The 107,940-nt window shown below is 42.9% G+C and overlaps 4 protein-coding genes, 1 long non-coding RNA gene and 1 pseudogene across 7 annotated transcripts; 2 read left to right on the top strand and 4 right to left on the bottom strand.

Moving 5' to 3' along the window:
• Positions 1–2,331: 2,331 nt before the first annotated feature.
• On the top strand, positions 2,332–8,321 carry LOC101426314 (creatine kinase U-type, mitochondrial). Its single transcript, XM_058294082.2, has 10 exons — positions 2,332–2,487; positions 3,379–3,552; positions 4,172–4,370; positions 4,573–4,668; positions 5,055–5,276; positions 5,421–5,506; positions 5,628–5,751; positions 7,410–7,544; positions 7,744–7,869; positions 8,092–8,321. Exons 2-10 carry the CDS (start codon positions 3,404–3,406, stop codon positions 8,206–8,208), a joined length of 1,254 nt encoding a protein of 417 aa, XP_058150065.1. The 5' UTR covers positions 2,332–2,487; positions 3,379–3,403; the 3' UTR covers positions 8,209–8,321.
• A 216-nt stretch (positions 8,322–8,537) lies between these two features.
• Positions 8,538–81,435, bottom strand: STRC (stereocilin). The gene is made up of 33 exons (XM_058294081.2): positions 81,206–81,435; positions 80,548–80,694; positions 79,867–80,040; positions 79,558–79,655; positions 26,431–26,521; positions 25,359–26,144; positions 25,248–25,272; positions 23,234–24,476; positions 22,152–22,214; positions 21,943–22,053; positions 21,607–21,773; positions 21,236–21,422; positions 20,980–21,095; positions 20,486–20,618; positions 19,950–20,132; positions 19,604–19,642; positions 19,308–19,475; positions 19,111–19,176; positions 18,505–18,633; positions 18,131–18,189; positions 17,255–17,378; positions 17,029–17,141; positions 14,936–15,071; positions 14,327–14,523; positions 14,061–14,151; positions 13,691–13,847; positions 12,905–13,074; positions 10,831–10,986; positions 10,274–10,416; positions 9,954–10,102; positions 9,612–9,709; positions 9,368–9,515; positions 8,538–9,180 (listed from the first exon to the last, which is right to left on the bottom strand). Exons 4-33 carry the CDS (start codon positions 79,567–79,569, stop codon positions 9,092–9,094), a joined length of 5,349 nt encoding a protein of 1,782 aa, XP_058150064.2. The 5' UTR covers positions 79,570–79,655; positions 79,867–80,040; positions 80,548–80,694; positions 81,206–81,435; the 3' UTR covers positions 8,538–9,091.
• On the bottom strand, positions 51,393–67,815 carry LOC139438700 (uncharacterized). 3 transcript variants are annotated; one of them, XR_011648420.1, is made up of 4 exons: positions 67,728–67,815; positions 67,051–67,517; positions 62,566–62,631; positions 51,393–51,419 (listed from the first exon to the last, which is right to left on the bottom strand). It is a non-coding gene; the product is annotated as an uncharacterized lncRNA (long non-coding RNA). The 3 variants fall into 3 exon arrangements; XR_011648421.1 differs by lacking the exon at positions 51,393–51,419 and adding an exon at positions 52,388–52,406; XR_011648419.1 differs by lacking the exon at positions 51,393–51,419 and having other exon boundaries at positions 67,051–67,107; positions 67,417–67,517.
• LOC139438191 (tyrosyl-DNA phosphodiesterase 2 pseudogene) lies at positions 56,100–58,396 on the bottom strand (annotated as a pseudogene).
• Positions 81,436–81,465: 30 nt separating the features above from the next.
• On the top strand, positions 81,466–103,333 carry PDIA3 (protein disulfide isomerase family A member 3). Its single transcript, XM_004466745.5, has 13 exons — positions 81,466–81,824; positions 87,650–87,728; positions 88,558–88,675; positions 91,622–91,729; positions 92,835–92,964; positions 95,339–95,455; positions 95,745–95,870; positions 96,927–97,109; positions 97,867–97,975; positions 99,718–99,846; positions 100,470–100,549; positions 100,919–100,976; positions 101,213–103,333. Exons 1-13 carry the CDS (start codon positions 81,658–81,660, stop codon positions 101,324–101,326), a joined length of 1,518 nt encoding a protein of 505 aa, XP_004466802.1. The 5' UTR covers positions 81,466–81,657; the 3' UTR covers positions 101,327–103,333.
• Positions 103,152–106,639, bottom strand: ELL3 (elongation factor for RNA polymerase II 3). Its single transcript, XM_058294083.2, has 11 exons — positions 105,834–106,639; positions 105,573–105,608; positions 105,102–105,214; positions 104,803–105,004; positions 104,633–104,712; positions 104,414–104,489; positions 104,068–104,242; positions 103,944–103,986; positions 103,622–103,793; positions 103,347–103,391; positions 103,152–103,262 (listed from the first exon to the last, which is right to left on the bottom strand). The coding sequence occupies exons 1-11, from the start codon at positions 105,963–105,965 to the stop codon at positions 103,152–103,154; spliced, it is 1,185 nt and encodes a 394-aa protein (XP_058150066.1). The 5' UTR covers positions 105,966–106,639.
• Positions 106,640–107,940: the final 1,301 nt, after the last annotated feature.

The following is a 107,940-nucleotide window of genomic DNA, read 5'->3' on the forward strand; positions in this document are numbered from 1 at the left end:
GCTGGTTACATGAAAGCACTTTGAATATGTTTCTGTTGTTGGTGTTATTTTCCTCACAACCTCGCTTGGATTTCCCTGGCCAGGGCAACTCCAGATTTCAGGCTTCTTCTCAGCAATCTTTGGAATAGTACTACTTTTTTGGCCAGATACCCGGTTATGTTGACACCCAAGGCCTTCTTTTTTTTTTTTGGTAAGATTTATTTTTTTATTTATTTTTCGCCCCCCCTCCCCCCAGTTTCCTGCTCTATGTGTCCATTCCCTGTGTGTTCTTCCGTGTTGCTTCTATCCTTATCGGCAGCACCAGGAATCTGTGTTTCTTTTTGTTGCATCATCTTGCTGCATCAGCTCTCCCTGTGTGCGGTGCCACCCTGGGCAGACTGCACTTTTTTCACGCTGGGCGGCTCTCCTTATGGGGTGCATTCCTTGCGCATGGGGCTCCCCTAACCCGGGGACCCCCCTGCTTGGCAGGGCATTCCTTGCTTGCATCAGCACTGTGCGTGGGCCAGCTCATCACATGGGTCAGGAGGCCCCTGGGTTTGAACCTTGGACCTCCCATGTGGTAGGCGGAGGCCCTATCGGTTGGGCCAAGTCCGCTTCCCCCAAGGACTTCTGAATAAAGATAGAGATGACCCTAAGAACTGGCTGTAAGGAACTGAGTCCCTCCATGGTTCATAACACAGGTTCATACCCCCTGCAACACTCAAACCCTTCAAACAGATTACTTCAGCATCTTCTAGGTAATTAACTCCTCTTTTCATGTCCCCAAAGAGTAGACTCAGTCCTTAGTCATTCTTTGGAACAATTTAATTCAATGAAATAATACATTAAAAAGTTTCTTGTAATTGTAAAGTGCTTTACCAAATTTAAATATTATTTTTACTAATAACTTTCATTAAATAAATACCATGCATATTGATTACTTCCTATATGCTGTACAAGATAAGTTTTTGTTTTTTTGTTTTGTTTTTTATTTTAAATGTACTGGGGCCTGAGAATGAGCCTGGGACCTCGTACATGGGAAGCCAGCACTCAACCACTGAACCACATCAGCTGCCTCGAATTGGTTTCCTCAGAACCTAACCCAGGACCTCCCATGTGGGAAGCAGGCACTCACTGCTTGAGCCACAACTGCTCCCTCAAGATAAGTTTTTAAACAGGTATTATTACAGTATGTATCTGTCAGAGGCTTGCATTCTAGAAGAGGGTAAGAAAAGTACACAAGTACATGTATTTTCTCAGTAAAGCTATTGTTCACATTTTGGCAGCTACTCTCCAAACTCAAGTAATTTCTCTACTCCTCTGGGCAAGTCTTACTTCTTCTGTAATTCTCTCTTCTCACCCCCCACTCCTTAATCTGAGTAACCACCCTCTCAATCAAAAAATAACCCCTACAAACCCTGAAAGAGTAAATATACACCAATCCTGGTAATTAGATCCATTTACTTATAGCTATTCCTCCACCTAGATAATAAACCTCCACAGCATAGGTAATATTTTCCATCTCTCCAAGAGTGACAACATTGTAACTATAGATCTCCACCTATTCTGTGAAAATTACTTCTTAAAAAAAAATTCTTTATTGTGGTAACATGTATACAATATACCATTTCCCATTTTAACCACTTTCAAGTAGTGATATTAATTACATTCACAATGTTATGCCACCATCACCAAATAATCACCAGGAGGAGGAGTTAAGTGATGGACCTAGAAGAGAGGTAGATGGCTTCTAAGGAGACACAGGAATGAGGAAGACAAGAAAAGAAATACATGGAATACCGGAGGATAAAGAAGGGAATGAGAGTATGGAGTGGGGTAGGGTCTCATCAGTGAGATCAGAGGACAATTCATTGTCCCCAAATAGTCTCCCTTTAGATTCCCAACTATTTTACTGTCTCCCTCCCAGGATAGCTGAGAGAAGGGACTAAGACCACCATGCCTACCCTACCTTAACTGATCCTCCACACTTCCCTACTTCAGCTCCAGAATTCACTCTCCTTCCTTCCAGGACAAGATCTAGTCACCCTCAGGTCACACTTGAAATTGTAGGGACAAAGTTCTCTCAAATCTGAAAATTCTTTAGTGAGGGAAGGGTGGAGGAGAGAGGACCAGGAGAAAGGCAGGGATTCCCTGGTGACCCTCTGCCCTTGGACTCCACTAGCCTTTAACTCTGGATTAAACAGCATTAGGCAGCCAAGAGAGGAAGCACACGCACTGCCTAGAGACCTGTGCCTACCTGTTCCACTCCCACACCCAGTCACCTCATCCTTCCCTCCACCTCATACTCCCCTCTAGCCCAGAAGGTGGGAACTACAGAGAGGGAAGAGAAGGGAAAGGAGGAAGAGGAAGTTAACAATTGCCTGCCCAACCCTAACCCCACCCAGTGCTACCGACAGGTAGGAGAGCGTTCAAAGAATACTCCGAGGGAGTCCTGTGCAGCAGACAGGTCTGAGCCTGGGAAAGACGCTAAGGAGTAAAAGATCGAAGGTGAAATCGGGGATGGGGAGGTGGGCGTAAGAGACAAAAAAAAAAAAAAAAAAAAAAAAAAAGTAGGGGGATTATGAGGAGGTGGAGACAGGAAATAGGATTGCGGATTTGGGGGCCGAATAGGTGGGGGAGAGTGGGACACAGGATGAATGGGGTGAGAGTTAATGTTTCCCTGATTCGTCTCAGAGACCCCTTCCCGAACCTTGTAAGAAGAGAAAAAAGTGTATTGAGGCGCCTTGATCCTCTTCCTGGTTCTAAGGCAAAGGTGACCTTGAGCCTGAGGGCGACTTTCTGAGTGTCTGCCTCTAACTGCGCTTTCCCGAGGTCTTGCTTATCTAGCGGTTTCCCCGCGGCCGCCTCCCCTGGGAAGCTGGAGGGGTTGCTGGGGCCCGCGGACAGCAGAGAAGAGGTAGAGCGCTGTCACCCTCGCACGTGTAGACGGCTCGGGTTTCGGATTCAACCGAGTGGGCTTGGGGGAAGGGCTTTCGGGGTTCGCAGGTCCCCTTGGGTGCTGTCCTCCACTCGGTGCTGAAATCCGGGCGGCCTCACCCAGGTGGGCCCGGGGCATCCCGGCCTGCGAGGTGCTCAGGCCCCGCACCTGGCGGGTGCTGCCCGCCCCCACCCCACCCCCGCACACCTGCCGCGGTGGCGGGCGGGAAGGCGGGGCCTGCGCGGGCCCTCCCCTGAGGACTGCGGCGCGGGCCCGGGCTCCGCCCGCCCGCCACCGGCTCGCTGCGCCTCTCCTGCAGTGGGGCTGGATTCCGCTCCCACTCCCGCCTCAGCTTCCATTCAGGCCCCGGGCTCGCTTGTCTTGGGCCGCAGCTCTGGCCCTCATTGCGCCCTGTTGCATCCTTCCTCCCGGTTCCCGCCCTGCGCCACCTCCTGCGCCAGGATCCCGTAACCGGACCCCCAAGCCATGGCTGGTCCCTTCTCCCGCCTGCTGTCCACCCGCCCGGGGCTCAGGCTCCTGGCTTTGGCTGGAGCTGGATCTCTAGCCGCTGGGTTTCTGCTCCGCCCGGAACCTGTGCGAGCCGCCAGTGAACGACGGAGGCTGTATCCCCCGAGGTATCAATGCCCGAGGCCCGGGGAGAGGGAGGGAAGATGGTGAGGGGTGGAGATGAGGAACCGAGCAAAATAGAAAATTATCATCACGAAAGTCCTGGAGCTGGAGGGGGGTGGGGTGTACAGTCTGGAGATCTCAGTGGGGTGGGGTGGGGCCAAAACCGTAAAGCAAAAGCATCCCTGGGGACCTGTTATCAGCGGTCTCTGCCCCCAGGACCAACCCTGGACCTGCGAGTCCTTGCTGCAACCACTCTCCCCAATTGGGAGACCAGCAACTATCCTTTTCGCTCTCCTCCATCTCCTCTTCCTGCTGTTCTCCCCCATTTCCCGAATTCCAGTCCTTAGTCTCCCCTCCCCCATCCCTAATGCTGCGTTCATGGGAGAAAAGAACTAAGCAGTTCTAGGGGGAATTGAGCCAGCCAGCCAGAGGCAGCAACAACTGCTCGGAAAGGATAGACCCGGAAAGTCCATAAAGAGATTACCACTGTTTAGCCTCCACCTAATCCCCCCTCCCTCCAAGGAGCAAAGCCAGACATTGATCACTTAACAGCTCCCAGTAGACTGCACTGGGTCGAGGACCCTTGTGCTCTTTCTCCATGGTTACTGGGTACCCCCTTACCAGCGCTGAGTACCCAGACCTCCGAAAGCACAACAACTGCATGGCCAGTCACCTGACCCCGGCGATCTATGCCCGGCTCTGCGACAAGACCACACCCACTGGTTGGACGCTAGACCAGTGTATCCAGACTGGCGTGGACAACCCTGGCCACCCCTTCATCAAGACTGTGGGCATGGTGGCTGGAGATGAGGAGACCTATGAGGTAGGGGGTCCCCAGAGTCTCCCCGGTGACCCCACTCATCTTCCCAGTGATCCCAGCTCTGTCCCCCAAAGACCCTTCACTTTCCCCCAAGTATTGACCATCCATACTCAAGTTTTCTGACCCAGTAAAATCAATCCAAAACCGAAGCTCGGGAAGGGATTTCCTCTCCTTAACCATCCTTTCCTCCTTAACTCCCTCTCAGGTGTTTGCTGAAATATTTGACCCTGTGATCCAAGAGCGACACAATGGATATGATGCCCGGGTGATGAAGCACACCACTGATCTGGATGCTAGCAAGGTGGGTGAAATATCCCACTTCTGATTTGCGTTGTCCTTGTGTGCAACACTCTGTTTCTCCAATCCCTTCACCATGACCATTTCCTGACTCGTGGCCATTATACTGCTGAACTTCTAATCTTGATGTGGGAAAAGAATCTTTTCTTAAGCAACAGACATGGAGAGTAGAGGGTGGATGGGAATGACCATTCCCCGAAGCAGGCAGTTTGGGGGAGGATCTCCAGTGCTGGCTTCAACTGGAAGGCTTGCCAAACTCCTTATCTCAATGTATGCCTGCTCAACACAGCGAGTGATCTCCACAATCCCTAGGTCTCTCCTTCCCCCAAGGGCCTCCAGGTCCCTCCCATTATGTTTCTGTGACTTGTCTTAAATTTCCTTATCCTCCAGATCCGTTCTGGCTACTTTGATGAGAGGTATGTATTGTCCTCAAGAGTCAGAACTGGCCGAAGTATCCGAGGACTCAGTCTGCCTCCAGCCTGCAGCCGGGCGGAACGACGAGAGGTGGAACGTGTGGTGGTAGATGCACTGAGTGGCCTGAAGGGTGACCTGGCTGGACGTTATTATCGGCTCAGTGAGATGACAGAGGCTGAGCAGCAGCAGCTCATTGATGTGAGGAGCCTTGAGAGGGAGCTAGGTGGGGGTGAGCAAAAGCAAGAAGACCCAGAGGAGAAGCTGGGCCAGAGAAGATGGGTGGATTTGGGGAAGCCCAGGGGCTACTGTGAGTATTCTTAACCCAGATGTTCTACTTACCAGGACCACTTTCTATTTGATAAGCCTGTGTCCCCATTGCTGACAGCAGCAGGAATGGCTCGAGATTGGCCAGATGCACGTGGAATCTGGTATGAGACTGATCCTTCCTTCCTTTGTTTCCAAGCCCCCCAAAATGCCTGTTTTTTTCTCTGCCTCCTCCAACTTTTCCCTGCCTCTTGACCCCTGTCCCTCTCTCCCTTCTACTCTCAGGCATAACAATGAGAAGAGCTTCCTGATCTGGGTGAATGAAGAGGATCATACACGGGTCATCTCCATGGAGAAGGGTGGCAACATGAAGAGAGTGTTTGAACGATTCTGCCGAGGACTCAAAGAGGTTGGAGAAGAGGGAACAGGGAAGCTGGGTAGGAGGACATAAGGAAAACCAAAGAACAGCATAGGTAGAATGACCATATAACTTACCGACTAACCCAGGACACTTTCCAAAGGGGGCACTATTAATTGCTTCAGGATAATAGGTATAAACCAGGTCTGTCCTGGGCAAACCAGGGCATGGTCACCCTAAGAATAGAAAGAAGGAAAAAATGACAGGAACCTAAGAAAGTAAGTAGAGCAAATAGTTGCCAGATAATGCAAAGAAGGAATAACTGATTTGAAATGGTGGGTCACTGCCTAGGGTGTGTGGTATGGGTTGGTGAAGCAGGTAGATAAGGAAAACATTTGAGCCTGGATCGATATAGGGAGTGAGAAATTGGTGTGTACATGATTCTAATGGAACCACCCAGTTTTGAGCTGTCATTCTTGTTTAAGTTTCATGTCGCAGAGGAGGGAGACTGGGGAAGGTGGAGGGTGGAATGACTTAAGTTCTAGAATGTGCAGCTCTAGGTGAGGGATTGAACTGAATCCTCATACTCCCAAATGGATTGGGTCTCCAAATTCAATTCTAGATTAGGAATCCCTCTAAACCCAAGTCATGGTGTTTGTTCTCATAGACACAGTTCTGTTTTGGGCTTTCAAAGAGAGAGAGCTCCTGTTCTTTTAGATTCTAGCTGGGAAGTTTCCCTTGTTTTTGGCAAGTAATAAATAACACAGTCTGACTGTAAATGGGTAAAGAAATATTTTTTAAGCATATGTCCCTGCTTCCCATCTGCAAAATTGCGACAATGAGATTCTCTACTTTTTAAGTTGTTGTGGGGATTAAGTGAGATAATGCATATAAAGTACTTAGCAGAGTACCTGACCTATATAGTAAGTGTTCAGTAAGTGTTAGCTGCTGTTATTATTAATGTAGATGGAGGAGTTTCCCCGTGTTCAACATACAAGATAGCCCCAATGCCAGTGTTCTTTCTGAACTATGAGTAGGGGCCCCTTTACTCATGTTGGGTAGTGGTTTTCATGTCAACTACTTTAGCAGTTCAGTCCCCTGTCTCTTCAAGTCGAATAGTCTTCTTCATGATTAGGATACTTAAACAAAAACACCTTTCCCAAATTCCCCCATCTCACACACACACATCTGTGAGTGAGTGGCTTTTCTGCTCTGTTTTCACCTTTCTCACTGCTTTCACTTATTGACTCCTTCAGCAGCTAACTGGACTCTTACCCCTTCCTCTCACCAAGCCCACACCCTCATTTCCTGTCTAAAAGGACCTTTCCAAGCTCTAAGCTCATTAGCAAAGCAGAGCTCTAGGCCTATTAGCAAAGCATGCAGAGTTCATTGAATAAGCAGTCCTTAGTTTATCACCTTTGCTCATTTTCCTAGATTGTCTTTAATACACCACTCCCTCAAGTTTCTTCTCTTCCTTCCACACACAGGATACTTTTCCATGATTTCATCTTTAAAGGCTTGCATCATCAAAATTATCTTGCACATGTAACAACAATAACAAACCATTTTCACTGAAAAATTAAAAAATAAAAGGAGCAGTGACATTCTCTCACACCCCCAAGTTTCTGGTTCTAGAGTTTCTGTGAGTTTAGCTAAGGGAGGGTCCACATATCCCTGATTTTTCACTAACAGAGCCTCTGTGACCTCAGGTGGAGCGGCTGATCCATGAACGTGGCTGGGAGTTCATGTGGAACGAGCGTTTGGGATACATCTTGACCTGTCCCTCCAACCTGGGCACTGGACTTCGGGCAGGCGTGCACATCAAACTCCCACTGCTAAGCAAAGTAAAGGAGTTGTGAGATTGGAGAGGGGTGTGAGGAAGGTGGGTGGTGTGGATGGTGAGAGGATGGGCAGTTTGGAAAGGGGCCAGGCATATTGCTGCTAAGGGGTCAAGGGAAAGAGCTCGAGTAGGTTCAGGGCTCTTTCAGATAGGCCAGTCTCTGCCTCTATTGACCCCACCCCCAATCCCTGTCTCCCCTCTAGGATAGCCGCTTCCCAAAGATCCTGGAGAACCTCAGACTCCAAAAGCGTGGTACTGGAGGAGTGGACACAGCTGCCACAGGCAATGTCTTTGACATCTCTAACTTAGACCGACTGGGCAAGTCAGAGGTGAGATCCTTAGAGATTAGGGTAAGGAGAGGTATAGGTCTATGGGGGCTGAGGTACGGGAGAGCATTGCTTCATAAATGCAATAGAATGTGCTTCATAAATGAAATTCAGGTTGGGTGGGGAAGGCAATTGGAAATGTGTTCCCAAAGTGGGCGAGTCAATGCGAGAGAGAGAAACTCAGGTTGTTTTGGGAACCAGATGTCAAGGTTTAGTGTCCTTCAGGTGGAGCTGGTGCAGCTGGTCATCGATGGAGTGAACTATTTGATCGACTGTGAACGGCGCCTGGAGAGAGGCCAGGATATCCGCATCCCTCCACCTGTCATCCACAACAAGCATTAACTCCCCATCCCAAGCACATGACTCGGAACCCCAGGACTCCTGCCTACTCTAATGGTGATCCATTCTACTAGCCCTGGAGTTGCTTCCATACTAGTAAAGGATCCTTGCTAGGCTCCAGCTGTCTGTGTTATTTCTGATGGTGGGGTGTGGAGGAAGTATCCTCCAGGAAAGGACAAGAAGCAGTGGGATTATGCCGTGTCCTGATGAATCAGCAGCAGGACTTGCCTGAAAAGAAGAAGTAGGGGAAAACCCAGTTGGGACTGACCCAAACAACCCTACAATGGGGCTGGTTGAGATTTTGAAGAAAGAAGAATTGAAAGCTAGGGTGATCAGTTTAAAAGCATTTATTAGGAGAACTTACATACAGAGAGCTGCAGCTACCTTGTGATGAACAGCGAGATGGCAAGAAGTTTGTGTTTGCACCTGCGGCAATTCCTCTATGTGTTATATATGGTTGAGGAACAAAGGTGGCTAAGTGCCAAGGGCTTGTTTGTTTGCTAGTATTGGGAAAACATTTGGGTGTATGCTCTTTTTAAAAACAAGATGCACTCAGGCATGGGCTGTGCTCAAGGTTACAGCAGCCAAAGCTCAGTGTGCTTTCCGGGCATTACAGGAAGGGATGTCTGAGGGGGAGGAAGGCAGGGGCAAGGTCAGTCTTCAGTCAGAAAGGAGATGTCATATGTATCACACAAGGATATTTATGATGGAGAGAGATTCCAAATATGGGATGCCAGGAACATTGATTCTCAGGTAGCATTAGCATTTTTCCCATATTCCTCATTAGCCTCCTGGGAATAATTAGTATTACTTCCAGTTGTACTTTATTCTCTATGACTTAAGGGTTCTCTCCCAACAGTCTCCCTCCTTAACTGTATAGATAGACTCAGAGCAAGTGGACAAGGAAGCAGATGGTCAGTGCCAGAGCCCAGGAAGGCTGAGACCAGTCCTGGAGGGCCCAGGCTGTGCTTCGACCTATAATGAAAGAGGAATATCACAACTCTGCTCCTAGGAGCCATTGACACTCAGAAACTAGTTCTGCCTGTAGATCCCTTCACTCCAGGGATCTCTCTGGATGGGTACTAAGGGCCAGACAGAACCAAGTTAGGGATCAGCTTGGAATCAGGAGATGTAGGGTCAAGCTGTGAAGTTGGGGACTCACCTTGCTGTTCCGGACTCTCCTTCCCCTCGTGTTGAGCCCATGCAACAGCTTGTCGCTGCTCAGGACTCAGAAAGGCCATTTGTTCAGGAGTGACAGCCACAGCCTGAACACTGGTGAGGCTAGATAGCTGAGTGGGGCTGAACACCACCTGAAGGTAGAAGCAGGAATCAGTACACCCAGGTAGCTGCCATCAGACCCTGGCTTTCCTGTGATCACCTTAGGTCCCCAGTCCATCAGTACTTACAGCAAATTTAGGAGCAGGGATAACAGAAATGGCAAGTGGTGTAAGGCCCTGGATCTGTCCCCGCAGCAGGGCTGAAAGAGCCAGGTCAGGGATCCCAGCTGTTGAAGCAAGTAGGATGGGTAACCAAACCTTTCCTTAGACTGGACCTTCTCCCTTCTCTCAAATCTACAGAACTTTTCCTCCAAATACCCCCAAAGTACTCTTCTCCAACACTTCTCCAACCCCTTACCTATACACCTCATACCCCCACCTTAAGACCTCCATAGCATCCTCCACCCAGTGCACTCTGGTATAGAAACCAGTCCTTGACAACTAACACCAGCAGTGGCCCGGTCACCCCACCTGCTATTGTGCCAACTTCAGTGAAGATCTCAGGTCCCCAGTTACTGACTGGACCAAAGCCACCAGGCAACACAAGGAGCTGAGCTAGAACCTCTAGCTGCTCTTCAGAGCACTGGAGATGCAGGCTGCCCAGGAAAAGAACTGCTTGACTGTGAAAGAGTGGGAAGGAAGGAAAGAAGAATTCAGCTTCAGTGACAGGGGCTGTGGTCATGAGACAGGGAAGAGATGCCTTCAGATGAGGCTCCTTTAGGAGACTTCCCTCCCAGGTGAACCCATCTTGACCTTCAGCAACACCACACTCCCCCTCCTCCACAGGAGACCTAAACTCCCAATTGCTGATGTGCTGTAGCTCCTCAGGCCGTAGTCCACAGAGCATGTAACCAAGTGCTGTCAGGTGAATGAAGTCCAGGTGGCTCACATGCCGGCCACTCTGTCGTAGGAAACTGGAGACCACAACTCGGAGCTGGGGTGACACAAGATGAGGAGAGAGGTCATGGGGAATTAATGGAAGGTGAAGTGATTAAAGGAGGGATAGGAGCTGGATTATATTCTCTTATTAAGACAGAAGATCCAATAGCCATGGGGAAGATTGAAGAGCCCCATCTCCTCCCCACCCCCCCAACATACACACACCAAAGAGGACAGAAAAAGAGAGAGCCATAGGGAAAAGAGGCAGGGGGGAGTATTATGTGTCCAGACCCTCAGGGTTAAGTCAGAGTCCCTAAGGTCACTAGTATAGGGTATTAAGAAAAGATAGAGAAAGAATGGTCAGGCAGTTACAGGGAAAAATTCTTTAGACTTCAAAAGACCTAGAGGCCTAAGTCTGTGGGATGGTGGTCTTGGTGTGGGGAGTGGGAGTAAGGAGGGAAGGTGTTACCTGGACAGAGCTCCAGCCATCTATCTGCCCCAGGGTGCTCAGCACTCCCCAGTCCACCAGGATCAGCTCCTGTAGTTCCCGTTCTCCTAGCCCTATTAAAAGCCGACCCAGCTGTAGGATCTGCTCAGGACGGAATCCCCGGGGAGGACCCCACAACTAGGAGAAAGAGAAGAATATATATAGAAAAAGCACTGGACTGAGAGTCAGAATGTTGGTCTTGCCTCTGACCTCAGCTCTGTAACACTAGGCAAATCACTTGCCTTCTCAGGGTCTTTAGTTTCCTCAACTCTAAAATGAGGGAATTGGATTAAGGTTCCTCTGACTAAGGTGTTATTGAAAGACCCTAGGGAAGGAGACGTGGCTCAGACTAAGGTGTTATTGAAAGACCCTAGGGAAGGAGACGTGGCTCAACTGATAGAGCGTCCACCTACCATATGGAGTGTCCAGGGTTTGATACCCAGAGCCTCCTGACCCACGTAGTAACCTGGCCCATGCGCTGTGCTGCTGTATGCTTGGAGTACAGTGTCCCCCACGTAGGAGTGCCCCATGTGCAAGGAGTGTGCCCCGCAAGGAGAGCTGCCCCATGCAAAAAAAGCACAGCCTGTCCAGGAGTGGCATCACACACAGAGAGCTGATGCAGCAAGATGATGCAACAAAAAAGGTGAATTTCCTGGTACTGCCTGACAAGAATACAAGCAGACACCAAAGAACACAGTGAATGGACACAGACAGCAGACAATGGGGGCGGGAGGGGGAAGGGGAGAGAAATAAATAAAATAAATCTTTAAAAAAAAAAGAAAGAATGAAAGACCCTAGAGTCTCAGTAGGGAAGAATAGCAAACCGTAGTCCATGAATACTACATTTTTATGTGATCAGACTCATCAGGGGCACCTGTTTAAAATGCAGGTGCCCAGATGCCCTTCCAGAGACTCTTACTCAGTCAGTCCAGCTTGGGATCCTGGCATCAGCATATTTAAAACCTGCTCCCATGGGAGCGGCTGTGGCTTAAGTGGTTGAGCACCTGCTTCCCACATGGTAGGTCCCAGGTCAGACCCTGGTGCCTCCTAAAATAAAACAACAAGCAAACAAACAAAAAGCCAACTCAAGGGAGCCGATGTGGCTCAGTGGTTGAGTGCCAGCTTCCCACATACAGAGTCTGGGGTTCAATCCCCGGCCCTGGTACCTCAAACAAATAAAACCAATTTTAAAATATGTAAATAAATAAAACCTGCTCCCCAGATGATTATTTTTCCCCTGGTGATTTTACACTTGATCTTAGCCAAAAGGCCAAGAAGCAATTCCCCAGATGATTTTGGTACATACTAAAGTTTGGTAACCACTGTGCTGATCTCTCTACCCATTGTACTGGCTCCCTTTCTTCAGTGTTTTTGTTTGTTGGTTTGTTTTGGGTTTGCTTTGTTGTTTGTTGTTTGTTTTTGCTTTTAGGAGGCACTGGGGACAGAACCCAAGATCTTCCATGTGGGAAGCAGGTGCTCAACCACTTGAGCCACATCCACTCCCCTCCTCAATGTTCATTCCCTCTGACTTCTCACTCATCTGAAAACCTTCTAACTTTTTTTTTTAAAGATTTTATTTATTTATTTAATCCCCTCCTCCCCCGGTTGTCTGTTCTCTGTGTCTATTTGCTGCGTCTTGTTTCTTTGTCCGCTTCTGTTGTTGTCAGCAGCACGGGAAGTGTGGGCGGCGCCATTCCTGGGCAGGCTGCACTTTCTTTCGCACTGGGCTCTCCTTATGGGGCGCACTCCTTGCGCGTGGGGCTCCCCTATGCGGGGGACACCCCTGCGTGGCAGGGCACTCCTTGCGCGCATCAGCACTGTGCATGGGCCAGCTCCACACGGGTCAAGGAGGCCTGGGGTTTGAACCGCGGACCTCCCATGTGGTAGACGGACGCCCTAACCACTGGGCCAAGTCCGTTTCCTCCTTCTAACTTTTAAATTTCCAGTTTCCCCCACCTATCACCCAACTCTCCATTCCCTTGTGTCTCACACCACAGTCAACCAGCTTTCCCATAGTTTTCTACCTCCAACCCCAATGGGTTTCTCCATGCCTAACCTGCTTTGCCTTGTGCATAGCTGCCCGTAGTTCCTCAGGTCCAAGTCCTGGGTCCCCTGCAAATAGTGCTAGGCAGTCCTCAAAGTCTGAGAGCTCCATCTCTGCAATCTGAGTTGCAGACCAGGCTGCTGGGAATGTCCCTCGTACATCTGCACAATTTGGCACAGGTTCTGAGGGGAAGAAAGGGTCAGGGGGTCAGTTTAGTGCTAAAATATGCCAAGAGAAATATCTGCAGATGGAATGACCCCTCCAACTTTTGAAGGATGGGGCAGTGTGGGTAGAGGAATTATTATAATGGGACATGTATAGGGCTCAAAAGACAGTAACCCAACAAAGGACTAAAGAGAATACGCCCTGCATTTTATAGATGGGAAGAGTAAGGCCTGGAGGAGGTTGCCCAGCAATTTAGTGACATAGTTGTTCCTAGCTCCACTATGTCTTCTTCCTGTATTGTAGGAATCACCCCATGAAAGAACTCCACTCAGCCCAACCTAGGGCTGAGTTGCCTGTTGACTTAGCCAATGACAAATCAGGAAAAAGGGAGTCCTGGGCCAAAAACTTAATGGATTATGAATTTCCAGAATTATAGAACCCTAAAACTAGAAGAGACTATGGAGATCGTCCTCTAGCCCCTTTGTTTTATAGTGAGGAAAACCTAAGCCCAGAGAACAGTTTGTCATCTATTCAAAAGGCACAGCATACCTAGAGCCCAGATTTCTGACTGCACTGTTTGGTACTCTTCCCTATACACCCTTCTAGACGTATGAAGTTGCTAGGTAACTTCACCTGGGAGATCCTCAGCAGCAGGCCGCACAATCCCAACTACCAGCGCTGCTTTCTGGGAAGCCAGTTGTGGACCCCCACACAGCTGTCCGGCTCTGCTCTGTTCCCAGCTTTGCTGCCTCTCTAGAAGGCGCTCCAGTGTCTCAGGCCGCAAGGCCTCCTGCATCAGGAGATAGAGGAAGGGTGGGGAGACTCGGGCAGGACCAGGACCAGCTGCTGCAGCTGTAATTCCAAAGTCCTGCCTCTGTTTAACAGTCTCCCCCAGACCCAGGCTTCACATCCTTCACCCTCAAACTCCTTGGCTTCAAGTCCCCTGAACCAGTTCACCAGACCCCTCTATGCTCTTCCTCCCTCCCTGGTTCCTTCACCTCACCCTGGGGATCAAGGAAATAGCCTCAGTAGACAGAGTAAACACTAGGCGTCCAACTTGCTCTACTTCATCCTGGCTCCACAACTCTGGCTTCCTGGGGGATTGGAAGAAGATCAGGGGCTGGGGAGCTGAGGGAACTGTGAGGAAAAGGAAGGGGGAAAGAGGACATGCTAGACTTGGGGACTCGGGACTCCAAGGGACCTCAAGCACATGAGGAGCTGGGTGGAGGGGGAGGATGGGTTAGAATCTCAAGTTCCAAAGGTCCATACCCAAGAGCAGGCTCCTGCAACAGCAGCCATCCCAGTTCTGTGGCAAATGGCTCTCCCAGGCAGAGGCCCTGTAGCTGACTGAGATGAGACAGCAGGATCTGTAGGGGGATCCGCCGTGTGCTCTCTATCCCCAGGAATCCGACCAAGGGGCCCAATGTCTCCAGCACTTCCCCTGAGACTGGGGTCTCCTTTGGAACCTGGAGAAGAGCATCAGGCCTGGTACAATGCCACCTCTGACTTCAGAGTACCAGCATCCCTCACCAAGGCACCAAGACCTTTGACCATCTCTTCCCTTCAGTTCCCATCTCAAGACCCTGTGATGCTCACTGCCATTGTTCACTTTCTTAAACAATGACTCCAGATAGGAGCAGGAGAAAGACTGGAAGGTGAAATCAAGAGATTTCTGGAGCCTAGGAAGTATGAACAAGGAGATGAAGAAGGTTATTGAGGAATAGAGCCTGGAAGCAGATCCAGGGCGAGAGCCTTGGAGATGGGAACAGTTTGGCAATGAGGAGTGGATGGTTGGACCTGGAAAAGAGTCAGAAGCATCATCAGAGGGATAAAAGTTGCTCAGGGAATGAATCTGAGTCCTATAGGGTGGACTCTTACCAGGTTTTGTAGTGCCCGCTCTGCCAGGGCTGCCCGGTGGAGGGGGGTCAGTGTCAGCAGCTGCTCTGGAGCTCCTCGTACCAGTTCTACCACCAACAGGATGGATTCATTGGACAGTCTGTCCATCAACCGGACCCTGCAGCAGTTTGATGTTGGGGATTCTCAGAGAACTTAGTCAAGTCAAGAAGAATCACAGAATCCCACATTTCCCAGACAAGATTAATACCAGGTCAAACTCTAGGCCCTAACCAGAACCTAAACTATTACTGCCTCAGATCCAATTCCCACTATTGTGCTTGAAGGGAGAAAACAAAGAGAGTGAGCTATTTCTAGTCTGCCCCAGAAGAAATGACAGTCCTACCTGATCTAATGGACCCATAAGTGCCAAATATGAAGTATAATCTAAATTTCCCCCATTTTATAGACTAAAAACTTGAGGTTCATAGAAATGAAATGGTGGGATCACACCTCCAACCCCTGCTTTTTCTATAGCGCCATCCTTCCTCCACTTGTGAGGAGGTTCCCTCTCATTTTGCACAGCGCTATACAAAGTTCTTTCAGATGTTACCTCATTTGATCCTTATGACAGAACCTGTGGGTAAGATAGATATTTTTATTATCCTTCTTTCACAAATGAGGAACTCAGGTGTTTCAACTCATAGTCCAGGATCTTTTACCTCATCCTGGTCCTTGGGATTCTAAATTATACCAAAGAATCAGCTATGTAAATAGATTTAAATGTTGTTTTGTTTTATTTAAAAGCCCTTTTGCCCAGAATTCAGAAGTGACATCCTGCACTGTATTAGGGTTGCCAATTCTGGAACTGAGTCAAGTAATAAGCCATGGAGGGGCCTAGAAAAATTGAAGGATGAAGTCAACGCATTTTACCATCACCACATGCCCAGGAAGAGTGACACCAGCCTTTCCTACTCTTACATACAGTTCAGATGTTAAGGGATAGGGGGATGGGGGAGTGGGAAAAGAGACAAATGAGTGATATACTCAAACTCCTAGAATCTCTGGGTTGGGAGGAGCCTTAGATTCTTCTAGTCCTTTCTCCTTCCACCCCATAATTGAATCTGTTTTATATTCCTGCAAGGGGCCATCCAGGCTAGACTTGAGTAGCTCCAGTGACTGAGAACTTGCTATTCCAGTTTTCCTTCATACTGTGCAAAAATTTGACTTCCATCCGTTGGTCCTAGTCATGCTCTATGGGACCATTCAGAAACATTCTAATCTATTTTTTACTTGCTATCCCCTCAGGTATTTGTCACATTTTTCATATATATTCTCTTTGTCTACTTCTCTGAACACACATAAGAGCACAGGGCCCTAAGCTACAATTCTCTAGGCAAAATTAGATTATTGCCTCCCTCATTTCGGATACTCTACCACTATTAACATGACCAAGATTACCTTATGATTATTTCACAGCCATATCACAGTGTTGCCATTCTCAGCTGTTCCATGCTGCAGCACTGTTCTGGGAACCAGTCAGTACACATAGAAACTTTGAACAAAGCCTCTGATTTGGGCTATAATTTATATCAGGGAATCATTAGCTCTGGGGCATTTTCTAAGGGCAGACCATGTACTTTATTTATTTATTTATTTATTTTTAAAGATTTGTTTTATTTATTTGTCTCCCCTTCCCCACCCCCCCACGCCATTGTCTGCTCTCTATGTCCATTCGCTGTGTATTCTTCCGTGTCTGCTTGCATTCTTGGTGGCACCAGGAATCTGTGTCCCTTTTTGTTGTGTCATCTTGCTGCATCAGCTCTCCATGTGTGCGGTGCCATTCCTGGGCGGGTTGTGTTTTTTTTCACGCGGGGTGGCTCTCCTTACAGGGCACACTCCTCGCACATGGGGCTCCTCCTACACGGGGGACACCCCTGCATGGCACGGCACTCCTTGTGCATGGCAGTGCTGCACATGGGCCAACTCACCATACAGGTCAGGAGCCCTGGGTTTGAACCCTGGACCTCCCATATGGTAGGAGAACGTTCTATTAGTTGAGCCACATCCTCCTCCCCAGACCTTGCGCTTTAACTTAAGCTTTCTAAAGATCCAATTTCTCTAATGCTAGCACTTACGGTAAGTCCAGGAGTAGTTTGGTCTCCAGCCCACTCAGCTCTGGTCCCAGGGCTGCCAGCTCTGTCTCTGGCATTGTCATCCTCCGCTGTAGCTCCTCCCAGAAACAGGCCCTCTGTGGGACACGACGGAGAAGCAGGATCAAGGCAGAGCTGAGCCTGGAAGCTGGGTTCTATACCCAGAGTCCCTGCCTCCCTGCTCCCCTAATGCTCAAGTAGCCCCTCTCACCAGGCTCCCTCGGACCCCAGTGGGAAGTTGATAGATCATGTGCACCACTTCAAGAAAGTCTGCCGTCGGGTTGATCTGCTGCAGGAACTCACAGGGCATGCCCCCTGCCAGGGTTCCCAGAGCCCTGTGGGTGTATGAGTGGGTGGAGGCTCATTCAACACATGCCACAGCCTGTCTGCTCCTTGATAGCAACATTCTCAACACAAGTACAGATGTCTATTTATGGCAATTTAAGTTTGAGAAAAGCTTTTACATAGATATTCTCATTTGGTTTTCCACAACACTATCACTGATTTTCAGAAAAGAAATGAAGATTTACAGAGGTCAAGTGACATTCCCAACGTCGTTCAACTTGACGTAGAAACTGAGAGTAGAGCCATGTCTTCAGATTCTGAATCCATGGTTCTTTCACTGTAGGCGCAGGTAAGGTTATGCCTACTTATTCCTGTCTGGCCAGAGGCTCTGAAGTCACCGGGAATTAAACTAGTAACAACAAATGTCTCTTGGGAGCTTATACTGGGCCAGGCAGTATGTCAATTACCTTACATGTCTAATGCCATTTAATCTTTTAATCTTTACAACTACCTATGAGGTAGGTACCTTTTTCATTAAAGCTTAGAGAAATTGAATGACTTATCCAAGAGCATAAGTAGGTGACTGGGCTGGGACCTAAACTCAGGTCTTCTGACTCCTTCAGTCTAGCACAGTGGAAGGGAAGAGGCCTAGGGGTGGAGGAGACGGAGATGTCCATGAAGCTGGCACTGTGCTTCCTCAATCCCTGTATCTGCCATTGCACATCACCTGGTGCCTGGGACATGGTAAGTGCCCAGAAACTGTTAGCTAAATTCAATTCAGTACTCCACACAAGTTACTCACTGCAGATTCCTGAGGGTCAGGTTGGTGGGCACCTGCATCTTCTTCCAGAGAAACTGTGCCTACAAGAGAAAGAAAGAGGAGCCGCTTCCAGCCGAGATATTGCCCAAGGACCTAAGTTGCCTTGGACCCAGTCCTGCCTCTCCACACCTTGAGCTCTGCAAGTCTCCCACTCTCCTAAATGTCCACACCAGAGAGAGAGAGAGAGAGAAAGAGAGAGAGAGAGATGGAGGAACAGGGAGGAGGAAGAAAGAAAAGAGCAAAGCAAGTCACATTACGAGGAATACTGGGGATAAGTCACCGAAGGGCTGGCGGATGGGAAAATGAGGTAGAACAGATTGAGAGAGGGGAGTTCTGGGGTAAGAGTGGAGAATTACCTGCTGCTCAGACCAAGGCAGCTCACGGTAGCGTCTTCGGTCAGCCAGGAGAGCCGCAGAATCCAGTTGTAGCAGCTTTAATGGGAGCAGGGGAAGCAGGCAGTCTGGCCAAGTGGTAAGGCTGGGCTGCTGGTGGTATGGGGCATAGCAGTGTAGTGATAGGTTTGAGGGTCTGGACTCAGCCCTCAGAGAAGGGAAGCCATGGTGAAAGGAAAGTATCAAAGCTAGAATAAGGGTGGAATGGCACTGAGCTCTATAAAAAAGCACACCTGAGAGCCCACATGTTGAAGGTTGTTTTGATCAGGTATTGCTATTTAGGCACCTGATGAACTAAGGTCCCTGGGCCTCTCTGAACCTTAGTGTCTTCATCTGAAAGTGGGACAGTTGACCTGGAAGATCTCTCCGGCCTTTTGGCTCTGACATTCTAGGACAGTGTGAGCCAGGCTGTCCTGCATGTGAAACTGGGGAGAGCTGCCAATGTCTTGGTGGGTGCAGAGCTAACTTGAATTCTCAGGGCCACTGCCTGGGAGTGTGCAAGGCCGGACCAGCCACATGAGACTGCCCCAGGGCATGGAGAGGCCCTCGTTTGGGAGATCCCACACATACCTGACCAGGGATACACACTGTTGCACCCGCACCTGTTGTAGCCATATTTTTAACGCCATCTTTCACCTGCATGAGAATTTACAGTCCTGGGGGTGTGTCAGGGAGTGGGGAGGTATATGGAGGCCTTCCCTAGCCACAGGGAAGATGCCCTCTTCCCAACCAGAGCCCACAGCCCCAGTTGTCTCGTCCTCTCTTACCCTGAAGGTCTGCAGCAGCGCTGCAGTCTGGCAAGCTGAGAGGCGAGACAGTTCAGGGGCCAGGCAGGGACAGGCCCCAACCAAAACTCGTCTAGGGATGGCCTGGAGTGTCTGGGGGCTGAGGCCTGGTAGCAGAGGGTGCAGGGAGCAGAGTTCCTCCAGGTTCAGCTGAGGAGAAAGAGAAACATGGCCTGAAGAGGAGGGGCAGTGTGGTGGGGAAGACAGCGATCCCAGTGCGGCCGGCAGCAGGGTATGAGATCTCCAGGGGCCGTTAATGAGAACTTGCTGCTACTCACATCGTGCCTTGGGAGGAGCCGTTCAAGCAGCAGGACAGCCTGAGGTAGGGTGGGACAGGAAACAACAGCTCTCAGGCCCCAGCAACCTGGTCCTAAGCAGGTCCCGAGAGCCTGCCCTCAAAAACCACCCCCAGTGACCAGTGGGGCTCAGGACTCTCTTCTTAATCTGAGGAAGGGGGATAAGAGGTTCCTTTTAGGGACAGGGCCCGCCTCTAGTGCTCACCCAGGAAAAGGAAGCTGTGCCGGGTGTGTTGGGGGGATGGAGTCAGGGAGCACTAGTGGTTTCTCCTTTGATTAGGGTCCCAGGGGGGTGGAGGGTGGATGCCAGGGAGTAGGACAGGCCCACCTGGGCAGGGGTGACGCTGGTTCCCTGCAGGGCAGGAAGCATGGCTCTGAGCTGGGGCTCTGACAACTCCTGCAGGAAGCGGAGGCCCAGCTGAGGGAAGAGAGGGGCCCAGACCTGCAGCTCCCGAGGACTCAGCTCAGTGCCTCCAGACGAGCGCAACACCCCTAGAAGTCCATATGCCACCTACAACCAAAGCAAGGTTTGGAACTGGAGACAAAAGCTGGATGAACCTTGAGCCTCCCCTCTAATCCCACATCCGGGTTTCTCAGAGCCTAGGCTAGGACTTGGAACCAGGGGTGGGGCCAGAGTAGATTAGGTTCGAGATAGCAGAGGGTACGTTTGGGGCGTCCAGAGGGGGAAGGGTCAGGAAGAGGTGGCAACAAGTAAGAATGGTCATGGGGTAGGGAACGGAGGTGGCAGAGGTGGGGTGGGGGCTGGCACTGCTGTGCTTCAGTTTGGTTGAGACATCTGGGGAGGTCATCCACACAGACCCAGGAGAAGCCTGGAGCCTTATAGGCCTGTGCCAAGGGGCTCACCCGTCCTTGTGGGCTGAGGGTCCCGTTGGCTGCACATTCCAGCAGGCCCCGTTCTACTGGCCCCATTGGGTCATTCAAGGGCACCAGGTTCTGCAGCTCCTCAGGGCTCAGGAAACAGGCGAGGGACCCCAGCCTGAGGAGGGATGAAGCTGGCCTTCGTGTGGTCACTGAGGCTGGTACTAAGGCAGGGACCATGGGGCACATGAAGTAGGCACTCCGACAACTAAGCTAAGACATGTGGGTACTATACATAGGCCTCTCTCCTGGAGCCTTACCTGTTTGGGACCATGGGGCACATGAAGTAGGCACTCTGACAACTAAACTAAGACATGTGGGTACTATACATAGGCCTCTCTCCTGGAGCCTTACCTGTTTGGGGCCACTGCCTACTCCTGCCCCTTCCTTCCTAGGACCCCAACCCATCATGGCAGCTGCACCTGCCTCTGTCTACCTCTCCCACTCCGGCCTTGATCACTGATCTCACAAACACTCACCTGCGCACCTGCTCCTCCCCATCCTGGACACTCTGGTTCACCAGGCTGCGCAGCACATGTCGGGCATGCCCTGGCCCGAGACCTGCCCCTGGCCAGCTATCCTCCAGGGCCTGGATCTGAGATGGGGAGGGTCAGCTTGTGTCAGGATCACTGTGGGATACTTGTGGGAAGGGATGCACTAGGGGAGACATGCACCTGACTCCTGTCCCACCCAGAAGATGATGGGCCAGTCAGGTATAGAGGATGATTGTCATACCTGGTGAGGGCTGAGCTGCAGAAAGTTCTCCAGAGGGAGATGGGGAAGCAAGGGCAGCACTGCCCACAGCAGCTCCTGTGGCCAGGCGGGCACTTCCCCAAACAGCTCAGGGGCCAGTAGTCGCTTTGCTAGAGCTTCCTTCTGTTCAGGTCTCATTCCTGGACTATAATCCCGGATGGCAGCCAGGCTGGGAAAAGTAATGAGTCTTAGCCCTTGGCCCTGTACCAAACTGCTGTCCCTTGGCCCTCTGCATGGATAGGAAGGAGACACTTCCTGGTTTTAGTTGAGAAGAGTTCTAGAAGGGACTGCTCAAGGTGGGTGGGATTGGCCTGACCTTGACAGGAGCAGGAGGGGTGGTGCAGGGACCTTACACACTGTCATTGGCCAACAGGGATGGTGGGAAGCGCATCAGGTCAGAGACAGCCAAGAAGGGGATGAGCGGTGACAGGTCAATGAAGAGCTGGGAGGTGAGGCGCGGGTACCGCTGGAGCAGCAGGGCAGTCAGGCGACCCAGGGCCTGCTCCTCAGATGGTGGCACCTAAGGGGGCGCAGGAATGGATGATGGCTCTGGAGAAGCTCAGTATCCCTGTCATTCCCTCTCTTGAGTTCCTCCTGCCACTGAGGCAACCCCTCTGCACACCAGATTCCAGGTACTCCTGATCCCTAGATCCTCCCCTCTACCCTAATTCTCCTCCCTGTATGCCCACCTGCAGCTTGGCCCAGGAACGGTGCATGAGTGTCAGGAAGCCCTGCGCAGCCTCCCTCTCTGCTGAAAGCACCAGCTGCTGCAGATTTTCCGGGGGCATGTGCAGGTACTCCTGAGAGTGGGAGGTCATGATGGGTATGGCCTCTGGGCAGGGACCTCAGGCCAGGGCTGTCACCCAGCCCACCCATATGCCACCCCTCCACCTGTTACCTGCACTAGAATCTGCAGGACCCAAACACTCTTCTCTCTCTGGAGCAGATCCCACAGCACAGGCTGGTGGGGAGACAGAGAAAATGCCAAGAGATATATCTTCTCTGTCCCTCCTTGCAGCTTCTGCAGACACTCCAACTCCATATGCTTGGATGCTTATCCTTCATCTGCCTGCCTGCTAGGATGTTAAACTCGCTCAGATCATAGACCATGTCTCTAACTTCTCTTGTATTCTCTCTCATGCCAGCTCCATCATTGGCTCCACAAATATTTGTAGACCTGAGCCAAATTACTATGAGTCTATCTAATCCCATTTCACTGGTCTCAGGACATGGGAAAGGTGAGGTTGGCCTGACCCTGGCAGGAGCAGGAGGGGACTAAGGAACTTTCATATACCTTACCAAACCTAGCAAAGTGCCTTGCATATAACTGGCATCAATGAATGAATTACGGTCCTCAATGAATGAATTATGGGGCATATTCTAGCCCCTTCACTCTACAGAGAAGAAAATGAAGCCCAGAATAGTTAAATTAAATTGCTTTAAATCACTAAATTAAATTACACTAATTCGTGGTAGAGTTGCACCTACAACTCAAGTCTTCTGATTCATAGTACCCCTGAAATTTTCTCATTCTTGCCTTATCCTCCTGAACCCCACCAGCCTCCAATTCTCACTCTCTTGGGACAGAATTAGAGCTCTCTAAGTTGAACGCTTTCTTTCCTGGAGCAAAAGGGGGGAGGGTCAAAGAGTGAGAAAAAGTAATAATGAGATGACATTTATTTCCTACTTATGTACCATGTGTAGTAAGCCCACCACATGTATTATCTCATGTAATCCTTGTAAACACCCTAAGAGTGGTACCATTATTAGCCCTAGTTTAAGGAAGAGAAGAATATTGCTCAGAGAGGTTAAGTATCTTGCCCAAGGTTGGTCACATAACTAAATGTGAACCCGAGCCTGGCTGACTGCAGAGCTGTTTGCTTAAACCACCGCACTGTACTACTGCCTCCCAGTATTAGAGGAATTCCCATGGAGCCCTTCCTACTATTCCAGGAGCTTTCACCTTGGCACATGACTCACGCTGAAGCAGGCCAGCAGTTCCATCTTGCTTATGTCAGAGCTGTCAGTGAGTTCAAAGTCTAGTGGCTGCTCCTCCTGCTCCAGGTACTCCCCGACTGTCCGCAGCACACTGTGCCGGCCCTCTGGGCGGAAGGCATCCCAGAAGGAGCAGTTGTCTGGGAGACTGGAGAGCAGCAAGGCCTGCCCCAGCATCCCTTGGGTCTCAGCCCCTCCAGCTCCTGGACCCAGGAGGAAGGTGAATAGGCGCAGGAGGTAATGGAGGCGGGTGGGGTGGGCAAGGGCAGGCACAGAGGACTGGCAGCGTGGCAACTGGGATAGCATGCCAAGCAGGAAGGGACCAGGGGCCAGGCAGAGTGGGGATGGTCCCAGTGGTGGCAGAGAGGGCAGAAGGGGGCCCAGCAGCCCCTCTAGGAAGCAAGTGTCGTTGCCCCCACGGCTAATTCTGCACTGGCCTGCTAGCCAAGGCCAGAAGGGCACCAAGGCCTCATACATTGTGTCATTGGCACAGACCATCACCAGGAAGCTGCCCCCATCTGGACAACGTTCCCCACAGGGTCCAGTGTGGCAGGGTGGGGAGGCAGCGACATCTGGGGTGGGGCCCTGGCACACGTGCTGAACCCAAGCCTGGTTGCTGGGGGGCACAGCCTGTAGACTTGCTTCTCCACAGAGCCGCTCAGTCCACAGAGTCTCGTTCTCCAGGAAGCAGCCCCAGAAGATCTCGGGGGTGAGGGGAACTGGGGGCAGACCTTCAGGGCAGCTGGTAGGGGGCGGGAGCAGGCCAGCACATAGCCGCTTTACCAGGCGGCGGTTGGGGCTAGACAGGGCTGAAAAGGAGAGGTTGCTACAGATTGCCTCCAGGAACTGATCAGGAAATTGGTCATGGCAGGCCTGTAGCCAGCCTTGGGCACCTGGTGCCCACGAGACTGCATACCACACAGCTGTCTGGCAGATGGCAGCAGTGCTGGGAGGGGGCTGCGGGGTGGCAGGCTTGGCATGCTGGCAGAGCAACTGGATGGAGAAGTTGGAAATGCTGTAGGGTGGTGCTGGGTCTGAGTGGTTCTTGCAGAGGGCCTCCACAGAGATGGCTCGCCGTTGGCGAGGGCTGGTGTGGGCTGAGGGCTGGGAAGCCCTGGGCAGAGGCACACCCGTGCTCAGGCAGTGGAGGAGGGCAGGGGGTGGGGGTGGCGATCCAGACAGAAAGCCCAGTGCCTGGACATCCCAGGAGAGGTTGTGCCGGACGCCCCTGGGTGCAGAGGGAGGAGCAGGCAGGATCTGGTCAGTTCACATTTCCTACCGTTGAAGATTCTGACCCTGGCCCAGAGCCCTGCAGAGGGTGTGGCAAACAAAGGCTTTTCCAAAAGTGAGGTCGCTGGGGGTATAGGTGTCACTGGTTTAAGTGCTAGGATGGGGTTAGGGGGAGAGAGGTCTGTCCTGCCAAGGCTCAAAATCCCCTAGGAGCAGCCCAGTAGGAGGCCCTTCAGTCCACCTGGCTCCCTTCTTTCCCCTTTCCTAGTATGCTTTCAGGTAATTTAAACACAGCCCTTGTTTGGCCTCATATCAGGAAATCTGCCCAGCCACTATGCTCTGGGACTGTGTTACTAAAATAGAAAGGGGTGGGGTAATCCAGCCCTGCTCCTTCTTTCCATACTCCTCCTTTGTTAGCAAGAGTTTTTTAGATACTATGTGCCAGGCATTGTTCTAAGTGGTTTACACAAACGGTATCACCTCATTTAATCCTGGCAACAACTCTGCAGTAGCTCATATTATCATCTTTGTTTTACAAACAAGGAAACTAAGACGTAGAATATGTAACCTGTCCAAGATCACGTGGCTAAGAAGAGTTAGAGCTGGGACATCATCCCAGGCAGATATACTCCAAAACCATTAAGCCATGCTCCTCCCATCTGTTTTCTCTTCAGCTCTGGATGCTGAAAGCTTTAGTGACCCCCCCATCCCACCCCAGCTTGCAGATTTCGCACACCCAATCCCACAGAACTGGCCTCCTGTTACTTACCATAGGAGCAGCTGCTGAAGGTTACCTAGGAGGGAAAGAGTAAAGAAGAGGACTACAATCTCACCACTTCTTGCCTTGCCAAAGTCCAGCCCCAGCCCTGGCAGTACTCACCTCCCAGGCACTGCCCACTGGCATCAGGCTCTGGCTGCCCCAGAACGGAAAAGACCTCGTCCTGCAGGGAGCGAGTGACACGGAGCAACCCCTCCTGGAAGGCAGCATAGAGGGGGGCCCCCACCGTGCGTAGCAGCCCTCCCCAAAGAGCCTCGTCAGAGCCCAGCTCCCCTGTTGGGGTGAGCAAACCCAACAGACCCTGCAGAAAGTGGGGGACTGGCTCCCTCCCATTGAAGCCTGTGGCATTGGTGGGGTCCACACTGGGCTGCACCTGCACCAGTGCCTGCCAGCGTGTGCCCTCTAACAAAAGCAGCAGAGAAGGCAGCCAATCAGCTGCCAGGACGCAGTCGGAAGGCCCATCTCGGGTGCACGGGGGCCGGGTAGGGGCTGGGGGGCCCCCGGGAACTAAGGCTCCCAGCAGCACCTCTGCAAGTCCACTCAGCACACCTGCTTGGTGTGCCAGGAAGTCCCGGGGTGTCTGCTCCTGTCCCAGCAGTGCCAGCACATCCCCCAGCAGCCCCAACATTGGCTCCCAGTCCCGGCTGCCCCTCAGTGTCACTAGGAAATCATGAAGCCGGAGGGCAGGGGGCTGGAGAGGTGGGGGCTCTCCCACGGGCCCCTCCCCCATTCTCCCAGGCTCAAAAGAAGAGGAAATGTTGGTCAGGAATGCAGAGAACCGTGAGCGGCCGAGGGAGCCCTGGGAAGCCTGGTCCAGAGTGAAGAGCAACGACTTCAGGAGGGAAAGACCAGGTTCCAGGGACTGAGGCCCCATAGGGGCCAGAGTCACTGTAAGGAGAGAAACCAGAGGCCACTGAAGGGGGAAATCCTAGAGCACAATTATTCCCTGCCTGGATCTAAAGACGAGGTGAGGGGGATGTTGAGCTGACTCCCTCTCATCAGCCGACAGTAAGTCTTGGCCTGCTTTCTCAACTCTCATTTTCTCCCTTAGCACCAGTCTCTGCCCCTCCTCCTTGTCCCTTTATCTTCGGTTTAACCTGTTAACCTCTGCAGTCTTAAGTCTCTTTCCAGCCACCATCCCCTTCATCCCCACTCTGCTCACTGCTCCTCTCACCTGCACAAGACAGCTGCAGCAGCAGTAGGGGCCAGAAGCTCAGAGCCATGTTTCTCGGTGAGCGCTGATGCTGGAGTTCGGTTATTCTCACCTTGTATGGGATAATCAGGTTAGGGAAGGGCAGTGCAGGCAGCTTGAGGCTCCACTGACACCACAGTGTGATCTTTCAGGAAACAATATCTGTAACCTGACAGCAGGTTTGTCACTTGAGCCACTGAATACTTGATCCTTCGGATTTGGAAAAAGGTGTGCTTCTGTGAGAGGGGCCAATGATAGGGGATCCCAGGAGACCCTTGAAGGAACCCAAGGAGATAGCTTGAGTAAGGAGCCAGGATGCAGATATGAAGCTGGAGAGCGGGAGACCAGGGGTGTAATCTGGGGAACTGGAATAAAATACATGGAAGAAAACAAAGAGGGTACAAAGGAGCGAAGGAGCCAATAAGGTGTGAAGTAGGATTTGAGGGAACTGAGGAAGAAAGGTGGTCCAGGAGAAAGGAAGTGGGCAGCCAGGTGTGAACAGAGAAGAGGAATGAAGACAGAGGACGGGTCCAAGGATGGGAGCATTCAGGCAGAGGAGAGCTACTTGTGATTCAGAATCCAGAAATATAAAATGTTAGAGCTGGGCAGGACCTCTAAGATCACAGAGACCAAAACATTTTGTCTTATAGATGACAAAATGACAAAATAGGCCCAGAGAGGTGTGGCTTGTTTATCAGATCCCGCTTACCTCTAGCTCTCTCCCTGTAGCCCAGGTGAAAGTCTTACAGAGTTTTGAGCTGAGTAAAGATAAGCGAGGTGAGTAAAGAGATAAAGTGGATGAAATCACTGTGCAAAGGGGCTCCTAATCTCCACCTCCATGCCACCCCACCCACACCCCCAACCAACCGAGGGAATTCCATTCAAAACAGTCTAGTCTGGTCAGTGTTAGAAGACTTTTCTGTCCCCCATTTATATATCCCCAAAGGCCTTTATCCGACACCAGCTCTAAATAGTAATTCAATACTGGGGCTCCACTCAAACTATTCTTCTGACCCTCTTTCCTTTGAACTGTCTCTCATTCTCTCCCCCAAACACATGTAATCAATTCCATATGTACTTAATGTACTTCTAGAAGATTCATTTAGGATCATAAAATATTAGAGCTTTTGAAGGGACCTACGGAATCCTCTGGTTAAAAACAAAACAAACAAAAAAAAAACTTCTCATTTTATACATAAGGAAATTGAGGCCCAAAGAAATGGAATGATTCGGCCCAGGCCACAAGGGAGTTGGAGGCAATGCTGTGATTTTCAAAGGTGAATCAACAGTTGGAGCCAGTGACATCACCTATGGCACCATTTTGCCAATATTTGTCCTTTGTCCATCAAAGGCAACATATTCAGCCTGGAAAGGAGAGGAGAATCAGAAGAAAAATAGGGCCTATTTTCCCAAAAGCTTTCTATTATAGCTCCTGGTTCCAGCCTAACCTGTGAGTCACCTGCATTTCTACTCTTCATTCTATGAAACCCTCTTCTAACAAATTCCTTTTTTGGTTTTAGGGTTGAAAAAAAAAAAAGAGAGAGATGGCCTGGATTCAAATCCTGACTCCAGCATTTTCTAGCTGTGTATTCTGGGGCAGTTTTTAAAACCTCTCTGTGTCAGTGACCTTTGCTGTAAAAAAAGAGAAAATACTAGTATAGTTTTTGTAAGGATTAGATAATGCATTTAAATGCATCTGCTTTGTGGATAACGTATGTAGAATTTATTAAATAAGCTTCCTTGCTGTTTTATTATGCTTGTTTTGTCCCGATTGCCAAGTTCAATGGATGCTTCAGTCCTAATCTTACTGGACCATTCCTTTCTTGAAATACTTTCTTGGCTCTAAAGACACTACTCTAGAACGGTTATCCTCCTTCTGTCTCTTCAGCTATTCTCTCTCAGCCTCCTTTGCTGGCTCCTCTTCCTCCTCATATCCCTTAAATGTTCCTGTTTCCTAGGTTTCTTTTTCTTTTCTTCTATTTGTACTTAATGGAAATCCTTTGTTATCTCTAATTCTAACTGATTCCTTTGGGACCCCAAGGTATACAGTCAAGTCTGAAAATAATATTTTAGTTTTTCTTTCCAAATATTTATGCCATATTTCTTATGATAGGGAGAACTTCTAATATATCATATATTGATGTTTATTTTTTAACATTTTGATTTGTTCCTCATTTTACAGGGAAAGACTAAAATGCTTTTCCTTGAAGGGTAATGTTGGTTCTTGGCTTTGGATAATCTTAAGTTACTTCAATTTATTTTTGATTGAGATATAACTCACATAACATAAAATTCACCATTTTAAAGTGTATAACAGAGTGTTTTTTAGTATATTCACTATGCTGTGTAACTATCACCACTATCTAATTGCAGAACATTTCCATCACTCAAAATGGAAATCCATACTTATTACCAGTCCCTTCCAATTTTATTCTCTCCTTCCTCCAGCTCTTGGCAAACATTAACCTACTGTCTCTGATGGACTTGCCTGTTCTGGATATTCATTTTTGTTTTCCCTATCTTGGCCCTTTTTCCAAATAATCTTAGGTAATGACCGATGTACAGAACTTCATATTTGCCTCCTTGTCTTCCACTCCATCCCTTCCTCCTTGTTTGGTAGCCCGTAAGGCTGGGTGTGATTGACCCAACCTCCAGTCCCAGGAGAGAACCTTCCTTAGCAATCCCATTCACCTTAACATTGTGATTGGTTCAGGAATGGGCATATGATGTTAGCTTGGTTCAATCAGAGTGATGCTCAGGACTTTGTGTGTATTTAACTAAGGTTTGATTTATATACAGTTAATGCCCAAATCTTAACCATACAGCTTGTTGAACTTTTATTTCTGTGTTTACCTATGCAGATCAAGATATAGAACATTGCCAGCACTCCAGAAGGCTCCCTCATGCCCCCTCCCAGGCAGGATCCTCACTCCAAGAATAAATACTATTCTTACACAAAGCTCAGGAGTTTTGTTTAATGTCTGAGAAAAGAGTCACTCTCTCTGTTCCCCTGGGTGTGAATAAAGAGATATATAGACCTGGGAGCTGCAGGAAACCATCTGGCTACCTAAGGAAGCCAGCCTGAGGATAAAGCAGACACATGGAGGAGAAGAGAGACAAGAAGATTGCAGAAAAATTAGGCCATAACTCTGATGGTGAATTTTTATATCAAATCAACTCTGAAGCCACAGTACCTCTTGAAATTTCCTGTTCTTTTATTGTTAAAAATGTTTAAATAGAATTTTTTCAACTCAGAATTTTTTACTTGCATTAGAATCTTAGCTCTGCCTCTTTGTTATATACTATTGGGCAAGTTAATTAACTTCTTTTTTTTTTTGTTTTGCTTTGTTTTACTTTGTAGTTTTAAACAAACCAATTTTATTGACACATACTGTATTAGTTTGTGAAAGGGGTGCCGATGCAAAGTACCAGAAATCTGTTGGCTCTTGTAAAGGCTATTAATTTGGGGTAAAAGCTTACAGTTACAAGGTCCTAAGAAGTCCAACTCAAGGTTGCCTTCTCACCAAAGTCAGTTATCATGTGTTGAAGGAAGAGGGTTGTTGATCTCTCCCCTCTGGGCATCCTCTGTCTCAGATGCAGCCTGGCTCACGGCTTGTCTCCCTGGGCTTCCTCTCTCTCCTGGCATAGGGCTCGTTTCTTTCTGGGCTTTCTATATCAGTCTTGGCTCTCTTCCCAAGGTCAGTTGTAAGCTCTCAGGCAAATGGCTCATCTCTCCCTGGGGCCCCATGATCAAAAACAACAGAGTTCTCCCTCTTCCTGTGTGTGTCTTCTTGAGTGAGTATCCGTTTATGTCAGCCCACCGAGGGGGCAGGGACTCAACCTGAGTTACCCCTTAGTGGCAGAGACCAATCAGAAGCCCTAAATTGGTTTTATCAAGTAAACTGAATCAGAGGCACCTCTCTGAATTTAATATAATCAAAGTGCATCACACCCAGAGGAATAGATTAGTTTACAACATAATCTTTCTCTTTCAGGGATTCACAAAAATGCTCTCAAATTGTCACACATATTAATAAAGCATACAATCCATCCAAAGTGTACAGTCAATGCTATCTGGCATAATCACATAGTTGTATATTCATCACTTCAATCATTATTAGAGATTTTACATTATTTCAATAATAATAATGACAATAATTAAAAAAACAGACAAAAAAATTCATCACCTCTCAATCTCTCTAGCTTCCACTGCTATATATAGCTGCTATTTCTGGCTCTTCTTGTATATTTATTTATTTTAAAGCAGTTTTATTGAGATATATTCATATATCATATAATCTATCCAAAGTATATAATCACTGACTTTTAGTATAACCACAATGTTGTGCATTCATCACCACAAAAAAATTTGGAATAACTTCACTACTCCAAAAGAAAACCTCCACACCCCTTAACAGTCACCTCTCAATCCATCTATCCTTCCCCAGCCCTATGTAACAACTAATCTAATTTCATCTTTATGAATTGATATATCTCTACATATTATATAAATGAAATCATACAATATGAAATAATTTGTGTTTTGTTTCTTTTACTTAGCATGTTTTTGTCGGATATTAATATCTTCTAACATTAACATACACTTATATCTTCCGTTTCAAAGAAAAACAGTATTATATAGGCAATATAATCTACATTCATATTTCACATGAGGTTTTACTATCCTTTACAGTCCCGTGTTACGTTTTTTAGCTTTCCTTTTAATAATTTACAAGACCTTAGACTTTCCCTTGCAACCACTATCATACCCATATAATAGTACTGCTAGTTACAAACATTTGGTTGTGCTTTCACCTTTTCTATTCATTTCCAAAGATTAACACACATCCTTTTTACCAATTCTACACTAGTTAACCCTCAGCTTTCCATTCTTTAACCTCATTCTATTTTCTGATGACCCATATTCAAATTACTAATTCCATGGAATTACATAGTATATTTAGTTCATAATAGTACAATCATACCATATTTGTCCTTTTGTGTTTGTCTTGCTTCACTCAGCATAATGTCCTCCAAGTTTGTCCATGTTTCTCATATGTTTTATGATTTCATTTATTTTTACAGCTGCATAATACTCCATTGTGTGTATACACAACAGTTTGTTTATCCATTCATTGGTTGATGGACACCTGGGTTGTTTCTGTCTTTAGGCAATCCCAAATAACACCACTATGAACATAGTTGTGCAGATATCTGTTCATGTCACCACTCTCAGTTCTTCTGGGTATTATCCAGTAGTGGTATTGCCGGGTCATGTGGTAATTCTGTATTCAACTTCTTTAGGAACTTCCAAACAGTTCTCCACAGTGGCTGTACCGTTCTACATTCCCATCAATAGTGAATAAGTGTTCCTACCTCTCCACATCTTCTCCAACACTTGTAGTTCTCTGTCTTTTTAATAGTGGCCATTTGAATATGTATGAAATGATATCTTGTTGTAGATTTGATTTGCATTTCCCTAATCACTAATGTTGAACATTTTTTCATGTGTTGCTGGTTTGTTTTTTGTTTTTTTGCCATTTGTATTTCTTCTTTGGATAGTGTCTATTCAAGTCTTTTGCCCATTTTTTAATTGGGTCGTTTGTCTTTTTATTGTTGAGTTGTAACATCTCTTTAAATATCATGGATATTAAACCCTTATCGGATATGTGATTTCCAAATATTTTCTCCCCTTCAGTCACCTGCCTTTTCACCCTTTTGACAAAGTCCTTTGAGGTGCAAAAGTGTTTAATTTTGAGGAAGTCCCATTTATTTTTTCTTTTGTTGCTCATGCTTTGGGTGTAAGGTCCAAGAAACCACCACCTACCACAAGGTCTTTACAATGTTTACCTACATTTTTTTCTAATAGTTGTATGGTCCTGGCTTTTTTATTTAGGTCTTGATCCATTTTGAGTTGATTTTTGTGTAGGGAATGAGATAGGGGTCCTCTTTCATTCTACTGGTTATGGATAGCCAGTTCTCCCAGCACCAACATTGAAGAGACTGTTTTGTCCCATTAACATGGACTTGATAGGTTTGCCAAAAATCAGTTAGCTATAGAGGTGACGGTTTATTTCTGGACTCTCAATTTTACTCCACTGTGTCTATTTTATGCCAATACCATGCTGGATTTTTGTTGTTGTTGTTTGTTTTGTTTTTTCCTTTTTTTTTTTAATATGTGGGAAGCCAGTGCTCAACCACAGAGCCACATAGGCTCCCCTGAGCTATTTTTTGTTTGTTTGTTTGCTTGTTGTTTGTTTATTTTGTTTTTAGGAGGCACCAGGGACTGAACCCAGGACCTTCCATATGGGAAACAGATGTTCAACGTCATGAGTCACATCTGCGCCCTTCCATGCTGTTTTGACCATTGTAACTTTGTAATCTGTTTCAAGGTCAGACAGTGAAATTCTTACTATATATATTGCTCATCTTTTTGGGAATGCTTTTGGCTATTTGGGTGCATTTTCCTTCCAAATTTGGTAATTGCCTTTTCTATTTCTGTAAAGGAGGCTGTTGGAATTTTGACTGATACTGTATTGAATCTATAAATCAGTTTGGGTAGAATTAATGTCTTCATGATATTTAGTTTTCAGTCCATGAACATGGAATGTCTTTCCATTTGTTTAGGTCTTCTTTGATTTCTTTTAGCAGTGTTGTAGTTTTCTGAGTATAGGTCCCGTACTTCCTTGGTTAAACTGAGTCCTAGGTATTTGAGCCTTTTTGTTGCTATTGTAAATTGAATTTTTCCCTGATTTCCTCCTCAGATTGTTCAATACTAGTGTACAGAAACATTTTTAAATTTTTGTGGAATTGACCTTGTATCCTGCCACTTTGCTAAACTCATTTATTAGTTCAAGTAGCTTTGTCATAGACATTTCAGAAATTTCTAAATATAAGATCATGCCATCTGTGAATAGTGACAGTTTTACTTCCTCTATTCCTATTTGGATGCCTTTTTTTCTTGTCTAATTGCTCTAGCTAGAACTTCTAGAACAATGTTGAATAACAGTGGTGAAAGTAGGCATCCTTATCTTGTTCCCAATCTTAGAGGGAATGCTTTCTACCATTCCCCATTGAGTACGATTTTAGTTGTAGTCTTTTTCATATATGCCCTTTACCATAATGAGAACTTTTCCTTCTGTTCCTATCTTTCAAAGTTTTTATCAAGAAAGGATGCTGGATTTTGTCAGATGCTTTTTCTGCATCGATCCAGATGATCACATGGTTTTATTCCTTTGACTTGTTATGCTAATTGATTTTCTTATGTTGAACCATTCTTGCATACCAGGAATAAATTCCACTTGGTTGTGGTATATAATTCTTTTGATATGCTGTTGAATTCTATTTGCAAGTGTTTCGTTAAGAATTTTTGTGTCTATATTCATTGGAGAGATTGGTCTGTAATTTTTTTTTCTTGTAGTATCTTTGTCTGGCTTTGGTCTTAGGTTGGGTAATTTTTCCTCCTCTTCAAGTTTTTGGAAGAGTTTAAACAGAATTGGTGTTAATTCTTCTCAAAATTCTTCGTAGAATTTACCTGTGAAGCCATCTGGTCTTGGAATTTTCTTTGTTGGGAGATTTTTTTTTTTAAAGATTTATTTTTTATTTATTTCTCTCCCCTCCTACCCCCCCCCCGCCCCCCGCCAGTTGTCTGCTCTCTGTGTCCATTCACTGTGTGTTCTTCTGTGTTTGCTTGTATTCTTTTCGGTGGCACTGGGAATCTGTGTCTCTTTTTATTGTGTCATCTTGCTGTGTCAGCTCTCTATGTGTGCAGCACCACTCCTGGGAAGGCTGCACTTTTTTCATGCTGCATGGCTCTCCTTACGGGCCACACTCCTTGCGCATGGGGCTCCCCTATGTTGGGGACACCCCTGTGTGGCAGGGCACTCCTTGCATGCATCAGCACTGCACGTGGGCCAGCTCATCACACAGGTCTGGAGGCCCTGGGTTTGAACCTTGGACCTCCCTGTTGGGAGATTTTTGATGACTGATTCAATCTCATTAAATGTGACTGATTGGCTTGTTGAGTTCTTATATTTCTTATAGCTTCAGTGTAGGTTATTTGTGCATTTCTAGGAATGTGTCCATTTCCTGTAGGTTGTCCAGTTAGTTGGCATACAGTTTCTCATAATATCCTCTTATGATCCTTTTTATTTCTGTGGGGTTAGTTGTGATTTCCCCCCTTTCATTTCTGTTTTTATTTATTTGCATCTTCTCTCTTTTTTTCTTTGTTAGTCTAGCTAGGGGTTTGTCAATTTTATTGGTCTTCTCAAAGAAGCAGATTTTAGTTTTATTAATTTTCTCTATTGTTTTTTTTTGTTCTCAATTTCATTTTTTTCTGCTCTAATCTTTATTTCTCTTCTTCTGCTTGCTTTGGGAATGATTTGCTGTTCTTTTTCTAGTTTCTCCAGTTGTTCAGTTATATCTTTGATTTTAGCTCTTTCTTCTTTTTTTAATATAGGCATTTAGGGCTATAAATTTTCCTCTCAGCACTGCCCTTGCTGTATCCCATAAGTTTTCATATGTTGTATTCTTTGTTCTTGTTTTCAATCATCTTGATATATTTACTAATTTCACTTACAGTTTCTTCTTTGACCCACTGATTGTATAGGAGTGGATTGTTCAGCCTCCACACATTTGCAAAATTTCCCCTTCCCCATTTATTATTGATTTCCAGTTTCATTCCATTATGTTCTGAGATGCTTTATATAGTTTCAATCTTTTTATACTTATTGAGACCTGCCTTGTGACTTACCATCTCATCTATCCTGGAGCAAGACCCATGAGCACTTGAGAAGAAAGTATAACTCACTGATTTGGGATGCAATGTTCTGTATATGTCTGTTAGGTCTATTTCTACCTTGTTTATCATATTGTTCAAGTTCTCTGTTTCCTTGTTGATCTTTGGTCTAATTGTTCTATCTAATGATGGTGTGTTGAAGTCTCCAATGATTATTACAGAAATGTCTATTTCTCCCTTCAGTTTTGCCAGAGTTTACCTCATGTATTTTGGGGCACCCTGGGTCGGTGCATAGATATTTATGACTGTTAGTTCTTCCTTGTGATTGTCCCTTTTATTAATATATAATGACCTTCTGTAGCTCTTGTAACTTGTTTGCATTGAAAGTCTATCTTGTCTGATATTAGTACAGCTACCCCTGCTCTTCTTTGGTTACTGTTTGTGTAGAGTATTTTTTTCAACCTTTCACTTTCAGACAATTTTGTATCCCTGGGTCTAAGGTGTATCTCTTGTAGGCAACATAGGGATGGCTCATGCTTTTTTTAATCCATTCTGTCAGCCTATGTCTTTTGATTGGGGAAGTTAACCCATTCACATTCAATATTACTGTAAATGCGTTATTTACTTCCACTTTTTTATTCTTTGGTTTTCATATGTCATATCATATTTTTTCTGTCTTTTTACTCTTTTGGTTATCCTTTCTGCTATTCTTTCCTTCTACATTCTCCTCCTAGCCTCTCTCTCCTGTCTTTTTCTTTCAGGCTTTAAGACTTCCTTTAATATTTCCTGCAAAAGTGGGTTCTTTTTTATGAACTCTCTCAGTTTGTTTGTTTGCAAATTCTTTTTTATCTTTTATTATCTTTTTTAAGATACATAGATCACACAAAATGTTACATTTGCTTGTAAATTTTTTTAAGATTTTTAAAAATTTCTCTCCCCTTCCCCCCCCCCCGCCAAGTTGTCTGCTCTCTGTGTCCATTCCCTGTGTGTGCTTCTGTGTTGCTTACATTTTTGTCAGTGGCACCAGGAATCTGTGTCTCTTTTTGTTGTGTCATCCATGTGTGCGGTGCCACTCCTGGGTGGGCAGCACTTTTTTCATGCGGGGTGGCTCTCCATGTGGGTGCACTCCTGCATAGGGGACACCCCACATGGCACAGTACTCCTTGCACACAAAAGCACTGCGTGTGGGCCAGCTCACCACACAGGTCAGGAGTCCCTGGGTTTGAACCCTAGACCTCCCATACGGTAGGTGGATGATCTATCAGTTGAGCCATATCCGTATTCCTGTTTGTGAATTCTTTATCCAGCAAAATTGTCCTTCAAATTTTGCTGGATAAATAATTTTTGGCTGGTAGTTTTTCTTTCTCAGTATCCTAATTGTATTATACCACTATCTTCTCTCATCCATGGTTCTTTTTTTTATTTTAAAGATTTATTTATTTATTTCTCCTCACGCGCCCATTGTTTGTGCTTGCTGTGTGCTATGTCCTTAGGAGGCACCGGGAACTGAACCCAGGACCTCAATGTGGAAGGGAGATGCCCAATGACTTGAGCCACCTCCATTCCCTGCTTTTGTTGTATCTCTCATTATGGTTTTTTTTTCCCTTTTTAAAATTATCTTTTTTTTAAAGATACATAGATCACACAAAATGTTAAATTAAAACATTAAAGAGGCTCTCTGGGCTTGGAGTTGGTTCGTGGCAACATGGCAAAACACACCAAGGTCAGAATCGTTGGTAAATACAGAACCCATTATGGCACCTCCCTTCAGAAAATGGTGAAGAAAATTGAAATCAGCCAGCACGCCAAGTACACTTGCTCTTTCTGTGGCAAGACCAAAATGAAGAGAAAAGCTGTGGGGATCTGGCATTGTGGTTCCTGCATGAAAACAGTAGCTGGTGGTGTCTGGACCTACAACACCACCTCTGCAGTCACAGTAAAGTCTGCCATCAGGAGACTGAAGGAACTGGAAGACCAGTAGGAGCACCACAGTTTGGACTATGTCTAGCCTGTAATAAATGGGTTAATTTACGTAAAAAAAAAAACCAAAAAAAACATATAAGAGGTTCCTATATTATAACCCACTCTCCACCCCACCCCCCACTCCTCCCACATCAACAACGTCTTTCATCAGTGTGGCACAATTGCATTTGATGACTACATTTTGGAGCACTGCTGCACTAAATGGATTATAGTTTACATTGTAGTTTACACTCTCTCCCAATCCATTCAGTGGGTTGTGGCAGGATATAAAATGTCTTGCATCTGTCCCTGCAATATCATTCAGGACAACTCCAAGTCCTGAAAATGCCCCCATATCACACCTCTTCTTCCCTCTCCCTGCCCTCAGCAACTCCTGTGGCCACTGTCTCCACATCAATGATACAGTTTCTTCCATTGCTAGAGTCATAAGAATTCTATAGTAGAATACCAGTAAATCCACTCCAATTTCATGTTTTTCTTCTCGTGCCTCTTGTTGTGTCAGCTTGTTGTAACAGCTTGCTGTGCCTGCCCATCTCACTGCTTGCTGTCTTCTTTAGGAGGCACCAGGAACTAAACCATGGACCTCCCATGTAATAGGTGAGAGCTGTCGTCTGAGCCACATCTGCTTCCCTCACATCCATGGTTTCTGATGAAAAAGCTGCACTGTTTTACTGGGCATCCCTTTTATGTGATGGTTTACTTCTGCCTTGCTGCTCTAAGAATTTTCTCTATCTTTGATGTTTGACATTCTGAGTAGTGTGTCTCGGAGTAGGTCTATTTGCATTTATTCTGATTGGGGTATGTTGCACTTCCTGGACATGTAAATTCATTTATTTCTTAAGAGTTGGGAAAATTTTCAGCTATTATTTCCTCAAATACTCTTTCTGCCCCCTTTCCCTTCTCTTCTCGTTCTGGAACTCCCATGACATGAATGTTATTCTGTTTCATGTTGCCATTCAACTCCCTGAGTCCCTCCTCAATTTTTTCCATTCTTTTCCCTATCTGTTCTTTTCTGTCTTCTATTTTAGCTGTACTGTCTTTTGTATCGCTTATTCTTGACATTTTTTTTTTTCTGAGGTACCGGGCCAGGAATTGAACCCAGACCCTGTAGCTGGGAAGCAGATACTTAACCATCGAGCCACATCCACTCCCTATTATTCTTTCTTCTATCATTTTGATTCTGCTGTTGTATGCCTCTAATGTGTTTTTTTAAACAAATTAGTTTTATCGGTACTTATTAATAAACCATACAATTCATCCAAAATGTACAATCAATGGTATTTTTTTAATGGTATGAAGAAATCAGTCATCAGTTTATAATTACATTTGGAGACAAAGACAATTTTTTAAAACTTCTAAATGTGTATAGCTAAATGCTTCAAATATTTTACATTTACTGATAAGTAAAAGCATGCCAAATCATAAAGGACAATTATTTTACAATGATTAAAATTTGTAAACTATCTCACATATTCAGCACAAATTTCATTACTTGTTGATATAAAATTATAGTCTTATTAGAAATAATAAAATTTGATATTTTTCCAGTACCTCTGAGTTCATCAAAATTTGTAATCATACCACTACTCAATGGTGTTTCCTATAATCACATAGATGTGTATTTATCACTTTAATAATTAGAGCATTTTCATTATTTCCATAATAAATGAAAAAGAGATAAGTTAACAAGAAAATTCTTCACCTCTTAATCTCTGTTTCCCCTGCTGTACATAGCTATTTCTAACTATTCTTGCAATTATTTATTAAGCAGTTTTATTGAGATATATTCACATACCATATGATCAATCCAAAGTGCATAATCAATGGCTTTTAGTATAATCACAATATTATGTATTCATAATCACAAAAAATTTTAGAACCCTTTAATTACCATTGTCTTTTTGGAGTAATGAAATGGTAATGTGTGTTTGTTTTTTAAGATTTATTTTATTATTTCTCCTGCCCCCACCTCTTTGTTTGTGCTAGGTGTCTGCTCCCTATATCTGTTCATTGTGTGCTTGTCTTCTCTTTTTAGGAGGCACCGGGAACTGAACCTGGGAACACCCATGTGGGAGGGAGGTGCCCTATGGCTTGAGCCACCTCTGTCCAACTTGTTTTATCTCTCATTGTGTTTCCTCATTGTCTTTTCATTGCATTATCTTGTGTCAGCTTGCCACACCAGCCCATCGCATCAGCTCACTGTCATGTCTTCCCCAGGAGGCCCTGGGAACCAAACCCTGGACTTCCCACATGGTAGGCAGGTGCACAACTGTCTGAGCCACATCCACTTTCTGGTAATGGTTTTGTTTTGTTTAAAGATTTATTTTACTTTTTATTCCCAAACCCTGGACTTCCCACATGGTAGGCAGGTGCCCAACTGTCTGAGCCACATCCACTTCCTGGTAATGGTTTTGTTTTGTTTAAAGATTTATTTTACTTTTTATTCCCCAATGTTGTTTGCACTCGCTGTCTGCTTTTTGTGTGTCCATTCACTGTGTGCTCTCTGTGTCTGCTCATCTTTTCTTTAGGAGACACTGGGAATCAAACTGGGACCTCCCATGTGGAAGAAAGGCAGTCAATTCCTTGAGCCACCTCCACATCTTGCTTTGTTGTCTCTCTCATTGTGTTTCCTCTTTGTGTCTCCTTGTTGCCTCATCTGGTTGCATCAGCTCGCCGCACCAGCCCATTGTGCCAACTTGCTGTCTTGCTCATCTTCTCCAGGTAGCGCTGGGAACCGAACCTGCAACCTCCCATGTGGTAGGTGGGAACTCAATTGCTTGAGTCACACCCGCTTCCAATAATGTTTTTGATCTCACCTGTTATGTCTTTCATTCCCATGAGCTGTTACTTTTCTATTCAAGTTTTCTAATTCTTCTTTGTGCTTCCTCAGTGTCTTCTTGATGTCCCTTATCTCTTTAGCCATATTATCTTTCAACTCATTGATTTGATTTTGGAAATTTGTATAAATCTCATTAGTTGTCTCAAATCTTGTGTCTCATCTGGATCTTTGATATATTCCTTTGCTTGGACCATTTCTCCCATTTTCTTAGTATGGCTTGTAATTTTTTCCTGATCTCTAGGCAACTGATTATGATGGTGTTTACTCTGTTGCTCAATTATTTTCTCTTTTGTAGGGGTTTAGTTGAGGAAGACTGTGTTATTGCCCTTCTTTATTTCTTGGTTCAACCTGTTCTAGGTCTTTAGAATTGTCCCTTTTAGTTGCTCAAATGTGGGCCCTGGGGAGGAAAGCTGTAAAGACCAGGAAAAGCTTCTCTTATTTAATTCCCTCATATTCACTTCCTTAGTTGGCCAGCAGATGGTGATCTTCCCAGGCCTGTCGTCTCAAAGCCTGGTGGGAGTGTGTTTGCTGCAACTTGGACTGATTCAGTGTGACAGCAGATCCTGCCTTGAGGCTATTCAGAACCTTCCAATTCAAACTTCCTCAGTGATCATTTTCCAACCTTTGCTGGCAGCCCCTTCCCTTTTCACGGGAAGGAAATAATTCCACTTCCCCCTGCATCTTCAACAGCCAGCCCTGGTCAGTAGGGAAGGCATTTGAGAGGGCCTGATCTCTCTAGTCCTGTGTTGGGTTCCCAAGGCAAACTGTGGCATTCCCCTACCACTCCTGGAAGGGCTCATGGGACACAGCAGACCAAACTTATGGGCCAGAAGCTGAATCAGCCTTAGGCTGTTGTCACTCTTTCTCCAGTTTCCTGGCGAGCTGGAGGCCTGGCCTCCTTTGTCTGTAGCTGTAGGCCCAAGACCAGAGAATTCAATGCTTTCTCCTCCTAGGGTGGGGGAGGGGCATGGACAGCTACAGCTGCAGTCTACTCAGGGTCTTAGCATAAAGGTTCCTTTCGTGTGCTCCTCTCTCTTCTGGGAGGTGTCCAGTCTTCCCCTGGTGTTCTACACCCTAGAATTTTTTTCCCCAGGCCATTTCTGCCTGTCCTCTAGCTATTTTTCTGTGAGTGGAGAGTCTTGTGTCTTTCTAATCTGTCATTTTACTGGAAGTCTCCTAATTAACTTCTTTAAGCCTCAGTTTTGTGATCTCTAAAATGGGGTATTATTGGCAGTGGACTTGGCCCAGTGGTTAGGGCACCCGTCTACCATATGGGATGTCCGCGGTTCAAACACTGGGCCTCCTTGACCCGTGTGGGGCTGGCCCACGCGAGGTGCTAATGCACGCAAGGAGTGCCGTGCCACACGGGGTGTCCCCCACATAGGGGAGCCCCACGCGCAAGGAGTGCGCCCCGTAAGGAGAGCACCCAGTGCGAAAGAAAGTGCAGCCTGCCCAAGAATGGTGCTGCCCACACGGAGAGCTGACACAACAAGATGATGCAACAAAAAGAAACACAGATTCCTGTGCCACTGACAACAACAGAAGCAGACAAAGAAGAATATGCAGCAAATAGACACAGAGAACAGACAACCGGGGTGAGGGAGTGAGGGGAAGGGGAGAGAAATAAGTAAATAAATAAATCTTTTTAAAAATTAAATAAAATAAAATGGGGTATTATTTTCATTAAATAGTTATTTTATGGAATTGCATACATACTATATATATGTATATTTACATATATGTGTGATCTATATCCTCATGCATATTAAGCTCTCAATTGATATGGGCTATGGGAGGCTGTTGTCTCTTCGTAGATAACCTAAGCTGTCTGTGTCCTGACTTGTGAGTGTGGGACAGTAAAAGGATGCAGTCCTGCCCTTAGTGACCATGGCAATGACTCCAGTTCCAGGAAACAGTTTATCAATGCAAACTCTATAAACTTTAAATATTCAGGGAAAATGCAAACAAAATATGCTAAAAGCTTATCTAGAGGGAAGTGGACTTGGCCCAATGGATAGGGCATCTGCCTACCACATGGGAGGTCTGTGGTTCAAACCCCGGGCCTCCTTGACCCGTGTGGAGCTGGCCCATGTGCAGTGCTGATGCGCACAAGGAGTGCCCTGCCACGCAGGGGTGTCCCCCATGTAGGGGAGCCCCACACGCAAGGAGTGCGCCCGGTAAGAAGAGCCGCCCAGTGTGAAACAAAGTGCAGTCTGCCCAAGAATGGCGCCACACACACAGAGAGCTGATGCAACAAGATGACGCAACAAAAAAAAACACAGATTCCTGGTGCCACTGATAAGGATAGAAGCCGTCACAGAAGAACACACAGCAAATGGACACAGAGAGCAGACAACGGGGGGGTGGGGGAACAGGAGAGAAATAAAAATATAAATCTTTAAAAAAAAAAAATCTTATCTAGAAATGTATGAAGTCCATGCTAAAAGCTTACCTCGAATGTGGAAGATATATGCCAACTCAAGCCTATTGAGCACTGAAAACAAAAGAACCATTTGGTATTCCCTCTCTGTATAAAAGGAACTCAAAATTCTTGTTCGGGGCTTGGATTTTGGAATGAGAAGCTCCGAGCACAGCTGGTCATAAATAAATCATTTTTCCTTCCCAAAAATTATTCCTGGGTCCTGGCCTTTCTATATGCAAATAATTGAACCTCTCTCGACATCTACAACATTTTTGGTGGCTCATCCGGGATTGCAAATGAAGGCCAGAGACAGTAGCATTTTGCTTCCCCTCCCAAATACCTGAGGACACTGGCAGGACTCGGGTGAACCCCAAATCTGGGCGCCCCTGGATTAAATTTAATCCAGAAAAGATGTTGGCTCCAACAGAATCTTCTTGATAAAAATCGAGGGCAATGGAAGGTCTGAAGAGTAAATTCTGGAAACGAACAAGAACTCCACATGTGGAGAAAGGTAAGACTCCCTAGGGGGAGCATTTGTCAGAAAAACCCTAGGTTTAATTGCTAGGGTGGGAAGCTGATCACCTCCCGAGAAGAACCCAGTACCTCCAGAAATTTGTGGGGAAGCCGTTCTCAGTCTGGGGGAAAAAAAGGGGAAAAGCCTGGTGTTTTGGGTTTCTCTAACTGCATGTTAGAATCTGGTAACTGGTCTTATCTCCACTGAAGCAGTGGAGGCTTAATAGGAAGGGATGTTTATAGGTTTGAGTCCTAATATCCTGGATATTGGTCTGGATTTTAAAAACTTGGTTACAGGAGACTGGACTGGCCTTTTTGGTGGAGCTTGGTCTAGGTGTAAAGTTAAACAATGAAAAGGTCTAGATGGAATCTTTTGCTGTGGTGCTGAATTGCAAATGAATTTGCTTCATATTAGATGTTAATGTTAAGAGATCTCTATTTCTAAAGTTTGTAATGGCTGTGGGGGCAGCGTGCTGAAGAATATATAGAGAGAACTTGTGGGTCAGATTAATGACCTTCGTGCTTCTGTCTGTGCCAGCTCAATGCTGGTGTTGGAGTTGTGTGGTTATGTAAAGTGGTGGAATTTGGTTGAGCTGGACCCTCCCTTGCCATTGGCAAGGGGGTGAATTAATTATGGGGCAAAACTGTGGAGTCTGGACGTTTGCACATGCTCTGCTGTCTCGTCTCTGGTCCTCCCCTTTGTCAGGGCTTGGAAGCCATCCGTGTCCGCGCCACGCACCTGGGTTTTTTTGGGCTGCCCCAGTCAGGGTGGCTGGGTCCCTGGGAGGGGTGCCAAATTTGAGTAGGTTCTGTCTGCCCATTTTGGTGGAAAGCTGGAAAGGGGGGAGCAGCTTGCCCCTTTCCAGTAAGTCCACACCTTCTATTCATAAGCAGCATTCCTATTTGATCGCTGTGCACCTGACTGCCTGGAAGGGGGGAGGTGAAGGGGATGAGAAGCAGGATCAAAATAAATGCAGTAAAGTTCCCTCCCTAGGGTGTCAAAGGCCAAAATAAATTTGCATTCTGCCCAGGTTCTTCTTTTCCGAATCTCTCTTTCTGTGAGACTGTGCAGAAATGCTTTGAAATGTTTTAGAACTGTAAACTTGTCTGAAGAAAGGAGGCTATCACTTGAAACAACAGACCTGTAGTAATCACTTGATAGCCTTTTTAATGGTCTGGCTGGGAACATCAAGGTTGTAGAACTACAGAGAAAAAAATCTGTGTTTGGCTTTTGTCAGTTGCTGGTGCCTAAGAATTCACAGTAAAGAGGTAATTTAAAAATAAATTTCGGGCGGCGGACTTGGCCCAGTGGTTAGGGCATCCGCCTAACACATGGGAGGTCCAAGGTTCAAACCGCAGGCCTCCTTGACCTGTGTGGAGCTGGCCCATGCACAGTGCTGATGCGCGCAAGGAGTGCCGTGCCACGCAAGGGTGTCCCCCACATAGGGGAGCCCCACGTGCAAGGAGTGCGTCCCGTAAAGAGAGCCGTCCAGCGTGAAAGAAAATTCATCCTGCCCAGGAATGGCACAGCACACATGGATAGCTGACACAACAAGATGACGCAACAAAAAGAAACACAGATTCCCAGTGCCTCTGATAAGGATAGAAGTGGTCACAGAAGAACACACAGCGAATGGACATAGAGAGCAGACAACTGGGGGGGGGATGGGGAGAGAAATCAATCAATCAATCAATCAATCAACTTCTTTTAAAAAAAAGAAATCTGATTATAGGAACTATTGGGAAAAGGCCTCTTTGCAAGAGCTTTGAGGGCAGGACTAGGTGTGGCAGGTTGCATCTACTAGACTGAGGAATTAAGAATCAGTTTGCCCTGTAATTTCCCAGTTTAAATCTTTTAACAGCCTTAAAAAGGGTGGTGAGTGGTTCTGTTGCCAAATTTAAGTAAAGAAAAATCCATAAAAACTATGGAGAGATCTTTCCTGGATTATGATTAAACAAATTATGTAATTATGTGTTTTGAAACCTGATAGTCAGTATGCTTTTAAAATTATTCAGTTTCATAACTTAAACAAAGGAAAGAAGTTTTAGCTTTCTGTAAAGAAAAAAAAAGAGAACATTCCTTGCATAAACTATAATGGTTTCAATTTTATTTAGCTTGGGTATAATCTCCCTTAGTTTATAAAATACCCATTAAATAAATTAACATTTTATGTACAAAATCTTTAGAGCAATAAAAATTGTAAGTTCATGTTAATGAAATTAAGCTAAAGAAGAAAATAAACTTCTTTGGTTGGTAATTGTAATTTAGTAAGTTTATTTAAATGTAAAGTAACTAGTCTATGTGGTTATAGTTAATTATAAAGAGTTTATAAAAGCATCTGCCAAACTAAAACGTTTAAACGGTTCTAGTTCTAGAAGCTATTGTTAACTAAAAACCTGGACCGAATGTACTGATGGTAAAGAATAACTTCGTGATAATAAAACCTGTCTGAAGGTCACCACAAAATGTATATTTAAGTAGATGGTAATGAAAAGTTACCTGAATTCTACTGGGAATCTTCCATTTTTATTTTAATAATGAAAAATAGTTTTTTTTCCTTCTACTACTAAAGTAAAATGCCTGCTAGTATCTTCATGGTAAAAGTGTAAAAAATAAACAAAGTCATTTGATACATAATGTGTTGCATTAAAAATGTTTAAAATATATATATATAAAGAGATAAACTTTAACATTGTCGAACTCTCTTGTGCATTCAAACCAGGTCTTGAATACATTACAGGTTGCCTTTCCATGTGATGGCGTTGATGGAAACTATGTTGCAGTTTCAAGCTCCTGCAGCAGCCAATGATAACTTGGTACAGCCAAGCATACAATAGATACTACCTCCAGGCTGGCACTGTTCCATAGTGCCAGAGAGCACTATGTAGTAGGCTGTTAGAATACTGGAAACTCTCTCTAGGATCAACAATGCCGCGACTTGCTCACTGTGTGAAGAACATGCTAAGTGGAGCCATGATTACCAGGATACTGTAAGTAAAACTTTTTTTTTTTTTTTTTTAAGATTTATTTATTTATTTAATTTCCCCCCTCCCCTGGTTGTCTGTTCTTGGTGTCTATTTGCTGCGTCTTGTTTCTTTGTCCGCTTCTGTTGTTGTCAGCGGCACGGGAAGTGCAGGTGGCGCCATTCCTGGGCAGGCTGCTCTTTCTTTTCACGCTGGGCGGCTCTCCTCACAGGCGCACTCCTTGCGCGTGGGGCTCCCCCACGCGGGGGACCCCCTTGTGTGGCACGGCACTCCTTGCGCGCATCAGCACTGCGCATGGCCAGCTCCACACGGGTCAAGGAGGCCCCGGGTTTGAACCGCGGACCTCCCATATGGTAGACGGACGCCCTAACCACTGGGCCAAAGTCCGTTTCCCGTGTAAGTAAAACTTAAACACAGTTGGCATTATGGCCTGCTCCCATGGAGAGATAACATGTAAAGTATTACAAACCTGAAACTTAAAACTATTAATTGCAACTCAGAATCCTTATGCATTAAGTAATACATTAATTAATATTAAGTGCTATACTTTTATCCTGTACTAAATATATGTCTAATAATTATAATGTTATCTTTTCTATTCTGGATCGAGTACAAAAGTATATGACATGTTAAATTCCTGGTAACTTCATTTCTAAATAGTTAATAAACATGTCCATAAAATAAGGTGGTGGTCTTAGCCAAGCTCAGCCAACTTACTATTCTACTGTACTCTACTGTGTAGCAAAATGAGGCTTGCTTGCTAATAATGGGTTATCTATTGAACAGTCAAAATTACCAGAAATTGTACAATTAAAACCAAAATGTAAAAAACTTTATTTTGTAGTTCTGATCACTCCCACAGCTAAAAAGTAAAAAAAATTTCCAACTTGGTGCACTAATCCTGAATGAAACCAACTGCCCAAAGGTGCCAGTTCACCAGAAGCATGTGACAGAGCACATGAGTGCCAATCATTAAACAGCGTGAAATGCGTCTTCAAAACAAAGCTAAATATCTGTTGCAATTTCTCTCTGAAAAAAACTTATTTTCCACCAGCTTTTAAAAAGGAGTGCCATCTTTATAGGCACCTAACCTTGTCTACCTCTGTAATCCAATGTCCTTTTTAAAAAATTTTAATTTTGTTTCTTTCAGAATGAACATCTTATTAACCATATGAAAGCTTCATCCAGCTTCGTACAGAATACCAGATCCATCTTCCTCCAGTTAAAATAAGAGTTTTACATCTTGTTAGGCAATGACTATAGCCCATGGCCAGCAGGAAGAAGTTACAGAAAAGAGATCATCTCCCTTCAGCACCCTTTTAAGATTAAAGATGAAACTCTTTAAGGGTAAAATTAAATTAATAGATGGATCTGGAGCCTGACAGGAAATCCAGAGTGAGCGCTGGTGGCCCCAGGATAACTGCAGGGGGCCCTGCCTCAGGATTCTGCTGTCCAAAACAAAAACTTCTAAACTTCTAAAAACAGGATCCCGGATGCTACACTGAAAATTGATAAGTAAAGTAATCAATCAAAACAATAAACAGCCACCCACCTCACAGCTCCAACAATAATTATGCCAAAGCTTAGCAAGTTAAGCTTCGGCATAAAGGGGGAAATGATGTGGGCTATGGGTGGGAGGCTGTTGTCTCTTCATAGATAACCTAAGCTGTGTCCTGACTTGTGGTTGAGGGAAAGTAAGAGGCTGCAGTCCTACCCTTGGTGACCATGGCATCAGCTCCAGTCCCAGGAAACAGTTTATCAATGCAAACTCTATAAACTTTAAATATCCAGGGAAAATGCAAACCAAATGTGCTAAAAACTTATCTAGAATGTATGAAGTCCACGCTAAAAGCTTACCTAGGATGTGGAAGATATATGCTAATTCAAGCCTACTGAGCACTGAAACAAAAGAACCATTTGGCACTTCCTCTCTGTATAAAAAGAACTCAAAATTCTTGGGCTTGGATTTTGGAATGAGAAGCTCCCGAGCCTGGCCAGTCATAAATAAATCATTTTTCCTTCCCAAAAATTATTCCTGAGTCCTGGCCTTTCTATATGCAAATAATTGAACCTCTCTCAACATCTACAACACAATAAATGATAGAAAGTTTAATAATAAAAATTTCTAAAGACTTGAATCATCCAACAATGGAGTGGGATCCCTTCAATATAGTAAATTCCCAACAACTAAAAATATTAAGCATTAGCTGGATAATCCCCTTTCATTGATGAAAAAGGTTTTCTGGCTTTGATGGGAGATAGATTAACTTTGAGGTTGCTTCTAACACAAAAAATGTTTGTTAATGTTATAAGATGTTAATATCAGGCAAAAATACAACCAAAGTGAAATATGGACAGTGGTATATAGTAATATATTAATAATCTTCCATTAAGGGGTGAAAACAAAAGGGAAATATTGTGGCAGGCTACATTAGGGAATAAAGAGATGAATCTGGGACCTGCAGAAAAATATAGCCATGGAGACCCCACAAGATAGCTTTTGGAAGAAGCCTGTGAGAACCCACATTCAGAATGGGACTTCGTCTGGGATCAAGGAAAAGCCCTGGGTATTATCAAGGGGCCTTGTCATTGGGTCCCCCCGGGCAGTTGACAGGTCGGGTAACCAATCAAAACAGCAAAAAATGGATTCAAAAGGGGTGGAATAATTAATGATTTAAAAAGCAAGCGGGCGGAGGCCAAATCATCCCTGCTTTGCTCTTTCTCTCCCAGACAGATTAGCATGCAAGAAGACCTGAGGATTTGAAATCTGTAATGGGGATTTGTAGTCTGTAAATCAGTCTCTTTTACCCCTTTTTAGTCCTTTTCCTCTCTCTACCTGGACCCATAATCTGTTATTTTCTCCCACTTCTCTTCTCTCATTTTCTTAGTAAACTACTGGCTTAACTGAACTGGCGTGTACTTAAAATTCTTTTTTTGTAACATAGCCAAGAACCTAGAGAAAATCCAACAACAATATACTAAGTGAAAGAAACTAGACAAAAGGTAGTACATATTGTTTGACTCCACCCATACAAAATATAAATACAAACAAATTAGAAAGACAGAAACAGAATAGCATCTATGTACGGCAAGGGAAGTATAGAGAGACTGAGAGGTGATTATTAAGGGGTAGAGCTTCTTTTGTTTTTTTTATTATCATTATTGGAATAATGAAATGCTCTTATAAATGATTGAAGTGATGAATACACAACTATGTGATTGTACCAAACACCACAGATTATATGGCATACTTTGGATGGATTGTGTGCTTTATTAATATGTATCAATAAAATTGATTTGTTTTTTTTAAACAAATCAATGTAAAAAATTGGACATGGCTCAAGCAGTTAAGTGCCTGCTTACCACATGGGAGGTCTCGGATTCAGTTCCCAGTGCCTCCTAAAAATGAAAAAACAAACAACAAGCAAACAAAGGAAAAAACCAATTCAGGGGAGCTTATGTGGCTCAATGGTTGCATGCTGCTTCCCACATAGGAGGTCCCAGGTTCAATCCCTGGTCCCTCATTAAAAAAAAAAAATCTGTGAACACTAACTGATTTGAACACTCCTATGTAGTGGAATCACTGCCCTGAGCAAGGAAATAGAATAAAGGGGCTCTCTTTTGGCCCAGAAATAGGTAAAAATGATGTTTTGATTAAGGTTAATGGTATACAGGAGAAGCAATATTAATAGAGTAAGCCCTGGAATAATAGTTCTCAGTTACCACAAGCAGGATCTCCTCATCCCCACAAAGAGGTGTTTACCCACCTCAGAAAGGGGAGGGAAAGGGTGAAATCAGGGCTCTCACAGAAAGTAGACATTGTAGGAAGCATGTGTTGGGGGAGTAGGGGAAGTACAGAGAAAAGCTGGGAAAAAAGTCAGAGTCATGGTCTGTGGAAAGGGGAGAAAACCAGGGACCACAATCTCCTGAATTGGCATCTGAACATTTTCACTTGACCTTATGCCTCTCAGTATACCTTATGTCTCAGAGACCACTGAGCAACTATCAGCAATATTTATTAGACATTTATACTTTGAATTCTCCTTTTCTAACTATTCTCTTCTTTTTTTTTTTTTTTTGCTGGGCCAAGATATTGAAGCCATCCATTGTGGTTTTACTTGTCTTCGAAATTCATCAGTGCCTGCACTGTAAAGAAACAGACCGTGAGGAATATTTAGAACATATAAATGTTTGGTGAAGAACTGCTTTTCAGGGTTCTAGGTTCCCACACAAATCTTTCATAAACTTTAGTTTAAGTTAAATTAGTTAAAATACATCTATGAACTCTTTGCCATAGATAAACAAGTTGATCAGGATTAAAGAAGCCAGCTTGCTCCCTTCTCCTTTCTTTCACCCTATACCCCAGGCTCCTCAGGAACAATTGAGAAGCCAGGGCTGAGGACATTGGAAAGAGCAAGATTAACCTTAGGTAACACTTTGAAATGGGCAAAGCCTGTCTTTGACGTTCTGCTACAAATGCCATGCTCCAATACTATTAGCTCCTCTTATTGCCCTCCTGTGCCTGCCCCTGCCCCCAACCCCCTACACAACATACATTCCCTCTTCCTGATTTAATTCTTATTTTAACTTTGATGTCAACCAGGTAAGAGGAAAAAAACTCGGATAACAACAACTCATATGAGATTATAAAAATTACACCTAACTCTCAGTTTTTGTACTTTTGGAGGGAACATTTATTAATCCAAATGAATCTGCAAGTGGTGAGATTTCAGTGAGAAATCTAGGGAAAATAATTTTGAGCTGAAAGTTCTCAGCTTAAACAAAACTCTATTATTTAAATCACATCTCTTCTCTCTGGCTAGGCTGACACTAGAAGGAGCTGAAAGGAAGAGTTTATAATTCATAAACCTCTTTTGGGGGTTAGGGGCAGTAAGTACTTGTGGGCTTTCTATTCACTGTCTAATTTCCATGGCTGTCCAAATTGAGCCTGAGACCCTACTCCTCAGGTCTGAAATGTGATCTTCAAAGAGAAGGAACATGTACACGAGTGCTGCCCAAATCAAGCAAGGGTGCACCTTTTCCTAATTCCCAACAACTTGGAAACAAGACCTCACAGGATTTGGGCATCGCCTGCTGGAGAAGCAAAGTTTCTAGGTGCTCTAGATTAGAGGAAATCAGAACATGTGCTCAGAATATAATACACCAAGCCCTTGTAATGTACTTTGGCTTTCTAGGATTGAAGCAGAAATTGAGAGGCTGAGATGCTAGAATAGTGGACACAGCTTCTCCTTCCTTCTCCCCAGTTATATATGCTACTCCAATGTACTTAACTCCTGTTCCCCATGACTGCTCTAAATCCATACCTGCAAATGCTTGCAACTGCTTACGTTCCTCTAAATTATACTGAAGCTTTTCCAGCAACTCAAAGTATCGGAAGAGTGAATCCCTGGGCCAAACAATGCGTTCATCTTGATCCATTTCCATTAGCCCAGGTAGATTCTGGTGCACATGAGTCTCCCAGTCCAACTCACCTGTAAGGAGGACTGTATCTTAAAAGCATGCATAGGGAAAACTGATGTGGTTCAAGCAGTTGGGCTCCCATCTATCATATAGAAGGTCCAGGGTTTGATGCCCAGAGCCTCCTGGTGAAGGCAAGCTGGCCCGTGTGCCAAGTTGGCCCATGTGGAGAGCCGGCCCACATGGGAGTGCCATCTTGCATGGGAATGCCACCCTGCACATGAGTGCCAGCCGACACAGAGCAGCTGGTGCAGCAAGATGACACAACGAGAGACACAGAGGAGAGACAATGAGAAGATGTAGCAGAACAGGGAGCTGAGGTGGCACTAGAGAAAGATTGCCTCTCCCTCACTCCAGAAGGTCCTGGAATTTGTTCCTAGAGCCATCTAATGAGAAATACAAGCAAACACAGAGCAAATGGACACAGAGAGCAGAAAATGGGGGGTGGGGGGAGAAATAAATAAAATAAATCTTTAAAAAAAAAGCATGCCTGGGGGAAGCAGATGTAGCTCAAGTGGCTGAGTGGCTGCTTCCCATGTACAAGGTCCTGAGTTCAATCCCCAGGACCTCCTAAAAAAAGGTAGAGGGCTGAAAGAGGAAACAGGAAGCAGGGAGGGAAAATTGCACATCACTAAGAGACTACCTTTTACAATGAGAGGAAATAAAGAAGCTCAAACAAAGTAATTTGGATCAGAAAAGCAGGCTGGTAGAGAAAATTAGGAAGAAGGTACAGTAGAAGAGCTCCTATTAAGGCTGTAATATCTTAAAGAGGAGATGAGGAGCCTGAATTCAGATTGAAGAAAACTCTTTGCTCACCAGTAGATCCAGAATATCTAGATTCAGAAGAGGAATAGAAGGATGAGGAAGTGGAGGGAGAGGAGGAAGAAGAGGACTCTTTTTCTTTTGACAAAATCTCTGTTGTTGTTGCTGTAGTCAATATTGAACTCCCTTCACTGGGACTCATCTTAGAAGTTACTGATGAGTCTTGTCGATTGGCTCTTCTGTAAGTGAAAGAGGAAATTTTAATTGCCTCAAATATATTTATAAGATATACTTAGTTCATTCTTTATTCTGGTCCTGGCCCTTGCGATACCTTGAAACTGGGACTTAAGGCAATGAGGTCCAACCTGCTCCCAATATCTACACTTAAGCATGTCCAACCTCAGTCGTACCCAATCTGATAGGTTCCTGTTAGTGCTTCCCACTATATAGCGTCTATGCTCAATTCTAATCAGGCCTCTAAAACCCCCACCTTATTTCGCCAAGCTTTAGCTCCCCACTCAATAGCCCTATGCCTATTATATCACAACTGTAGGCCCCTCCAATTCATGTCTTAACAGTGGAATGCCCCTGGGCTTTGACAATTGTCTTCTCCCTCTATTCTCACTCCCTTGGTGCTCTCACCTCCTAACTTTAAATGGCTGTTAAATGTCAAGCTTAAACCCCTAGTCCACACCTCACTATTGATTCTAAACTTGTGTAGACAACATTTACTCACATATTGCCATTTGAATGATTAAGAGACATCTCAAATCTAACCAAAACTGAACTCTGATCTATGTATCTTCAAAAAAATACAATAAAAAATAAAATAAGGGAAGTGGATTTGGCTCAACTGATAGAGCATCTGCCTACCACATGGGAGGTCCAGGGTTCAAACCCAGGACCTCTTGACTCATGTAGTGAGCTGACCCAAGCGCAGTGCTGATGTGCGCAAGGAGTGCCGTGCCACACAGGGGTGTCCCCCACATAGGGGAGCCCCACACGCAAGGAGTGCACCCTGCAAGGAGAGCTGTCCCATGCGAAAAAGGTGCAGCCTGCCCAGGAGTGGTGGCACACACACAGAGAGATGAAGCAGCAAGATGATGCAACAAAAAGACACAGATTCCCATTGCCACTGACAAGAATACAGGCAGACACAGAAGAACACACAGTGAATGGACACAGAGAGCAGACAACAGGGAGGGAGGAGAGGAAATAAATAAAAATAATTCTTGGGAAGTGGATTTGGCCCAACAGATAGGACATCCACCTACCACATGGAGGTCCAAGGTTCAAACCCAGGGCCTCCTGACCCATGTGGAGAGCTGGCCCATGCGCAGTACTGATGTGCGCAAGGAGTGCCATGCCACGCAGGGGTGTCCCCCGCATAAGGGAGCCCCACACGCAAGGAGTGTGCCCTGTAAGGAGAGCCGCCCAGCATGAAAAAGTGCAGCCTGCCCAGGAATGGCACTGCACACACAGAGAGCTGATGCAGCAAGATGATGTAACAAAAAGAGACACAGATTCCCCGAATCACTGACAAGAATACAGGCAGACACGAAAGAACACACAGCGAATGGACACAGAGAGCAGACAACCGGGGTCGGGGGGGGGGGGGGGGGGGGAGGGGCAGGGAAGGGGAGAGAAATAAATAAAAAATAAACCTTAAAAAAAAAAGACCAAATTTAAAAAATAATAAGATAAAATAAGAAGAAATCCTATTAATTTTTACTTTCAAAATGTATCTTTTCTCAATACCTGACTGATACCACCATGGTCCAAGCCATCTTAAACTCTTGCCTGGATAGTTGCATTGCCTCCTACCCGGTTTCTCTGATCCTTCCCTCATTCTTCCACAGTCAACACAGCAACCGGACTAATCCTTCTTAAATATAAGTCACTCTGTGTCTCTCCTCTGCTCTGCTCTCAATTTCACTGAGAATAACAGCCTAAATCCCTACAACAGCCCTACAGGGCCCTCAGGAATGGGTCTCCATTATCTCTCTAACCTCATCTCCTTTACAAGGAAGACTCTTTCCCCTGGTCACTCTGCTCCAGTAACAATGGCCTCCTTACTGTTTTTTTCTCTCCCTCTTTTTTAGAAACATTGTAGGTTTATCGAAAAATCATGAAGAAAACACAGTGTTCCCATATACCCTGCCTCACTGTCACAATTTTCCCTATTGTACAATTGATAATAATATTATAATTATAATCTTAACTATAGTCCATAGTTTACACTAAGGTTCAATGATTGTGTTGCATAGTCTTATGGTTTCTTTTCTAAATTTTTATTCTAGTAACAAAAATAACCTAGAACTTCCTTTTTTAAGCACATTCAAATATTAATATAAATGCAGTGGTGTTAATTATATTCACAATGTTATGCTACCATCAGCACTGACCATTACCAAAACTTTTCCATTACCCCAAATAGAAACTCTGTACCCATCAAGCATTAACTCCCCATTCCCTACCCCAACCCAGTCCACACATGTGCATGATTGTTTTGTAAGTTCACAACTTCTCTAATAAAAATATATTTTTTAAAAAATCAATTGACCATAGGTGTGAAGCTTTATTTCTAAACTCTCAATTTAATTTATACAAGACTGTCTATATTTTAAACTAAGTGGAATAACACAATGTACCTAAAACTTGGTGGGTACTAAAGGAAAGAATTTGTGGGATAAACTTCTTCTCTTTGTTCCATACTCCTCAGCCTAAGCAATATGGATGTGTGAGAATGTGAGATTTATAGTACCAAAAATATCAACCCTGTTCCCTTCAGTGGAATGTGCTTTAAAATGCCAGATTTTATTATTTAATAGCTAACCACCTGGAAAAGTTTTGAGTATTTATTTTACTGCTTTTTTTTGGTGCTTTTAAGTGTATAGTAAGGTACTTTTTTTTTTTTTTTGCACTAATTTGCCAATTCTCTTTGTTCCAAATAAAATGACTGGAATTTTTGTGTAGTATCCAATTAAAGGAAACACTTTTTCATTCCCCACTGACTTACAGGTGGATCTGTATGTGTATATATACATATATACACATGGAGACAAAGACAATGTACTATCTATTCATATATGAACCATGATAAAGCTGTGTACAGAACTTAGATCAGTTCTTATTGCATTAGTGTTACTCCTTGTCAAATGTATTTTAGAGTGTCTTTTTTTGTGATATTAATGCTGACCTGTTGAGCTTTGGAATGATTGGGTGGTCGGCCTTTCTAAGCTCTGAAAAAGTATAGACAAACTCTTTGATCATCTGCTGCAGCAAAGAAAAGTGTCTAGAGTAAGCCAAGACTCAAGTTTCAGAGTCCAAACCCTCTTGCTCACTCATACAAGCTCACATGTTGTTCACATTTTTTTTTTTTAGAGTCAGAAACAAGCAGCAGGTAAAAACTTTAATCTCATCCTGGGGACATACACAAAAAACATACTAAAAGTATAAACAAGAAACATTCTTTTATTTAAAGTACATTTCTCTGATGCAAAGAAATGTTTCTTAAAGGACATTTAAAGTGCCCTTTAGTCACCTCTTGCAAAATTATTCAGTTTTTTAAGTAGCAAAAACTAAAAGCCTATTTCTCTTTACTTTTTTCTTAGAAAAACAGTCTAATGCTGCTCTAACCTGACTTTAATCATTATCAAACCTTTGTGTCTCTTTGTAAAATAAATATAAACATGAATAATATTAAATCAAAAGGTTTCATTTATACACTATTAGCTGACAAAAGAAGTCTGATATAGGATAGTTGTCTTCTACTTCACTTTTTCATTTAAGATGATCTGAATTTCCTAATTAAAAGATCCAGTCTGAAGGACTCAGTAACCTCTTATGACATTAGTAAAGCATTTCTTCTTTTAAGGAATTATTTGGAATATTAACATTTCTAGTTTCTTGATTGAAAAAATCAAATCAAGTACCCTGGAGACACTGTTGGCGCCCTGCTTGGAACCCAGCTGACACTATGAGCACTGCTGAAAGCTGACAGGCTTTGGGCCTTTCACTAGGAGGTCTCATATTCTGACCACAGGCATGCTTTAGTTTAAATAAACATTTAGTTCTGAAATCTGAGGACACAATCCATGAAATAAAAGTCACAGTAGGATTTTCTTCTTTTACAGTGATCCAGTATATTAATTCCTTAATTTTAAACCTATCTTTCCAGACAGGTAAAAATTATATTTGCTAAAACGCAGAAGATTTAAAACTCACATCTGAATAGCAGGTTACAATATTATATCTAAGCTGCACAAAAGACCCAGTGATCACTAGGAAATCTGCCACAGTCCAGTTTTTCCAACCCAAGAAGGTCCATACTTCGGGGAATGATATGGCCCTCTTCTGCTGCTGCTCTGAAAAAGATTCAATCAAAACGAAGCTTACAAGTAGCAGGTATTCCAAGGTTAAAGTTCATTTGCGTATCCATGTAAACTGGCAATGCTCAGGCTTGCCCAAAAACTCCCAGACATCCAAAATGTTGTTGGGCAAAACCACCACATCTGGTAACTTCTTGATCCCTTAAATTCGTATCTCCTGCAAATATAACCGTAGCTGTCTCTGGAGCCTCTTGCATTTTCTTTAAAACCACTTTTAACTGATTGATTCGTTCCTTAGCATGTCCTCTGGTGCTCTCTAAATGGGAAGTCATAAGGTAAAGTTCATTTCCTCGACACACTCACATGCACACACAATAGGTTTCTCATCATTTTGGGTACTTGGAAAAGGAATAATCTCTTGGCTTTTTAATTTCACTCTTGATTTCTTCAACATTATAGCTGTGAAATATCCTTCTTCACGACCTGTAATAATCTCGTAATTACTTGCTCTCTTCTTTAGGTAACTGTAGTACGGAGGAATAACTTCCTGTAGAAATATCACATCTGGACTGTACAAAGTTAAGTAAGAACACACCCCTCGAGCCCTCTCTTGCAGGTTGTTTAGATCCAATCCATCAATATTCCAGGTAATTAAAGAGAACATACTGCCATCTTCTTGCTGAATATTTTCAGATGAGGTGATTTTAGAACAATTGGAATCAGTCGTATCTTCGTTGCTTAGGTCAACACAGGCCTCGGGCTGGCAGGGGGTCCGAGGCCGGCTCTCCGGGGCGCTCTCCTCCACGCACGGCTCAAAGTAGGAGTTCTGCGCTCTTTCCATCTCCCAGTCGTTCTCGGCCAGGAAGCACTGGGCCACGGCCGGGTCGCAATTCGCGACCGAGGCAAACTCCGCACACAAGAGTCGCCGCTTCTTCACCCGGGGCTCCCCGCTCCCCGTCGTCTCGCGCCGCCTCGGCTCTGGCCTCGGGGTCGCCGGCCGGCTCACATGGCGCCCGCCCTCTCAACCGCCCCCCTCGGGCGGGCGCCTGTTTTCCTTAATATCATGTACTATTCTGATAATGGCCAGTGTGATTACCAAGTACAGTTTTGATTCCTTTTTCTTAAAACAATTGCTTTTAAAGAACAAAAGTGTTCCTGATTCCGAAAAAAAAAATCAATTGGCCATAGATGTGAGGGTTTATTGCTAAAATACTCAATTTTGATTCCATTGGTCTGTATGTCTATCCTTGTGCCAATACCATGCTGTTTGTTTCCAACAAATAATTTTATTGATAATATTAATAAAGTATATAATTCATCCAAAGTGTACAATGGTGGTCTTTAGTATAATCACATAGTGGTGCATTCATCACTTCAATCATTATGAGAGCATTTTTATTATTTCCATAATAATAATTTAAAAAACAAAAAAATTCTTCACCTCTCAATCTATGTTTCCCTGCTATACATAGCTGCTATTTCAGGCTATTCTTGCACAATTATTTATTATTTATTTATTTATTTAGAGTTTACTGAGATATATTCACATACTTTATGATCTATCTAAGTGAATAATCAATAGCTTTTAGTATAATCACAATGTTGTGCATTCATCATCACAAAAAAATTTTAGAATTATTTCATTACTCTGAAAAGAAAAACTCCATACCCCTTAGCATGCCTTTCCTAGCCCTACAATACCACTAATCAAATTTCACAGGACCATGCTGTTTTGACCACTGTAGCTTAACAAGTTTTAAAGTCAGGGAGTCCTCCCACTTCATTCTTTTTTCTTAAGATGTTTTTGGCTATTTGGGGCCCCCTTATCCTTCCGTATAAATTTGATGATTGGCCTTTTCCATTTTTGCAGAGAAAATTACTTTGGGTAGAATTGACATCATAACAATATTTACTCTTTCAATCCCTGAACATGGAATGTCCTTCTACTTATTGAGGTCTTCTTTATTTCTTTGAGCAATGTTCATAGTTTTCCATGTGTGAGTCCTTTACATCCTTGGTAAAATTTACTCCTAGACATTCGATTATTTCAGTCGCTATTGTAAATGGAATTTTTCTTTATTTCCTCTTTAGATTGGTTATTAGTATGTAGAAATACTACTGACTTTTGTATGTTGACCTTATACCTTGCCACTTTGCTGAATTTCTTAGCTCTAGTAACTATGTTGTGGATTTTTCAGGGTTTTCTATTATATAGGATCATGTCATATACAAATAGGGAAAATTTTACTTCTTCCTTTCCAGTTTTGGATGCTCTTCATTTCTTCTCCTTTCCTAAATGCTCTGGCTAGAACTTCCAATACAATGTTGAGTAACAGTGGCGACACTGGATATCCTTGACTTTAATTCCCTCCCTCCCTCCCTCTCTCCCTCCCTCCCTCCCTCTCTCCCTCCCTCCCTTCCTCCCTTCCTTCCTTCCTTCCCTCCCTCCCTCCTCTCTTTCCTTCCTTCCTTCTTCCTTTTTCTTTCTTTCTGTCTTTCTTCTCTCTTTCTTTCATTCCCCCTTCCCCCAGATAGTTCTTTCGTCTGTCTGCTCATTGTTTGGGTGCCTTCTCCAGGGCACTGGGAACCAAACCCAGGACTTCCCACATGGGGGCAAGTGCCCAATGGCCTGAGCCACATCTGCTGCCCACGGGGCTGTAGTGTCTGCTAGCTTGTGGCATTTGCTCATTAGCTCACTGTGGTGGGTGCAGCATCTTAACTTTTCTTCTTTAGGAGGAACCGGACACAAACACAGAACCTCCCATGTTGTAAGGCAGGCACCCAACTGGTTGAAGCACATCTGCTTGCCCCTTGTCTTTTTTAAATTTATTTCTCTCCCCTTCCCCCTGCCCCAGTTGTCTGCTCTCTGTCCATTTGCTATGTGTTAGCTTCCGTGTCTGCTTGTATTCTTGTTAGTGGCACCTGGAATCTGTGTCTTGTTTTGTTGTGTCATATTGCTGCGTCACCTCTCTGTATGTGTGGCACCACCCTGGGCAGCTTTTTTTGCACTGGGGCGGGCTCTCCTTACAGGACGTACTCCTTGAGCATGGTGCGCCCCTATGCGGGGACACCCCTGTGTGGCAGGGCACTCCTTGCACACATCAGCACTGCGTGCGGGTCAGCTCACACCACACAGGCCAGGAGGCGCTGGGTTTGAACCTTGGACCTCCCATGCGGTAGGCAGACACCCTATCCATTTGGGTCAAATCTACTTCCCTTCTATTTCTTCTTGAGTCTGTGTAGGTCATTTGTTTCTAGGATGAACAACTAACTGTACACTAGGTTTCACATAGGTCATCTAATTTGTTGGTATAAAATTGTTCATAATATACCTTTTTTTTTTTTGCCAGCAAAAACACTTATATTGCAATAATTCAAAACTCACATGTGTGTAGGAGATGGGAGGTGGGGCAGCAACATTTTCTCTCACCAGACTACCACACAGGTCAGCAAAGGGGTGAGAAGAGGAAGGAAAAGCCAAGAAACTTTGAGATCAGCAGCAGGAGCTGAGCATCAAAAAGCAGGAGATGGGTAAGTGGATGTGGCTCAAGCTGTTAGGCACCCACCTACCACATGGGAGGTCCAGGGTTCAGTTCCAGTGCCTCCTAAAGAAGACTAGCAAGACAGCGAGCTGATGCTACAGGTTGGCATGGTAAGCTGATGCAAGATGAACACAATGAAATGACAACAAGGAAACACAACAAGAGACACAGCAAACAGGGAGCAGATGTGGTTCAGGCGATTGGGCACCCCCTCTCCCACAATGGGAAGTCCTAGGTTCAGTTCCTGGTGCCTCCTAAAAAAGAAGACAAGCAGACACAGAGAGCACACAGCAAGCGCAAACAACAAGGGGGGTGGGGAGAAATAAATAAAATAAATCTTTTTAAAAAAACACAAAAAATCAGGAGATGCTGGAACTATGTTGACCAGCATCATTGTCTTACGAGAACACTCAAGGATTTGTCAGATGGCTGAGCTTTCATTGGGTGGTATCTACAAATAGCTCCTTCAATTGAAACTTTCAATTAAGGTTCTTAAAATTTAGGAAGTAGTAGAGCTTTGACAACTATGTGAAGAGTACAAAAGTCCTGAATATCCATCATAAAAACTAACAGTATGGGGGGGAAAAATAACCAGTCCATGAAAAAAGCTTCAGAGGTCCCTGCTGGCCTGGGGACAGATCCCTATAATGTCCAAACATCACAGGGAAAACTATCCACTTGCAAAAGGCAGAAGGTTTGAGGGAAGGATAGTGTGGGACTGGTGGGAGGCCAAGTCTCTCCCCTTTTCCACTTCAGTTTTGAGTAGGGATTTAAATTCAACCCAAGGACATCTCTCAACTTGGAGATTCAGCCTTCAACAGTGCCTCAAATCTGCTATGGCTTTGCAGTGTGGACAGCAAGAAAGTTCAATATATAATAGATAAAAAATATCATGGGAAGTGGCTGTGGCTCAATCAATTGGGGCTCCCATCTACCATATGGGATTCACGTCCCAGGGCCCTCCTTGTGAAGGCAGGCTCACCTGCACGACGTGGAGTGCCGCTGGCCCCACAAGCGCCACAGACAGCTGACTCAGCAAGGTGACGCAACAGGGAGACAAGTAAAAACACAGAAGAGCACACACGCAGCAAGTGGACACAGAGAGCAGACAACAATGGAGCTGCAAGGGGGTGGGGAATAAATAAAAATAAATACAGACATGCAGAAGAATGCACAGCGAATGGACACAGAAAGCAGACAGCAAGCAAGCTGCGGGGGTGAGGAATAAAAATATATATCATCATAAAAAATAATAAAATAAAGATTCTTGTACCCCCTCCTCCCCAAACACCAGTTCCTCTTCTAAAGGTAACCCATTGTTTATGCTGTTGATACCTAAACATATACTTAACTGGAAACCTAGATCCAAAAGACTGAAACTGAATCCCCACCCCAAAACAAAAACAAAAAATGAATAATTGGAGGTTTATGGCATATTGTTTAAGTCAGCATATGTAAGGAGAAAGCAGAAGAGGAAATGGGAGATGTTGGAAGCAAAGCTGAGTGACAGAAAACATTCAGTCTGGCAGATGCTTGTACAAAAAGTATAGTGGGGAAAGTAAATGTAGCTCAAGCAGTTGGATGCCCACCTACCACATGGGAGGTCCAGGGTTCGTTCCTGGTACCTCCTAAAGAAGATGAGCAAGACAGCAAGCAAGCTTATGCAACAAGATGACGCACACAAAGAAACACAAAGAGAGACACAATAAGCAGGGAGCGGAGGTGGCTTAAGTGATTGGGCACTTCCCCGCCCATGGGTTCAATGTCCCAGTGCCCCCTAAAAAAGTAGATGAGCACACAAGAACAGACACAGATGGCAGACAGGAAGCACCAAACAAACAAGAACAAGGGGAAGGGTAGAAATAAAGAAAATAAATATTTTTTTAAAATTATAGTGGAACGTCAGGAAAAGCTCCATATGGGTTAATGTGCGAGTAGTCTTACAATCCTTTTTTATTTCTGTAGGGTAGGTAGTAATATCCCCATTTTTATTTCTGATTTTAGTTAATTGGATCTGTGGTGGTTTGAAGCCTATATAAACCCCAGAAAAACATGTTCTTAAATTTAATCCATTCCTGTGGGTGTGAACCCATTGTAATTAGGACCTTTTGATGAATTACTTGGAGTGCTTTATAAGCAGATACATAGAAAGAAAAAGCCATGAGAAAACAAGAAGCTGAAGGTCAAAAGAACCTAAAAGAGAAGGGAGAAGCCAGGAGGGGCTGCCATGTGCATTATCATGTGACAGAGGTACCCAGGACCAAGGATCACCAGCAATGAGTCCCAGAACACCAGTCTTTGAGAAGAAAGCATTGCTTTGTATGATGCCTTGATTTGGACTATCCCTTAGCCTCAAAACCATGAGCTAATAAAGTCCCCATTGCTTAAGCCAACCCATTGCATGGTATTTACTTGAACAGTCAAAGAAACTAAAACATATTGTCGTCTTTCTCCTTACTCATATAACACAAGATAACTACAATAACAATAAATCTGCTTTAGTCAATGGTTACACGCACACATACCCTTATTTTTGTTCATTCCTCAGAACCTGTGGGATTTGGGATGATGTCCACTCTGACTGCTTCAAGCTGAGGAGGGACATTGATATTATGTGTCAGAGTAATGGAATTGTTTTGCTTGCAGTTGAAGACATTCCTTGCTTTTGGGATAGGGCTGGCCCATCTTCATTGCTTCGCTACTGTTGTTTGGTTCCTTTATAAATTTCTTTCTATTCATTGAGATTCTCATATTTTTCATTCATTGTTGTACCTGATACCCTTTATTTCTTTCTCCTTGAGCTTATCAAGAATCATATTTTTAAAAGTCTGTGTTTCTGGAGTAATGAAATTGTTTAAAATCTTTGTGGTGTGGCGCATTTGGCCCAGTGGTTAGGGCGTCCATCTACCACATGGGAGGTCCGCGGTTCAAACCCCGGGCCTCCTTGACCCGTGTGCAGCTGGTCCATGCGCAGCGCTGATGCGCGCAAGGAGTGCCATGCCATGCAGGGGTGTCCCCCATGTAGGGGAGCCCCACACGCAAGAAGTGTGCCCCGCAGGGAAGAGCCGCCCAGCGCGAAAGAAAGTGCAGCCTGCCCAGGAATGGTGCTGCACACACGGAGAAATGACACAACAAGATGACGCAACAAAAAGAAACACAGATTCTCGTGCCGCTGACACAACAGAAGCAGACAAAGAAGATGCAGCAAATAGACACAGAGAACAGACAACCGGGGTTGGGGCGGGGGAAGGGGAGATAAATAAATAAATAAATCTTTTAAAAAAATCTTTTGTGGTGATGAATGCACAACATTGTGATTATACTAAAAGCCACTGATTATATACTTTATTCTTATTCTTTTCTTTTTAGATTTTATTTTTATTTATTTCTCTCCCCTTCCCCCCCATTGTCTGCTCTCTGTGTCCATACACTGTGGTTCTTCTGTGTCCAGTTGCATTCTTGTCATGTGGCACTGGGAAGCTGTGTCGCTTTTTTTTGTTGCGTCATCTTGCTGCATCAGCTCTCTGTGTGTGCGGTGCCACTCCTGGGTGGGCTGTGATTTTTTCACGCAGGGCAACTCTCCTTGTGGGGTGCACTCCTTGCGCACACAGCAGCACTGCATGTGGGCCAGCTCGCCACATGGGTCAGGAGGCCCTGGATATCGAACCCTGGACTCTCCATATGGTAGGTGGGTGCTCTATAAGTTGAGCCACAACTCCTTCCCTGATTATATACTTTAAATAGAGCATATTGTATGTGAATAAATTCAATAAAAATGCTGGGAGCGGATATGGCTCAAGCAACTGAGCTCTCACCTCTAAACATGGGAGGTCCCAATTTCAGTTCCCAGTGCCTTCTGAAAACAAACAAACAAACAAAAATAAGCAAAACAAACGAAAAAAAACAACTCAGGGAAGGCAATATGGCTCAGTGGTTGAGCACCAGCTTCCCACATATGAGGTCCTGGGTTCAATCCCTAGCCCCCCCCCAGTACTTCAAAAAAAGATGCTTAAAAATAAATAAAGCTGTAAGAATAGCCAGAAATAGCAGTTATGTATGGCAGGGGAAGCATAGAAAAATTGAGAGGTAAAGAATTTTGTTGTTTGGTGGGGTTTTTTTTTGGTTTATTTTTATAGTTATTGAAGTAATGGAAATGCTCTAGTAATGACTGGCATGATGAATGCACAACTATGTGATTACACCAAATACCACCAAATGTACACTTTGGATGAACTGTAGGTTTTATTAATATGTTATAAATAAAATTGATTTGTTTAAAAAAGTCCTTGGTATGATTTGTTTAAAAAAAAAAAGCCTTTGTCTGGTATGTCTAAAGTCATCTTCACCGATAGTTTCTGCATTTTTTTTTTTTTTTTTATGGTACCAGGGCCAGAAATTAAACCCAAGACCTCATATGTAGGAAGCTGGCACTCAACCACTGAACTACACCTACTCCCTGGTTTCTGGATTTTTATCTTGTTACTTTGGATGGGTCATCATAACCTGTTTGCTTGTGTCATAACCTTTTGTTGTACACTGTGCATTTTAATATTTTAATATGTTAACGTCTTTTAATTGAGAAATGTATGTTTTTATTAACTGTTTTCTTTTCTTCTTAATTACTGTTTATATTTCAATTATTAAATGTACAAAATAAAGTTAAAAAAAAAAATGGAAAAAAAAGTTAACTCTGGGATTTAGTCCCTGACCCATCTGTTCCTTACATTTGTATCCAGCTAGTGATATGACAAAGATTTCCTTGAATGTCAGAAGCTCAAAACAAAACAAAAACGCCATTTCAAATTGTCTCTGCACTGGCTGGTGTTCTTCAGTGTTTAGCCCTCCTGACAAGATCAGCCCAAGGCAAATGTGAAGTGCAGGGCTCTCTCCATCTTTTCTGAGACTGCATCTTATCCTGGTCTTGTGCTTGTTGTGGCCTTCGGAATTACCCATTTATAGGAATTCAAATGTCTCCTCTATGCCCTATGAAATAGACATTCTTCCCCTCTCCAATGCTCTAGTGTACGACTTAAAACAGGTAATCCTTTTCCCCAGTCTGCTTTGACTTAGTTGTTTCCTACACTGCTTTAGGAGCCCACAAGCTGTTTCCATCTGCAGGGTAAGTTCTGGGAGGGCAAGACCAAGCAGAGTAGCTGGTTCAGTCTTGTAGGCTGTCACCCAATAAACTGTCACTAACTTAAAGGCCCTATAGGATGGGCATAGAGGTTACTTACTCCCTCCAGACCAAGGTCAGTGACCTAGAATGGTAGTGCAGGCAGGCTCCACACCATACTAGGAGGGTGTAGGGAAGAGCAAGCAACGGCACACAAGCTTCTCCACCGCTTTTTAAAAGTTGTGTTTTCTTGACTTGGCCCTTGCCCAGTTACTGCAACCCTTAACTGTTTTCTGGAGTTTTGAGGAAGACAGTTCTGCCATTTTTCACTAGTTATTCGAAGTTTCAGCAACTTGGAGCATCTTATGCCATCATCTTGGTTGACTGGAAAACTCTAACTTCCTTGTTTTTTTATACACGTCAGGCATGCTTTTAACTGAGGACCTTTATACTGGCTGTTCCCTCTCTCCAGAATACTCTTCCCGCATATAGCCACATAGTAATCCTCTTCACCTTGGCTCATATATTACCTTTTCAATGAGGCTATCCTGACTACCTTGGTTCAACCACAACACATCTGCAACTTCCACTCTATACTTACAATATCCCTTACCCTCTTCTACTTTCTATTTTTTCATAATGCTTATATCATATTTTAACATATTGAATAACTTACATATTCAATAAGTTCATTGTTTATCTCTTTTCCTCTACTAGTAGCTCCATGAGCAGGCATTATGTCTATTTTCTTCACTGATATATAAGGATTCAATAATTATTTTTTGAATGGATAAATGAGTATTTTATTTCTCCTTGTGCTTTCTTGACCATTACTGAATACTCAGGGTCTAGAATAGTATCTCTTTCATAGAAGTTACTTTTACTAGTTTCCTGGGGCTGTCATAAAAAATTACCTCAAATTTGTTGTCTTAAAACAATAGAAATTCATTCTCTCACAGTTCTGAAGGCCAAAAATTTGAAATCAGTATCACTGGGCTGAAATCAAGGTGCTTGCAGGCTGCACTCTCCCTCTGGTGGCTCGTAAGGGAGAAGGTTCCTTTCCTCTTCTAGCTTCTGGTGTCTACCCAGGATCTCCTTGACTTCTCTTGGCCTGTGGCTGAATCACTCAATCTCTGCCTCTGTCTTCATATCGCCTTCTCTTTCTCTGTGTCTTCTCTCTTCTCTCTCTTATAATGACACTTGTCTTTGGATTTAGGGCCCATGCTGATAATCTAGGATGATTTCTTTTTTTTTTTTTTAAAGATTTATTTATTTATTTCTCTCCCTTTCCGCGCCCCCGCCCCCCGCCCCAGTTGTCCACTCTTTGTGTCCATTTGCTGTGTGTTCTTCATGACCACTTCCATCCTTATCAGCGGCACCAGGAATCTGTTTTTTTTGTTGTTGTATGTGTGGCACCATCCTTGGGCAGGCTGCACTTTCTTTCGCGCTGGGTGGCTCTCCTTATGGGGCGTACATCCTTGTGCGCCTGGGGCTCCCCTACACAGGAGACCACCCCTGCGTGGCATGGCACTCCTTGCATGCATTAGCACTGCACATGGGCCAGCTCCACATGGGTCAAGGAGGCCCGGGTTTGAACCGGGCGGACCTCCCATGTGGTAGGCGGACGCCCTATCCATTGGGCCAAGTCTACTTCCCTAGGATGAAATCCTTTTGAGATCCTTAATTATATCTACAAAGACCATTTTTCCAAATAAAATCACATTCATAGGTTCCAGGAGTTAGGGCATGGACATAACTTTTGGGGAGCTACGATTCAATCCATTACAACAAACAGTTATTGAATGAAAGAATTCTTTCTCAAAGCTGATCATCTTTGGTTCTCTACCCTATCCTCCTTCATGTGTTTCCAGCCCAGTTCACGCATAATAGTCCTAACCTGGAATCCATTTTGCTACGTCTTGACCTCATTGCCTCAGGGGACAGGTTTTGTCTTCTGTAAAAACAGAAAACAAGAATTAACAGACTATACTCAAGCATGAGTTAGCAAGGAAAAAAGAAAAGAATTCAAATTAGATAGTGAAGAAAAATGAGTTGGGGAAACAAAAGATAGTAAAGGGTAAAAAAAGAGTGGGGGAGCCCCTAAAGTAGATGAAGGATCAGGTAATATTCTAGAGCTCGGCAATCTTAACTCTGGGGGCAAATCTTTGTCCTAAGGGGAAAAGTGGGATAAGGAGTAGAAACAGGGATGAGGTCAGGAAAACTCTTGAGACCTAAGGCTGGGTTTGAAGATGGGGAAACAGACCTCTGGATAATCTGCCGCTTGAATATGTCGGCCTTTATGCTGAACCTCCAGATGTGTCATCTCCTCATTCAGCTCATTCCTGATATTCTGGAAGTTAGTAACTGCCTCCAAAAGGGCCATCAGTAGATGGGAGATGGTGGTGATTAGACATGAGGAGAGGGCTTAGGTGGGGAGAAATCAAGTGAAATATCCATTCCAGGCCCAAGCCTTCCTCTTACACCAGATTCTATCTCTAATCCACCTACCCCAGCTTTCATACTAATTTCTTCCTATCCACTGCTCCCACCAAGTTTCACCTTCTTTATGCTTACCCATCATGGCTACTATGATATTTCGAAAGATAATGGAGCCAAGCAACAGCCAAAGGATGACATAGATGCTGCTGAAGATGCGGCTGACTTCAGGTACCTTCCAGGTATCCTGAAGCAATGCATACCAATGATCCAAGGTGAAGAGAATAAACACTGTCACCAGGGAATTCAGCATATCCCTAAAGAACAAGGAGGTATGAATGTATAAGTATATATATAGATAGAAAAGCCTAAGCCTCTCAGAAATGGTCTCCTTTTTACTTTTAAAGCAACATAAAAGCATTTCTTTGTAATTTCTCTGACCTTTGGCTCCTTTTCTACCATACTTAATTTTTCAGCTAATCTTTCTTCATTTTTAAGGTTGTTTTATTAGGCTTTCCTTTTATCATGAATAATTTATGAAGACATCTCACTGTTCCATTAATACATGAAGCATAAGTACTCAATAAACAGGTGCTGAATGTTTTTAAATGACTGAATCACCAACTTAGAGCTTTTTTGATTCTCTACTGCTCTATGGACTTTACCTAACAGAAGATCATTTCAAATTTAGCATACATCATCCTTATTTAGCTCACTTATATGAACTGATAGGCAAGTAAATGAATGCATATCTGACATAAATATATGTGATTGCAAATAATTGTCAAGAATATATCACAAAAGGTCTCAGGAAGATGTTCAAATTTTCCTTCTTCCTCTTAGTCCTCATATACAATTTATTGAAAACATTGGGGCCCAAATAAGATGAATTCTAGGATTTCTCTAACTCAATACTTTAAAAAAACTACCTGTTAGAATCTAAAAGACCTGAGGGATGCTAACAAGATTGGATTCCAATTCATACATAAGAGTACCTCCTCTAAATGTAAGTTGACTTTTACTAGCAAGTGGTGTTTTTTAGACACCACTTGCTAGTAAATAAGTCAAGTATGTCCTGAATGCTTAAATGCATTACCTCATTTAATCCTCATACTCTTTGAGGAAGTACTGCTATTATTATTTTCAAATGAGGTAACTGAGGCATTGAAACCAGGGATGAATCACTGGAATATACTGTTAATTAAGTACAATTGATGAGGGTGTGCCTGAACTTGCAAACCCAGGGTAAAACTGGAACCACCTGCCCTAGTCTCAAAATCAGAGCTACCATCACTCACTTCCTTTGCTTTCTCTTTCCCTCACATTACTATATTCTACTCTACTTTCTTAAAATACCACTAGTTTTTGTTTTGTTTTGTTCTGGTTGTTTTTTTGGGTTTTTTTTTTTTGTATTACTATACTTTGGTCTAGCTTCCCCGTCTCTTCCCCAAATTCTCTCCCCACACCCAAGCTTCCCCCAGCCCTGCCTACGAGAAGAACATGTGGTACTCCAAGTCCTGGCGAGGTGAACGAGTATAATTCTCGAAGAAGTAGACACCAGTCACAGCAAAAATGTAGAAGAAGATGAGCAGCAACATCAAGAGGAAGGTCATGGTCTAGAGGCCATGATCTCAAGGTCAGATCTGGGGCCAAACTAGCTGATCTCAATCTACAGCCCAGTCTAGCCCTCCCTGGTAATCTCCCAGCCAAACCCTCACTTCCAGTCCTGAATTTAGTCATCTCTAAACCACTCCAGTTTGTCCCCAGGTCCTTCTCATCCAACAACATTTCACAGGGTCTTTTTCATTGCCTTCTTTGACCCACCCATGCTCTTGTTCCATATTAATCCCTTGTGTTAATCCACCCTGTTCCTTGGCTGAGCTGCAACAGTTGAATCACCTTGAGGGCCCTAACCAGGGCCAAAATAATGACTCGAATTTGACGAAATCGTGCAAAGAGTTTAAGAGACCTCAGCACCCGGCAGATCCTCAGTAACTGGAGCCATACAGACTGGCCTGTTACCCCTACCAGCACCACAATCTCAGGAAGCAGGGACTGTAGGAAACACACAGATTATGAGTAAAACAGACTCAAAAGCACCAGGTACATATGTCCCTTCTTCCTCTCATCCTTGTCATCATTTCCTGGTCATTATCCCTTGAATAGCATTCTCTGGGGATTGTCTCCTATTTAGCCTCTCTGTGCTAAATTACTTAAACTCCGGTATTTCAATTTGCTCAGATGTAACAAAAAGGGATTAAAATGGTGCTTATCTCATTGGGTTGAATCTAAAAGACCTGAGGGATGCTAACAAGATTGGATTCCAATTCATACATAAGAGTATCTCCTCTAAATATAAGTTGACTTTTACTCAAATAAGATAATACATGTAAAGCTCTTAGAATAGTACCTGGCACTTAGTAGGTGCTCAGGAACTGGCATATTTTACTGTTGGGGTTAATGGTGTGGTTAGACTCTGCCTTGCCCCTAATACCAACAACTTCTGCAATGACTGACTACTACTTTTAGAAAGGAAAAAAAAAAAGCAAAAGAAAAACCAAGTTAGCTAAATTACTATTGCTTTCTTCTTGTGAGCTAATCATCCTAATTTTTCTCATCATTTTGATTCACCTACGCACATGTTTCAGCCCACTAAACTAATCTTTAGGATATCTATCCTTACCAACATAGTGACAAAAAAGTCAAAGACATTCCAGGCATTCTTCCAGAAGAGGAAAAAGCTGGACGTCCACATAAGAAGGATCTCCAAGAGGAAAATAAGCAAGATGAACCAAGCTGCCACCTCCAGAATCAGCTTCAGTGACCACAGTTTGACATTTGTGGATTCCAGCACTTCTGTGAGTAAAGGATGAATAAGGTTAAGGAAGTGGGAAGCTGAATGATGAAGAGAATGATCAAAAACTGTTATAAGCAAGTTGAGCACACTGCAATTCCACTTTCTTCAAATTTCTCATCTTAATACTGTTGTTGCTTCAACCTGTGAAATAAAAGGGAGGACAGAATTTGCCATGAAAAATAGCTAAAACTCATCTCTTGTTGGTATGGGTATCTCTAACAGTTCCAAGTCACTGAATACCCTTTCTGGTGTTTTATAGTTACCAAGATATTGTTCTCTTAACTACCAACAATGCTTCTGCTATACTGTTGTTCAAGTCTCAAACAACACAAGAAAGCAACGGGCATTGGGAATAGAATGAAAATGCAGGACTATGATATGTAAAATACTTTATAAGGAATGTAGAAATAATAAGTTAGATCCATGGGACATTTTCAATTATAATAAGAAACTATTTGGTTCCTTTTGTGTGTGTGTGTGAGGTACCAGGGATTGAACTTGGGACCTTGTACATGGGAAGCAGGTGCTCAAACAACTGAGCTCCATCCACTCCCATCAGTTTTCTTTGAAAACTCTTAAAAGCATGAGATTATATTATTAGGAGCTGATGACTACATTTGTGGCTGAAAAATGAAATACTATAATTTTCATTCAGTTTCAGCCTTTACAAATCTGGAACCCAAAGAGAGTGATGAAATAGTTTAAAGTAAGGGTTGTGGAAAGAGAAGTCTGATGGTTTGAGTATGGAAGTCCAAATTACAGAAAAAAGAAATACTTTTATCTTTTGGAGAAAGGGATGATTTTATAGAAGGGAAAGCAACGCAACCCAGAACAGGCAAAAGTGATTGCCTCCAGGTAGTGGATGTAACTCAAGTGGTTGAACACCTGCTTCTCATGTACAAGGTCCTTGGTTAATTCCTGATACCTCCTAAAAAAAAAAAAGTGATTGCCTCCAACTCAACTTTAACTAAACTAAAGAAAATGTGCATTATCTGGAGATGAAAATATAACTTAAAAAAACTTTTGGAGTTAGCAAGGCAAAGGGGTCTTAGTGGAAATAGAGCTAAGGAGCCCAGCAAAGTCTACTGAGAAATCTCAGCCAGTGGAATGAGTTAATAGTGACGAGTAATGCTTGACATATAGTTTTGAACATACTTCTCTTAGAATGAGAGAAGACAGCAGTTTGATTAAGCAAATCAGGCAAATGTACATGATTCTATTTCACAAAATAGAGTTTCAATAGGCAGTAGTTATTGTTACTCTCTTGTTCTAGAAAAACAACAGGGAATCACTTCAAAGAATATCAGATAAATCCAACTTTGGTGAGGAGAAGAGTACACAGTAACTTATATATATATATATGTCCCACTAAAGAAACAGCTAATGTTGCACAATTTCACCTTGTAATTTACCAGTTCGAATAGTGCTTACAATTCTACTATGAAAAAACATATTTAGCTTTACAAATGAGACTATAACAAAACATTGATTTGGCAAATGTACATGCTATAAAAGTAAAAAAAGAAATTAAGTATAAAATCCTGAGAACATAAGAAATGCCACACTGAGTCAGACCAATAGTACCAATAGGGAAGTCAATGTGGCGCAAGCAACTGGGCTCCCGCCTATCACACGGGAGGTCCCTGGTTCAGTTCCCAGTGCCTCCTAAAGAAGACAGCGAGCTGACGTGACAGGTAGATGTGGCAAGCTGATCCAACAAGAGACACAAGAAGAAAAACATAATGAGAGACAGAACAAAGCAGGGAGTGGAGGTGGCTCAAGTGATTAGACACCTTCTGCCCACATTGGAGGTCCCACGTTCGGTTCCCAGTGCCTCCTAAAGAAACAAGGAAGACGAACAGACACAGCAAGTGTCAACAACAAGGGGATGGGGAGAAATAAATAATTTTTTTTTAAATGTACCAACAGCCCCTAAGGACTGTTGTAGAATGGCAGAATTATTTTCCATGATGGCAACTCAAACTGTTAGGAATATAACCTAAACAATTTAAAATTCCTTAATGATTTATCTGGCTTCCATTACTTTTCTGAAATTTGCTGTCATTTAGTTATGTTTTCAATTAAAACAGTACTATTTTTCCTATATCTAGTATATGGAAATTATCCCTCATTGTTTTGTAATATAAAGACTCTCTTCATTTTAAGCTATTTCTACCCTTTACACACACACACACACCTTTTCACTTTTGCAATTTGTTAGCTTTCTTTTTCTAGCTCAGTTATGGGTAGGAGGGGTGGGTTAACAACTAGTATTAAGAATGCCAGGCAATATCGTGTAAGGGTTAAGGGCAAAGATTCTAGGGCCAAACAACCTGAGTTGGAAATTAGGCTTTGCCAGCTTCAAGATGTATGGCTTTGGACAAGTTATTTAACCTCTCTTTGTCTCAGGTTTTTCATCAGTAAATTGAAGATAACAGTATCTACCTCAGAATTGTAAGGGCTAAATAATATGAAGCACATAAAAACTCACTATTATTACTATTATTTTTACTACAGCTACTATATATTCCCAGGTGTGGATAGCCAGTGGTTTTATATTAAAAGTAGTAATTTGTTTAATTTCAAATTTGCTTTTCTGGTGATGTACGAAATTTTACTAGCCTTTTTAATTTCAGCGTATATTAGACCCATGTCTTTGAAGTAGAATCTATCTTGATTTATAAATCCCAATCTGAGTCATAATACTCAGAGATTATCTATTTTTTAAAAAGGTTTGCTTGCTTTCCCCCCAAATGCATTACTTTCCATTTGCCTATAATTAATTTTACCACTTTTTGTTCATCCATTGACCATGAAAAGTGGTTACCAGTAACAATGTATATTTTTGAGAAGTATCAAAGTGCCATTTCCTTCAGCAAATAATGAACTTCTTCAATGAGCTAGGCACTGTTGTCAGGATATAGGATATTTGATTCTGAGAACTGATGTTACAGTTGCTATGCAGCCCCAGGGCTGCTCTCAATTGTTAGGTACCTTTTGCATCCAGCTTTGGTTAAGTCATGTCTGTGAGACTGCTAGAACAGTTTCTTGCTTTCCTTACTTTTCCTTACAAAAACCGCCCTTAATTCTAACAACCAGCAGAAAGACTATATAGACACTTGGGGATAAATTAATGATAAGTACATAAGCAGATTAATAATTAAGAAATTACTAACTCTAGGAAAAATGTAAAGTTGGGTAAGGAAGGAAAACTGACCATCATATACCAAGAGGTTCCGTTGAGAATAATGTTTACATAGCAACAACGATAAAAAAAATACTAAATACTGGGGAGTGGATATTGCTCAAGTGGTTGAGTGCCTGTTTCCCAAGTATGAGGTCCCAGGTTGTATCCTGGGTACCTCCTAAAAACAAAACAAACAAATGAAAAAACCAACTCTCGCTGGGGAGCACCTGCTTCCCATATATGAGGTCTTGGATTCAATCCCCAGTATCTCCTTTAAAAAAAAAAAAAATTCAATACTGATCTAAACAAATTTATAATATAAGTACATTGGGAAGATAACAGAAGGGCAAAGGGCTAAGAGCCTTGCCTAAACTAAATATTTTTTAAAAAGTATCTTAAGCAAGTCAGTTAGCGATACGGAGGTAAATATTAAAAGAAATAGCTATTCCCTAGACATGGCTCTTTTGCCCCTTCTCTTTGAACCTCTAATTAGCACTAACTTGTTAAATATGTGTCCCAGAGACGTAAATCTTTGGTCTGTTCCTGTGCCATTTGGGCCCTGAATCTCAGCAGAGTTGCAACATCTACTCTCCAGTTCATTGGACTTACCCAGGACAACTAACAAAAGGATGATGATGGACAATGCTATTCCCAAAATTCTGTTTCAATCAGAAACAGAGTGGGTATCACCATTCCAAAATACTCAAGATTGGGGAATAAACAACGGACTAAGGTAGACTTACTATAATTCTATTATAGACTTACTATTATTCTAGCAATGAAAGAACTTGTATCATTGACATAAACACAGTGACCATGAGAGGTTCTGAGGGGAGGGAGAGGGAAAATAGGTGTAACATGGGGGCATTTTGGGGACATTGGAATTGTCCTGCATGACATTGCAATGACAGATACAGGCCATTATAAATTTTGTCAAAGCCTATAAAACTGTGCAAGGCAAAGTGTAAATTATAATGTAAACTATAGTCCATAGGTAGTAGCAATACTTCAATATGTGTTCATCAATTTTAACAAATGTACCACATTAATGAAAGATGTCATTAATGTGGGAAAGTATGTGTGTTGGTGGCATATACGGGTATCCCCCATATTTTTTATGTAACATTTATGTAATCTAAAGTTTCTTTTAAAAAATATCTTTTAAAAATTTTAAGAAAAGAAACACCTAAAACAAGTTGCAAGTAGTTGTCTCTGAGGAAGGGAAAATGAAAAGAAAAGGACCACCGTTTTTCAAACAAGCTTTGTAAAAATTTGATAATACTATAAACAAATAACAATAATAAATTTGAGATAATTTTGGGGGGAAAAAACCTCCATGTGCCCCTTTTAAGCTGAAAGATCTAAAACCCTATATAAGTCTATAGGACATTATCATAATTTATCACTTAGTATTTCAGCTAAATAGACATCTAAAAACAAGGTGTTTGTAAGAGCTACATAGACACCTAAAAGCAAGGTCATTTCCCTGGGCAATATCTTTTGACCATTTACAAAGATTTTACTGACACAAACATACAAACTGGCATTGAGAAAGCATTTTCCAACTTGTTTGAAAACTACTAGGGATTCCTGAAGGAGTCCCAAAGTTTTGTGCTTTTAAAGGCTTTTAAAGGTGGGAAGCAGACTTGGCCCAGTGGTTAGGGCATCCGTCTACCACATGGGAGGTCCGAGGTTCAAACCCCGGGCCTCCTTGACCCGTGTGGAGCTGGCCTGTGCGCAGTGCTGATGTGCGCAAGGTGTGCCATGCCATTCAGGGGTGTCCCCCACGTAGGGGAGCCCCATGCGCAAGGAGTGTGCCCCGTAAGGAGAGCCACCCAGCATGAAAGATAGTGCAGCCTGCCCAGGAATGGCACCGCACACACGGAGAACTGACACAAGATGACGCAACAAAAGACACACAGATTCCTGTGCTGCTGACAACAGAAGTGGACATGCAGCAAATAGACACAGAGAACAGACAACTGGGGAAGGGAGGGAAGGGGAGAGAAATAAATAAAAATAAAATTAAAAAATAAAGGCTTTTAAAGGTGTTAATGGGGTCTATTTTAATTTCCATATTTATCAATATATAAAGTAATTTAAATGTTTCCCTTTAAAACAGAACAATCTGAGAGCCTCCAAATGCACAAACTGATATGCTTGGCAGTTAATGGAAATCAGAAGAGCATACTCAATCACCCTGAAAAGTACAAATTGCTGTGGTGATTTTTATACCCTATGGTTTTAAATTGTCTTTGTTTTTAATAATATGTTGGCTAATTATAGCCATGGTGAAGTAAGGAACACTGATGCTGAAATACAAACTCATGAAAAACATTAAGAATAATTTTGCAACTTCATCTCAAGATGATTTTCATTGGATTCTAAGAATTGCATTCATCTGACAAAAAATTTCATATAGAATGTTGTCTCTAGAACTTGCAAAAAAAATCAGGGAAACGGACTTTGGCCCAGTGGTTAGGGCATCCGTCTACCACATGGGAGGCCTGCAGTTCAAGCCCCGGGGTTCCTTGACCCGTGTGGAGCTGGCCCATGCGCAGTGCTGATGCGCACAAGGAGTGCCGCCCCCCGCAGGGGTGTCCCCCGCGTAGGGGAGCCCCACGCGCAAGGAGTTCACCCATAAGGAGAGCCGCCCAGCGCAAAGGAGAGAGCAGCCTGCCGAGGAATGGCGCCGCCCACACTTCCTGTGCCGCTGACGACAACAGAAGCAGACAAAGAAACAAGACGCAGCAAAAAGTAAATAAATAAATAAATCTTAAAAAAAAAAAAAAAAGAACTTGCAAAATCAGTGATAAAAGAGAAAATATGGTATATTCAGATTTTTACTGGAAATAAAGACTATTCACACATGTATAATTTTCAGAGAGAGGCCTGCATATCATCTTTCTTCTCTCATCATTTAGAAACAAATATGAAAATTATAAAAATAATCCAATTGATGTTTAATGTGCAAAATAGAAGAATTTCCAATATCCAGTTATGAAAGTGGCTTTTTCTTATTTTTCATGCCCTAACACATTGTTAAGTTTCAATTTCAATGAACACTTTAACATGTAATATATAACATGTATTTTTTTAAATTTAGGCCAGTAAAAAGAATTTATTTGAGAAATGGGGGAAAAAACAGAGCTTGCTGATAAATGGAAGAAAACGATGGAAATACACACCAAGATTTGGTATGGGCTCCTCTAGACAGAGAGAGTTATAACATGTATTTAACAAATGATAATACATAGAATAAATATGTTTGATCCCAAAGCTAAACTCAGTATACAATGTCAGTTAAATAAATCATGTATTTTCTTCATAATTAAACAATATGAATCACTTAAATGCCAAAGTAAAAATTTGCTCACATATTGTGATTATTGAAATTATATAGCATTAAAATACAATATTTAATATGCTGGTCTAAAATGTTTCTACTTCAATTTGCTTCTTTATAATACATAACATAAAAATCATGAAATGATTAACACTCCTAAGATAGTTTTCAAAATTATATATTACCAGAGAATGAAATCACAGGAAAAAAAGACTGGGGAGTATTGATCTGCAGAGCTGTTCCTTAATTCCTCCTGCCCCCCCATCTAAAAAAACATTCCGTGATCGGAAAATTACTTTTTACTTATTTTTTTTTTTTAAGATTTATTTATTTATTTATTTCTCTCCCCTTCCCCCACACCCTCCCCCTGGCCCCAGTTGTCTGTTCTCTGTGTCTATTTGCTGCGTAGTCTTCTTTGTCCGCTTCTATTGTCAGTGGAACGGGAATCTGTGTTTCTTTTTGCATCATCTTGTTGTGTCAGCTCTCCGTGTGGGCGGTGCCATTCCTGGGCAGGCTGCACTTTCTTTCACGCTGGGTGGCTCTCCTTACGGTGCACTCCTTGCACGTGGGGCTCCTCTATGAGGGGGACACCCCTGCGTGGTATGGCACTCCTTGCGCGCATCAGCACTGAGCATGGGCCAGCTCCACATGGGTCAAGGAGGCCCAGGGTTTGAACCGCAGACCTCCCATGTGGTAGACAGATGCCCTAACCACTGGGACAGGTCCACTTCCAGAAAATTACTTTTTAAAAGAATAAACAAAGTCTTAATGTCTAGTTTTATCACATAAATTAGTCTCTTCAAATATATGTTAGCCATAAGTAATGTCCCTTTACAAAATTCCTTTCTTTCCACCAAGAGATTATGCTTAATAAGACGGTTTTCATGAGCTTGCCAGGTATTTCCCACTCTGGCAATCCATTTGTCCTCTGGCGAGTTATCATGTTTCATATTTGGCTATTTCACCAAAAAGCATGGTTAGTGCTGTTTGTTTTTTTTAAAATTTACTACATTTATCAAATTATCCTTATTTACATGTGCTAAATCTTGCTGACCTGAAAACGAAATATAATGTATATGTCATCCATAGATGTTCAGAGTGCTATTCTATTTTAGTCTAGGGAATCCTACACATTCACTGCTATTACTTCATTCCAAGGTTTATTATGACTATACCTTTAAGTCCATAAGGCAAATACATGTCAGCTGTCATACAAGAAATAGGAAATTGTAGGTGCCTTAGTTCCAAATCCCCACCATTGTAAGGAGGAAATAAAACACTTCGAAGTATATATAGTATACTGTATTAGGTCAGTGATGTCAATTATTGTTGTGTATTTAAATATCTTTGACCTGACTGCATTAAAGGACTATTATAAAGTGGGAAACGCCCCCAAAACAATGAGGATGAAACAAGGAATTGAGTATCTCTACTGTCTTTCATAATTTCTGAGCAGTTTGTTTGATATTAAAATGAGCTCATTATTCCTCCAGATGTTCTGTTTCTGATATAATTCATATAATTTATGACTAGTTTTTAAATCACTTACTGTTTTTATTTAGGAGGTACTGGGGATCGAACCTAGGACCTTGTACTTGGGAAGCAGGTGCTGACTCAATCACTGAGCTATATCCACTATCCTCATTTTTTTTTAAAGTACCAGGACTGGGGATTGAACCCAGCACCTTGTATGTGGGAATCCGGCGCTCAGACACTGAGCCACAATGGCTCCCACCTCATTTACAATTTAAAAGATTTATTTATTCCCACCTCCCCACTCCCCGTTGTTTGTTCTCTGTGTCCATTTGCTGTGCATTCTTCTGTATCTGCTTGTTTTCTCTCTAGGCCACACTGGGAACTGATCCTGGCACTTTCCAACGATCTCTTAAGCCACCTCGGCTCCCTGGGCTGCTGCATCTCTTACTGTCTTTCCTCTGTGTCTCTTATAGTTGTGAAGTCTTGCTGAGCCAGCTCTCCACTTGGGCCAGCTTCCGTGCGGGCCAGCACTCCATGAAGGCCAGCTCTCCACTCCAGCCAGCTTGTCATACAGGCAGCCTGCCTTTACCAGGAAGCCCTGGGAATTGAACCCTGGACCTCCCATGTGGTAGGTGGGAGCCCAATCACTTGAGCCACATCCTCTTTTTAAGTCACTTTTTTTGGCTTACCTAATATCTTAGTTGTCCATATCTTAATATACATTGTGGGCTTTCTTATTCATATTAAGTAACCTTCCTAAATATAGTTGTAGAAATGTAAATGGTAGATCACTCACTGGTACCAGTGTATCTAATAGAAATAAAAAAGGTTAATTCAAACAAATACTAGCCTAAATAAAATATAACTAGTCTTTCGATTTCCAGCTCCTTATGGATTTTTTACATTGCTACGTAATTCACCCTACATCTTAAATGTTTAGACACTCTATCTACTACACTCTCAAGAGCCCTCCAAATGTTTCTGTGTCTCAGAGGTTGTACAAATCCTACTCCAAGGGACTTAATATGATGGTTCCTACCATAATTCAAATGATATTTAAAAATGATAAATTTAGAAGAAAAATAACCCCACTCACACTCACTTCTTTTATCATTTAATGTCAGTTCTCACCTATTTCAACCATCAGTACGATCGTATTCAAAAAGATGAGGAAGATGATGAAGTTTGTGAAGAGAGGACCTGTTCTCTCTTAAGAAAAAGTACAGAGTGGAGTTCTGATTTATACTGTTGAAATAATGAGGGGCGGGGGGCGCGGGTAGAAGAGAGGTAGAAGTAGTAAGAATGAAAAGAAAATGGGAGTATGGGAAGGGAAAAGTAAGTTTTTAGGCAGATGAGGAGGCAAGAGAGACAGAAAAGCCATGAGATAAAAATGAGTGACATGAAAGGATACGCTCCAGGATCCATCCAGCCCACAAGGAAAGAGGTGGCCTCTGACTGCAGCGCACCTGAAGCCTGCTCATCAATCTCTGAGCATATGTAATCTGTTCTACATGAGAAGGCTTTATGGAAAAGCGCACTAGCTGGTGCTGATCTCCCAACATAAGTTTCTTCTGATGGACAGGATCTACATAATAAAAATAAAAAAGGGACAGTGGATAAATATAAAAAGTCAGTGCATATGAAGAAGAGCAGAGGTAGGGCTGGGGACTAGTCAGATAATGGGCCCCCTAGTGCAGGGGCTTGCCTTGCTACTACTCTTCACAGTCATTAAGAACCCTCTTAGTGTGGAGTGAGAGCTAATGTATTGCTTATGAAATGAACAACACTGTCCATGCCCAAGAATAAGGGCAGCAGATTCAAACCTCAAAGTTTCAAGTGACTTTGGTAGAAACTTTTCCAAGTCAGTCAGTGCTAGTGGCTATCCTATGCCCCAAAGTGATTGACACGGGTTCTATCTGTTGGATTCTAAGAGCTTTATTTTAACAGCCTTTAATTCATCAAGTTTGTTATAACCTCCAAGTTAGCAACCAACCCCTATGAATTTTCCACCCTTAAATTTGTCTGCTTCCTACTCTTGGGAGGGTGAGGATAGAAGCCTTAAATTTAGTCTGTGAAGAAATAAGCTGCTAACCAAGTAACTCCCGGATAGTGTGCCGTGGCACAGCTTGGCTCAAGCCCTGCAAATGCTCGATGAGAGAGAAGGTATCAATGAGACGTGAACGAATGGCATCTGCTCGGGGCAGTTGCAAGTGCCCTGCTCGGTGATAAGCGGCCATGTCTGTTAAGAAAATAGAAGAATCAATTGTCATTTAATTCTTGGAGTTGCATCAAGGAGTAGAGGTTTTTTTCCCCTCCTCCCCACCGTTTTTGCCCTTAGGAAAGCTCAGAGAGCGGACTTCTAGGGACTGTGAGCAGTTGGGAAGAACAAAGGTTTCTGAAACAAAAGGAGACAATCGACCAAGTGGCCAAGAACCTTCACTTGTGTGAAGGCACTTTTAAAACCTGAAAGCAGCAGCCACGAGAACGGAAGACTTGGGGCTGGACAGAGAGGAATTCGGGGCCCCACCAGGATGTAAGGGAATCAGACAAAGAGGCGGAGCCGGAGGGCTACCCCCGGGAGAAACCAAGTTAAGGGACAAATTACGATCGCCCGTACGAAATGGACACAACGCAATATAGCCTGTAGAAATGGTTGCCATTTTGAAAATGTGTCAGTCCCAAGTGTGTCCACCCCAACTGCTAACTCGGGGGCCAGCTCCTCTTCCCCTGTTCTCGGGTCTGGGCCTCACCTCAGCCCACGCGCTCTTCGGCCCACTCAGCCCTGACTTCACTCCTCCGCCTCCGGCGCCCCGTGAGCTCCACTACCCCCACCACGGACGCGCTCAGGGCCGGTTCCCAGCCTCGCAGCACCCCATCTCCAGCCCTGCCGACCAGACCCCCAGGTTCCGGCTCGCCGGAGGCCTCCGCCCGCTCGCCCCGGCGCTGGCGGCTTGGGCCCCGCCCCGCGCCCGGGCCACTCGGCGGTTACCAGCTGGCGCCGCCCGCCGACGCAGGCGCCGCGCAGCCAATCGGCGGCTGCCACACTGCGGCCCGAGCCGGGGTTGGGGGTTGGGACCTCCGGCTGCGGGTCCGCCTGGGCCAGTCGCGCGAGCGCAGGGTGAAGGTGCGTGGTCGCCGGCCCGACCTCGCCGTCCCCGCCGAGCCCCGACCCTCCTGGCCGTCCCCCCCTCACCTCGCCGCCATGCGCCTCCCTTGCCTAGCGCTGTTCCCGGTCGTGGCGCTGCTTCTCGCCGCGGACCGCCTCGCCGCTGCCTCCGATGTGCTGGAACTCACGGATGACGACTTCGAGGATCGCATCGGCGACACGGGCTCTGCGGGCCTCATGCTCGTCGAGTTCTTCGCCCCCTGGTGAGGACACTGTGCCGGGGCTGGGGAGGGCGGGCCGGGCCGTGCAGGGGGACGGAGGCGCGGGAACGGTTGGGCCTAGGCAGCGCAGGGGCCGCCCACCATTCCAGCGGCCTCGGCTGGGCCGGCAAATTTCCCATCCGGGTTGAACCGGAGCTGCCTCGTAGCGGAGAATTCGGTGCTGATCTCCCTGTCGCGAGATCCGAGGAGAACATCAAGTCCTCTATCATGCAGGGCCACATCCTTAACCTCTGTTCTCTTGGCGGCACTTCCTATTTGCAGAAGGTTTAACCTATCCCCCTCCCCCTTCTGTATCTTTGCAGTTTCTGGGTGAGTCAGTGTTAACATTCCCCCTTCAACAAACGAGGTACCCCTAGGCCAAGGCTTTATATTGGAAGCGAGCGAATATTCACCAACAGCAGGACCTCTGCGGGGCCCCCTGGGTATTTCTTTTCTTCCTGCCCCAAACCCCGAAGTTTCTAGCCAAGGTCTCTTAGTGGCTGCAGAATGGTTCTGAGTGCTTTCTTGAGGCAGGTAATTATTTTATTCATTACACGGTGTACATTTTCTACATTAAGCTGGTCATTTATTACTCAGCACCAGCAGAGTCTTCTGTCAAAAAAGGTATTAACCACTGTTGGAGAAATATTCCACTTCATAGTGACTTCAGGAAACAAGGGTGTAAATTCCTTAGGATAGAATCTTGGAAATAAAGATCTGTCTTGGAGGGAAGGGAGAGCAAAAGACTTATGGCCCAATATACCTGAGTATTTTTTTTCCTTTAAATCCCAAGTCATTACAACAATGAGTAGTCATTTTTTCACCTGAAGGCATTCATGTATTCAGTATATCCAGGCTAATTACAATGCTTAATTTTTTCCCCTTCTGACATTGTGAACTTCACTTAAAAACTTACCTATATTCAAACGCATCAGTTAAGTGTTTAACTTGCACTTCTAACTCAGGTTTTCACTTCTCAGGGGCTCAGCTGATTTAGTGAGGGTTACACTAGAAGTCCGATAGTGAAGATCACCTGAATCAGAAAGAAGTGCTAATGGCAACAAATTTTGTTTTGGCTTGTGACCGATTTTGTTTCCAGGGCACTCGCATGGCTAAATTGCTGTATCAATTACACATTATAGGTGATCGTTATACATTTCTAGAACTCATTCTCTCTTAGAAACAACTCTTCCCAATTATAATAATCATGCTCTTAACTTGGCTAAGCAGGCTGTCCCTAGAATAAGAATATATGACTTTATGGAATTGTGTCAAAACTGGGTAGTGTTTCTTTGACTACATGAAGTGAATTGCTGAAGAATGTAGGCTATTAGTTTAAGCAGATTTTTTTTTCCAACTGAAGGCTTTCTTTTCTACTTTAAATTGCTTCATGTTCTTCCTGAAAACTACATATCCCTTCATGCATTAAACTGTCCCAAGAAGTGGGTGGGTCTCTGCTCTGGAGTCTGCTTTTAATTGGTTTAGAAGATAAGATTGTCCTCAGTGCCAGCAGATATGTCTTCTGAATAAGTCATTTGGAGTTAAGAAGTCTCCTGTTGAGAATGTCTTTATTTTTTCCCAGTCCACTATTGTTATTTAATAATATTTAAGCTGGAAATGTCTTCAGACTGTTTCTGTGTATTGGTCAGGTATATAATCTCATAAAATAGATAGGAGAAATCTTATTAAGAGTGAAATGCATCTATTTTGAACGAGGTCATTTTCTCGTTTGTGTTAGATATTTTTTCCACTTTTTTTTTTTCCTTCAAGAATTTCACTTTAATATAAAGTCCTGACTAGGTTAAAAGTAAAAGATACATAAAGATATTCATGATTACACAACTTTTTAAAATTTATAGTGGTTAGATTAATAATGGAAAGTGTAGGCTTTGGAGCAAAGGCTACTACACTTTCATTTTAAAAGCGAAAGTGAAAGGTTTCTTTGCAGCTGGCTTTGTAGACTAATATTTCCATTTGGAGTTAATCATCTATATATTTATACAAATGAGAGTATCTGAATTTCTTTGGGGAAGTAAATAGTACTATTTAAATGTTTGTGATAATTTAAAAAATTTTATCAACAATTTCTTGAAATTTATCGGTCAATTGTTAAGTTAGTTTTAAGTTAGTTTTAACACTTCAACATATGTTGTAGATTTTTTGCCCTGTCCTCTAGAAGAGTGGTATGAAATAATGTTATTTGATATAGTGTTCCTAGAGTATAGAAAAGACTATGTGAATAGTATGAAATGGGATATTTGTTTTTATACATTGCTGATTCCTCTACCTGGAATCCTCCCCTTCAGTTGATCTTTTCACCATCAATATTTAGTTCACTAGTTCTCCTTTCTTTCTTTTGGCACCTAATTTATATTGTGTGTCGCCCTGCTGGACTCATGTTCCTATATCAATGTAAAAAAAAGAAAAGAGCCTCAAATAGTACTTGGCACGTGGCAAAGAGGAAGTAATGATTGTTGGGTGGATGTGTGTTAAGGGATTGTTTATGTTCTAGTAATATACAGGGGTGGGTGAAAGTAGTAGCATGTAATCTCGATGAATCTGTAACTAACCCTGACTTTCCTCAGACTCACATCTGAGTTCTCTATTCCTGTTGGTTGCTTACCAGCCTCTTGGTTCTTGATAAACAGGTCCTTCCTTACTTTGCATTTGATAAGATTCCATAGATATTTCTGATATGCATCTAAGGTTGAGACTCGTTGGTCTGACCTAATAAATATTTTATGCTCATTTTTCTCTCCAAATGTTTTTAACATAGTTGAGGTAAAACTATTAATTTGTAGCTCTTAATAAATATTCAACAGAAATCTCTCTTCTGTCTCATTATTCTCATTGCTGCCACTCTTGTCTAAGCATTCTCTATGTGCTACATGGCTTTATGGTTTTATTCCTGCCTCTGCTTTTCTCCTTTCTTTCAGTCCTATACATTGCTAACTGATGTCCTAATACTCATACATATTTATTATCTCAATAAAAACCTCCACAGTTCTCTGAATGCTTCATTCTCAATAGTACTCTACCTTTGCTCTACTGTTTCTCTCATCTACAATATACTATTCTTTCAACACAAAACCCAATTCAGTTCTTACTCTCTTTAAGACACATTCTTCACTTTAGCTATATATATAATTACCACCTTTGCCACTTGTAAATATTTTGACATGAAATCTATTTTATCTGATAGTAAAAAAAAAAAAGACATTCTTTCTTCATATTTTCTGAGCCATTATATTTATGGTCTCAACTACATAAAGCAGCATGGAATTATTCATTTATATTATTTTGTAGAAAATTCAGTCTCCCCCCCTCACAAATTTTTTTTTTTTCCAGGAGGTACTGGGGATTGAACCTGGGACCTCATACATGGGAAGCAGGTGTTCAACCACTTGAACTATGTCCTCTCCCCTCCCAACAAAATTGAGGTCTTTGTGGGAGGAAATTAATCAACATACATAGAAAGCAATAACACATTTTGTGTTTTTTAAAGATTTATTTTTTATTTATTTCTCTCCCCTTCCCCCCCCAGTTGTCTGCTCTCTGTGTCTATTCGCTGTGTGTTCTTCTGTGACCGCTTCTGTCCTTATCAGCAGCACCAGGAATCTGTGTTTCTTTTTGTTGCATCATCTTGTTGTGTCAGCTTTCCGTGTGTGTGTGGTGCCATTCTTGGGCAGACTGCACTTTTTTTCGTGCTGGGTGGCTCTCCTTATAGGGCACACTGCATGGTAGGGCACTCCTTGTGCGCATCAGCACTGCACATGGGCCAGCTCCACAAGGGTCAAGGAGGCCGGGGGTTTGAACCCGAGACCTCCCATGTGGTAGGTGGATGCCCTATCCATTGGGCCAAGTCTGCTTCCCAGTAACACATTTTGAAATAACTTGAATGCTAAGATGGCACAGGATGTTTGCCATACTTAGCTTATCAAATATAAGCCATTTCTTTTCACTTAGGGGTAAATTTTCCAGTGTTTTGGCTAGATCCAGTCAGAATTGATTGGCTGTTCACTACACTGGGAATGTAGTGATTTACGTTTACTGATAAATATTCATCTGCCCAAACACAAGAACTATTTACTGACCCTTAAATGCATTAGGATTATAAGTAAGGTCTTGACCCACTGAGAATGAATTCTTCTGACTTTTCTTGTAAAAGACTGTATTCTCAAAAAACTGGATTTCTCAAATAAATTGGTTATTTTCTTATATTAAGTCAATTTTAATTTATACATTTTGATTACAACCCAAGTGCATTAAAGTTTAGTTTATTATGCAATGTTAAAGGAATACAGAGCATAGAGTGAATAACAGCCCAGGTACCTCTAAGATGCCACTGATTATAGATGAATCATTATTTTATATGTTACTAAAAAAGAAATGCTGCCATTAAAACTGTGACATATTGTAAGAAACATCCTGATTTCACATATGGTAAAATGTGAGGGAAAAAAAGTACAGTATAATGAGTATTATTTATTTGCCACCAGGCTAAGAAATAGTGCCAAGATACTTGAAGGCCTTGTATGCCCCTTCCCTACCTTATGTGCTCCCACATCCTGAATTTGCTGTTTACCATTTTGTCTTTTCTTTTATACTTCCAGTAAATATATATTTATGTCCCTAAGCAACATGTAGTAGTACAGTCTTATTTTTATGTCAGTGTTCCTTCATTTAAGTTTTCTAACAATTATTTTGGATAGGACTTCTGAAGACATTGAAGAATATGTTCTTATATTTCTTTGTTTTAAACAGCTTTTAGAGGTAAAATATTTCCAAAATTACTTAATTAAGTGAAATTTGAGACTATTGGCTATTAAATACATTAGCTTAAGTTTCTTTCATGTTATCTTCTGTTTTTCTAATTCTTTCTATTTTTGCTGTCCTTGAGGAGGTTCCAGAGCTCCTAATCTTCTCAAAGTGATCCCTCTGCAACCCATTGGTTTTGAAGAGATGATATACAGCTGGTGCTAGCTGTACCCTAAGAAGGGGAATACACTGCCCAACCATCCTGTGGGACTGTTAGGATGGTTCTGGGTAGAGGAGCAGGTGTCTCTGGTGGCCCTCTGGGAAAATTATTCTTAGTTGTCGTGTTTTATCTTTATCAGTTCTCGAGGGCAGTGAACTGTGTAACTAAAAATTAGACTTGCCATCTTAAATATATATTATATTGAAATTCAACTGAAATGAAGAAAAGCCTCCAACTTACTGGTGGAGTTCTTAATTATATTAAATGTGTACCTTTAGACTCTCATTCCACTACCTCCTCTAACTGGGTTTCTAGTCACAGAAATCAGAACAGAGAAAATATTTGATGGTGATTCTGAAAAATGTGGTGTCATACTTCGGACCTTAAAGGTTTCAGTCACTATAGTTTTGAGAGCCATAGTGCAGGTTTCCTAAGGAAAAATGTACCTTTTGGGGAGTGCTACCAGGAATAGGATTATTGCTGTCTTGTGCTTCAGTTTAGTGGCATTCATTGGTCAAAAGGGCTTGAGTCCTGTTTATTATGGGTTATACTTGTATCTATAACTTTCAGGACCCAATTGTACTTTTAATTGAAAAAAATGGATTTCCCCTTCTGGACTGAGATAGTCCTACTATAGAGTCAACCTCAGGCTAGAGATAGGAGTTCTATATTCAAGAGGGTTCTGGTTTACTTTAGTAGTGATGGATGTTGTTTGGGTGGTATTTTTGCTTCTGGAAGTAGCTACTACCTTAAAAGTAGAATAGTCAGAAGTTCTTCTTAGGGAACCAGAGTTATTAGCAAACTTGTCAGATTATGCTGAAAGTTTGACTTTTTAACTTTTTATGTATAGGTGTGGACACTGCAAGAGGCTTGCTCCTGAATATGAAGCTGCAGCTACCAGATTAAAAGGAATAGTCCCATTAGCAAAGGTGAGTAAAGGTATTTATATGATCACTCATTCTTAAATGATCTTCATTAAGGAAATGAGTTAGGTGTATTTTAAACAGTAGTTAATAAAATTAATGTTCATTTTCTCTTATGGTGCTAAAAAGATAGAACATTAGTTTCTAGGCAAATATACAACTGTTGTTTGTGGTTTCACAAGATTAAAAGTAGTGGAACTAAGGGATTTATTGGCATAACAAAGAAGTAAACTATATGGTAAATAAGAATTAAAAGTCAAAATGGAAATAAAAGTACACCAGTAAGGAAGCAGATTTGACTCAGGCAGGTGGGTGCGTGCCTCTCACACAGGAGGTCCTGGGTTCAGTTCCCTGTGCATCCTTAAGAAGACAAGCAAGACAGCGAGCTGCCACAAGATGATGCAGTGAAGAGGCACAAAGAGGAAAACATGATGAGAGACACAGCAAGCAGGGAATGGAAGTGGCTGAAGTGATTATGTGCCTCCTTCCCACATGGGAGGTCCTGGGTTTGGTTCCCAGTGCCTCCTAAAAAGAACACAAGCACATAACGAACAGACACAGAGCAGACAACAAGCACAAACAGATGGGGGGGAGGGTGGTAAATAAATAATATAAATTTAAAGGAAAAAAAAGTTCACCAGTAAAGATTAAAATTGTTGTTGAATAAATTTACAGTCACAATTTAATTCCTGCCTTTGTGACTGTAGACACATGTATGCCAGGAATTGCTGTATCCTTTTATAATTTGATCAATCTTAATATTTTGGGAATACAGGAAGAGCTTTGCAGTAGGCATTTGGATAATGAAAATGGTTCATGTGTTTTAATATTTTAGGTTGATTGCACTGCCAACACAAACACCTGTAATAAGTATGGAGTCAGTGGATATCCAACCCTGAAGATATTTAGAGATGGTGAAGAAGCAGGTGCTTACGATGGGCCTAGGACTGCAGGTGAGGATCCCGGATTGCATTCTGGAAACAGAATTTATTGGGTACTTCACCTCATTATTTCTAGTGGGAAAATAGGACATTCTTCTCGGCAATGTACTTTTCAATCTTAAAAATTTCTTATCTAAAATGACAGGCCAAAGACTTAAAAATGATTCCTCTAAACAAACAGAATATGTAAGTAATAGAAAATACTTAAATTATAAGGTCAGCTAGGCATTTTTTTCATTTGACAAATATTTACTGAGTGCCTGCTCTCTGCCAGATATTCTTGATATTTTTGGTGCTGTGTATTTAGTAATTAAACAGACAAGGTCTCTATTCTTGTGGAGCTTACATTCTGGGGGATGAAGGGAAGAAGACAACACATATTTTAAAAATAAATGTGGGGAAGCAGATGTGGCTCAAGCAGTTGGGCTCCTGTCTACCATTTAAGAGGTCCAGGATTCAATGCCCAGGACTTCATGATGAAGGCAAGCAGGCCTGTGTGGTAAACTGGCCCATGAAAAGAGCTGGTGCAGCAAAATGTTGCAACAAAAAGAGACACAGAGGTGAGAGAATGAGAGATGCAGCTGATAAGGGAGCTGAGGTGGCGCAAGAGAATGATCGCCTCTCTCCCACACCCAGAGGTTCCAGGATCAGTTCCCAGAGCCACCTAATGAAAATACAAGCAGACACAGAAGAACACAGTGAATGGACACAGAGAGCAGACAAGGTTGCGGGGGGAGGGATAAATAAATGTGGAGGAGTGGATGTGGCTCAGGTGGTTGAGTGCCTGCTTCCCACATGGGAGGTCCCAGGTTTTGTTCCCAGTGCCTCCTAAAAACAAACAAACAAAAAAACCAATTCGGGGTAGCTGATGTGGCTCGGGGGTTGAGCACCAGCTTCCCACATATACTGACCTGGGTTCAATCCCCAACCCCTGGTACCTCAAAAAAAAAAAAAAAGTGAATAAGAGAAATTCAGGTAGAGATAAAAGCATTAAAATAAATATAACCGGGTGATGTCATAATGATTGGGGTGGGAGCAGCTCATAATCAGGGTGGTCAGAGAAGTAACCATTGAGCTGAGACTTGACTGATAGAAAGGAGCCAGCTATGAGAAGAGCTGGGCCAGAGGTGTGAAAGTATCCTCCTGTGTAATTGAGCTTGATATATTCAAAGGACAAAGACTTGTGTGGCTAGAGTATAATTAGTAAGGACGAGGAATGAGGTTTGAGAGGTAATTGGAGGTTAGGTCCTGTAGGACCCAAAATTGAGAGAAAAAATATTCTTATATGATCAGAGACAGTTTTATCCTGAGTCTGTCAAGTAATCAGATAGATTTTGCCTTTCTCTGATGGAAGAGGAAAAGTATTGGATTTTTTTGTTTAGATTGACACTCCAAGAGAACAGATACATCATTTGGCTTATTTACTACTCTGTCCCCAGCTCCAAGACTTTACACGTATGATAGATACTCAGTAACTTTGTTAAATGCATGAATAAATATTTTGGCCCAACTGAGACCATTTAGCTAAAAATTTGATATGTCTAAGCACAGAGGATAAAGTTTTCGTTTTCTTTTTCCTGAGCTGAAGAACATTAATCAAGAACCTGTTACCTTATAGATTTTATTAGCTTAATTTGAGTATAGTTAGGTGTCAGAGCTATTGGTATTTTTTCTCTAAACTTGGAAGGTCTACCAAATTACAGATGGACCCAGCAAGACTGCTACTAGGCAAATATTCTTACTTGGGCTGTATCATGGATTTCTTAAATTGGAGAATTTCTCAGCATCTGACTAGAAGGCCAGATCTTTGGCTGCTTATTCATTCAGAAAGTTTTAAGTCAGGAGGGATTATTTTATATTTCATATACTCTTTTAAGAACAGTGCTGTTTGCCTTCCTGCTTAAGTTGGTTCCTTAGTTACTCCCATTACATCTTCCAGAGAATTATAGATACTCGGAGAGAGAAGCAACACTTTTCATCGTAGCCCAAGTTAAAGTGCTTTATAATGTATATTGTGATAAAGTAATAACAATTACTTTGAGGACTAAATAATTTATATCCAGTTTTAACTTATCTATTGATAGAACTCCTCTGGGAGGAGATAAAACATTAAAAAGAAAAATATCCATGCATAAATGGAGAAAGAAGAAGCTACCATAGAAATGCAAAATAGGCCCAGTCATGTTGAAAGAGTTAAATAGTATTCTGTCTTAGCAAATTAGCAAAATAATTAGAGTACAAAGAAGAGACAGGGGTGGAGGAAGTATATCATAAGGAAGTGTATAGCACTACCTCTGGCCTGTGAGCACTACAATGGAATGGTCAGAGGAGGCCTGGTTGAGAAGATGGCATCTGAGTAAAGATGTGAATAAGGTAAAGGAAGGAGACAGGTGGATATTTGGAAAAAAAGTGTTCTAGGCAGAGAAAATAACATGCACAAAGGCATTATTTAATTTGTACGGTTTTAAATAATACATTATTGGTAAGGATATAAATAGGTATGATTTCTTTGAAAGGCAGTCGAACAATTAGTGCTGTCATTTGTAACAGCAGGAGATTGGAAACAGATATTCATCAATAGTGGCTGGTTAAATTCATCAATAGTGAAACATTACGGAACTGTAAAAAAGATTGCGGTAGCTCTTTATATATTTATTGCTATAAAATTATCTCTGTTTAATGATGAAAACACAGAACAGTGTCTGTATGCTACTATTTGAAGGTTAAATAAGGAAAATGATAAAAAATTATAATTACTTGTTTATGCATAAAATATCTGGAGGACTATACAAGAAACTAAAATCCTATCCTATGGGAAGGAAACTGAGTAAGGCATTGATGGGAAGAAGACTTCATTGTATAGATACCCTTTTGAATTTTGAATTGTGAATAGTTTCTTTCTCAAAAAAATTATATAAATAAATTGTATCACTTTAAACTTTCATCTTGTTTTTCAAGATGGAATTGTCAGCCACTTGAAGAAGCAGGCAGGACCAGCTTCAGTTCCTCTTAGGACCGAGGAAGAATTTGAAAAGTTCATTAGTGATAAAGACCCCTCTGTGGTGGGTAAGTAGCAAATATTTCATTATGTCACAAAAATCATCAAGTTGACTTCAAAAACCCTCTGTTGCTAGGGAAACAACTAAGTTAGAACAGTTTAGGAAACCTTGGGGCAGTTAAAAAGATAACTCACAGAATTAGTCAGTATTAGTACAAAATGAGAGAATTTGGTGTGTTATTTGAGTGGCTTTGTGGTATATACATGCCTAATGTCAATTTAACAATTAGAGTAGGAATGTGTTCAGATTTTTTTCCTATCACTTAAACTTAGAGATTTAACTCATATTAGGGTAGCTATGGCTGAAAATAAGGTTTTAAGATGAGACAAGGATACAAATTTAAAATTAGAAATCATATTACTAGGATTCGTGTTACATTTTGACAGCAGTCATTGTTTTTTCTGGTGTTGCAGTATCTCATTTTATTCTTAAAGTAACTTTGAGCCAAATAAACACATACTACATCTTGGTAGTTTTGTTTTTGTTTTTGTTTTTAATGTGATATATGGTACATTTCACTAAAAAATAAATACATATATTATATAAGCCATTTCATACTTCTAATCTCCTCTTGAAAAATTGCTTTAATAAAACTGACTATCTCACAGTATGAAATTATTGTCTGGATTCTACTGATTCTGTATATTTTGTAAGGTATTAGCTGTAAGCAGGCATTTCTTAAACATGTTTCAGTCACTTTTCTTGATTGAGATTCTAAAGACAAGGCATGGAAAGAAAAAATATGGTAATACATTTTGATATATCATCTTATTTAATCCTTCTGACACCCTGAAATAGTCCCCGAAATTCTTAAGGGGGTAATAAGCAAGTTTCCTGAATGTATTAAATTATGGAGAAGTAGACCTAGGACTTGTACCCTGACAAATCTATTCCCTTGGGACCCTCAAAACTATTTCTTCAAATTATAGAGGAAGAGTTCTCATAAATATTTGTCAATGATCCTAGGTAGTCATGCCAAAGCAGACCGTCTTCCTACTTATCTTCCTTTGCCTGTCCATTAGCAGAATGAAGGCAATGAAAAATAGAATTTTAAAGTTTTGAATATGTCTCAGCTTATGGCTTTTTCCTTATGTTTGATATTTTCTATATAGGATTTTTCGAGGATTTATACAGTGAAGCTCACTCTGAGTTCCTAAAAGCAGCCAGCAACTTGAGGGATAACTACCGATTTGCACACACCAATGTGGATTCTCTGATCAAAAAGTATAATGATAATGGAGAGTAAGTAACTGAGTTGAATATACTCTTAAATCTCTATCCCAAGTGCTTTGTTATGTGAACTGGTAGTTTTTATGCCTACTTTTCCCAGAAGGTTTATTGAGCACTTGATAGGCATTAAGCTGAGTGCTAGAAACTACCACTGCCTTTAGGGATATCCAGTAGGGGAAGAGGGTATGCGTGTGAATATATGTAAAAATGTGTTAGTGATTATTGTGGATAATATTATAATAGGAAATATATATATATATAAAAAATGTATGAAGAGAACAAAGGAGGGAGTGATGATTTTTTTCTTTTTCTAGGATGGAAAGTGGTATTCAAAAAAGCTTCATAGAGGAGGTGACTTTTGAGCTGAGTCTTGAAAGATGTTTTTTCAGGCAGGCAATTGCAGTTGGGATAAAAATTACTCCAGCTAGAGCAGCAAGAGTGAAAACCCAGAAATATGAAACGGGCTAGTCATGTGGGGACCCATAGTATTTCTGGAGTTTGTGAAGGGAGGTCATAGTATAAAGTTTGGTTGGAGAAATAAGCAGAGTTTAATTATTGAAGACTTTAAGTCTTACAAAAAAGTTTAGAGTTCATTTTTTTAGACATACAAGAGTCATTTTAAAGACTTTGAGCTGGATAGTAATATAACTGATTTTTGTTTCAGAAGAAAAGTAACGGACATCCCTGTGGTAGTGGTTTGGAAGAAGAGGAGGCGGTCACAATAGTTTAAATTAAGTCAGATGGGTGGCAATGGAGAGGTGGGGTGGGTATTAAAAAATATAAACAGCAGGATTTGGTCCTGTTGTGTGAAAAAGGGAAGATTAAGGGTGAGTAGGTATCTAAAGACTTGGATTAAGGAAGATTTATAAATGGTTATTAAAACCATGGGACTAGCTTAGATCATTCAGAGTGAGCCTGTAGAGTAAAAATAAAAGAGTGCCAAGAAAAGTCTGGCTGTAGACTTGGTATTCTTTACCACTAGGCTCTACTGCCTCCTAGATTGAGAGACACTGGGTTTATAAATGCCCTGTCTGGATGTGAAGCCCCATGTGGCTTATTAGCAAGTACGTCACATATCAGCCTGTTAAGCATTGTTAATTGTAGCTGCCTCTTATGCTTGTTATCTAAACTCATCTACCAGTCTTTGATGAAAAGTCTTATTTAGAAGACCTTATGTTAAGGGTTTTTATGTGTACGCCAAGGCCAAAACATCATTAAAGATCACATTTGGAACTCCCATCATAATTTCTGTTTTTGAGAAATAACCTGCTTTGAGATTGGCAATTATGATTTTAAAAAAAAAAAAAAACAAGACTATAGAGTTTTAGCCATGTTCACACTCATGCTTGCCCAGCATGTTTGTGTTAAGTTCTTTTTGGTATATAATGTTCTATGAAAATGCCTGTGTTTTGATTGACATTAAGTTAAAAGTTAATATTGGAAGAGTACACATGAGAGGGATGTAAGGACTAAGGGTGCTAAAGCCTAGCCAAAAAAGCAAGTGATGAAATTGTATGTGGATGTTAGTGTGGGAAGGCAGGTGAATAAGGGAGAAGCTAGAGGTAAGACATTGGTAATTAGAATAGAGCTAATTTCTGGGAAAGCTGTTGCATATATAAACCTGTGACTCAGAACCAAACCTGAGGTGTACTTTTAGCTGAACAAAAGGCTAGAAATTACAGAAAGAAGGAATTTGCTTCCTCAAGTGGTCAAATAGATTGAGAGAAAGCTTGACTTTAGTAAAGTAGTACCAGCAAGAAAGAAATTTGTAAACTTGGGGAATTTCTAATGAACTCAAGCTGAATATTATCTGTAATTGTTAACCTAACTATAGAATTTGTATAGCTGGAAGGAATCTTAAAGATGTTTTCTCTAATGCAGTAATTTTCTTACTCTGTGGGAAGGGTGATTTTTCAAGCAAAGTGGCAGGGCAAGTTACCTTTCAATAATAATAACTCTGCGCTTTTTTTATTGTACATTTTAGGCTTCAGAGTAAGCTATGTCCTTAAAAAGAAGGAATTCTCTTCATTTTAGTGTTTTAAGGTTTGGGAATTGATCATCTAAAGTGTGGAAGGATTAAATTAATACCTGGCCCAAGGTCTTTGGTATTAGTTGTGAGAATCTAGGATTACAACCAGGGTCTCTTTAACTTTCAAACCCAGGGTTTATTAAACTCTTACATCCAATTATTTACTGCACTCAAGATTGAAGTTAGCAAATTAGTGTTAATGAGCAGGTTGTTGTTTTTAAGACTGTGTTCCCAGGAAAGAGTCCTTACATGTTTAGGTGGTAATAGTTAAAAGTGGCAGGAAAAGTAGATAGTCTGAGCTTTAAATAAAGGTGGGAAATAGTTCTGCTATCTGCTTACTGAGACTTTTCTTTAAAGGGGAATCATCTTGTTTCGTCCTTCACATCTAATTAACAAGTTTGAGGACAAGACTGTGGCATATAAAGAACAGAAAATGACCAGTGGCAAGATTAAAAAATTTATCCAGGACAACATGTGAGTACCTCTTTATACCTTGTTTGGAATTTCTTGAGTTCATTTACCTGAGTTATTAAGCAGAACCTTGTAGCCTTAGTCAAAAGATTTTAACAATAATGGTTTATGCTTATATTAAAGCAGTAGTTTGCAGGCCCTACTGCTTTGTGATCCGGTAAGATATATTGTTCAATTCTTATCCTGAATGTTGGAAATTTATTTCCTTTATAAGTATTATCCGTTACTTTGCAATAATTCCATCATATAGCTATAAACCTGCCAAATTTGATAATGAATTATTTCGTTTCAGTTTTGGTATCTGCCCTCACATGACAGAAGATAATAAAGATCTAATACAGGGCAAGGACTTACTTGTGGCTTATTATGAAGTAGACTATGAAAAGAATACTAAAGGTTCCAACTATTGGAGAAACAGGTAATAAGAATTGTGTTTACCCACTGTAAACAGTCCCTTCTGACCATGTGTGATATGTGAACAGATAAAAATGGGAATATTGTGGAAGTCGTAAGGTAAAATAATTCCCAGAATCTGTTGGGCATATCTACCATAGATGTTCCTTCACTTTGTGACACAGGCTTATTCCTAACCTCCCAGTAAAAGGTACAAACATGATGTAAAATGTCTTAAAACCTGCTTGCTTCCCCACTGAGATTTTTTTTTAAGATTTATTTTATTTATTTCTCCCCCCATTCCTCCCATTCACCCCGTTGTCAGCTCTCTGTGTGTTCTTCTTTGTCTGCTTGTCTTCTCATTAGGCGACTCTGGGAACTGATCCTAGGACCTTCTGGAGTGGGGGAGAGGCGATTACTCTCTTGCTCCACCTCAATTCCCTGTTCTGCTACATCATCTTATTTTCTCTCCTCTCTTTCTCTTGTTGCATCACCTTGCTGCTCCAGCTCTCAGTGTTAGCCAGCACTTCTCTGCAGGGTGGCATTCCAGTGTGGGCCAGCTCACTGCATGGGCCAGTTTGCCCTCACCAGGAGACCCTCACCAGGCATAGAACCCTGGACCTCCTATATGGTAGATGGGGGCACAGTTGATTGAGCCACATCTTTTTCCCCCCACTGAGATTCTTAATACATATAACATAGCAAGATTCAATGAGAACGGACCATTTAATTGGCAGTGAAGTTTAGTATATCATTGGAGTATATCATAATCTTGTGTGAATGTTCACAAAACAAGTTTAGACTGATTCCAGAGGACTGTACAGACTGTAGAACTTAGCCTTAGCCTCTTGCTTCTTGGTTTCAAAAGTGTCTTACCACTCCTAAATATGTACCCAAAGAAATTTATGTATGTGTGTATTCATAGCAGCATTATTCACAACAGACAAAAGGTAGAATCAAATCAAGTGTCCATCAACAGGTGAATGGATAAACAAAATGTGGTATACGCATACAGTGGAATTTTAAGGTGCTTTACCACCCTTGGTATAGTCTTGGCACCAATATCTCTTATTTCCCACAGAGTGATGATGGTGGCAAAGAAATTCCTGGATGCTGGGCGTAAACTCAACTTTGCTGTAGCTAGCCGCAAAACCTTTAGCCATGAACTTTCCGATTTTGGCTTGGAAAGCACTGCTGGGGAAATTCCTGTTGTTGCCATCAGAACTGCTAAAGGAGAGAAGTTTGTCATGCAGGAGGAGTTCTCGTGAGTTGCAATTTAGCTTAGGTTTGAGATTTTGATTCTGCAAGGAAATTATTAAAGCCTTTTACACTATTGAGGATTCATAAAAGGGGAACATTGGAATGTGTACACAGGTTTTCCAGCCAAGACCTGTGGCTTTTATTTTTCTCAAATAGTTGATTTAATTATAGGTACTGTACGGGTCATGGTCCTTAATGAATTCTGAAAACTAACAGAAGGTTGGCAGCTTGAAATTCTTAAGTGGTTGTTTCCACCCCACCATTAAAGTAGTAGTGAAAATTGGACAGCCTCTTTGAGATTGATATAATTTCAGATCACACCAGTCTCCTCTCATTGTTACAGAAGGTGTTTTTCTTCTTGCAAAACCACAATGTAGGGAAATTGGCTTAAAGTAAACTTATAGAACTGGAAAGATCTTAAGATACAGACACACAGATTTTGCCTTGATTTGGGGAGATAAAGGCAGAAGAGAAAATCTTCCTTGTGAGCCATAGTGGAAAACAAGATAGTATAAATAGGCTTTATGCTCCAGAACAACACACTAAGACCTGGTTCTTTTGCAAATTAGAAACAGGTTGTTGATTTCTTGTTCAGTCAGTAGTTTTGTGTATTGTGAAAGCTAAGGGTCATTTTTTTTTGTTTGTTTCTGATTTCTTGCCAACCTTGAAATAAAAGCTAAAATACATAGAAACTATTCTAAGTTGCTTTTAATTTCTCCATGGTGGGAATAAATGAGCAAACCTTGTCTTTCCAACTGTAGGCGTGATGGTAAAGCTCTTGAGAGGTTCTTGCAAGATTACTTTGATGGCAACCTGAAGAGATACCTGAAGTCTGAGCCTATCCCAGAGAGTAATGATGGACCTGTGAAGGTGAGGAACTCACACCCTTGCCAAGCCTATAAGCAGCCACCTCACATTTCTTTATTTCAAAACAATGCTGGGTCTAAGCAAAGACCTATTTTTCATTTTCCAGCAGATAAATTTTATTGCATCTTTAAAAATATCACAAATAGGTCTGAATCTTGTTGCTACTGTAGTTGGACAACTCTTAGATGTTATCCGGAGACATAGAGACCACCCCAATTTTTGGATATCCTTGTTTGTAACTGTTGTGGCTTGATGAATCAGTGCAGCTGAATATTTTTTTAAGTAGTTTTATTGAGATATAGTCACATACCATACAGTCTATCCAATGTGTATAGTCAGTGGCCTTTAGTATAACCACAATTTGTACATTCATCACCACAAGAAATTTTAGTACAATTTCATAACTCCAAAAAAGAAAAACTCCACACCTCTTAGCAGTTACCTCTCAATCCTTCTGTCCTTCCCCAGCCCTATAACAACCAACCTAATTTTATAAATTGATATATATTTGTATACTGTATAAATGGATTCATACAATATGTAGTGCTTTGTGTCCAGTTTCTTTCACTTAGCATAATATGTTTTTTGTGGGTTTTTTTAGTCTGATATCAACATCTTGTAACATTAATATATTCAGTTTCAAAGAAAAACAGTCTTATATAGGCAAAATTACCCATATTCATACTTCACATGAGGCTTTACTGTGCTATACAGTACCATTACATTTTTTAGCTTTCCTTTTAGTAATTTGCATGATCTTAGACTTTCAACCACTGTCATGCCTATATAATAGCATTGCTAGTTAAAAACATTATGCTGTGCTTTCACCTTTTCTATTCAGTTCCAAAGATTAATACGTATCCTTTTTATCAGTTCTGTACCAGCAAACCCTCAGCTTTCCATTCTCTAACCTCATTCTATTTTCTGGTGACCCATACTCAGTTACTAACTCCGTGGGATTACACAGTATATTTAGTAGTTCATAATACCACAGTCATACCATATTTGTAATTTTGTGCCTGGCTTGCAAAGCAGCTGAATTTGATACAAGGTCAGTGTCATTTCTTTCAAGAATTAACTCATCTTTCTGGGCTTGTGATGCTAAAGAAGCAATAACTAGGCTCATCTAAACCCTGCAGGTATATTTTTCACCCAAGAAATTTTGGATTACAGCAAGAGACCCACTCTCCCGAATAACAATATATGGAGAAGTGAACATACACAGACGTAATCTTTTAATGGAAGCCCAGTGCAGCACCCTTGATTGGGTTCTGTACATGACACAGATAATGTGAACTGTATAGCCAGTTCCTGTGTACTTTCAATCCAAAGGCTCTTCTTTTTTTTCCAGAGAGACTGAGTTCTTCATTGATGTAATTGAATCCCCTCCTCAGGGTTCCTCTGGGGCCTTCACAATAACTGCATATCCCTTAGTATAATGTCTAACTTTTACAAATCATCTTAACATTGTTTCTATGAGCTTATTTTAAAGAAGGATTGAGTAGCATTTATATTTCCTGTGACTTCCTAAACATAGTTTGATGGGTGATAGACATGAGAAGGAGTTGGATTCTGGAGAATGCAGTGATCTTAAATATAGTCTGTAAATGTGAGTTTGGTTTCCATGGCTTAAATTTAGCAGCAACACATCAAATTTGGGAAGGATTGGGTTCAGAGATAAATACAGATCATGAATTGATCCTTCAACTTGCCATACCAATTAGAGGATCCTCCATCTTTTACAGGTAGTAGTAGCAGAGAATTTTGACGAAATAGTGAACAGTGAAAATAAAGATGTGCTGATTGAGTTTTATGCTCCTTGGTGTGGTCACTGTAAGAATCTGGAGCCCAAGTATAAAGAACTGGGAGAGAAGGTAAGTCTGGACCCTATTGTGAAGAAAAAATTTGAGCTGGAAGTCAATATCAATTATAGATGTGCCTTATGCTTAGTCTTTAAAAGTATTAGTGGCCTCTGAACTTTGGTAATATCTTACATGAATCCATGTTTCTTCATCTTTAAAACACTTAGTCTTTGTAATTTCTTATTAAAAGTTTTGCTTTTTTAAAAAACTTTTTAATTATGGTAACATATATACAACATAAATACCCCATTTTAACCATTTTCAGGTATATAATTGAGCGGTGTTAATTACCAGGCCAGATAAACTATTGACCATGGGTAGTAGCAATGCTTCAGTGTGTGTTCATCAATTATAACAGATGTACTACACTAATAAACAATGTTAATGAGGAAAAGTGGGGGGAGGGAGTGTGTGGTTTATATGGGAATCCCCCTATATTTTCAATGTATCTTTTATGTAATCTAAAGCTTCTTTGAAAAGAAAAAGAAAAAATTACCAGTCTAGGTAAATTTGAAGGTGGGTATATATAGACTCTTATTATATAGGAGGCAAAAACATTGTTTTATGTCTTGATTTGATTGTGTTCCTGAGTCACTGGAAACTTGAAATTTAAAGATCTATATTTTTATTAACAGCTCAGCAAAGATCCAAATATTGTCATAGCCAAGATGGATGCCACAGCCAATGATGTGCCTTCACCATATGAAGTCAGAGGGTAAGTAGATTAACAAAAACTGGAGTGTCTACGCAATTGATTGGGGAAAAAAAAGGAAGAGTGCAAACTACCAGGCATCCATTTCTTTACTGGACATAGTTTTGGGGTTCCTTATATTCAGTTAAAGACACAACTACCGATACCTTCTTGGCTTAGAGTTCTGCAATTTGGGGTCACAAGTCTGCCACAAATTCTGTGTGCCCTCATGTTCCTGAGTTTTGAGAGAATGTAACTTAGCCATCGATGGAGATAGTTTCTGGTCAGTTTAGAAATTTTGAAGAGAAGTTACTCCCAGAAGCAGTTATTGGGGATATATATGTCAGAATTACTCTGGAACCCGAAATTATTAAACTCTTTTTCTTTCCCCAGTTTTCCTACCATCTACTTCTCTCCAGCCAACAAGAAGCTAAATCCAAAGAAATATGAAGTGAGTGCATTGTCCCATCTCCCCACAGATTAAACACACATATACATACACATATACTTATATACATCCAATTCTTTAATTGAACTTATTTAACTGGAATCTCTTTCAGCTCGTAATAGTCAATAAATGTGGCTGCTAATGTGCTTTTACAAACTTACAAGTCTTTCCTGTTGAGGGGGATGGAAATCCAGGATTCAAAAAAAAAGTTAATTTTCAGGTAATCTTTCTATTTTCAGGGTGGCCGTGAATTAAGTGATTTTATTAGCTACCTGCAGCGAGAGGCTACAAATCCCCCTATAATTCAAGAAGAAAAACCCAAGAAGAAGAAGAAGGCACAGGAGGATCTCTAAAACAGCAGCCGAACATATCATTTGTAAAAGAACTTTTTCAACAGAGATGAGAAAACCATTGGGGAGGACTGGGACTCACATGGGATTTCTACCTCTCAGGACTGAGAGGACAGAATGGATATAATCTGAATCTTGTTAAATTTTCTCTAAACTGTTTCTTAGCTGCACTGTTTATGGAAACATCAGGACCGGTTTATGTTTGTGGTTTGGGGAAAAGTTTATGTTGGCGGGATTGTTGTGGGGGTGGGGGGAATTGAGTTGGGGGTTATTTTCTAATTTTTTTGTACATTTGGAACAGTGACAATAAATGAGCCCCCTTTAAACTGTCTTTTTCCATGGGATAGAGAACTGAGGGTTCTCTAGACCAGCACTATCCAGTAGAACTTTCTGCAGTGATGGTGATGGAAATAGTCTGTAATCTGTGCCGTCTAGTGCCATTGAGCATTTGAAATATGGATAGAACTTATATTTTTAAATTTTGTTAATTTGAGTTTAAATAGCCACATTAGGGCTAATGGCAGCCATAATAGTCAGTGCAGCTCTAGGCCAACTAACTGGGTCCAAAGCTATTACCTATGAATCCTTCCCAAATTTTTCTTCTCTGTGTTTATTGCCCAGGCCTGGAGATTAGAAAAGGTGAGGGACCTTTCCAGTTCTGCTATTTCTGGCCCTGCCCCCAAGGATGGGTTGCTGTTTATTCTTGCCATGCAGCTGAGCTTACTGCATGTATTCACACCTTCGAAGTACTGTTCTCTGCCCAGAAATGCATAGGTGTGACATCAGGATAGGGTTTCATCCAAACTGTTCCAGGAATTGCTGGCACTACTGGGTTCAGCATTCTTCCCCCAAATGCCAGGGACAGGCCCATTAACTTCCCTCTCCAGTAGAACGGGAAAATCAGTAAAATTCCTTGTTGGGAGTGAAGCATCTACTCTTCTGCAACAATGAGGAATGAAAAGGATAGGATTGAAACGATCTCCCTTGGTTCAAATAAATTGAACCACTGCCCTCTTTCCTTTTTATGGGTAAAGCCAATCCCTGTCCTCAGATAATTCCAGTTAGGAGGTCTCATTTTAGCTGGTCCTTCAAACTCCTGTTAGGGAAAGCAGAACTCCATTCCTGCTGTAACCTCTTAACAGTCAATCACACGGTGGATTTGGTAGAGTCTTACAACAAAATATGTATAGGGATCCTCCGTAGTGATATGGGCTGGGATTCTGAACATATTAATTTTTTTTAGAGATCCCCATAAGTGTTTCAGTTGCAGCCAGGGATAAAAACCACTGCCTTGGTTGATTTAAAAACAGCATATAAAACTTGCAGAAAGGATACAAAAACAGTTTTAATTTTTAGTTTGTAAAAGAATTCACCTTCAGAACATGTGTAACACTCAAGCCCTATCCCTTCAATAAGATGATAGTGCCTGTTACATCCAGGTGTTAAAAGTTCCTTTAGCTCTGTTATCAGAAGTTCTCATCATTTTCTTGGGAGGCTACCAAGCTAAATTCCTTTATTTAGTTTGTCTAATGTCCTTAAAGTATCTTGTCCTGGAAATGGTGTCCTTTTTCAGAATGTGAAAATAATTGGGCTGAACTAAAGATGAAGAAGCCAAGCCTCTGCTATACCTAGTCTCCTGGGCAAGGTGCAGAGTCTTGGCACTGTGCCTGCACCCCAAAGTTAAAATATGGCAACAATGAAAATCAAACCTACTTGTCACCGTGGACTCGGGGCAGCAGGAAGAAGAGCAAATAGTTGTACCCTATTTAATTCATGGCTGTTTTGTTTGTATCTCACTGGGCAGAGGCTCAAAAGCCCTCTGACTTGGTTAGCTGCCCCTGTTCTTTTCCTCAAACTCCAGAATGAGACCTTTAATGTGGGACAATTTCTGATGCAGGTACTCACAGCGACGCTTTTCTTCCCTGTAACCTGGGTATCGCTGCAGAGAAAAAGTACATCCATGTTAAAAAATAAATAAAAAACCTCATTTCTACCTTGCTACCACCCCCAGACCTTGTCTTACCTTCTTGAACTTTTTATATTCCAGGACTATCTTTTCTTCCAGCACCTGAAACAGAAAGTGCTAGCATTGAGTATATAACACTGAGAAGTAAGCACCAGTTCTCTCAAGGGAGGGAAGTAACTTCTCATTCTACCAAATGACACAGACTAAGACTAATTTTCTCTCAAAATGGATTGCCTGTCACCTTGCTTAGTCACTGACAAATAGAAGCTTATGGGCAGTTAGCAAGGAGTTAACAAATAGAACTGGAAAGTGAGCCTGGGTCCATTCCTTACCTTGTGTTCAGGAGTTCCTCGCTGAACTCTCTTGATCTCTGCTCCCAGTTCTATGAATCTTTGGCTTGCAGCCCCAACACGGGCATGCAAGACGCGGTATTCAGTGTAATCTCTCTCAAAGTCCTGCTCATAAGCATGTTGCTGCTCTATGGTGTGGATGGCCCTGTATTGCCTGTCAGGGACAGAATTGTCATCTTCAATTGCATTGCCCTCAAAGCTACACAAATACATACAAGTAGTTTACCTTAATATAAGGGTAAGGGTAGGAGAAACTAAGGAGTATGCACAAGGCTTAATAAAATTGGAAATGGCAGGGACTCACAGGAGGTAGTCTGGTACTTCTTCAGGGCGTGGGGATTCAGAGTCTAGGAAGGAAGCCAGAGGACAGAGAAGTGATTATAAGTCTCTTAAACTATGGCAGTTTTACCCTCCTCTCATGAACTCACCTGCTTGACCTGAGGGACTGTGCTCCATCCTGGAGCTCATGTCTTCATCTTTATCTTGTTCCCAATCTTCTTGTAGGTCCTGATTGGGCAGCCCTTGTAGGGGACTTGGAGCTAATGGCAGAGCTCTGAGCCTCTTTTCTTCTAGTTCTGTAGTGGCTGCAGGTGCTGAACGTTTCTGTTGGGAAAACAGTCATGAAAACATTCAGCCAGGATCCTCCTATTCTGCCTTTCTCCCTCTCAAAAATCACATAATCAGTTTTGGAATCCTCAAACTGTGGGCTTTCAATTTTAAAATTTCAGCTTGACTGGACAAAGTTCTCTGAAAGCCCTTACCATTACAATTTACCTTGTCCAGATGCTTTTGGCGGGTAAAGGAAGACAGTCTCTGATCAGGCTCTCTGTTAGAAAGATGCACCTGGCTCCTAGGGTATGAGAGGAGGGGATGGGAGAAATGAAGACCAGGGCAGGAGGGGTACAGCTACATCTCTCATTACATCATTTCAGGGTGGAGATTAGAAAACAAACACCAGAACCTCCCAGGTTAGCCCCACCCAGCCCCAAGTACCTCACTTCCCACTGTGCCATGTGTTCCCTGGAGGATCCTGGGAGTGACTGTCCTTGGTTGCTTGCCAGTGGGTCTGGCACCTGGCGGGGAAAGTGGTAGGAGCTCTTGGCTTCCTGGACTTCAGGTTTTGCTCCACCTTATCCCAAACTCCTCATGCTTTCTAGCCTCACCTGCTCTAGTGCCACCTGTGACTGTGCTACTGTGTCTCCTTCAGAATAATCTCCTGGGTTCTGCCAATTCCCTGGATTTCTAGCTTCTTCAGTTGGATTGTGCTCCTGAACTGAAGATGAAGTTGGGATAGAATCCATGGCTGCCCAAATGGTGAGGCGCTCCCTGAGTGGGCCCAGGCAGTGGAGGCGATTAGGCCCAGATCTGGAAAGGGGTGATAGAAAAAAAAAAAAGCAAGAGGCTGGAGAACTTTCAAATACCTCTTTCCACAATCTCTTATCTGCTATCTGCTCCCACTTACCTGCCCAAACGTTGGCACACAAGGTCCAAGCTACTTCCAGGCCCTTCCTGGCCACACTGGGACACTATGAAGGAGAAGAGGCAGGACCAGCCAGGGCCTGGGAGCCTCAGGTACTGGGGGGGGGGGAGTGGGAAAGAGACGGTAAGCTCCATGAAGCCAACCAACCCCTCCCCCTCCTGCCAACCCCACTGCTCCCGGAGGCAGCCTAGGACAGAAGATGAGTCCCATGGGGCTCGTTAGTACACCAGGTGCAGCTGGGCCTGAGTTCCCAGGAGGCTGAGACGGCAAAGTCTCCTGAGCCACAGCCTCCTGAGACCACAACCCCAGCAGCCTCCTCGCCCCATTCGGGGTTCAATTCTCGGAACTTCCCCATACGGTTACTGTTTGCAGCCGTCAGCCCTGACTGCACCGACCCGGACCCTCGGACTGCGAGTCCCCCACCTCCGTCAATCACCCTGAGCCCGCACTTACCCCGCGGTTGCCTTGGAAGGCGATCACCGGCCGTACCTGCTGGGAGAGCACGAGCGCAAGCTGAGCGCACGCGGGCGAAGCAGTGTCCCCAGGATCCGCCGCCTGGGACCCGGGGGCACCTGCCTCGCGGACTTCGCTAGGAGAGTGGGGAGACTGGGGCCTGGGGATGCCGCTCCCCCTCCTCGGATTCCTTCACCAGGGTCACCAGCTGGGGCCCGAGGGTTAAGGACTGGAGAAGAAGGGACCGGAGGCTGGCCGCACCTGTTGCTGTTGACACTCTTGCAGCGCCCGCAGCACCGTGTGGTTGAGCCTGAGCAGCAGGAGGCTGGTCCGGGCAGCGGAGGAGAAGCAAAGCCGGAGCTTCCCACTCAAAGGCTCCTGGGCTCCCTCCATGGCGGCGAGGTCGAGCGCAAGCAGCACAGGGGCCACCGGCGAGTGCCACCACCTCCACCTCCGCTGTGCAGGGCTTGACTGGCACGCCGGGTAGCCCAGGTCTGCCCGTCCGCCGCCGGGACCCCGCCCTCGGCCCCACCCCTGAGGGTTCCCAGGCGCGTGGGCGGGGCTTCGCACTCCACACGCGCGCGCACGCACTCACACACCCGCGGGCCATCCCCGCGGACCCAGCAGTTTCTTTTTGGGTTGGCCTGGATCGCATACGGCTTTCGATGGGGCTATTCCAGTTCCGAAGGGCGAGAGTATCCGGCCAGCATTGGACCCCTCACCCAGAATCCCGTCTTGCCTCGGTTTCCCCAGCCAACCTGAACTTGGAGTTGCTGTCTCTGAGTGAAGCTGAACTCGCAGCCCCTTGAGGACTTCAGCCCCGCATGGGGCTGGGAGGGCTCGGTTGCTGAGCAGGCTCAGCCTATGGCGTCTCAGAGGCCACGAGGCCCCAGAGGCCGGAGGATGACGGGACCCAAGTCAGGACCTGCAAGCTCCGAGGGATTCCTGGAGCCAACACCAGGCTCAGAGGGTTTGTTGCCACCCTCCGTGGTGCTGCGGAGGCCCGGGAGCGGGTTTCTGACCACCGCTGAAGAGGCCGTCGGCCCTGTGGGTGGTGGGGCAGGGATGAAGTTTGGCTGTCACGGGCTGGAGCGCCCTCAACCGGTGGGCGGGAATGGGGCTGGAGAGTTGCAGGGTAGAAGATGGGAGGACTTTTATCCCAGACATCACTTCCTGACATAGACAGAGGTAAGGCTTGTAAAAAAAAAAAAAGGGGGGAGCTGGTTCATTCCATCAGAAGGGCCAGGACGTGCCCTGACGTTTTCAGGTATTTTGGAAATCCAGAACCTGGTGCAGTGAGACCCCAGGACCAATCTCAGGCAGGCCTTGGTGTCGCCACTTAACTCTATTTGGATGTTTCCTGTATTAGGTTCTCTAGGGAAACAGAATCAACAGGAAATATCTGTAAATTGTATGAGATTTTTTTAAAATGCTGTCACGTGACAGTGGATCTGCAGACTACAAACCAGGGGCTCCGATGAAGATCTGATGGAGGTCCCAGGAGATGTTGGCTGTCCAAAGATGAGCTGGAAAATCCTCTCTGAATGCTGAAATCACTTCCCCTTTTAAGGCATTCAACTGAGTAGATAAAACGTAACTCATTGCTGATGGCAATCTCCCTGGTTGATTGTAGATGTAGCAGCCATCTGTGCAGTAAAGTCACGATGACTAAAGTCCATATATGTCCTTGTATTACAATTAGCCCAGTGCTTGCTTGACCAGACAACAGGGCACAATTACCTGGCTGAAGTGACATATTAGCCTAACCATCACATTTCCCTAGAGTCTTGATATTGCCCTCTTCCTAAACAGTATCCCACTGCCAAATCCCTGCATAATCCCAGGTGACCCTAATGCCCTCCATTTCAAATCAAATTACCTGCACAATTTATCAAAACTCATCAAACTGACACTTCAAATGTGAATATTTTATTGTATGTAAATTATACCTCAATGAAGTTTATTTTAAAAATCAGTGCAACAAGCCTTCAACTCAATAAACTAAAACATTTGCCTGCCCATCTCCTCAGAACTCTCTGCTTCTCTGCATAATAATTTACTAATCTGGTAAACATTTGTTACTGAGTAAAGATGGTCTCGCAGGACTCCTTCTTTTCTCAGATGACAACTGTGGCCTTTTGCAGAATTTTCCTGGATTTTAATTCAGAAAAATTTCTAATGGTGAAAATTTCTGGAAAGGCGGGAGGGATCAAGCAGTATTATAAGAGCAAATAAGTGGGGAAGATATTTGGGGAAGGAAGAAGTGAGGTAGGGATCTAACATTTTTTCTGTGTCCATTGTTTCAAGAGCTTTTTGTGTTCACTCTTTTAATCAACCTACAATAACTTTTTAGAGTGGGTATTCTTAT

Source organism: Dasypus novemcinctus, chromosome 3, assembly GCF_030445035.2.
Source record: "Dasypus novemcinctus isolate mDasNov1 chromosome 3, mDasNov1.1.hap2, whole genome shotgun sequence".
Lineage (NCBI taxonomy): Eukaryota > Metazoa > Chordata > Mammalia > Cingulata > Dasypodidae > Dasypus > Dasypus novemcinctus.

Coding starts and splice junctions, on each gene's coding strand:
- STRC (XM_058294081.2), bottom strand. Junction 17,142..17,254: donor CTGGGGTCCGAGGGAGCCTG/GTGAGAGGGGCT, acceptor CGTGTCCCACAG/AGGGCCTGTTTCTGGGAGGA. Junction 9,516..9,611: donor TCCCTGCTCCTAAATTTGCT/GTAAGTACTGAT, acceptor TTCTACCTTCAG/GTGGTGTTCAGCCCCACTCA.
- ELL3 (XM_058294083.2), bottom strand. CDS start 105,965: ATGGAGGGAGCCCAGGAGCCTTTGAGTGGGAAGCTCCGGCTTTGCTTC. Junction 105,609..105,833: donor AAGAGTGTCAACAGCAACAG/GTGCGGCCAGCC, acceptor CTCTCCCAGCAG/GTACGGCCGGTGATCGCCTT. Junction 103,263..103,346: donor AATATAAAAAGTTCAAGAAG/GTAAGACAAGGT, acceptor TTTTCTCTGCAG/CGATACCCAGGTTACAGGGA.
- PDIA3 (XM_004466745.5), top strand. CDS start 81,658: ATGCGCCTCCCTTGCCTAGCGCTGTTCCCGGTCGTGGCGCTGCTTCTC. Junction 97,976..99,717: donor GTAATGATGGACCTGTGAAG/GTGAGGAACTCA, acceptor CATCTTTTACAG/GTAGTAGTAGCAGAGAATTT. Junction 100,550..100,918: donor TCACCATATGAAGTCAGAGG/GTAAGTAGATTA, acceptor TTCTTTCCCCAG/TTTTCCTACCATCTACTTCT.
- LOC101426314 (XM_058294082.2), top strand. CDS start 3,404: ATGGCTGGTCCCTTCTCCCGCCTGCTGTCCACCCGCCCGGGGCTCAGG. Junction 3,553..4,171: donor CGGAGGCTGTATCCCCCGAG/GTATCAATGCCC, acceptor CCCCCTTACCAG/CGCTGAGTACCCAGACCTCC. Junction 5,507..5,627: donor CCAGATGCACGTGGAATCTG/GTATGAGACTGA, acceptor TTCTACTCTCAG/GCATAACAATGAGAAGAGCT.